We start from the raw sequence: 142,073 nt of genomic DNA, 5'->3' as shown, positions 1-142,073 counted from the left end.
CCACAGCTTGAGAACCACTGCTCTATGCTGAGGGGAGAGAGTTTTCCTGTGGGTGCAGTTAATCCACTTCCCCAAGAGGTGGCAGCTATGTCAGTGGGAGAAGCTATATCGGTGGGTGTGCAAGCTGTGGTGTTCACCACATTTAAGAAGTTTAATCAAACCCCATTTTTAAAACAACCTGTGGTCTGGGAATGGCAAAGGATCTCGAGGAAGCAGGGTCAGTCCTTCAAAGTCTTGGAGATCATGAGTCCATGGTCATGGGGGTATAGCTTAGTGGTAGAGTGCTTAATGGTAGATCAAGTGGTCGTTGATTCAAGCCCCCTGTGTTCTCTTATAACCTTCTTTCTTTTTTTTAAAAAAAAGAAAACATTTTCATCCGAAGAAGTGGGTATTCACCCACGAAAGCTCATGCTGCAAAAACGTCTGTTAGTCTATAAGGTGCCACAGGATTCTTTGCTGAATTTTCATTTCCATTCTTCATTATGTTCAGGCGCTCCACTATACAGGGGTGCTTGATATTGATGTAAACACTCAACATTTCACTGTCCAAATGCACAAAAACCTAGCAAAGCTGTCCATCAGCTGAAATCAGTTTCAATCCTCTGTCAATTTATATTTTCATCAATTAAACAAAGGTATCATATGAATGTACATTTGCAGATCCCTCTTCTCCAGGAGCTATGCTGGGCAGAAGAACAAGAGCCACATCCAGCTACAGTTCAGGAGTCTGATGACCAAAGAGCCAATAAATGTTCTGAGGGCTGGAGAAAAATGCCTTCTAGTGAGCTATTGAACGAGCTCAACCTGTTTCGCTTATCAAAAGAAGATTGAAAGGTGACTTCATTGAAGTGTTGAAGGGCCTTAATGGAGACAAAAGATTGGGTATTAAAGGGTTCTTTAATCGAGCAGAGAAAGGCATAACAAGACCCAGTGGCTGGAAGGTGAAAAGAGACAAATTCATATTACAACTAAGGCACAAATATTCAACAGCCAGGATGATTCACCACAGGAACAAGCTACCAAGGAAAGTGGTGGATTCTCCATCTCCTGATGTCATTTCATGAAGACTAGATGCCTTTCTGGAATGTGTTTGCCCCAAAAGTAGCTATTGTGTCATACAGGAGGCCTGTGATATGCAGGGAGTCAGATTAGATGCTCTAATGGTCTCTTCTGGCCATAAAGTCGACTAATTTCTGAAAAACTGAGTGTAGCATTGGGAGCAGCGTCTGATGTTTTACTGTCTAGCTGGCTTGTTTCCTAGAACGAACGCTCCTTGAGTGGGGTGATCCACAGGGAGTAGCTCAAACCTCCAAAGTGCCTGGGCAGGGACAGGACATTAGCACAGCAAAGGGAGGGGTGTGGCAGTGACATCACAAAGGCCTTTTGCAGGACCTCAGACTATTGGTCAAAGGCGGTGGGGAGGTGGTGACCTCACAGAGAGATGCTGACATCAGCCAGGCAGGACAGGGGTGAGGGGCCAGGGAAACCTCAGAGACCCCTGTGGCTTTGCTTCAGCAAGTCTCCTTCTCCAGGTCTCTCTTTGAGGACTGAGAGTGTATTCGGGTTCAGGTACGTGAGCGCCAGGAGGAACCACTTTCAAGTTTTCTCCTTCCTTTTTCCTGATTTTACTAGAAAACAGCCGTCCCTGTTTAGAAGGTAAGAGCCTCCTTGAGATTTGAAACCTGTTCAGTCTGATCCATCTGGTGACAGTTGAATTCTAGGCATGGAAAACACGAACTTAAGGAGGCAGAATTTTATTCCGCACCTGGGATTTTGTCCCTTAGAATCACTGGGGACATTAGGGTTTGTTCTTTTTGTTTCACCTTTTCCTCCATCCCTCCCTCCTTTCTCTTCGTCTCTTGCTTCTTTTGCCCTTTCTCCTGTTCCCCTCCCAACACCAGGAGCAGTGTGCATGGGCGCCAACTTATATGGGTTCCTGGGGCTAAAGCCCCAGGAATATTCACAGTCAGGGGCTCTGCTCCACCAATATTTGGAGCTAGGTTTCTCCCCTGCTTGGAGCACCCCCCCCCCCCCCACGCCTCTCAGCCTCCGCCGCCGCTGCCGCCAGGGCTGGAGCTTCCCCCCACCTCCCCGCCCGTTTAGAACCGGTTGTTCCTGGAGGAACAACTAGTTCCAAAAGGGGTTTTAAATTTAACAAAAGCTGTAGCAGCTCCCTGCCCTTCCCCCAGCCCCAGCTCACCTCACTCCGCCTCCTCTTCTCAATGCTCCTCCGGCTTCTCCTCCCCCTCCCCAGCTTCCTGCCAATCAGCTGTTCACGCGGGAAGCCTGGGAGGGCTGAGAAGAAAGCAGAGGCTTCCTGCAGGTGAGTTTGAGCTGGGGCCGGGGGGCGGGGGCGCCAGCGGGGGGAGGGCTCCAGGAGTCCGCGCCGCCCTGCAGGGAGGTCGCAGCCAGACCCTGGGGCGGGGCGGCTCGGCTCCTGGCCCCCAGGTCCAGCTGCGACCTCGCCGGGCAGGGCGGCGCGGCTGGCTCCTGCCCCAGCCCCTGCCGCGAGCTCGGCCGGGTGGGGTGGCTCTGGCCCGGCCCCCGGGTCCTGCCCGGCGGCGCAGCTCCTGCCTGGCCCCGGGGTCCTGCCCGGCGGTGCGGCTCCGGCCCCGGATCCCAGGGTCCTGCCCGGCGGCGCGGCTTCAGCCCCGGCCCCCGGGGTCCTGCCCCGACGTCGGCCGGGTGGCTCCGGTCCCAGCCCCCACCCAGCTGGGCCCCCACCTCCAGGCAGCACGGTAAGGGAGCAGGGAGCGGGTGTGGGAAGGGGGCAGGGGAGTTGTGGGGTGGATTAGTGTTGGGGCAGTCAGAGGGCAGGGAACAGGGGGATTGAATGGGGCAAGGGTCCCGGAGGGGCAGTCAGAAAGGAGCAGGGGTTGGATGGGGCGGTGGGGGGCAGTCAGGGGTGGGGATTCCAGGGACAGTCAGGGGACAGAGAGAAGGGGTGGCTGGATGGGGTAGGGGTCTCGGGGGGGGGGGCTGTCAAGGAACATGGGGGGGGTTGCCATCAGGAATGAGAGAAGGGGTTGGAAGGGGTGGCAAGGGGCAGACGGGACAGGGAATGGGGGTGGATAGGGCATGGGTCTCGGGGGGGGCTGTCAAGGAACATGGGGGGGGTTGGATGGGGCAGGAGTCCCGGGGGGGGGCATGACCCCCTCCTGGGGTGAGAAGGAGGTAACCGTTGTTAGTATTTTGGCAGCTCATCACTGGACTACAGCATAAGAGCAGTGCCAGCTGCTGGTGCTGTAGCACCTCAGGAGGGGGAGGGGAGTGCAGGGGGCCGTGCCGTGCTTAGCAGCCCCCCCCCCACCTGGAGGAGACGCGAAGGGGACTTCCGGCCAGGAGATGGACATCACTCACCTTAGCAGCTGCTGGGGCTTCCGTGAGTGTTTGACCCTATGATTCCCCCCCTGCCCCAGCCCCAGCCCCCACTCCTGCCCAATGCTGGGCAAGGGGCAGCCCCATCCCCTCCCACCGTCCCCCAGTGAAGCTGTGGTGAGGGGCAGCAGGCTGCAGCAGGGGTCAGGGAGGCAGGAAGCCACATGTGAAGGCAGTGCCCTCTCCCCCAGCACCCACCAACCCACCCACCCGCCACAGGAGGGATGGGAGAGGGAGGCTTCCTAGACCTGAGCAGCTGGGGCTTGGGTGAATTTTATGACACCCTGCTCCCCCACCCCATAGCCACCACCCTGCAGACCCCACTTCTGCCCCATGCTGGGCAAGGGGCAGCCCCATCCCCCATCCACAGTGAAGTTATGGTGAGGGGCAGCACCATGGAAGGCCACCTGTGATGGCAACCCCCACCCAGTACCCATCATAGGGGAGATGAGTGAGCTTTCTGCACCTGAGAGGGGCCCTAGGAGCATGTGCAGTGACTGTGGGGCAGAGTGAGTGTGCTGCGGGGGGGGGGGGAGGAGGGGTTCCTCCCCTGGAGCTTGCGGCTGCCGGTAACGGGGGGGGGGGGAGTCCTCTCTGGCCCTAGCCCTGGGGCAGCCTGTCTGCACCCCAAGTTCCTCATCCTAAGCCCTGCCCCACCCCAAAGCCTGCACCCCCAGCACCGAGCACGCTCCTGCACTGTGAACCCCTCATCCCCAGCCCCACCCCAGAACCCTCACCTGAGGGGAAAAACGTGCAACTTAAATTTGGTGGTCAGTTTGGAGTATCATTGTGTTTAGCACGATACTTGACTATTTATTTTACACCCCTTTAAAGTATGTAACTGGTCGTATACAGGTGTTACCAAGTGGGAATGTGCTTAATGTTTTCTCTGAATACTGTGTGGGTGCCTCAGTTTCCTCTCTGCATTTCTCAAGGCTCTAGATGGTGGGATAAGGGGGTGTGATTGTTGTAGAGCCCTAGAGGGCCAGTGTGATGCCGTCTGCACAGAGAATGGCTGCAACCCTGCCTCCGGGCACCTGATGGCACCCACACAGTATTCAGAGAAAACATTAAGAACATTCCCACTTCATCACAACAGGTGCAACAAAATATAATACCGTATATTGAAGTAGGCAAGTGCTGCTTCTGACTTTCCACTTTTAATTGACCCTTGTAATCTTGTGGCGCTGACGCGTTGTAGCTTCATTTTATATCGGCTTCCAGGGCGGGAGCGGGGGGGCACCACCATTTTGGGCCCCACCAAAAATTATACAAACCTGCCGCCTCTGGCTCGGGGGGGTGTTGGGGCGGGGGCAGAAGAGGGGGAGGGGCGGCACTGGGGACGGGGAGCTCGGGGGGGGGATGGGGGCGGGGGCACAGAGGGGGAAGGGCGGGACTGGGGACGGGGAGCTCGGGGGGGTGTTGGGGGCTGGGGCAGAGGAGGGGGATGGGCGGCACTGGGGACGGGGAGCTCGGGGGGTGTTGGGGGCTGGGGCAGAGGAGGGGGATGGGCGGCTGGGACTGGGGACGGGGAGTTCGGGGGGGGTGTTGGGGGCGGGGGCAGAGGAGGGGGATGGGCGGCACTGGGGACGGGGAGCTCGGGGGGGTGATGGGGGCGGGGGCAGAGAGGGGGATGGGTGGCACTGGGGGAGGGAGAGCTCGGGGGGGTGTTGGGGGTGGGGGCAGAGGAGGGGGGGGCGGCACGGCGGGAGGGGGTGGTCGGTTAGGTGTTTGGGGCGGGGGCAGAGAGGGGGATGGGCGGCACTGGGGGAGGGGGAGCTCGGGGGTGTTGGGGGTGGGGGCAGAGGAGGGGGGGCGGCATTGGGGTAGGGGGAGCTCGGGGGGGGTGATGGGGGCGGGTGCAGAGGAGGGGGGGCGGCACAGGGGGAGGGGGAGCTCGGGGGGGTGTTGGGGCGGGGGCAGAGAGGGGGATGGGCGGCACTGGGGGAGGGGGAGCTCGGGGGGGGAATTGGGGAGGGGCCACAGAGGGGGATGGGCGGCACTGGGGACGGGGAGTTTGGGGGGGGTGTTGGGGGCGGGGGCAGAGAGGGGGATGGGCGGCACTGGGGACGGGGAGTTCGGGGGGGTGTTGGGGGCGGGGGCAGAGGAGGGGGATGGGCGGCACTGGGGGAGGGGGAGCTCTGGGGAGTTGGGGCGGGGGCAGAGGAGGGGGGGGGCGGCACTGGGGGAGGGGGAGCTCGGTGGGGTGTTGGGGGCGGGGGCAGAAGAGGGGGATGGGAGGCACTGGGGGAGGGGGAGCTCGGGGGGGGGTGGGGGGCGGGGGCAGAGAGGGGGAGGGGCGGCACTGGGGGAGGGGGAGCTCGGGGGGGTGTTGGGGGCGGGGGCAGAGAGGGGGATGGGTGGCACTGGGGTAGGGGACGATCAGGGGGGGGTTTGGGTGCAGGGGCAGAGGGGGATGGGCGGCACTGGGGTAGGGGGAGCTCGGGGGGGGGTTTGGGCGCGGGCGCAGAGAGGGGGATGGGCGGCACTGGGGTAGGGGGAGCTCGGGGGGGGTGATGGGGGCGGGGGCAGAGGAGGGGGGGCGGCACTGGGGTAGGGGGAGCTCGGGGGGGGTGTTGGGGCGGGGGCAGAGAGGGGGAGGGGCGGCACTGGGGACGGGGAGTTCGGGGGGGATTGGGGGCGGGGCAGAGAGGGGGATGGGCGGCACAGGGGGAGGGGGAGCTCGGGGGGAGTTGGGGCGGGAGCAGAGAGGGGGATGGGCGGCACTGGGGGAGGGGGAGCTCGGGGGGGGGTTGGGGCTGCTCAGGAGCCGCCTCGCGAACGCCTCAAGGGCATGTGACGCCTCGTCTGAAGCTCCGCCTCTCCCGAGACAGCCAATAGGAAGAGGAGGCAGAGCCCTGACCAATGGGAGCGCAAGAAGAAACCTTCCCCCACCCTGGTTTCAGTGCGAGGTTGGGGGCTGCAGTGACCAGAGCCCCCAGCAGTGTGCATCGGGGGGGGGGGGCTGCAGTGACCAGATCCCCCAGCAGGGTGCAGCGGGGGGGGGGGCTGCAGTGACCAGAGCCCCCAGCAGGGTGCAGCGGGGGGGGCTGCAGTGACCAGAGCCCCCAGCAGGGTGCAGCGGGGGGGGCTGCAGTGACCAGAGCCCCCAGCAGGGTGCAGCGGGGGGGGGGGGCTGCAGTGACCAGAGCCCCCAGCAGGGTGCAGCGGGGGGGGGGCTGCAGTGACCAGAGCCCCCAGCAGGGTGCAGCGGGGGGGCTGCAGTGACCAGAGCCCCCAGCAGGGTGCAGCGGGGGGGGGCTGCAGTGACCAGAGCCCCCAGCAGGGTGCAGCGGGGGGGGCTGCAGTGACCAGAGCCCCCAGCAGGGTGCAGCGGGGGGGGGGGCTGCAGTGACCAGAGCCCCCAGCAGGGTGCAGCGGGGGGGGGGGCTGCAGTGACCAGAGCCCCCAGCAGGGGGGGCTGCCGGCCGGGGGGTTCCCTGCAGCCTGTGTCTCCCTCCGCAGCGTCCCAGCCCCCCAGCTCCCCTCCGGTGGCCCCCCCACACTTCCTCCCTGCAGCCTGCCCCATTCCCCCCCTGAGTCCCAGCTTCACCCCCCGACATCTCCCCAAGCCCACCTCCCCCCATCGCAGCCCCTGCCCCCCCAGTGCCCCGGCCCTGCTCCCTGGGGGGGGCTTGAGAAGCCCCCATCCCCCAGCCACTCCACTCCCCACAATGGGCAGCTGCTGGCGCTGAGGAAGGGGGGGCTGGGCCAGGCCAGCTGCTGGGGCCGCTGGGTGGAGCAGGATGTACTGGCCATGGGCTCAGCTGGGCATCACGTACCATCAGGCTGACCTCCAGCCCCACAGCTCTGCTTGTGCCCCTCACTCCCGACCCGTAGCCCCTGCTATCCCAGTCCTGACCTCCAGATTCATAGCTCTGCTGGTGCCCCTCACTCCCGACCCGCAGCCCTTCCTATCCCAGTCCTGACCTCCAGACTCACAGCTCTGCTGGTGCCCCTCACTCCCGACCTGCAGCCCCCTGGGTTCCCCCCAGCTCTAGCGGTGCCCCTCACTCCCGACCCGCAGCTCTAGTGGTGCTCCTCACTCCTGACCCGCAGCCCCTGCTTTCGCAGTCCTGACCTCCAGACTCTCAGTTCTACCGGTGCCCCTCACTCCCGACCCGCATCCCCCTGGATTCCCCGCTGAGCTCCCCAATTACTGCACTGCCGGTGCCCCTCACTCCCGACCCGCAGCCCCTGCTATCCCAGTCCTGACCTCCAGACTCTCAGTTCTACCGGTGCCCCTCACTCCGGACCTGCAGCCCCTGCTATGCCAGTCCTGACCTCCACACCCACAGTTCTGCTGGTGCCCCTCACTCCCGACCCGCAGCCCACTGGGTTCCCCCCAGCTCTAGCGGTGCCCCTCACTCCCGACCCGCATCCCCCTGGATTCGCCGCTGAGCTCCCCAGTTACTGCGCTGCTGGTGCCTCTCACTCCCGACCCGCAGCCCCTGATCTGCCAGTCCTGACCTCCTGATTCATAGCTCTGCTGGTGCCCCTCACTCCTGACTCACAGCCCCCTGGGCTCCCTCCAGCTCTACCGGTGCCCCTCACTCCCGACCCGCAGCCCCTCCTATCCCAGTCCTGATCGCCAGACTCACAGCTCTGCTGGTGCCCCTCACTCCCGACCGGCAACCCCTGATATCCCAATCCTGATCTCAACACCCACAGTTCTGCTGGTGCCCCTCACTCCTGACCCGCAGCCCCTGCTTTCCCAGTCCTGACCTCCAGATTCATAGCTCTGCTGATGCCCCTCACTCCTGACCCACAGCCCCCTGGGCTCCCTCCAGCTCTACTGGTGCCCCTCACTCCCGACCCACAGCCCCTCCTATCCCAGTCCTGATCTCCAGACTCACAGCTCTGCTGGTGCCTCTCACTCCCGACCCGCAGCCCCCTGGGTTCCCCCCAGCTCTAGCGGTGCCCCTCACTCCCGACCCTCATCCCCCTGGATTCCCTGCTGAGCTCCCCAATTACTGCGCTGCCGGTGCCCCTCACTCCCGAACCGCAGCCCCTGCTATCCCAGTCCTGACCTCCAGATTCATAGCTCTGCTGGTGCCCCTCACTCCTGACTCACAGCCACCTGGGCTCCCTCCAGCTCTACCGGTGCCCCTCACTCCCGACCCGCAGCCCCTACTATCCCAGTCCTGACCTACAGACTCTCAGCTCTGCTGGTGCCCCTCACTCCCGACCTGCAGCCCCATAGGCTTCCACCAGCTCTGATGGTGCCCCTCACTCCTGACCCGCAGCCCTTGCTATCCCAGTCCTGACCTCCAGACTCACAACTCTGCTGTTGCCCCTCACTCCTGACCCACAGACCCCTCTGCTTCCTTCAGCTCTACCGGTGCCCCTCACTCCCGCCCCGCAGCCCCCTGGGCTCCCTCCAGCTCTACCGGTGCCCCTCACTCCCGACCCGCAGCTACAACGTGTCAGTGCCACAAGATTACAAGGGTCAATTAAAAGTGGAAAGTCAGAAGCAGCACTTGCCTACTTCAATATACATTTTACCATCACTGTATAAAAATGGTTCCCAATTGTCGATGCAATCTGATTAATTTAAGAGCACATTAGAATTAAATATTTCAATTCTCAGTCATATAAAACTTTGCCACACACTAGTTTGTCTGTACACCAGTTTCAGACAATCCTTTATAGCAATTTTACTCCAGGTCCTATGTGAAACCAATCAATCACTTCCTCCTCTCACCCACATCGTTTTGTTTTAAGCTGTAATCAAAAGTGGCTTCATCTGCTTTAAAAGTCACAGAGCAGCAGCCACAAGTCTGCAGGTCTTAGGGATATTGTCCTGGTCAACTCAGTCAAAATTAATTACAACCTAGATGGGATTATGGTGAGGGGGCACGGCACAGCCCCCTCCACTCCCCTTCCCCTCCTGAGGTGCTACAGTACCAGCAGCTGGCACTGCTGTTATGCTGTAGCCCTTAGGCAGTGGCAGCAGCAGCAGCAGCAAGGGAGAGAGACGCACGCTGCGCACTCTTTACGTTCAGGCAGGGAAGCTCCGGGCAGGGCCGGCTCTAGGTTTTTTGCTGCCCCAAGCAAAAAAAAAATTTTGGCTGCTCCCCTTCCCAGCCCTGGGCTCCCACTGTACCCTCCTGCTGCCCCAGTCCTGGGCTCTCCCCCCAGCCCCCCACACCCCCTGCCACCCCAGCGCTGGGCTTCCCCCTTTCCTCCCACCAATGCCCTCCCTCCACCCTGCTGCTGCCCCAGCCCTGGATCACTGGTAACTCGCTCCCAGGGTGGGTCATTCAGCCGGAATTTTTGATGTGCACAAAACACAGACAGGATTGGTTCCCATATGGTTACAGAGCTGCAGTAAAGTGGAACAATTTTCAGCTTGTGTGATTGGAGGATATCTGGATGCATATTATAAGACTGTCCTCCATAAATGAGGAAAAGTTGAGGTGCCTTTATTATTCTTTTGTTCCACTCTTTCTTTCTATGGGGAATTTGCCAATGCAATATCACTGTCTTCCTTTCAAACAAACAAAAAGGCAATGGCTGTTGAAAATAGCAATTCCAGTGCTAATAAGCATTTCTTGCTCAATTTTATCCTACTTTTTCTACAGCAAGCTACAGTGGATCAGTATATTTGATTTGGGAGAAATGAAGTAACAGCTGCCCAAATGGAGCTTGAGCACTCCTGAATTTTGAGGTGTTCAAATCTGGAAGGCAGGTGCTGGGGGTGGGAGAGGGCTGTGGGCTCCATGGGGGAGCATGGCAGCAACTGTCTGGAGCTGCATGGAGCCAGACACGCTGGTCTGAGTGGCACAGTAAGCGGTTTGGGGGTTGGAGAAGGGGTAGGGGGTTCCGGGGGGCAGTCAAGGGACAAGGAGCAGGGGGGTTGGATGGGGCAGAGGTTCGGAGGGGCAGTCAGGGGATAGGCAGCAGTTGGCTAGGCATGGGAGTATAGGAGGTTTATCAGGGGACAGGTAGGGGGTGGGGTCCTGGGGGGAAGTTGGGTGGGGTCTCAGGAGGAGGCAGTTGGGGACAAGGAGAAAGGAGGCTTAGATAGGGGCTGAGGTCCCAAGGGGCAGTTGTCTCGGGAGGGGATAATCGGGGGACAAGGACCAGTGGTGCTTAGATAGGGGTGGGGGTCCTGGGAGGCAGTTGGGGCAGGGCTCTGGGGAGGGGGCAATCAGCGGCCAGGGGCTGGGATTCAAAGGGCTCTGAGCTGCTGGCAGCCGGGGAGCCCTGAGCCCTTTAAATCCCAGCCGCCTCTGATTCCCGGCGGCTGCGGGCAGCGCAGAGCCCTCTGACTCCCGGCCGCGGCTGGGATTTAAAGGGCTCTGGGCAAACTCGCGCTGTGGGGGCGGGGGGGAGGGGCGCAGGGCCGAGACCCCGGGACACGCGAGTTCCCGTCAGGAGCCGGAGGGGGGTGGGGCCGGGGCTCTCTGGGGGGCGGGGCGGGGATGAGGAGTTGCGTGGGGGGGGGAGGTGTCAGGTTGACCCAGGGACCCGCCCTTACCTGGGCAGGAGAGGACGGAGGCGCCCCGGGGCAGGCTGGGAGTTGTAGTTCCTGGCTCGTCTCAGAGCGGAAGTGACGGGCAGGTTGCTCAGACAACGCCCCCTCCCGGTGCACACTGGGAAGCGTAGTTCTCTCTCTCTCTCTCTCTTACACGCGGCCTCTATTGGAGGAGGGGCCGTAACTCGTCACTTCCCCGCGCCCCTCCCCGCTCCCTGATTGGCGGAGAGAGCGCGGGACAGAGACTCGGTGCGTGGGGGGAGGCCCCGGTTCACTCGCCCCGAGGCTTCGCTGCCCCCGCCCCCCCGGGCGCGCGCTGCGGCCGTTGGGATTCGAATCCCGCTCGCGGCCAGGGGTGGCCCCAGCCCCGGGGAGCCGGGGGGGGCTGCGCGGCTCAGTCCCTGTGGGCGGCAGCAGTGGGACCCGCCCCGGTGCTGCTGGGGGTCCCGGAGCGGGCGGGGGGGGGCTCGGGGCAGAGCAGCCCCACAGGCGGCAGCCTGGGGCCGCGGGGCCTTCAACCCCCCCAACCTGCCCCTGCTAGATCCTGGAGCTACAAATACTCCCTCTTCTGCAATCTATGGGGCGAGAGGCAAACACCAGCGGCCCCTCTGGAGCCCTGCTAGGATCCGAGCCTCACTTCGGTGCCTGGCCAGGTTTACCTGGATCCTCCAAGTCAGACGAATCTCCCATAGGTCGGAGCTGCGGGCCTGGGCCCTGGGTCACCTGGACCGACAAGCCAGGGGCCAGAACAGACACCCAAGAAGAGCTGGATAAAGGTCTAGTTAGCAGCGCGCGCTCCTCCTTTTCTCTCTCTCCCGTGTCTAAACGGAGCGGATCCGAATTCGCCCGGGCTGGATTGCTTCCAAGCTGCCTCTCTAAGAATCCTCCTGTGGCTTTCAGTGCCCCGCAGCGGCTTTGTGGATTCTTTTGCCTAATTTAATTAATTGGGCTGCACTGGGTTATTAGTGCTTGACATCCCCCGCCCCCCCGGTCTCTTTTGTTTGATCCCTTCCCTCTTGGCATCCCGGAAGTGAAACGTCCGCGGTGTCTTAAACGCGAGTTTCGTGACGTGGAGACATCTCTCTCCAGGCTAATGACACGCAGATTCAGTCCTGAGATGCCCGCCGGCCCTTGCCACCAGGCATCGATGTGATTCTCCCGCCAGCCCCACTCCCATCTGTGGGGATCCCTCAGCCCCCAGCGTCCCCTCCCCCATCCTGGACTCGCTGCCTGGTCCTTCCCTTCGCCCCGCCCCCCACCCCGACCTCCTTCCCCCCCTCATCGCCCCGCCCCTAACTGATTCCAACCCATTTCTCCATGGCTGGGCCCCACTTCCCCCCCCCCACTGCCCCAGTCCATCCCCAGGGTGTGAGGTTCCTCATCTCCAATCTCTGCTACCCCCAACCTGCCGGGTTCCCCTTTCCAGCCACTGTGGGGTCCTGCAACCCGCCCCCACCCATCCACTCTGGGCTCTCTAAATCCCACATTCCCACAATGCACCTTGGTAACCCCACCCTCCTCCGTCCCTAATCCCCCTAGTCCCTTCCCTTGGGTCCTCCTGGACACCCCAACCCACAGTCAGGCCCCCTTTTCTGCCTGAACTTGAAGGCTAAAAATGGACTTTTTAAAACAAATGAAAGGGGAGATTTTTGTATCCTCATTGGGTTCCTAGATTGGAGCCTCATTGTGTTGGGCACTGCAGATACCCCATCCAAGAGTGGGTGCCCTAGTTATGCCAAGCACTGCAGAGACCCTGACCGAGGGTGGGGGCCCTGATTCTGCCAGGTATTATACAACTCAGAGTGAGAGAGAGAGTCCTTGCTGCCAACAGCTCACAGGTGAAATAGACAAAAGTGTGGGAGGGCGGTTCCCGTTTTACAGATAGGGAAACTGAGGCCTGGAGATGTACTGTAATTTGTCCATGTTTGCACAGAAAATAATGGGACCAAACTGGGAACTGAATCCAAATTTTCTGAATCACAGCCTGGCCTTTAACCACGAGCCAAGCGTTGTTGATTGCATGGCAGAGGCCTCAATGGAAATTTTCAGAATCTCCGTCATTGGAGGATTTTAAGAAGGGGTTATACAAACACCTGTCAGGGATGGCCTAGGGATACTTGGTCCTGACTCTCGGGATCCCTCCCTGCCCCACCTTTCTATACGATTCAGTGGATCGTCCTATTTATAATGACCAAACTTTTCTCTCTGGAATTATCCGTTAAATGTTTATTATCCCCGGTCTTGCCTGGGGTAGAATGGAAGAGGAGAAAAACCTCTCTCAACAGAGGATGCAAACGTCAGTTTGGTCTCCCTTCATGTTTTACTGAAGCTTAGAGGGAGGAAGACACATGACCTGCCTAATATGGTAGAGAGGTCAGAGAGTTTATTTCATTTGGGGCTGTGATTATAAGCGGAAGAGTGGTTGTCACTACCCCCCAATGTGGGGCTTTAATGCACAACCATGGGATTTAAAGTGCTATGTGCTACCAACTGAGCTAGCCAGGTTTGAGTCTCTTCAGCTGCCCAGTCTCCATGTAGAAGGAGCCCTGAGGGTGTTTATTTGTGAGCTGAGGTTCCCTGTCTGACATTTGCCTTCTTTCCTGGTTTATGTCTCCAGCGAGCAAACCGGAGCTGTCACAAGGCTGGTTAGATGCTGCTTTCTAGCCCAGAGAGCTGGGGTTGATTTAGCATGCTGTCGCCATCAGCTGGTCAGAGTAACCAGGGTGGGAGGGTGGAATTTAGGATTCTCCTACCAGGGGGAGGTGCTGTTGGACTCATCTAGTGGGGGAGAGTCTGAAAAAGCTTCTCAGCTCCCAGAGAGGGGGAAGACAAGCTGGTTCCCCGTATGCCACACACACATTTTCACAGGGAATCAGGCCCTCCTTGGGAAAAACTCAAAAGAAGCCCAGGCCCAGGAGTGTCAGAGAAGGGAATCACTGTTTGCTTTAGGAGATGGGTGAGGGAAACCTGCAGGTCCTTAGATCCCTCCAGCGCCTGATAGAACCATTTGTGGGGAAGGTCTGGGGAAGTGGACGAGGACAAGGAGACGGGAAAAGGGCTCGCAGCTGTTGTGCAATCACCATGCTCCCAGCAGAAGGGTCCGGGGGGTTCAGCACTTTGGCTGCTTGTTGGGGACACAGAACTCACAAGTTGGCAAAGCTCAGAGCCCCGTTACATGGTGTCAGACTGTGATCAGCTCACACCCAGGGGGAGCAACACCCCTCCCTTGGTCTCTATGCCAGAGCTCCTATCAGCTCAGTGTCTGAGTGCGGGAAAAGCTTTAATTGGCACTCACAGCTTATCACACATCGTAGAATCCACACAGAAGAGACGCCCTACACATGCTCCGAGTGCGGGAAAAGCTTCATTGAGTGCTCAGACCTTGTCAGACATCGCAGAATCCACAGTGGAGAGAGACCCTACACATGATCTGCATTTGGGAAAAGCTTCAATCAGAGGTCATTCCCTATTAGATATCAGAAAATCCAAATGGGAGAGAACTGTAAGAAATGCCTTGATTAGGGCTGGCCAAAGATTCGTTTTTAAAAAAAAATCACATTTGCTAATTCCAATATAGTGATCTTTGCACCATCTTCACCGTGGTCTCTCAGCTCCCCCAGATGAGTTACCTGCTTCTGCCTTTTGCAGCTCACACCACTTTGGGGTCAGTCCTGTGATCTTTTCTATCAACTCCTTTCCTTTTGACTCGTAGGAGTCTGTGTCTCTCCAGCCAGGAATGTTCATCAGCTCCAGGTGGGGGAGAGAGGTTTGATTCCCAACAAGCAACACTGAGGCAAAAGCTACCTGGGCCTTCCATCCACTAGGGCTGCACATGGCGTTGGCTGCTCAAGTTAGTGATCTTGGGGTAAAAAGTCAGTTATAGTTGTAGAGTGGATGCAGCCCAGGGGCAGTGGTTGGCATTAGCTTTCCCCTGGACCTGACCTAAACTCCATCACTTTTCCTAGTCTAAACAAACCCTGAGCATCACAGTTATACTATTCCCCCATTTCACAGCAATTGTTAGTCATCGAGTTCCCCCTTTGGAAACAAATTGTTTCATTCCCAGTTGCTCTGATGTTGCTTCAGGTTGTGCTGGGGAGCAGATATTTTTCCTACCATTTTCCTCACTTAAAATATATTGAACTATAACGAAGAGCAGCAACAGGGCAGGGATAGGGGAAAATGTCATTTCACCCTCTGTCACAACAGAAGAAGATAGGGTAAGTCAGAGGGATTCCGTTATTCCCCATCACCATTCCAATCCCTCTGCTGTTCAGTTCGTTAGGTCAGTATTTTTTCTAGCGGTCTGGGAAGAGGATTCCCTAGTAAATGACTTTTAACTAAGCACGATACCCCTGCATTGGGCTTCCAAAGCAGTTGTGGCCAGGCCCTGCAGGAGGTTGCTCCTGAAGAGATCTCCTTCCTAATCCGGTGCGTGTTGCCTATTATTTGGGAAATGCAATTACTATCTAGGTAGAGATGGGAAAATGGAAGTGATGTTTCTGTTCAGCTCACCCCTGGGAGATGCTGCAAATATGTAGAAAATGAAATCCGTGTTGAATGTGACATAGCTGCAGAAAGAGACCTATTTTCCATAGATACCTGACATTTGGTGTTTTACAGGGATTCTAAACCGCACCTGAATTTAGTCCCTAATTTAAATCTGTGCCACCAGATTAAAGAAATGAAAGGGCATATTTGGGGGAGTTGTGCCTCACTATCGCTACTGATCTGTTGTGTGGTTGGTGAAGAATTCTACACCAGAGACGTGTAAAATTACTCCAAGTAAGGTCAAAGATTTGACAAGCACTCAGGTAGAAATTGCAGGTAGTGGTGGTTGATTTTCACCCCGGAGATGGAAGCTATGGTGACCTGTGGCCTAGGTAAACTATTTTTAGAACCCTGCTCCCTAGTTAAGTGACATTAGACACACTCCTAAAGGACGCCATGATTAAATTGGGCACAACTGTCTTTTACCATTTGGATCCAAAGTTTCATGAAGCACAGAAACAGCTGATTCCTTCAGAGCCATTCCATGCCTATGGGCCCCAATCTGGCTGTCTTGTTGGACAAGAAGCACTTCCGTGCTGGGCAAACGATGGTAGCCAATGAGGGAATGTATCAGATTCGAAGTTCAGATTGCAGGATACTTGAATGCTGAGTCCAGAGTCTCTGGTTTAGTCCAGGCCTGCACAACTCATAAAGCGGCGAGGGCAATATTGCTCCAAAGAAAACAGCTGAGGGTTGAACCCCCCCGGTCCCACTAACCCCCCCCCATGCCGCTGAAATACCCCCCAAATGCCACGCAGCCCTCCCAAAACAACCCCCCCCAGCACCGCCTGCCCCATGGAAACAAACCCTCCTTCCCCAGCACTGCTCTGCCAAAACAGTGGTATTGCACCTTGGTAATATGTTATAGCAGGCCCCTAAGGTAGTGTAATTAAGGTAAAAGAAAAATGTCCTTTTGCTAGACGTAGAATAAGATCTTCCCCCCACGTTGTAATCAGTTGCCCTGTTGAATGAATGAGGTGGGACTGAGGAAGGTGTAGAAGGTCAGCCACTGACTCACCACTCGCCTTCTCAGCCCCCCCACCCCCCGCTCACCTCCTCAGCCCCCCTCTACTGCCGCCAGCTCACCCCCCCACACTGCCTTCCTGCTCGCCTCCTCAGCCCCCCACAGCTCACCTGCCTGCCCGCCCCCCGCCTCAGCCCCCCCCCCCGCAGCTCACCTGACCCCCCCCACTGCCTGCCTGCTCGCCTCCTCAGCCCCCCACGGCTCACCTGCCTGCCCGCCCACCGCCTCAGCTCTCCTCCCCCACCGCCAGCTCACCTGACCCCCCACCAATGCCCTCCTGCTCGCCTCCTCAGACCCCCACTCCCCCGGCTCACCTGCTCCCCTGCTCACCTCAGCTCCCCCATCCCCGGCTCGCATATTCACCCCCTGCCACTGCCCTTCCGCTCTCCTCCTCAGCCTCCCACCCCCCCCCCCCGGGCAGTGATGAGCTGCCAAAATCTTAATAACCGGTTCCCTCCTCACCCCACACCGGGGTCATGGCCCACCCCCGCCCCCCGGGACTTCTGCCCCATCCAACCCCCCACGTTCCTTGACACCCCCCCAGGACCCCTACCCCATCCACCCTTCCCTGTCCCCTGACTGCCCCCCGTCACCCCATCCAACCCCTTCTCTCATTCCTGATGGCCCCCCTGGGACCCTTGCCCCATCCAACCACCCCTTCTCCCTATCCCCTGACCGCCCCTGGAACCCCTGCCCCTGATTGTTCGTGTGGGAAGCCTGGGAGGGCTGAGAAGCAAATGGTGGCTCAGGCCCAGGGAGGCAGAGGGGAGGTGGGTGAGCTGGTGTGGGGAGCGGTTCCCCTGTGCGCCCCCCGGGTTACCTGCTGCGGTGCGGGTGGCCCGCCTGCCCCAGCTCACCTTGTCTCTGTCTCCACCTTGCTGGACCTGAGCATGAAGCCGCCAAACCGCTTCTCTTCCCGCCAAGGCTTCCTGCGCGAACAGCTGATTTGCGGGAAGCAGGGGGGAGGGGGGAAAGTGGGACGGGGCATTCAGGGGGGAGGCAGAGCGGAGGTAAGCTGGGGCCAGCCGCCAGCTCACCTGCTCCCCAGCCACTGCCTGCCCGCTCGTCTCCTCAGGCCCTCTACCCTGCCGCCAGCTCACCTGTCCCCCCGCCACTGCCCACCCGCTCACCTCCTCCACCCCCCCTTCCTCACCAGCTATTGTGTCATACAGGAGACCTGTGCTATGTAGGGGGTCAGATTAGATGCTCTAATGGTCTTTTGTGGCCATAAAGTCGACTAATTTCTGAATAACTGAGTGTAGCATAGGGAGCAGCGTCTGATGTTTTCTGGTCTGTCCAGCTTCCTTCCTAGAACGAATGTTCCTTGAGTGGGGTGATCCACAGGAAGTAGCTCAAACCTCCACAGATTTGGGGTTCATAGGAATGGAGCAACTCCTTTGATTGTCCAACAGGTACATTCCTAGGGGTTAAAGCAAAGAAACAGTGAAAGTATATGGCAATAAAGATTGTTTTCTGTGTGTCTTAAGGCAGGCATTGGTCCCTTGGAAGGGAGGTGGAAGGATGCCATATCTTATACTAACATGCCAACTTTTCCTAAACTTAAGGCTGGATCAGTGGGAAGAACATCTCCCTACAGAAGAGACTAACACAATAGGAACAGGGATTCTTTGTTCAATCTGCAACTCTGAATAAGACACAATTATTTAGTTCTTAGCTCCAACACCTGGCAATTTTCTGACCAGGCCTATCTTAGCAAGCAAGGCTTTCTGTTTACCCAGCTTTCTCTTAGCTGATCACTATTTGCTAGGCCTCTGGTCCCTTGACCATACTCTGGACTTTGGGTCTGGAAAAGAGCTGGCACAATCCATAGACGAGGTTGTTATATAAAATGCACATGGATTTTAACCATTCACATTCAGTAATGGTGAAGTTCTTGATTCAGGCTTGTAGCAGTGATGGAATAAACTGCAGGTTCAATTCAAGTTTCTGGAGTCCATCCACAGCTGGGCTAGGCCATTCAGTCCTTTGTACAGAGCTTCAGTTTGTAGCAAAGTCCCTCCAGGGGTATGAAGCAGGATTGAAGACAAGATGGAGATGAGGCATCAGCCTTTTATAGTCTCTTGCCATGTGGTCTTTGCTTTCTTTGTCCCAAGGACAGTCTATCCAGCATGTGGCATAGAAAAACCTTAGAGTTCTCTCCATAGGCAGGTCCCTGCATACCTTGCTGAGTGACAAGGGATATCTGCCTTCTCTCAATGGGTCGATTGTATAGCTGATGGTCCTTAATGGGCCATCAAGCAGGTTAGGCAGAACTGACACCAACTTGTCTGGCTGGGGTGTTCCCTGGAAGCAGAGCACAAGTTTGAAATACGGACAGCACAGAGCCAATATTCATAACGTCAACTACAAGAATGATGTCAAGTATCAGAGGGGTAGCCGTGTTAGTCTGGTTCTGTAGAAGCAGCAAAGAGTCCTGTGGCACCTTATAGACTAACAGACGTTTTACAGCATGAGCTTTCGTGGGTGAATACCCACTTCTTCAGATGCAAGTGGTGGAAATTACCAGGGGCAGGTTTATATGTGCAAGCAAGAAGCAAGCTAGAGATAATGAGGTTAGATCAATCAGGGAGGATGAGGCCCTGTTCTAGCAGTTGAAGTGTGAAAACCAAGGGAGGAGAAACTGGTTCTGTAGTTGGCAAGCCATTCACAGTCTTTGTTTAATCCTGAGCTGATGGTGTCAAATTTGCAGATGAACTGGAGCTCAGCAGTTTCTCTTTGAAGTCTGGTCCTGAAGTTTATGAAGATTATGCCTTACTCTATCAAAGAAACTGAGGAACCACCTGATCAGCATCCTATACAGCAAACAGGAAAACATCAAAAAAGAGCTCTCTAACCTGGAGACCCTCATCAATAACCAAACTTCCATACAAACGGACTTCACTGAAATAAGACAGGAGATCTACATTACTCACTTCACCTCTCTACAAAGGAAAAAGGACTGTAAGCTGTCTAAACTCCTGCCTGCTACATGGGGCCACAACCGTGATACCCCTAACCCACCCAGCAATATTGTCAATCTATCCAACCACACACTCAGCCCAGAAGAACAGTCTGTCCTATCTCGGGGACTCTCTTTCTGCCCTGCCACCCCCACCAACATGATACAGTTCTGCGGCGATCTGGAAGCCTACTTTCGCCGTCTCCGACTCAAAGAATACTTCCAGGACAACACTGAACAGTGCACTGATACACAGTTACCCTCCCACCAACAGCACAAAAAGAAGAACTCCACATGGACTCCTCCTGAGGGTCGAAATGACAGTCTGGACCTATACATTGAATGCTTCCGCCGACGTGCACAGGCAGAAATTGTGGAAAAACAACATCGCTTGCCTCATAACCTAAGTCGTGCAGAACGCAATGCCATCCACAGCCTCAGAAACCATCCTGACATTATAATCAAAGAGGCTGATAAAGGAGGTGCTGTTGTCATCATGAACAGGTCTGACTACCAAAAGGAGGCCGCCAGACAACTCTCCAATACCAAATTCTACAGGCCACTTCCCTCAGATCCCACTGAGGAATACACTAAGAAACTGCACCATCTACTCAGGACACTCCCTACACTTACACCGGAACAAATAAACATACCCTTAGAGCCCCGACCAGGGCTATTCTATCTACTGCCCAAAATCCACAAACCTGGAAATCCTGGACGCCCCATCATCTCGGGCATTGGAACTCTCACTGAAGGACTGTCTGGATATGTGGACTCTCTACTCAGACCCTATGCCACCAGCACTCCCAGCTATCTCCGTGACACCACTGATTTCCTGAGGAAACTACAATGCATTGGTGACCTTCCAGAAAACACCATCCTGGCCACCATGGATGTAGAGGCTCTCTACACCAACATCCCACACGCTGATGGAATACAAGCTGTCAGGAACTGTATCCCTGATGATGCCACAGCACAACTGGTTGCTGAGCTCTGTGCCTTTATCCTCAGACACAACTATTTCAAATTTGATGACAACATATATCTCCAGATCAGTGGCACTGCTATGGGCACCCGCATGGCCCCACAATATGCCAATATTTTTATGGCTGACCTGGAACAACGCTTCCTCAGCTCCCGTCCACTCACGCCCCTTCTCTACCTACGCTACATTGATGACATCTTCATCATCTGGACCCATGGGAAGGAGACTCTAGAAAAATTCCACTATGATTTCAACAGCTTCCACCCCACCATCAACCTCAGCCTGGACCAATCTACAAGGGAGGTCCACTTCCTAGACACTACGGTGCAAATAATTGATGGTCACATTAACACCACCCTATACCGAAAACCTACCGACCGCTATGCCTACCTTCATGCCTCCAGCTTCCATCCCGGGCACACCACAAGATCCATTGTCTACAGCCAAGCACTGAGGTACAACCGCATCTGCTCTAACCCCACAGACAGAGACCAACACCTACAAAATCTCCACCAAGCATTCTCAAAACTACAGTACCCGCACGAGGAAATAAGGAGACAGATCAACAGAGCCAGACGTGTACCCAGAAGCCTCCTACTGCAAGACAAACCCAAGAAAGAAACCAACAGGACTCCACTGGCCATCACATACAGTCCCCAACTAAAACCCCTCCAGCGCATCATCAGGGATCTACAACCCATCCTGGAGAATGATCCCACACTTTCACAAGCCTTGGGTGGCAGGCCAGTCCTCGCCCACAGACAACCTGCCAACCTGAAGCATATTCTCACCAGCAACTGCACACCGCACCATAGTAACTCTAGCTCAGGAACCAATCCATGCAACAAACCTCGATGCCAACTCTGCCCACATATCTACACCAGCGACACCATCACAGGACCTAACCAGATCAGCCACACCATCACCGGTTCATTCACCTGCACGTCCACCAATGTAATATATGCCATCATATGCCAGCAATGCCCCTCTGCTATGTACATCGGCCAAACTGGACAGTCTCTAAGGAAAAGGATAAATGGACACAAATCAGATATTAGGAATGGCAATATACAAAAACCTGTAGGAGAACACTTCAACCTCCCTGGCCACACAATAGCAGATCTTAAGGTGGCCATCCTGCAGCAAAAAAACTTCAGGACCAGACTTCAAAGAGAAACTGCTGAGCTCCAGTTCATCTGCAAATTTGACACCATCAGCTCAGGATTAAACAAAGACTGTGAATGGCTTGCCAACTACAGAACCAGTTTCTCCTCCCTTGGTTTTCACACTTCAACTGCTAGAACAGGGCCTCATCCTCCCTGATTGATCTAACCTCGTTATCTCTAGCTTGCTTCTTGCTTGCACATATAAACCTGCCCCTGGTAATTTCCACCACTTGCATCTGAAGAAGTGGGTATTCACCCACGAAAGCTCATGCTGTAAAACGTCTGTTAGTCTATAAGGTGCCACAGGACTCTTTGCTGCTTCTACAAGAATGATACACATCTAGAGATAGCATCATTATAATCAGCCAATCAGAACCTCTCCATAGACCCCTTACACGACAACCTTTCTATAATATTGGCTGCAAATATAGAACAGTGGTCCCAACGGTGATCTATACAGTTACAGATTATGTCAATAACATCACAGGAGGTGACATGGCATCAGTGAGACTGATGCTGGAATACTGCCTCCAGTTTTGGTGTCCTTATTTGAAAAAGATGTTGTGAAATTGGAGCTGGGTCAGCAAAGAGCCACCAAATGTTATGAGGGCTGGAGAAAAATGCCTTCTAGTGAGCTATTGAAAGAGCTCAACCTGTTTAGCTTATCAAAATAAGATTGAAAGGTGACTTCATTGAAGTGTTGAAGGGCCTTAATGGAGAGAAAAGATTGGGTATTAAAGCAGAGAAAGGTATAACAAGCCCCAATGGCTGGATGGTGAAAAGAGACAAATTCATATTACAACTAAGGCACAAATATTCAACAGCGAAGATGATTCACCACAGGAACAAGCTACCAAGGAAAGTGATGGATTTGCCATCTCCTGATGTCATTTAATGGAGACTAGATGCCTTTCTGGAATGTGTTTGCTCCAAAAGTAGCTATTGTGTCATATAGGAAGCCTGTGATATACAGGGGGTCAGATTAGATGCTCTAATGGTCTCTGGCCATAAAGTCGACTAATTTCTGAAAAACTGAGTGCAGTATTGGGAGCAGCATCTGATGTTTTACTGTCTAGTCGGCTTGCTTCCTAGAACAAATGCTCCTTGAATGGGGTGATCCACAGGGAGTAGCTCAAACCTCCAAAGTGCCTGGGCAGGGGCAGGACATTAGCACAGCAAGGGAGGGGTGTGGCAGTGACATCACAAAGACTTTTTGCAGGACCTCAGACTATTGGTCAAAGGTGGTGGGGAGGTGGTGACCTCACAGAGAGATGCTGACATCAGCCAGGCAGGAGAGGGGCGAGGGGCCAGGGAAACCTCAGAGACCCCTGTGTTTGTCTGTTAGAACAGGAGTCAGGGCCGGTGGCTTCTCTTTCTGGCTCTGCCACCATCTTGCTGGGTAGGTCACTTCCCTTCTCTGTACCTCAAGCTCTTCCCCATCTGCCCAATGGGAACAGGGATAATTCTTGAACTCTGGGCAGTTTTGAGCCTAAGTGAGATAAGGGGCGTTAAAACCCTCTGTGAAGGAGAAAGGGGAGTTTCACGGAGTTTAGCACCAAGGAATTCTAAAGTTTGCTAAAATGTCTAGTCTGCGGAAACAAGAAATGGTCAGTGTGATGGAGCGATTCTGGCGGGACCCAACTGAGAGTGCCAAATCAGGACCAATTGCTTAAACTGGGCAGTCACAGCCCTAGGCTGGGGTTTTTCCACCTCTAAGGCAAACCAAACCAGCCAGACAAAAAGGACTTTGGTCTCACCCCACTGGCTAACCACAAGTCATACAAGCAATTTCCTTAGACACTCCAGTCTCCCAGCATCACCACCAGTGCACTCGTCCTGGGGATGAATGGTTATGAAAACCAACACCCCAATAAAAGAAAAAGGTTCTCTCGATCCCAAAGGACCAAGCCCCAGACCCAGGTCAATATACACATCAGATCTTACCCACAAATCACGCTGTTGCCAATCCTTTAGAATCTAAAATCTAAAGGTTTATTTACAAAGAGAAAAAGGTAGAGATGAGAGGTAGAATTGGTTAAATGGAATCAATTACATACAGTAATGGCAAAGTTCTTAGTTCAGGCTTGCAGCAGTGATGGAGTAAACTGCAGGTTCAAATTAAGTCTCTGGAACATCCTCCGCTGGGATGGGTCGTTCAGTCCCTTGTGTAGAGCTTCAGTTTGTAGCAAAGTCCCTCCAGAGGTAAGAAGCAGGATTGAAGACAAGATGGAGATGCAGCATCAGCCTTATATAGGCTTTTCCAGGTGTAAGAATCTCTTTGTTCTCACTGTGGAAAATCCCAGCAAAATGGAGTCTGCAGTCACATGGACAAGTCTCTGCATACCTTGCTGAGTCACAAGGTGTGTCTGCCTTCTCTCCATGGGTCAATTGTGTAGCTGATGGTCCTTAATGGGCCATCAAACAGGCTAGGCAGAGCTAACACCAGCTTGTCTGGGAGGCTTCCCCCAGAAGCACAGCACAAACTTGAAATACAGACAGCATAGAGCCAACATTCATAACTTCAACTAAAAATGATACATGCACACAGACAGCATAATTATAACCAGCAACCCATAATCTGGTCTTAGACACCTTAGATGACCCCCTTTATCTAAGATTTGGTGCCACTACAGGACCTTGGTTGCAACCCATGTTCTATATGGTCCCAATTTATATCAATAACATCACAGTCAGGGCCAAACTTTTTAACCACTGCCTTTTTTAAAGCCCCTTCCAGGGATGTGAGTCTCTGTCTTTTAGGTACCTGGGGTTCTTTGTCAGCAGGAGAGAAGAGGTTCCTGCCTCCATTTTTGTGGCCTTAACAAACCAGGTGTTGTGCCCCAGTTCTCGTCTGAGATCCCTGGGAAAAAAACATCCTCCCATCCATGAACAAGACAGGACCTATCTTTAAAAGGGGAACAAAGAGACCCCTGGGACTTACACACTAGCCAGCCTCACTTCCGTAGCTGGAGAGATCCTGGAATACATTCTTAAACACTCAGTTTGTCAGCAGTACCTACAGGATACTTTGGTGCTTAGGACGAGTGAGCATGGATTTGTCAAGAACAAATCATTCCAAACCAATCCTCTTTCCTTCTTTGGCAGGGTTCCGGGCCTAGTGGAGGTGAGTAAACAGTAGATGGGATCTATCTCGGTGTTACTAAGGCTTTTGACACAGTCCCGTAGGACATTCTCACAAGCAAACAAGGGAAATGCGGTCTAGACGCAATCAGTGTCATGTGGGGGCAGAGCTGGTTGAAAGCCCAGACTCCAAGAGCCCTTCTCCATGTCTGGCTGTCCAACGGAGAGGGTGCACCTAGTGGGTCTGGCAGGGATCAGTCCGGGGTCCGGTACTAGTCAATAGTTTCATGAATGATTTGGAAAATGGAGTGGAGAGCAGGCTTCTAAAATTGGCAACTGACACCAAGCACTTTGGAGCACAGGATTGGAATTCAAAACACCCTTAACAAATTGGAGACTTGGTCTTCTTGAGCCAAATTCCATGTCTGGGCCCCTCTCTCTAGACTGGGCTGAAGTGAAACCCCAGAGCCAAACACTCCTCGTCCTGGGCCGTGCGTTCCGACCTCGAATGGTCAGATGCTGCTTAGGACTGTCAGAGCAGCTTTGGCTGGGGGATTCTCCCAGCACTTTCCAATAGCGGGAAAGTATTAAATCCCCATTTGACTGCTGGGGACAGAGCCCTAGAGGGGGGAGCAACTTGCCCAAAGTCCCACAGGAAAAGGAAAACAACCAGCATAGGCAGCAGGTTATATACGTTTGTGGTGCTCAGGCACCAGGAATATTCAGGGCCGGGGGCCCTGCTCCAGCAATATTTGGAGCTGGGTCTCTCCCCTGGCCCTGCCTGGATCGGGCCCCGGCCCCCACTCCCCTATGCATCTCTCCCCCCAGCCACATCCCTGCCTGAAAGAAAGCGGCACATCCTCTCCTGTGCCTGTTTGTGCTGCCGGTGTAGCACATTCCTACACGGAGCAGCTCCCGGTAGAACTGCTGTCTGCAGCCCCAGGGTCCTAGCTCCCCCCATCCCCTAATGGCAGGGCAGGCTGCCCTTACCCTGCCCTTCCGCCCTAGCCCTGAGCCTCTTCAATGCCCCAAACCTCTCAGCCCCAGCTAGAGCTCTCATTCCCCCGCACCCTAATCCTCTGCCCTAGCTCTTAGTCCCCCTGCATCATGAACCCCAAACTCCATCCCAAAGCCTGCACCCTGCACCCCTCCTGCACCCTAATCCCCAGCCCAGGACCTGCACCCCAGACCTCCCCACCAAAACTCCCTCCCAGAGCCTTAGGCAGGTGGAGGCGGAGTCTGGGGGGGCAGAGTTGGGGGGGCGGGTTTTGGGCACCAACAAAATTTCTACAAACTTGCCACCCATGCCCCTCATCCCTTCCCCCAATATCTCCCTGCCCCAGGCTGTCTATGGGGCTGGGTCTCTCCCTGAAGCCCCGCCCCCAGCATGGGGCTCACAGACAATCCCCGCCCGGCGGCTGTGACATGCGCTGGGGCTGTGACATGCAGTGACGTGCTCACTCCCCGCAGGCAACTCATTCGCTGGAGACCAAAACGACGGAAGGTGTCGCGTGTCCATGGGCGGGGTTATGCAGATGAGCAGTGTCTGGCGGCAGGACGGAGAGCACCGAGATGAGCCCGGCAGAGAGAATTCTCTGCATGTGGACAGAATCCGGTGTGGGGAGTTCGTGCTGTGGGTGCCTGCACCGGAGTCACTTCGGGGCAGTGATTGCCACTGAGCTACATAGTGACCAAAGGCGTGTGAATGGGGTGTGGTGCCTGGTGGGGAGCAGCTCATGGAAAGTGGTGGGAGCAGCAGATCCTGTCCTAGCAGGGGGTTGTGTGGCGTTTCTTTGCAACCATGAGTGGGCTTGTTGTGGGTGCAATTAGAGCCCCCCTTCTCTGGTGGGCAGGGCTTCTACTGTTTGCTGTGGGGAGGGGGGGGTTCCATGATGTCACAGCCAATTGGGGCGGGGTTTGAATCATGTTTCTGAAGTGGGAGAGCAACTTCCCCCGCTCCCACTCACTCTCCACTAGGGGGCTGGGCTGGGATCTCTAGGGAGGGAAGCACAAGAAAAAACAGTCCCCCCTATGGAACCCAGGAGTCCTGGCTCCCAGTCCCCCTGCTCTAGACCCTCTCCACTCCCAGAGCCAGGGATAGAACCCAGGGGTCCTGGTGCCCAGCCCCCTCCCTGCTCTGACCACTCGACCCCACTCCCCTCCCAGGGTGGTGCAGGGGTCACTGGGTATGTGTCCCAGCTCTGCTAAGGGCCGTGACTGAATTTTCCCAAAGTGCTTCCTTCTGAATCCAGCACATCTGCCCCCGCCCAGTCACTGCCCACCCCCGTGTGGGGGCACCAGCACTGTGCCGGGTCGTGATGGGAAATTGTGTGTGTCCCTGCTGTCCTCTGCTCGTGGGGCTGAGCCCAGCTCTGTGTGTGTGTGTTTGTGTGTGTGTTGGCATTGACGCACAAAGGGACTCACACAATCCCAAGAACACTCACACACAACACACCCAGTGGGACATGCTAGTCCAACCCCCAAAGAGAGAAACAATCACACCCCCAGCCACACTCACAATCACACACAAACCAGAATATTCACAATTGTGCTCAGAGACACAACCGCACACAGTTCACTCCCACTGCTCCCAACACAAGGACCTCCTGCCCCACACAGCGTGTGCCGAGGCCTGTGGAACTCACTGCCACTGGACAGCTACCAATGAGAATGGACCTTTCCAGGAGACCAATAGACATGGCTGTGGCGACAGAGGTGGCTGGGCTCCCAGGGTCTGACCTAGAGGGGGGTCTATCCAGTAGGGGGCAGCGTGACCCACACACAGACCCACCAGAAGCGCCTTTCTTAGCGGGTCTCCCAGGCCATCCCCCACCCTGCCCCGGGGTTGGGTAACAAAGGGGCAGTACGGGACACTGGGCCATGTCGCAACCCGGCCCCAGCCCCTCGCTCCCACATGCTGGTGAGTTGGGTAACTGCCGAGGGATTGCACAAGAGAGAGTCAGAGCCAGGGAGAGAACCCAGGAGTCCTGGCTCTCCCCCTGACACACACCCTAACCACTGGACCCCACTCCCCTCACGTGGCTGGAGATAGAACCCAGGAATTCTGACCACCAACCCCCCTCCCCCCCTCTGACCACTAGACCCCACACTCCCCTTTTAGATTTTAGTCCTGCTGCTTCTTCTATCCACCCAGCCCACCTGTCCATCCCTTTGCGGCAGGTTTCTGGGGTGTCACCCCTGCTCTGCACTCCCCCAGTGTGGCCCAAGGCCTTTCCTCCCCCCAACCACATATCCTCTCCCCCCTCGTGCTGGATCGTCTGCTTGGCCCCCCACTCCCTCTCGGGGTGCGCTGTGCGGCGTGGCTGGGGATTGTGCAATGGCCCAGCACCAGGCAACACAGAACGGACACCACACGCCCTGCCCCACCTCATCTGAGCTGCTCTCCAGGTGCATCGGAGCCCAGTGCCCCACACCTGGGCCCTCCTGCCCCACAGGGGGTGAGCTGCAGCCCCTGCCGCACTCCACAGAGGGGAGAAGTTTCAGGCCAGCCAGCCCTTGTAAGATGGGGAAATCACCACTGGGGTCAACAGTATGGGGGCTGTGACATACAGAGAAACGGTTGTTGCACCGGCAGAGGGCAGCAGAGCATGCATACCCACAGAAACACACAACTGCAAACATACACAAACACATATATGCATCCACCCACCCACCCACACAATTACAAATATACACATACACCCACACAAATCCAGCCAACATCCTCAAACACAACCCCCACAGCTGTAATCACCCACCCACAAACAAAACCCTTGCAAAAAACCACACAAACACATGCAAAAATCAGTCTATACACCCACCCACCATCCCCATTCTGTGCACACACCTTGGGTCACTGCGACACTGAATACTTCAGTTGGATGGGGGGCCCAGCAGCATGGCTATTCCCTGCCCCCCAGGGCTCACAGGGGGTGGATTGGGGGCACAGGGGGCACGATCCAGTGCCAGCCAAGGGGCGGGGGTTAGAGGTGGTAAGGGGGCCGTGGTTCCTGACACAGGCTCCTTTGAGGATTTGCATTTCTTGGTAGTTTTCACCCTATCACCACTTCCTGCCCAGCCCCCTCCTGCTGTGCAAGATGGTTCGGGCAGAGGGGGGGATGGGAAGAACCCAGGAGTCCTGGCTCCCAGCCCCACCTGTGCTAACGTACGAGACTCCACTCTAACCCCAGTGCTGGGACTGGAACCTAGGAGTCCTGACACCCATCTTCCTTTCCTCTAACCACTAGACCCCACTCCCTCCCTTTTAGGGAGCCAGGACTCCTGGGTTCTGTCCCGAACTCTGGGAGCAGAGTGGGGTCTAGTGGTTAGAGCAGGAGGAGCCAGGACTCCTGGGTTCTACTCTCAGTGCTGCTGTGTGACACTGGGCCTCTGTTTCTCCTCCCACTTTTTGGATGTGGAGCCTGTAAACTCTCTGGGGCATGGCCTGTCTCTCGCTGTGTCTGGGCAGCGCCTGGGCCAACGGGGCCTGATCTCAGCTGGGGCAGGGACTGTCTCTGTGTCTGTGCAGCCCCCGGCACAATGGGGGCCTTGATTGTGTGCCGGTCTCTGTAGGTGCTGCTGTTATACAGATAAATAGTCGTGCTACTAGAAGGCGTGGCAGTGCGTGAGTGCACCACCATTGCCGTGCAAGGGCTAAATGTGATTCTTTTCCCTGTGACCTCCCGTGCACCCTTCCCTCACCCCGATTCTCCACCCTGAGCCCCTTGTGCCACTGCCCTCATCAATGGCAGCACAAAAAGCCACCCAGCCCTAGCCCTAAAACAAGAAGATGACCAAAAAACCCCAAAAAAGCTCACACCAACAGGAAACCAACCCCAGCAGTTTCTGACTTCACTTCCCAAAATTAGACACACTCAAGCCTGGTCTACACTAGGCGTTTAAACCGGTTTTAGGAGCGCAAAACCGATTTAACGCCACAACCGTCCACACTAGGAGGCACCATATATCGATTTTAATGGCTCTTTAAACCGGTTTCTGTACTCCTCCCTAACGAGAGGAGTAACGCTAGTATCGGTATTAAAATATCGGATTAGGGTTAGTGTGGACGCTGATCGACGGCATTGGCCTCCGGGAGCTATCCCACAGTGCACCAGTGACCGCTCTGGACAGCATTCTGAACTCGGATGCACTGGCCAGGTAGACAGGAAAAGCCCCGCGAACTTTTGAAATTCATTTCCTGCTTCCCCAGCGTGGAGATCTCATCTCATCAGCACAGGTGACCACGCACAGCTCATCAGCACAGTTAACAATGCAGTCTCCTGAGAATCGTAAAAGAGCCCCAGCATGGACTGCACGGGAGGTACTGGATCTGATCGCTATCTGGGGAGAGGATTCAGTGCTAACAGAACTGCGTTCCAAAAGACGAAATGAAAAAGTATTTGAAAGAATTTCTACGGCTATGACGGATAAAGGCCACAGCCGGGACTCAGTGCAGTGCAGAGTGAAAGTTAAGGAGCTCAGACAAGGCTACCAGAAAACCAAAGAAGCAAACGGAAGGTCCGGGGCAGGTCGAAAAACATGCCGCTTCTATGCTGAGCTGCATGCAATTTTAGGGGACTGCGCCACAAGTACCCCACCCCTGATCGTGGATTCCGAGGTGGGGGTTGTAATCTCTTCCATGGCTGAGACGGGGAAGATGAAGATGAAGAAGAGGAGGAAGACCTAGCAGAGAGCACACAGCACTCCGTGAGCCCAAGCAGCCAGGAGCTTTTTATCACCCTGACGGAATTACCATCCTCCCAGCCCTCACAAGCGGAATTACCGTCCTCCCAGCCCTCACAAGCCACTATCCCAGACAATGACGCCATGGAAGGGAGCTCTGGTGAGTGTACCTTTGCAAATAGCAAACATTGTTTTTTTAACCAAGCCTTTTTTAATGATTGATTTGCCCTGAGGACTTGGGATGCATTCGCAGACAGTATAGTTACTTAGAAAAGTTTGTTAACATGTCCGGGGATTGAGAGGAAATCCTCCAGGGACATCTCGATGAAGCGCTCCTGTAGGTACTCCAGAAGCCTTTGCAGAAGGTTTCTGGGCAAGGCAGCCTTGTTCCACCCACCGTGGTAGGACACTTTACCACGCCATGCATGTAGCAAGTAATCAAGTATCATTGCGTGGCAAAGCATAGCAGCGTATGGTCCCGGTGACTGCTGGCATTCAAGAAGCATCCGTTCTTTATCTTGTTCTGTTATCCACAGCAAAGTGATATCGTTCAGGATAACCTGTTTAAAAATCAGGAATTTAAGTAAGGGGGGTGGCCATTTTTCTACTGGGTTCGTGGAATGCATCAGCTTAAAAAAAAACTTTCCTGCACGTAGCGAAGCGGGGGGAGGGGAGGAGTGAAATGCCGATGATCTTTTCTGTGTTTGGTCACCGGCGATCTTCCCCAAGGTACCAGACACGCAGGGGGTGGGGGGTGGGAAGGGTGTTGATTAGCAGGGAGCTAGCGTGGTATTAGCCATGCGTTGGGGGGAGGGGTAAACCACTGCAGAAGCCGAAAGACAGTGGCTTACCATGGCCGCATGCAAGCTGAATTCTGATGCCTGGACCTGTGTCTGAGAGATCTGTAACTCCAGAGCTGCAGGCACTCACTATTAAGATGAAAAATGCGACCTTGTAGGGAAATCACATGTGCTAGGTGAATACTGCTTTTCACTGTGAAAGAGTATAACCATTGTTCTGTAAAATGTATCTTTCTAAATATTTATCTCCCTCATGCAGCTGCAAATTTTTCAACCATCCCTCCTCCATCCCAAAGGCTAGCACAGATAAGGCGGAGGAAAAAGAAGACGCGAGATGAGATGTTCTCGGATATTATGGAAGTTACACGCAATGAAAGAGCTCATCTGAATGAGTGGAAGGACGTGGTTTCAAATTACAGGAAAGAGGCCAGTGAACATGAGGACAGGAGGGATGAACGTGAGGACAGGAGGGACAACCAAGATGAGAGGTGGCGGCAGGAAGACCAATCAGCGGTGGCGGCAGGAAGATCAGCGGTGGCGGGATGCAACTCTGGGGCTGCTGCGTGATCAAACTGACATGCTCCGGCGTCTTGTGGAGCTTCAGGAACGGCAGCAGGATCACAGAGTGCCGCTGCAGCCCCTGTATAACCACCCTCATCCCTCACCATGTTCCACATCCTCCTCACCCAGACGTGTAAGAACGCATGGGGGGAGGCTCCGTGCACCCGCCCACTCCACCCCCGTGGACAGCCCAACCAGAAGGCTGTCGTTACTGTGAATTTTTTTTAATGGCCTTCTCCATCCCTCCTATCCTCCTCCCAAACCACACCCTTACTTCTCTATCTCTTTTTATAATGAATCAATAAAGAATTCATGCTTTTTAAATGAGAGTGACTTTATTTGCATAAGTAAGCTGTACTCGAAGGGGGTGGGGGAGTTGCTTACAGGGACTGAGTCAATCAAGGGGGTTGGCTGTTCATCAACAAACACAGCAGTCACACTGTACCCTGGCCATTGATGAAGCTCGTTTTCAAAGCTTCTCTGATGCGCACCGCTTCCTGGTGTGCTCTTCTAATCTCCCTGGTGTCTGGCTGCGCGTAATCAGCGGCCAGGTGATTTGCCTCAGCCTCCCACCCCGCCATAAAGGTCTCCCCCTTACTCTCACAGAGATTGTGGAGAATACAGCAAGCAGTAATAACATAGGGGACATTGGTTTGGCTGAGGTCTGAGCGAGTCAGTAATGTCCACCAGCGCGCCTTTAAACGGCCAAATGCACATTCCACCACCATTCTGCACTTGCTCAGCCTGTAATTGAACAGATCCTGACCACTGTCCAGGCTGCCTGTGTATGGCTTCATGAGCCATGGCATCAAGGGGTAGGCTGGGTCCCCCAGGATAACGACAGGCATTTCAACATCCCCAACTGTTATTTTCTGGTCTGGGAAGTAATTCCCTTGCTGCAGCCGTTTAAACAGAGTAGTGCTTCTGAAGACGCGAGCGTCATGAACCCTCCCTGGCCATCCCACGTGGATGTTTGTGAAACGTCCCTTGTGATCTACCAGTGCTTGCAGCACCATTGAAAAGTACCCCTTGCGGTTTACGTACTGGGTGCCCTGGCGCTGCGGTGCCAAGATAGGGATATGGGTTCCATCTATCGCCGCACCACAGTTAGGGAATCCCATTGCAGCAAAGCCATCCACTATGGCCTGCACGTTTCCCAGAGTCACAACCTTTCGTAGCAGCAGCTTAGTGATTGCTTTGGCTACTTGCATCACAGCAGCCCCCACAGTAGATTTTCCAACTCCAAATTGATTCCCGACTGACCGGTAGCTGTCTGGCGTTGCAAGCTTCCACAGGGCTATCGCCACTCGCTTCTCTACTGTGAGGGCTGCTCTCATCTTGGTATTATGGCGTTTCAGGGCAGGGGCAAGCAAGTCACAAAGTTCCATGAAAGTGCCCTTACGCATGCGAAAGTTTCGCAGCCACTGGGAATCGTCCCACACCTGCAACACAATGCGGTCCCACCAGTCAGTGCTTGTTTCCCGGGCCCAAAATCGGCGTTCAATGGATAGAATCTGCCCCATTACCATCAGGATCTCGAAAGCGCAGGGGCCCGCGGTTTGAGAGAATTCTGTGTCTACGTCCTCATCACTGTCATCGCCGCGCTGCCGTATCCGCCTCCTCCTCGCCTCGGATTGAAGGTCCTGGTTCACCATAGACTGCACGAGAGTGCGCGAGGTGTTTAAAACATTCACGATTGCGGTATGGAGCTGAGCAGGGTCCATGCTTGCTGTGCTATGGCGTCTGCACAGTTCACCAAGCAAAAAAAGGCGCGAAACGGTTGTCTGCTGCTCAGGGAGGGAGGGGTGAGGCTGTACCCAGAACCACCTGCGACAATGATTTTTGCCCCATCAGGCACTGGGATCTCAACCCGGAAATGCCAAGGGGCGGGGGAGGCTGCGGGAACTATGGGATAGCTACGGGATAGCTACCCACAGTGCAACGCTCCAGAAATCGACGCTAGCCTCGGACCATGGACGCACACCACCGATTTAATGTGTTTAGTGTGGCCGCGCGCACTCGATTTTATAAAATCTGTTTTACAAAACCAGTTTATGCAAACTCGGAATAGTCCCGTAGTGTAGACGTACCCTCACACTCACACACTCTCTCTCTCTCTCTCTCTCTCTCTCAAACAGCCCCCTTTGCCAATGCACCACCTCACCTCGTCCAGGGAGGTCTAGGCGGGGAGCTCCGTGTGGGAGCGGCGATGGACGGCACCATCAAGGTAGGTTCTGGAGATGGTCCTCCAGGTACGGGCGTCTTAGCTCCAACTGGCACTGGGCTCACGCTGGGCTGCATTCACTTCCTCTCTCTGGTGTGCCCCCTGGCTCCACAAATGCACCCGCCCCCTGCTCTTTCCTTCTGGTAGAAAAAATATCCTCTTCCTTCACCCCAGAGAGAGACACCCACGGTGCTGCTCAGCACACGCCTTCCCCCCACCTTCCCCACATTCCCAGGAGCGTGTGGGAAGGGAGTCATGACTGGGGAGAGCCCGTGTCCCGAGGGGAAGTATGGGGGGGCTTTCCCCCTCCACGGAGCATGGAGGGCCAGTAGGCACCTATGGATGGTCAACCCAAGCAGGGCCAGGACGGAAATGGGAGGCCTGTGCCCCCAACATGGAGAATCTGGGGTGCAACCTTACTTAACGGGTCAGTCTGTCCTTTCTCTGACTCTCCCATTCCAGCTTCAACTAGCGCTTGTGGTTAATTCGTTCTTTTTCATTCCTTTCCTTCTCTAGCTTGTATGTTCTTGCTTTCTTTTTTCCCCTCTACCTTTCACGCTCTTCCTTTCTTTCCTTCTTTTTCTAATGTTTTTTCTCTCCCTTTATTTCTTTCTCTGCCTTTCACGTTCTTTTCGCTCTCTCTCTCACAAGTTATTTTTTTCACTTGCTCTTTTTCCTCATCCCTTCCGAGCCAAGCGGGTTCTCCTCGCACACAGATTTTGACAAGTTTTCCTCCTGATCAGCAAGTGGATTAAGCCCGTCTTCAGTGGGGGGTTGGCATGGCAGGGAGCAGGCTGACCGAGTGTCTTTGTGGCCGTCTGCTGTCCATGCATAGGCATGGTCCTCTCCTCCTCTTGCCCTGCCCTCGGTTGCTCTGTGGCTTTTAAGCCTTCCCTTGGAGCTGTCAGCACCAGCCGCCTCTGCTCTAGGTGCCCAGAGGAGGAGAGGTGCTGGGCTCCAGCCTGGGACTCTGCCTCCCTCCTGCCTAGCCCTGACTATGAAGCCTGGCCCTGGCCCTCCTTCCTTCAAGTGCCAGGTGGACAAGAGGTAACATGTGGCTGCAAGCAAAATGGCCAAACTTGTGGGCCTCATGTGAAGCAGCAAGAATCCCAACCACCTGGTCAAACCACAGGCATCAGGGTAACAAGTTCTAGAGCCCCAACCAATTTTGGCCTTTCACAACCCAAGACCTGGCTCCAGTGGGCAAGTCACCCAGCAGGAGGGGAAAGATTTGCTCTTGCACAGCTGGAGACAGGGAAGTTGAGCACTGTGAGCTCCAGGGCTTCACCACAAACCCACACAAGGTCCCACTGAGATTTGAGCTCAGACTGGAGAATTTAGAGTCCTGAGTGCTGCCCATTACACCATGGGACCAGCTTGTGCTGCTTTCTCTGCACATCAGTGACCCTCACAGGGCTGGCTCATGTAAGGGACAGTTGGCCCCTTACTAAAACTTAGTGGGGGATTGGTTGGCTAGTTCCCAGTCCCAATAGAAGGGGGAAGGGCCAATGGGAAATCAGGACCCTGAGACTGACAGTCCCCAGGGGCAATGGGGAGAGGCCAAAGCTCCAAGTTAGCCGCACTGACAGGCCAGGCAGTGTAATGAGAGAGTCACCAGGCCAGGGGGTCCCATCCTCCGTGGGAGCTGGAACTGCCTGGGCCAGAGTGGGGCAGAGCTAAGGAGAGAGCAGGAGCCCGAGAAGAGCCGGGGAGCAGAGCTGCACCAGCCAGGGAGAACCAGAGCAGATCTGTGCTGGGAGAAGAGCTGCAGCAAGCGGAGCCAGAGGAGCAGCCCAGGGAGCTGGAGGCAGAGCCGCAGCAGCACTGGGGCTGGAGGTGGGTGCAGTGAGCAGCGTGGGAGAGCGAGGGGGACCCTGGGCAGAAGGCCCAGTGCAAGGCGATGCCACCCATCAAGAGATCTTGCAGGCCAGACTTTCGGGGGTGGGGGGGATCATATTCCCTACATGGGGGCTGACACTGGGAACAAGGGGCCTGTCACCTAGAGCATGTGGCCACTGCCAGAGCAAGTGTCCAGCCCGTGGTGTCCCTGCAGCACAGCCAGGGCCTGGGGAGGAGGCCCTGGACATGTGAGGGAGAGACTGTGACCTGCCCTGACCCTCCAGAGAGGCTGGTTGTGATCTCCCTGCACCACAGAACAGGGTGACGTGCTTTCCTTTCCCATCTTTCCTTGTGTTTTACATTGATTGCTGGGTAATAAATGGTTTTTGCTTGAAGCACATGCAATGAGAAGTGGGTCAGGGAAGTGCCCAGAGTGGGGACACTGTAGCCCCTGTTCAAGTGATCATGACATGATTGGGGGTCATCAAACCCCCCAGGATTCCTGGGCCCAGCCTTGTTGGGGTTACGAGGTCTCTGCCACACAGGAGAGTAGAAAGAGCCTCCTTGGGGTCAGGCAGCCTCTGGGTAAGGGGGTGGGGACTCAGATCCTTCCGCTGGCCAATTCCACTGGGGTCGTTTATAAGCCAGACTAGACTCTCCTTACATTTGTACTCTGTCCTCACTGCTTCTCTCTCTCTCTTTCGCCCATCTCTGCTGCTCCCCCTCTGAGCTTTCTCAGCACCTGGCCCCACAGCACTTCCTGGCAGCCAGAGACTGCACTTCCTGCATCTACCGATGTGACCTCTCTTCTGATTGCTAAGGAAAGGAACCATTCTAGGAAATGGCCACAGCTTCTGAGAATCCCTGTGTGGCTGTGAACGGCATATGGGTCCTGGCACACAAAGCAACTTAAAAGCTGAGCACCCAGACAGGCGCTTGAACCCTGAACCCTCAGATTAAGAGCCTGATGTTCTATCAACTGAGCTACCTGGACTTATTAAGACCATCTTCACCATTCAGCACAAGAGCGAGCAGGCAGGCAAACGAGAGGCAAAAAAAGTCCCAGGAACCCCTCCTCTTTTTCTGCACAGCCACTGCCTGTCAGCAGGATTCCTCCTCCTCCTCCCTCCTGTGCCTCAGTGAGACTAAATCTAAGCACCTAGACAGCTGGCCTGTCTGCTGCACCCCAATCCCTCATGCCTGAGCCTCCCTGCCAAAGCCCTGCACCTGGCCCCATAGAATTGAGTCTCACGTCTTGCTGGGAACTCGACTTCTCGTGCCCAGAGAGTCTCAGCCCCCCTCAGGAGATGACCTGAGAAACACAGTGTCCGCCTTTTCCAAAGAAGTGTTTAGACCCCCTCATCATGTGGCCTAAAGGATAAGGCATCTCCCTGTGGATCGGATGATTCAGGATTTGAGTCCCCTTGTGGTTGTGCTCACTTTGGGCTGAACGTCCTGCTCCCTTCACAGCTGGAACCTCTTCAGCTAGAGCCCCGGGAAGGAGTTGGGGGTGGGCGTCACAAAGGCTGGGACATGAGCCCCAGGTGCTTCCAGTCTTGCCTTTGCCCTTCCTGACTTGCCAAAGAAAATGGGCGGCTGCCCGGGCTAGAGTGTGGAGCAGTTTCCCTCTTCCAAGTGTGCGCCTGTCCCTGTGCTGGAGGGGGGTTGCTACATAGCACCTTGGGAGCCTGGGTGTTTCTCTGCTTCTCGCCAGCTGGGGAAACGCCTCTTGGGGTAAAATCTCCTGCCCCACTGCCAAAGTGAGCACAGAGAGTGGGAACGGTCAGAGGCCCCACCGGGGGGCTGGCCCTGCTTTCCTACCATCTTCTGATGTTGGCCACAGAGCATCAGCAGCCGCCCCACATGCTGGTCTGTGGGTGGCCTTCAGTGGGTGTTTGACCTGGCTGGAGCAGCCTGGCTGGGTGTTTTTGTGCCTGTCTGAAGGCCACACATAGGCATGGTCCTGCCCTCCTCTGGCCCTGACCTCGGTTGCTCTGTGGCTTTTAAACCTTCCCTTGGAGCCGTCAGCACCAGCCGCCTCTGCTCTAGGTGCCCAGAGGAGGAGAGGGGCTGGGCTCCAGCCTGGGAAGCCTGGCCCTGGTCCTGCTTCATTTAAATACCATGTGGGCAAGAGGAAGAGCTGCAGCTACAGGGACCAAAGTTGAGGACATCAGGTGAAGCAGCAAGAAACCCACCCATCAGGTCAACCCGCAGGAATCTCTAGCCAGACCGTTAAGGTCTAGGACCCCACCCTATACCCGCCAGCTGGACCAAAGACCCATCTCCAATGGGCACCAGTGACCCAGGAGGAGGAGAAAAGAAAATCACTCTAGTTCAGCCAGAGAGAGAGTAACAAAGCACATTGAGCTCCAAGGCTTTGCAACAAACCAACATACCTGCCAGAGGTCCCCCTGAGATTTGAACTCAGATTCTAGGATTCAAAGTCCTGAGTGCTGCCCATTACACCATGGGACCTGCTGCTGATTTGCTTTCTAGACCCCTGTGACTCTCAGCTGGTTTGCACTCTGCACTTATTGCTTCACACCAGCGGCTTCCTCTTGCAGGACTCTCTCTCCTCCTCCAGCGACTGTGGTCCTGCACTACCGGATCCGCGGGTCCTGCCCTGAGTCCCCCCCATCCCCCTGCTATGTCTCCGTTACCTGCAGGCCGCAAAAATGTCAGGGGAGGCTGCTCCTCCCTTCACTCGATGCTCCCGCTCATATCAGCCAGCTGCAGCCTCATCTCCTGGAACTCGGGCAGCTGTCGCTTGATCCAGTCGTACAGTCACACGCTGACTGGCTCCCCTGCCTGGATGCTCTTGTGGAAATCCCACAGGTGACGCTGCATGACTTGGCACTGTTGGTTGCTTTAATGTTGTGGTGTTTCCCAGGCCACCAGAACAAAGCCGCCAACTCCTCCCTCACCGACTCCCATCAATCCCCCTGGTTGCCATAGGACCCTCTGATGATTTCCCGTTCTGCCAACACTGCCAGGCCTCGCCCCCACCCCCACCCCTTTATCTTGCAAGCTCTGGCTCTTCAGCTTCAATATCCTCTGCCGTGGGTCAGGGACAGGGGCGGCTCCAGGCACCAGCGCAGCAAGCTGTGAGGGGTGGCCTGCTGGTTGCTGTAAGGGTGGCAGGAGGTCCCCGGTGATGCGGATTAGGTGGCATGCCTGCGGGAGCTCTGCCAGTCCTGCGGCTTCAGCGGCAATTCGGTGGTGGTTACGCCGAAGGCGCGGGACCGGCAGACCTCCCACAGGCATGCTGTTGAATCTGCCTTACCAGAGGACCTCCCGCAGGTGTTGGGATAGATCTGTATTACATTATATACTAATGTTAGATGTGTAGAAAGTGTGACTAGAAAGGAGCAGTGTGACGGTGCTGCCTGTGGGAGCCAGCTGAGGTCACTCAATCAGGGTGAACTGCAAACAAAACGGGGCAGACAAACCCCAAACGCTGGTGGTTATTCCAATACTTAGATTTACCAACCAGCACAAAACAGCTTCTGTAGCACCTCACTGGTGACTCAGAATCCAAACCACGCAGTTCCCTTAAAGTGCCCAGCCTCCGGCCTACATCCAGACACTCTTCAGATATGATGATGATTCCTGAAAATCTGATCTCATCGTATAAAAGAAAAGGTTCTTCCAATCCCAAAGGATCAGCCACATACCCAGGTTCAATTATAACTTAGATCTTACCCAGAATACACGCTACAGCCAATTCTTATTAACTAAGCTAAAAATTATTTAAAAAGAAAAGAAAGAGAGAGAGAGTGTTGGTTAAAAGATCAATATACAGACAGACTTGAATTCAATTCTCGAGGTTCAGATGCATAGCTGAGGTGAGCTTGTAGTTGCCAAAAGTCCTTTTAGAAATAGTCCATAGGTTATAGTCCAATGTCCATATTCAGGGTGGCTCCAGTCTGTGACTGGGGATCTCAATCCTTATGGCTTAAGGTTTCCCCATCTTGAAACCCAAAGCAGATCTGAGATGAAGCAAGATCATGTCCCAGGGTTCTTATACATTTCCAGCAGCCTTTCAGCCTGAGAAAACAATAGGCTTAACTCTTTCTCTCAAACATCCTGGCAATTAGCACAGGGTAATTTACCCATTAAACAGTTCAGATCCAGGTTAGCACAACCTTCAAAGAGACACAGAGACAATAATACTATTTCACTCAAGTATCATTATAAATGTTAATATTCCTTTTTTGATCTTTGAATTAAAACTACAGCAATAGACAAGACTTTTTTGCTTACATCACAAGACCTGAGCAAACATCTCCCCTTCTACCTCTAACAATGCAGACTTGCATTTCAAAGCTCTGTTCATTTATAGATCTTCCTAACCAGTCCTTAAGGTTCACCCATGGGGCAGGTCAGTGGGTGAGGTGACTTAATTAACTCTTTCTGGCCCTGTCACCTTTCAATGAAATATTATATTACACTCATTATGTCACAGGAGGTCAGGAATGGGATGGCAGGGGCTGCGGGTCGGGAGTGAGGGGCACCGTCAGCGCTGGAGGGAGCGCAGGGGGCTGCAGGTCAGGAGTGAGGGGCACCAGCAGAGCTGTGAGTCTGGAGGTCAGGACTGGGATGGCAGGGGCTGTGGGTCGGGAGTGAGGGGCACCGTCAGAGCTGGGGGGCTGCGGTTCGGGAGTGAGGGGCACCAGCAGAACTGTGAGTCTGGAGGTCAGGGCTGGGATAGCAGGGGCTGCGGGTCGGGAGTGAGGAACACCAGCAGAGCTGGAGAGAGCCCAGGGGGCTGCGGATCAGGAGTGAGGGGCACTGTCAGAACTGGAGGGAGCGCAGCGGGCTGTGGGTCAGGAGTGAGAGGCACCAGCAGAGCTGTGAGTCTGGAGGTCAGGACTGGGATAGCAGGGGCTGCAGGTCGGGAGTGAGGGGCACCAGCAGAACTGTGAGTCTGGAGGTCAGGACTGGGATAGCAGGGGCTGCGGGTCAGGAGTGAGGGGCACCACTAGAGCTGGGGGGAACCCAGCGGGCTGCAGGTCGGGAGTGAGGGGCACTAGCAGAGCTGAGAGTCTGGAGGTCAGGACTGGGATAGCAGGGGCTGCGGGTCGGGAGTGTGGGGCACCATCAGAGCTGGAGGGAGCGCAGGGGGCTGCGGGTCAGGAGTGAGGGGCACCAGCAGAGTTGTGAGTCTGGAGGTCAGGACTGGGATAGCAGGGGCTGCGGGTCGGGAGTGAGGGGCACCGGTAGAGCTGGGGGAAGCCCAGGGGGCTGCGGTCAGGAGTGAGGGGCACCAGCAGAGCTGTGAGTCTGGAGATCAGGACTGGGATAGTAGGGGCTGCGGGTTGGGAGTGTGGGGCACCAGCAGAGCTGTGAGTCTGGAGGTCAGGAATGGGATGGCAGGGGCTGCGGGTCGGGAGTGAGGGGCACCAGCAGAGCTGTGAGTCTGGAGGTCAGGACTGGGATAACAGGGGCTGCGGGTTGGGAGGGGCTCCAGCAGCGCAGTGACTGGGGAGCTCAGCAGGGAGCCCAGGGGGCTGCGGGTCGGGAGTGAGGGGTGTCACAGAGTCCCCGGGCGATGCTCTGGAACTGCTCCCCACAAAGCCAGGCAGGACTCTGGGGAGCCTCCTCCCCCTCGGAGCAGCCTGTCTGCAGGGCTAGAAGCTCACACGGCTTCACCTCCTGGGTCTCTCCTTGGAGCATTCAGCATCCTCTGCCCCTCCATGCGCTTTCCCCAGCGAGTCCGCCCAGGCGGGGTCCTGGGGAAGCCAGAGGGTCCTGCCCCCCCACTTCGCAGTCAGACGTGACTCTCAGCCAGCCAGTAACACAGACGGTTTATTTAGATGACAGGAACACAGTCCAAAACAGGTCTTGCTGGTACAGACAACAGGAACCCCTTTAGTTAGGTCCATCTGGGGCCCCAGGGAGGCCACAGCCCCGTTGGGAGGCCCGAGCCCCATGGGGGCTCCCCTCCATTTCCCAGCCAGCTTCCAAAACTGCCAACCCCCCTCCAGCACCTCCTCTCTGGGCTTTGTCTCATTCCCAGGCCAGGAGGTCACCTGATCTCTTTGTTCTCCCCCACCTTTAGCATCCCCCTGCAGAGGGGAAGGGCCTGGCCATTAGTTGCCATGGAGACTTCGTCACATGACCTACTCTAGACGAAGTGAGGCAGAGTTTGGAACAGCCCGTCTGAGCCCAGCAGTTTTCTCAAAGTATCTGCTGTTGTAAACCGGATGTAGTGTGGACGTGCAAACCCCAAAGGTATCAAACATGAAAGACACATAAGGCCAGTTACGGGAGGTTTCCATGGCCAGGCCTGAGGGTTAAGCAGCTGGGCTCTAACAGCTGCCTCCTCAAAAGGAAAAGGGGCCTCAGCACCCATAAAAATAACTGGTTGCAAAAATCAATCATCCTGCATCCATCACCACTTTAAATTCTGACCGCTCCTGCCCGACATGTCTTTGTTTAGCAACCAAGCGAACTGGGGAACTCTGTGGCTGTTACCCTCCAACTCAGGAGAAGGTTACAAATCTTGACTCAAGCAATATTCCTCTTGAAAAAAATTATTTTAAAGTTTATCAAAATTAATTCCATTTGAAATAGAAATAATTACAGTCAACACTGGGGCTGTATCTAACCAGCCTTGTGACAGCTCTGGTTTTCTCACTAGAGACATAACAAACCAGGAAAGAAGGCAAATGTCAGACAGGGAACCTCAGCTCCACAAATAAATGCCCTCAGGGCTTCTTCTACACTGTGAGTGGGCAGTTGACTGACTTCAAATCCAGCTAACCCAGTTGGTAGAGCATGAGACTCTTAATCCTGCCATCATGAGTTTAAGCCCCATATTGGGCAACAGCAACAGCCCTTAGGTGTCACTCTTCAGCTTATAGTCACAGCCCAAAATGAAATAAACTCTCTGTCCTCTCTACAAACTTAGGCAGGTCCGGTTCCTTCCTCTCTGAGCTTCAGTAAAACATGAAGTAAGAACAAATAGAATTTTCTCCTCTTCCATTCTACCCCAGGCAAGAAGAGGGGATACTAACCATTTAACAGATGATTGCTGAGAGAAAAGTTTGGTCATTATAAATAGGACGATGATCAATTGTTCTCCATGTCCACTGACGGTGGGACAAAAAGTAATGGGCTTAATCTGCAGCCAGGGAGTTTCTCGTTAGATGTTGGGAACAGCTTTCTAACTCTGAGTGTAGTTAAGCTCTGGAATAGGCTCCCAAGGGTGTCTGTGGAGTCTCTGTCCTCGGAGGTTTTTAAGAACAGGTTGAACAAACCTCTGTCGAGGATACTCTGCATATACTTGGTCCCATAGACAACCTGCTCTGGCTCTGGTTCCCTCCTTCTGCTCCCTGCCTGGGCCGGCTGCTGTGGGCACTTGATCCCACATGGCCCCTGATGCATCGTCTCTGCTTGGCCCTGCCTCAGCAGAGAGGGCTGGATTTCATGACCTCTCCAGGGCCCTTGCAGCCGTACAGCTCTGTAATTCGATGCCATCGCAATATAATATAAACAACAACAAAAGTGGAAACACCCCAATCTAACATCTAACAGTTCAGCGTGAACTGACATTCCACAGCACAAAGTGACAACACGTAGGAGTGCAAAGCCCGACAATTCAGCGCCATGCAACTTAACGCCCCATAGGGCAAAATGACACACTGCAAAAGAGCTCAGCTCAAACCGACTCAACACAAGGCGGTGCAAAAACCATACAACACGGAACAATGCGTCAGAGTGCAAAGTGACACTGTGCAAAACAGCTCAGCGTGGGACAACGACACAGCACAAACCCGCACAACAGAATCCTATAGAAAGGTAGGGCAGGGAGGGACCCCGAGAGTCAGGGCCAAGTCTCCCTAGGCCACCCTGACAGGTGTTTGAAGAACAGGGAAACAAAGGGCACCACAAACTTATGTTTTTTGGATGAGCCAAGAAAAGGGAGCAGCATTGTCCCCTTCGGGCAGCCCCTGTTCAATTCCAGGTCAGAAAGCAAAACTCTTCTGCAAGAATATCCAAAAAATGTTGTGTTTCACTTCACTTCATAAGTACAGTTGTGTGGCAATTAAATGATGACCCTAAAGTTTCATAAAAGTGTGGGAAATACGGACGTATCTGAGAAAATGGCTTGGAATGAAGGAAGAAAAAAATTGATGGGTCGAGAGAACAGGCCCTGTTTCCCCCTGGTCTGGAGCTTCTCTCACAACTACTGGAATAGCAAAGCTAAGGAAATGGGGTTCTATTGTTGCAAAGGAGATTGAAGTGAGGCCATTTTCTGCGGATAGAATTAATGGTAATGTCAGGAGTGGGATGTGAAACCACATCTCTATGCAGAGAGCAGAACACCCAAGGGATTGGACAAAAAGAGTCTTATAACTAGCACTTTAGACCAGTCCACCATCCTGATACTACAAAGAATGTGACTTATCAACCCTAGTTTTCATTAATAGTTGATGAACTCTTTAGGGAGGTTGAGATGGCACATCTCTTTCAACTCCTAGAGACATTCTACAGCACAGCTGAATTTTAGACACACTCACCCAGATCTGAAGTTACACATTTCCTGGAGCTCCATGAGTTCTGTGGTGTTGTAATCTCCCTGCTCCCGTTTTAAGTGAACAAAAGATGGGTGCTGGCAGTCTGAGACAGTAGTGGTGAACCTCAAAATCCTGCCCTGGGGGCCAGACAGTTAAGCAACCAGCAACCACAACCTCTACCATGACAGCATCCTGTCTAGGAACAACTCACTTACCAACAGCTGGGGTGTGAAATCCTCATTTCTTTGTTGTTCTATCACTGTAGTCCCCACTTTCCTATTGCTTGTCTGTATAATCTCTGTCTGGTTCTGTGACTGTTTCTGTCTGCTGTATAATTAATTTGTGGGGTGTAAACCAATTAAGGTGGTGGGCTATAATTGGTTAGATTATCATGTTACAATATGTTAGGATTGGTTAGTTACATTTCAGTAAAATGATTGGTTAAGGTATAGCTAAGCAGAACTCCAGTTTTACTATATAGTCTGCAGTCAGTCAGGAAGTAAGGGGGGGAATGGGAATGGGGGTAGGGGAATTGGAATTATGTTTTGCTAACGGGGGGAATAGGAACAGGGAATGGGAACAGGGACACAGGCAAGGCTCTGTGGTGTCAGAGCTGGGCAGGGGGACACTGAGGAAGGAAATTGGAATAATTGCTTGCTGGAAGTTTATCCCAATAAACATTGAATTGTTTGCACCTTTGAGCTTTGTGCATTGCTGCTCTCTGGTCACGCGAGAAGGACCAGGGAATGGGAGGGTGATGGGATAAACCCTCTAACAAGTACGTCTATCAGGGTGTGAAACCCCCAGAACCAGTATAATTAAGCTGACATAAACCGTGGTTAGATAGTGCTAAATGAAAGGAAAGATTGTTCTGCCAATGCAGCTATTACAGGGATGGAAAACTCCTCCCCTCACTGTAGCAACTGTCTACTCCACAGTGCTACAGCAATATTTTAAGTGTAGACAGCCTCAGAGTGAGACCAGATCTTGCTCCATGGATGCTCAGGCACTAAGACAACAGCAATGACAATACACTAATGCTTCCATAGTTGGCAGAATTCAAACCTGCGTGGGGAGACCCCAATGGATTTCTAGTCCATCGCCTTAACCACTCGGCCACAACTACTTGATGTACAGTTGCTGCACTACACAATGTTTCTGTTCTCACAGAATTGTCACTTCAAATTGCTCAGACCAGCTCCCCCAGCACACTCACGGCTGCATTAGTGTAAGTGTGTCCATGGCTGAACAGCAAGAGTTCCTGCCCATTTCCCTTCCAGCTGGAGCATGATGAGAGTGTGTTTGTGGTTAATGACATTGCTATAGGTTGTTGTTCATTCCCCACACTGACAATTCAGACAGTCCCTTTCCTGTTCAAATCTCCACCATATTATTCCAACAGCCGGGGTCAGGATTTCTCTGGGGCACTGACATTTTTTCAGGGGGCTGGTGCATGAACTCAGCCTTGCATTCCATCCTTGATGTTTCATGGACTAACAACAGCAGCAGAAAGAAAAAGCCGAGCCAATATCTCCCTGGCAGGGATGCAGGTGACCACGTCCCCTCTGTCTGACCATCGCCATTGCAGGAGAGAAGGATTCACTGGAATCGAATGCCCTGGCTCAGACAAGAGACACAGGGAGGTTTTGCTGTTCATGGATCTGTGCAAAGGAAATTGTGTCTCTGTGTGAAATTGAGGCGGGAAATGAAACGTCCACATGGTGGCCCGGTGCCTTAAGGAATGTGGGTGAGGGACTGTGGCTGAGAAATTATTTAACAGGAATTGGTATCAATGTATTGCCCTGATTAAAAGCTATGGCTGTAAGGCAGCCACTGTTGTTAGTACTTGAACCTGCGTGGAGACACCTGAGTGGGTATCAAGTCCATTGCCTTAATCAGGGATAGTCAATTATTTTATCAAGATCCAAATTTCTTGGTCAAGGCCTAGTCAATGTCTAGACAGCAGAGAAAATAATACACTGATGATAATAAGAAGTATATAGAAAGATTTTGCAGTCACTATGGGCATAAATATGATGATTGTCTCGTGTTTCACTCTTTATATCTGACACCACCACTGCCTTTCCCTTTAGTCTTGTAGTTAACAAAGGGTAAAACTAAACATCACTTCAGATACAAGGGAGTGTTTGTGTTCATTCCTGTTAGCTACACAGGGGTTTGATGTAGCTGCTTTCAATCCTCCGGCTCTGCCAGGATAAGTAACATTTCAGGGTGTCACTGAACTGAAGGAGGGAGATCATTTTTGACAGGTTACGCCTCCTCTTAAAGGTGTTTGTCTGGCTGGCAGCCCTGGTTCCCAGGTCTCTCCTGAGGGAAGAAAGTTTCTGTGCAAAATACCAAAACTTTTAACAGAGAGGAGGGAAAGACCATGGCCACATGATGGGGTCAGTATGTTCCACAACATGGTTCTTTTATGTGGGATGACTCTGAACACTGACTGATCTCCACTCCCTTGTGTTTGAAGAGATGTTTAGTTGTGCACTTGGGAACCTATAAGGTTGAAGAAGTTTTATGGATAGTGACACTACGATTGAAGGGTTATTTAATGTTGTAGAAATTGTTAAAAACACTTAGCTTCAACTGGAACTGCCTGTTATTAAAGGCTGGTTTCCCCACCTCAGTTCCATAAGCTCTGCTAGAAATGCCCTGGCTTCTCTCCTGTCTCGGTGGGAACTATAGTGAATCGTCCCCTGCTGCCCTTGGCTCCAGGCTGGTTTTTCTGGGGAGGGGACGTGGAATTGATTTGTTCGCTGTTGAGAAGGGAGCCAGGCCAGTTCTCAGGGAACGAGAACTCCCAGCATCTTCCCAGCCCAGCCCAGGCTGCTGCCCTGTCCCAGCCTCTGTTCCCCTGGGGGCCCTGCGTGTTTGACTCTAGAGGAGGCCGGGAGCAGCAGCTGAGGCAGAGGACAGCCTGGGCCGGGCAGATAAGAAGGAGTTTAGCAAGCAAAAGAGGTAAAATGGCAGTGGAGTATTACCTTGGACTCGACGGCATTTCTCCATTGGTCTGTCTGCTTTGGGGCAGGGACAATAACACGTCCTGCTGCTTTCGTTATTTCAAAGGGCGGTTTAGGATTTTCATTCTCACACACGGTGCACAAAGCAGGACTCAACCTTTGCTGTAAACTAAATGAGCCGCTCACAGATTCTGGCAGCCACAATGAGCATTAGGGTGAGAGCTCAGACCTGCCCCTGTCCAAGAGGGAGACAGGAGTCATCTGTGTGGGGACTGGACCACTGACCTATCAGCTCTTAACTCCCAAATGTTCAGTAACTCTATTATCAGTGTCCGTAAATGTAATTTAAACCGTAAGGAAAACCACACTGGGTCAGACCAAAGGCCGATCTAGCTCTGAAACTTGTCTTCTGACACTAGCCAACAACCAGTCAACAAGGCACCACTGGGAGTTGAACCCAGAATCTCCTGTTTACAAAACAGATGCTTTAGCCAGCTAAGCCATGGTGCCTGTAGGTAGCTATAACACACTGTCTGCCCACACCTGACTCCCTGCCATCGCCACCAGGGCCTGACAAGCTTTGCTTGTGTTTGGATTCTGCAAAGCAGAGGAGCAGGTGACGTTTCCCTTACAAGTTGTGTGTGAGTGAATCTTTGGCCAGGTCTGCACTACAAAGTTGTTTCAGCAGAATTATATTGCTCTGGTGTGTGAAAAACACACAACGCTCCGTCGGTCGGTAGCTTGTGGCTGGTGTACACACTGCAATGCCACGTCTGGCGACAAAACTGCCCTGTTTTGGTGACGAAATAAAACGACTTCGATGAGAGGTCTAGAGCATTTTGCAGGAAACTTAAAGTAACAAAGTAAACGCTGCTGTTCATTATATCACCATAACTGGCCTCCTCCAGTATGCCATAATGCCCGCCGTGAACTCACCTGCCCTGCATTCCTGCTACAGAGCCATGGGCCCCTCCCCTTTCATCGCTCTGGGAAGTTCTCACAGCTGAGCCTGCTGCTCTGCTCCGGCAGCCAGGAGCAAATCACTGCCGTGGATGCTGCTCTCTCCCGCCCTGCGAACACAGAGCAGGGTGGTGGGAACTTCCTGACAGTGTAGGGGGGCCACTGGCATCTGAACTGTGACACCCCCAGGACACCCCTTCCCTCGAGGAGGCTCTTACCTTCTAAACAGGGACTTCTGTTTTCTAGTAAAATCACTAAAAGGGAAGGAGAAAACTGAAAAGAGGTTCCTCCTGGCGCCCACATGCCTGAACCCGAATACTCTCTCAGTCCTCAAAGAGAGACCTGGAGAAGGAGACTTGCTGAAGCAAAGCCACAGGGGTCTCTGAGGTTTCCCTGGCCCCTCGCCCCTGTCCTGCCTGGCTGATGTCAGCATCTCTCTGTGAGGTCACCACCTCCCCACCACCTTTGACCAATAGTCTGAGGTCCTGCAAAAGGCCTTTGTGATGTCACTGCCACACCCCTCCCTTGCTGTGCCAATGTCCTGCCCCTGGCCAGGCACTTTGGAGGTTTGAGCTACTCCCTGTAGATCACCCCACTCAAGGAGCGTTCGTTCTAGGCAGCAAGCCGGCTAGACAGGGAAACATCAGACGCTGCTCCCAATGCTACACTCAGTTTTTCAGAAATTAGTCGACTTTATGGCCAGAAGAGACCATTAGAGCATCTAATCTGACCCCCTGCATATCACAGGCCTCCTGTATGACACAATAGTGACACTCTGCCACTTCAAGTTTGCTGGAAAAAGCTCTAGGCTTCTCATCAAAGTGTTTTTATTTTGTCACCAAAACAGGGCAATTTTGTCGCCAGACGTGGCATTGCAGTGTGTGCACCAGCCACAAGCTGCTGACAGAGGGAGCATAGTGTGTTTTTCACACACCTGAGCAATATAATTCTGCTGAAATAACTTTGTAGTGGAGACCTGGCCAAAGATTCACACACACACACAGCTTGCAAGGAAAATGTCACCTGCTCCTTTGCTTTGCAGAATCCAAACACAAGCAAAGCTTGTCAGGCCCAGGTCGCGATGCAGGGAGGCAGGTGTGAGCAGACACTGCACCTTAGTCACAGGCAATCACCATGGTTTAGCTGGTTAAGGTACCTGTTTTGTAAACAGGAGATGCTGGGTTCAACTCCCAGTGGTGCCTTGTTGAGACGCTTTTAGAGCACCTGGTATTGGCTACTGTCAGAAGACAAGATTCAGAGCTAGATGGACCTTTGGTCTAGCCCAGTGTGGTTTTTCTTATGGTTTAAATTACACTCACTGGCACTGATGATAGAGTTACTGAAAGTTTGGGAGTTAAGAGCTGATAGGTCAATGGTCCAGCCTGTCACAGATGACCCCCTCCCTCTGGGACAGGGGCAGGTCTGAGCTCTCGCACCAAATGCTCATTGTGGCTGCCAGAATCTGTGGGCAGCTCATTTAGTTTACACCCAGGGTTGAGTCCTTGATTCACACAACAAGGATAACAACCCTTTGTTTCTCCTGCTCCAATAACATGGAGACTGGGAATCCTACACCAGCCACAAGTGATCATTTCGGCAAGCAACCCAACCTATTTCCAACATACTGTAAAATCCACATGCAGACTCATACACAAAACCTTGCAAGAAAATCTTCTTGAGGGGGTCTGAAGCACCTGCTGCTGGAGGGAAGGAGGGAGCTGTGGGTGGGGATTGAGGGGCACTGGGAATAGGAGGGGCCTGTGGGTTGGGATTGAGGGGCACTGGGAATAGGAGGGGGCTGTGGGTTGGGACAGAGGAGAAGGGTGAAGAGGAGCAGGCTCTGGTTGGGAGTGAGGAGCAGTGAGCATAGGAGGGACTGAGGGTTGGGATTGACGGGCATGGGGAAAAGAGGGGACATGGGTTTAGGCTGAAGAGCATCTTCATTTGGGGATCCAGCAGGACAGGGGAAGGCAGCAGGTGATTCTCATTCTTTAGGGATATTCTGTATGTAGGGGAGGAACATGCTATATGCCCAGACAGTTTTATTCCTCCAGCCTGTGAGGACAGAGAGGATGTCAGGAAGTTGCCCCTTCAATCCCCCCCACACAAAGACCCTTCTTAGGAAAGGGAAAATCCTGAAGAGAAAAAGTAGCACCAAAGAAGACTCCAGAAAGTCTGATTTTTACAATCATACTGAGAAGTTTATCACCTGACCAGGGATTTGAACCCTGGACCATCAGATTAAAAGTCTGATGCTCTGCCAACTGAGCTAGCCAGGCTCACATAGGAAAAGTGCCAATTGGTTCAGAGGTGAAGCTAGTCAAGAAAAAGAGAGACAGACACAATAGGGGAAACCTGCTGCTCTCTCTCTCTTCCCAGCCCTGGCCTGGCCTGGTATTAGTGCTGGTTAAAAAGACGGGAAAATATCAGCATCTATCAGCCTTTCATAGCTGTACAAGACTCAGGCACAATACAGGGGTGCCCATCTGCAAGTGCCGAATGGTTGGATTGGCTAATGCAGCCTGTAGATGTCCAGAGCACTCTGGGATATACAACCAAGTGTCCATCATCATCATTATTTCGAAGGGATAATGATAATGAGAGGAAGGGTCATTACTGACTCAGTAGTTGCATACAAAGGTGCACGTTTGGCAGTTACACTGGGAAATTCTGGCTCCTTCTCAGGCTCAGGTTGGCCACCCCGGTCTAGATGTAGAAGTTAAAACATTTAAACTTGAACGAGGGGCCAATTTCCCCATCATTTCACACCTTTACATCCAAACATGATGACTTTCTGAATGAACCCTCCTTGTTCAACCAGAAGATCTTGGGGTGGATGTAGGAGTCACTGGGTAAAATTCTCTGCACTCTGTTATGACTCAGGTAAGAGCAGAGGTACCTAGTGATCTAGTCTGGCTGTAAAATCTATATATCAACACCAAATATGGTGTGAAATTAATCCTCAGAAACGGCTGTTCCCCACCCAGACCCCAGCAAGGGGCTCTCCAGGGAAGGGGGCTGTCGAGGAAGGAAAGAAGAAAGACGTCCTTCTCTCCCTGGAGGGACTGGGCTCTGCGCTTTGGACAGAAAGGAGGGGAAGGAAATAGCTTCTCAGCACGTTGCTTCTGAACAGTAAATGAACCTGACTCCCGTATCACGAAAAGCCAAAAAGCCGTTTCTTTGTATGCCCAGGAGAAAAGAATTCCAATCATTCCTGCCTGTTTACTTTTGAATTATTTTACATTATAAAGAAAATTGTAACAAAATTAGTCTGAACTTGAGCTGCCTGTTATTAAAAGCTTGTTCCCCAATTCAGTTCCAACTGCCCTGCTAGAAACACCCCCAGGTCCCTGCTCACCCAGGAATAGGAAAAAGAGAAACCCCCCCTGGGCACTGCCCTTGGTGCCAGGCTGCTGTCCCGGGGTGCAGGTGGGGACTGATTGTTTGCTGCTGAGGAGGGAGCCAGTAGAGGCCTCTGGTGCTCTGCTCCTAGCATCTGCCTGGCCCAGGCTGTCCTCTGCCGCTGCTCCCGGCCTGCTCTAGAGTCAAACACGCAGGGCCCCCAGGGGAACAGAGGCTGGGACAGGGCAGCAGCCTGGGCTGGGCTGGGAAGATGCTGGGAGTTCTCGTTCCCTGAGAACTGGCCTGGCTCCCTTCTCAACAGCGAACAAATCAATTCCACGTCCCCTCCCCAGAAAAACCAGCCTGGAGCCAAGGGCAGCAGGGGACGATTCCCTCCAGTTCCCACCGAGGCAGGAGAGAACCCAGGGTGTTTCTAGCAGAGCTTATGGAACTGACGTGGGGAAACCAGCCTTTAATAACAGGCAGTTCCAGTTTAAGCTCAGTGTTTTTAACAATTTCTACAACATTAAATAACCCTTCAATCCTAGTGTCACCATCCATAACATTGCTTCAGCCTTACAGGTTCCCAAGTGCACAACTAAACATCTCTTCAAACACAAGGGAGTGGAGATCAGTCAGTGTTCAGAGCCATCCCACATAAAAGAACCATGTTGTGGTACATATTGGCCCCATCATGTGGCCATCGCCTTTCCCTCCTCTCTGCTAAAAGTTTTAGTATTTTTCACAGAAACTTTCTTCCCTCAGGAGAAACCTGGGAACCAGGGCTGCCAGACAAACACCTTTAAGAGGAGGCGTAACCTGTCAAAAAATGATCTCCTCTCTTCAGTTCAGTGACAGCCTGAAATGTTACTTATCCCAGCAGAGCTGGAGGAATGAAAGCAGCTACATCAAGCCCCTGTGTAGCTCACAGGAATGAACATAAACACTCCCTTGTATCTGAAGAGATGTTTAGTTTTACCCTTGGTCAACTACAAGACTAAAGGGAAAGGCGGTGGTGTCAGATATAAAGAGTGAAACATGAAACAATCATCATAGTTATGCCCATAGTGACTGCAAAATTTTCTATATTCTTATTATCATCAGTGTATTATTTTCTCTGGCATCTAGACATTGACTAGACCTTGACCAAGAAATTTGGATCTTTATAAAATAATCAACTACCCCTTGTTAAGGTAATGGACTTTACACCCACTCGGGTGTCTCCACGCAGTTTCAAGTACTAACAATAGTGGAACCTTACAGCCATAGCTTTTAATCAGGGCAATACATTGATACAAATTCCTGTATGATATGAGTGTTGCGGGCGCGGGTCCACAGCGAGGCGATGTCGCCCCTGTCCCAGGCGAACTCACCGTCCAGGGAGCCGCTCAGGAAGGTCGCCACATCTTGGTCAGAGGGAGCTCTGCCGATTCGCTTCGCAGTGGCGGCGTGCAGGGCGGCCGTCGCAATGTTCTTTACCACGGCGTCCGGGCACGTCAGGAGGCGGAAGGCATGCGTGATTACTGCAATGTCACACAGGTCTCCCGTGCCCGTGAGCGATGTATACGAGCTCGTTGCTGGCTCTCTCTCCCTTGGTCTTTTATCACTCCAAGTCCTTTCTTAAATACATCCATGGCTTCTATACTTTCTTCCTCATTATTTTTTTCCTTTCATTGAGCTTTAAATTCAAAAGGAGAGACTTAGCCGGCATTTTGAGGGAAGGAACAGACCATCATTTGGGAGACTGCCAGCTCCATAGCAAATCTGAGCATAGAAGAATCCCAACCCTTTGTCCTGCATATTTAGCTCCCAGCCAGCAGTTTTCCTCTCACTTTTATTTATGTTGAGCTAACTACAAACAGCCTCATGTATCCTTTTCATGTCAGAGAAATCTATTGACTGATGATCACATTTCCGCTACTTTCCTGGCTAGGCAGGGTTGGGGTGTGAGGAATCAGAACATAATAATTGGAACTCTCTAAACCCTCCTTTTAACATACAACATCCCATTCCCCTTTTAAAATAACATTCTCCCATCATATTTTTGAACCCTCATCATCTTGCATGTCTTCAAACGATGTTAACGCAAACTCTGAGCTACAAATCTCCTTACTGTTCCATTGGTATTTTTAGCACAGTATATTGATTTTTATTGCCATCTTGTTTTACTCTCAGACTGTTTTTTATAAATCATCACAAATGCAGTAACGAGGAGTTAGAGAAATATACAAGAAATGAAGACAGTGTGATCCAGTCGATAGGCAGAGAGCTGACTCCGTCCGCAGCCTGAAACAATCTCCATGACAATAAAAAGGGCTGGGAGGGATATGACACCGAAGTACTTATATGCCCCGTGCAGAGCTGGAGCCAATGTAGGAAGAAGTAGAGACGCTAAAGATGGCTGAAGGGGGACAGTCAGCTCCTGAAGGGTTATTTTCCCCTCTCTTAGCTAGGCTAGAAGAGGAGAAAATTCTGCCTCACTCTCAGAGGATGGAAATGTCAATTTGACCTCACTTCCTGTCCTACTAAAGCTCAGAGACAGGAAGAGACATTTCCTGCCTAAGAGCCTCAGGAGAGCAAGGCTGGGGAGCAAGCAAAGCTAAGGGCCCCGTTACACAGAATCTAACTCCTGTCAGCTCGTGTGAGGTGGTATCAAAACCCCTCCTGGGCTTCTAGGAAAGTATTGGCTCCATGGGTTTTCCTGGAAGAGCCTCTAGTGGTAGGAAGAAGAAGTGGAGAGGGTGGCGATGGGCCTAAATGAAAGCAGAAGAGGATTGTTCTTCTTGGGGTTTGTTTGTGTTACTCTTGTGATCCTTGTGGAGGAAGCTGAGGCGTCATTTGAGTTTGTGTCAAAGCCTTTGGTTGGGCTCAGTTTGTGACCCTGAGCACAGGGGATCCTTCACCCTCCGTTCTTGTCCCCTCAAGGCAATGGAGAATAGACCAGGTTCTAAAATTAGACAGAGGAGCCAGAGAAAGCTTCCTACGGGTGATAAAAAACACCCACTGTTACCTCTCTGGTGGTCTAGTCCAGGGGTCCCCAACATTTCAGGACCAGGGACCGGTCATGCCTGCGGAGGGAGCGCTCGTCCCGCGGCTCGGGAGGTCCACCGGCTCTGGTTGAGCTGCCGCAGGCATGACTGCGGACGGTTCGCTGGTCCAGCGGCTCAGCTGGACCGCCCGCAGGCATGCCTGCGGCAGCTCAACCGGAGCCGGTGGACCTCCTGCAGGCGTGCCTGCGGGCGGTCCAGCTGAGCCGCGCGACCAGCGAACCGTCCGCAGTCATGCCTGCGGGAGGTCCACCGTAGCCCCGGAGCATCGGACCTCCCGCAGGCATGACTGCGGAGGGAGCGCTCGTCCCGCGGCTCGGGTAGACCTCCCGCAGGCACGCCTGCGGGAGGTCCACTGGGTCGGTTCGCGGCCCGGTTTGTAAGAGGCCGCGGACCGGTACCGGGCCGCGGACCGGGGGTTGGGGACCCCTGGTCTAGTCTATTCATTAGGTTTCAGCGCTTTCACCACCACGACCCTGATTTGATTTCATCAGGGAAAGAAGCTTTTCAATACATACCTTCACTTGTCTCCTCAACTGATATTTCATCATGCTCAGATGGGTTTTGGAGACCAAGTGAAAATCAAACGGCCTGAGAACAGAGCATACGTATGTTCCCATTGTGGACCTTTCATACAAGTAGAGCTGGGCAAATCATTTATTTCCTTGCTTGCTAGCTAGCCTACCCTACATAATAATAATAATAATAGTTCAGGTTGCTCCAAGATGATTTTTTTTTCAGTTTTCTTGTTGAAACAAAACTAAAAAAAATCATAAAAAATCATTTTTGGGCCACCAAAATATTTCAGTAAATAAAATATTCATCCAAAAAACATTCACCCAGCTCTATAGACTAGTCTTTAGAATTAACCACCTGGAGAGAAGGATCAGTAGCCTCTTCCATGCCTGAAGTCTAGCTGCTGAAGGGTTCTGAGGAGAACCAGATTTCATAGCCTTCCACCTGTATGCCGCTGGTTGCTGCCTTGCTCAAGGTGAAAGGCAACATGGCTTAGTGGCAAATCTACATATAGCCTCTGTTCAAATGTTTATAGAGCTCAGAGAGAGGAAGAAACATGACCTGCCTAAGATTATAGAGAGGACAGAGTGTGCAATCACCACAGCAGAAGGGTCAGCAATGTGGTTGCTTGTTGAGGACACAGAACTCACAAGATGGCAAAGCTCAGAGCCCCATTACAGGGAGTCAGAATGTGATTAGCTCACAGTGAGGGGGAGCAACACCCCTCCATTGGTCTCTATGCCAGAGCTCCTATCAGCTCAGTGTCCTTCCTGCAAGAGTCGGCTGCTGAGAGGGTTGTGATGGGGTAAATGAAAGCAGAGGAGGATTGTTCCTCATGGGTTTTCTTTGTGTGTCTCTGTGATCCTGCCGGAGGAAGCTGAAGCATGATTTGAGTTTGTTTCAGTGGGTTGGGTTGGGCTCAGGTTGTGACCCTGAGTACAGGGGTTCTCTGCTCTTAGCCCCTCAGGGAATGGACAATGGAGCAGCTTCTGAAAGTGGATAGAAAGTAGCCTAAGAAAGTGTAGCATAAGTGAGATAAAAATTATCATCATTTCCCTGGTGCTCTAGTGGTTAGGATTTGGCACTTTCACTGCCACAGCCTGGGTTCGATTCCCAGTCAGAGAAAAGAGACTTCAAACTAAAGAAGCTTCAGTTATTCTTCACTTGCACTGTAAACAAATCCATGTTTTTTTCCTGATTCCCCCATCTTCCCAGTGTCTCCATGGCAGGGCTGGCACCAGTGCAGCAAGCAGGTGCCTGGGGTGACCAATGGAAAGGGGAGGCATGTCAGGCTCTTTGGTGGCAATTCAGCCCTCTCAGTCCCTCTTGGAGGGAAGGACTTGCCACCAAAAGTGGCAGCGGTAGAGCTGTCCCTGATTGTGGCTTTAATACATTTTTTTTCCACTTGGGGTGGAAAAATGCTGGATCTGGCCCTGCTCCATGGAAGACAATTTGTTAAATCCCAGATAAGTGGAATTATATCAGTTCTCAGCCTGAGTTCTTAGGTCTTAATCCTCAGGATATTGTCCCACCATGGGGCCATTTCCCACCTGTCTTTCATACAGAAACACAATTTTCTTTGCACCGACACAGGAACAGCAAGATCTTTCTCTGTCCCTTGTGCAAGGCAGGGGGCCAAATTCCATGGAAACAATGGATGAGCTGGGGCCCCTGGGTACATCCAGCCCTGGCTGTGAGAAGGCCTCCACTTCCCACATAACTCTTCCAAACCTGCAGTCATCAGGCATACAGAAGATGCTTACAGTTTCACTCCATACGAGTCCAGTTCCTTGCTGTTTCCTGTCTAACCACTGCACACATATGGTATCCCCTCCCTACCCGGAGCTGCTTCCTGGCTTTTGCGCTCAGGACAGGAAAACGAGAATGGAGAGGTAAGCTGTGCAGGGAACTCTTCCTCAGCTCGCACTCCACCCCCTAAGGGCCTTTCGAGGTCTTCTACGGACTTCAGGTTTCATTTGATTTCCAAGGTTTATGGGCTCATTAATTAGCCATCTCTCCTAATGCAGGGATCCTACGGGTCAGACCAAAGATCGATGGCCTAAAAGAGCTAAGAAACAGAATTAAAGGTGAGCGCTAGGCGTTACATTCAGATGAGCATCCAGAATCTGACTGTGCCCTGGCATGTTCAACGCTGCCGAAAAGAAGGAGCTCGTCAGGTCCCTCTGCTAGCACCCAAATCTGGTGGCTAGTCGGTCTGCTGGGAAATAAGGAAAAGGAAATGAATAAAGAAGTCAGGCAATAATAAGGAAATGAAGAGGTTTTGTGAGATCTCTTTGTGGCTCTTGGCAGTCTGCCTGGGACTTAACTATCTTGATCAATTTTGTATCATCTGCAAATTTTGCCACCTCACTGTTTAGCCCTTTCCCCAGATCATTTATGAATAAGTTGAACAGTACTGCTCCCAGTACAGACACCTGGGGATAAGAGAGGGCAGATCCTCTTCTGACACTGGCAGACCAGGTGCCAGCTCATGCCAAGGCCCCTAGGCCTTACTGAAAAGTGACAAACGCATGGCTGGAAACTAGTCTTGCTCACCTGTTTGTTAGTGTTGTTAAAACAGGCATTAGCTTTATAAAAACGTGTTTAGAGTTTATGACAAGCTCGTGAGTTGCTGCAGGCATTATTCTCACCTATAATAGCCGTAGCCCATGTTGTAAGGTGATATATAAGCGTTGGCACTAAACCCCGCCACCAGTCAGGAGAGAAGCATTACCAAGTGTGAAATGCTAGTTTACCAGAAGAGGCGTCATCTCCTTTCCAACAACAGAAGGCCCTGACTGAGACCGGGACCGGGGTGGGGGGGCACATGACTTTTGCAGCAGATGCACCACTTTTGCAACTAACGTTTGCTACCTCACTCCATAACACCACACCCAGAGCAATCTTTTACCTCTAAGGACCAAAATACACCATGAAAAAAAATCTAACAGCATAAGCTTATGATGAGCAACTGCAGCGCTAACAACAATTTTAAGAGATTCAAAACCATCTCTGTTTTTCCACACCAGGGACAGTGCCAAAGCCCTGCACCTGGCCCCATAGAATTAAGTCTCACGTCTCGCTGGGAACTCGACTTCTTGTGCCCAGAGCGTCTCAGCCCCCTCAGCAGATGACCTGAGAAACACAGTGTCCGGCTTTTCCAAAGAAGTGCTTAGACCCCCTCATCATGTGGCCTAAAGGATAAGGCATCTCCCTGTGGATTGGATGATTCAGGATTTGAGTCCCCTCGTGGTTGTGCTCACTTTGTGCTGCAAGTCCTGCTTTCTTCATGGCTGGAACCTCTTCTTGGCCGCTCAGGCCAGTGCTCCGGCTTCAGCTAGAGCCCCGGGAAGGAGTTGGGGGTTGGGTGTTACAAAGGCTGGGACCTGAGTCCCAGGTGCTTCCAGTCTCGCCTTTGCCCTTCCTGACTTGCCAAAGAAAATGGGCGGCTCCACTGCCAAAGTGAGCACCCTCAGAGGCCCAGCCCTGCTTTCCTACCTTCTTCTGATGTTGGCCAGAGAGCATCAGCAGCTGCCCTGCAGGGGTTTCGCATGGTAGGGAGTCTCTGTGGCTGTCTGCTGGCCACACATAGGCATGGTCCTCCCCTCCTCTTGCCCTGACCTCAGTTGCTTTTAAGCCTTCCCTTGGAGCTGTCAGCACCAGCCGCCTCTGCTCTAGGTGCGCAGAGGAGGAGAGGTGCTGGGCTCCCGCCTGCCCAGCCCTGCTTCCTTCAAGCACAGTGGCAAGTACCAGACTTATGGGCACCAGGTAAAGCCATGAGAATCCCAACCCTAAGACACCAGTACCCAGCTCTAGAGCCCTGACCCACCACAGCCAGAAGAGAAAGACTTGTTCTCCTACAACTGGAGACAGGGAAGTCGAGCACTGTGAGCTCCAGGGCTTCACCACAAAGGGGCACAAGGTCCCACTGAGATTTGAACTCAGATTGCAGGATTTAGAGTCCTGAGTGCTGCCCCTTACACCATGGGACCAGCTCATGCTGCTTTTTCTGCACATTGGTGACCCTCACGGGACTGGCTCATGTAAGGGACTGTTGGCCCCTTACTAAAACTTAGTGGGGTTTTTGGTTGGCTAGTTCCCAGTCCCAATAGAAGGGGGAAGGGCCAATGGGAAATCAGACCCCTGAGACTGACAGTCCCCAGGGGCAATGGGGAGAGGCCAAAGCTCCAAGTTAGCCGCACTGACAGGCCAGGCAGTGTAATGAGGGAGTCACCAGGCCAGGGGGTCCCATCCTCCGTGGGAGCTGGAACTGCCTGGGCCAGAGTGGGGCGGAGCTAAGGAGAGAGCAGGAGCCTGAGAAGAGCCGGGGAGCAGAGCTGTGCAGGTGTAGTGCCAGAAACTGCTCCCTGTAGGACTTTGCTACCTGCAGCAGTTACTGAGACCTGAGGTTGTTCTTATTTGCTGATTTGTCCTAATTGGCTCAAACTTGACAGTGGTTTCTCTAGCAAAGGCCAGTCCCTGGCCCCTTGGTCCAGACATCCTCATTCACATCAGGCTGGGGTGACCAGATGTCAAAGATGAAATATTGGGACGCGGAGGGCGGAGCAAAAAAAAAAAAGCCGGCGGCAGAGCCAAAAAAAAAAGCCGGAGGCTCCCCCCCCCCGACCAGGCGGCAGTGGCACAGCCCCGTCTCCACCCAACTCTCGGCTCCGACCCCCGATACACCCCCAGCTCCCCCATCCCCTCGCTCCTGGGCCCAGCCTGGGCTCTGAGCTCTGCAGCCGAACCGTGCTCCAGGTCCCTCCTGCAGCTCCCGGGCAAGGGGCGAACCAGGCAGCCGGGCCCAGGCCCTCCCGGCAGGAGCATGTCTGCCCCACGTGTGTCTCCGCCCCCCGCCCACATGGGTCCTGCCCGCTCCGCACTGCCCCCAGCCCCACTGCACTGCCCCGCAGGCTCCAGGGCTGGAGCAGCCTCCGTGCTGCGCTCCCGGCCATGGCCATGGCCCGTGTGCAAACCTGGGAGGGAGGAGGAATGCCGCCTGCTTGGGGAAGAGGCAGGGCCAGGGCGGGGATTTGGGGAGGGATCCAATGGGGCAGTGAGGGGCTGGGGCTGGGGGCAGGGCCAGGGCGGGGATTTGGGGAGGGATCCAATGGGGCAGTGAGGGGGTGGGGCTGGGGGCAGGGTCAGGGTGAGGATTTGGGGAGGGATCCAATGGGGCAGTGAGGGGGTGGGGCTGGGGGCAGGGCCAGGGCGGGGATTTGGGGAGGGATCCAATGGGGGAAGGAGGGGGCGGAGTCGGGAGGGCGAGTGTCCCTGCGGGCTCTGCCTGTGCGCCGGAGCAGAGGGCAAAATTGTTTGTTTGTCCAGTGTCCTGACCAAATATCGGTCGGGACGCGGGACAAACAGGCAAATATCGGGACAGTCCCGATAAAATCAGGATGTCTGGTCACCCTACATCAGGCTTCAAGTTGAGAATCATTTCCCCTTCCCACTCTGTGGGAGGGGAGACTTTTAAACGCGCTCTCTGTGCGACTGCACATGGCTAAGCAAAGAGAACAAACCCCCAATCCCCCCTCTGGCAGCCAGCTCCCCCCACCCACTACAGGCCTTGCTGACAAGCTCCTCCTCTTCCCCTTCAGCACCTCCCACTTGCCAGTGATCAGCTGTTCAGTGGGGTGCAGGAGGCACTGGGCAGGGAGGGGGAGGAGCAGGAGGAGCTGGGTGGGGACAGGAAGAGGTGGGGGAGGGAGAGGAATGGGGCAGGAAGGTGCAAGCCGGGAAGAGATGGGACAGAGTTGGGGGCTTAGGGGAAGGGGTGGGGTGGGGGCAGGGCCTGGGGAGGAAAGAGGGGATTTGTCACAGACCCCTCTATGGCCGGCCCTAATGGGAAGCACCGACTATCACAGTGACAATAAAACTGACCAGCATTGTGGGGGAGGCTGAGGGAGATCCGCACTCACCAGCAGGGCCGTCCTTTGGATTTATGGTGCCCTAGGTGAGATTATTAAACTGGTGCCCCCGTGCCTGATCTGCTCTTAGCAACACAAATATAAGCATACAGTATTGGTAAACTTGCCACATTCACGTTATTAAAACCAGTTTAACTTAATGAAGCACACTGTAATGCTGATGGTCTAGCACTAAAGAAGTAGCACTATAGAAAAAATTCTGATTTGACAGAATGATGCAAATAATATAATTTTTTTAATTTGTCAAAATTTTATTGGAAATTTTATATGAAGAGGTATTGAAACAAAGATTTGTTTTTAATTAAAAGCAATCTTTCTGGCCTCTTTGGCTGCAAAATCAGTTTAATAAGCTGGGTTTCCAAACAGTGGGAAAATATAACCCTAGTTTTACTGGTAGGTAAAGCACAAAGTGACCAAAATGAAGTCAGCACAGAATCATCTCATCTAGGTTAAGGTAGCACAGAAATGTTACAGAAGTCCTATTGTGCCTTATTTTTCTTTGGAAAGACATTAGCAATAGCAGCACATTCACATGATAAAATACATGATAAATCACTGTCTCTAAAGTTCCATCAAAAACTGACATTTTCACAGCTCTAGCATGATCTGCTGTACAGATTCTTCACAAGGAAGTGTCCCTGGCCTTTTTAACTCATATTAACTATGTATTTACTTTATGACAGTTGGAGAAAACATTGTGAAAATGTAAGACATTGGCTGCCCAACTTCTGGGCTGGCAAAGGCTATACTGACTCACAGGATAAAAAAAGAAAGCAGGAGAATCTTAGTACAACATATGGTCAGTCTATACCAGGGGTTGGCAACCTTTCAGGAGTGGTGTGCTAAATTCACTGTAATTTAAGGTTTCTCGTGCCAGTAATACATTTTAACGTTTGTAGAAGGTCTCTCTCTATCTCTATATTATATATTTAAACTATTGTTATTATCTGAGGTCCTGCTCAGGCCACTGCCAGCTGAGTAAATGGAACCCCAGACCGGCAGCGGGATGAGCGGGACTGGTGGCTGGAACCCTAGACAAGGATCCCAGGCCCTGCTCAGCCCGCTGCTGGTCTGGGGTTCTGACCACCAACTCCTGCCAGCCAGGATCCCGGCCGCCAACCCCCCTCAGCCCGCTACCAGCCTGGGATTCTGCTCACCCAGGCTGGCAGGAGGCAGAGTGGGGCCGGCGGCTGGGCTCCTGACTGGCAAGGGGCCGGCAGCCGGAACCCCTCCACCTGCCCTGCTCAGCCCGCCACCAGCCCACTCAGCCCGCTGCCGGCTGAATGAATGGAAACCAGGCTGACAGCAGGTTGAGTGGTTCAGCCGGCCAGCTCACCTGCCACCTTTGGCCCATGTGCTGTAGGTTGCCGACCCCTGCTCTATACACTAGTAAGGAGATGAGCATATTACAGTTGCTAGAGGGCTCTTATCAGGAGTAACAGGCTATAGGAAAGTCAGTCAAAAATTTTTGTTTCTCTGATGAAAACTGGCCCACTCCCTGCCTCAAACCAAACCTGTCACTAATAATTGTCAACAACTTAATTTTCTGTTTTTGGCTAAGATATTGATTTTTTTTTTTAAAATATTGAAATTGGATTCAGGATTGTTAGCAAGAATTTTTGGCAAACAAAGTTGTTAAATGACAACCTAAATGGCAACACAGTACTGCTTTCATGCTTGGCTCACCCCCCAGCCTGCTGGGGCAACAGCTGCAGTCGACCCCAAAATCCACCTCTTGGGGTGCAGAGTGGCAACAGCAGCAGCAAACCCTCATCTCCGATCACATGCCAATGGGCACCACCACCAGCCTTACGGACCATGGTGAAGTTAGCCCAGCATCTGATCTCAGGGACAGGTCACCCATGAAGCCACAGCAGCTCATCCTGCCCTGTGCAGCTCCCCCAGGATGAGATGGATCACTGGCAGCTGCCAGCCCGGGGGAGAGACGCTCCCCAGCTAGGGTGACCAGATCCAGATGTCCTGATTTTATAGGGCCAGTCCCGATATTTGGGGCTTTGTCTTATATAGGCACCAATTACCCCCAACTAGAGTGACCAGACAGCAAGTGTGAAAAATCAGGACGGGGGTCGGGGGTAAAAGGAGCCTATATAAGAAAAAGACCTCAAAATTGGGCCTGGCCCTATAAAATAGGGATATCTGCTCACCCTACCCCAACCCCCATCCTGATTTTTCACACATCTGGCTAACCCCAGCCCAGCCCCGTGTGACATTCCAATCCTGGCTCGCTGCCGAGGAAGTGAGTTACTTTCACTTTCATTCCTCAGCAGGCAGCCAGCCTCCTCCCCCCACCTACCCCCCAGCACCTCACCCAACCCAGCCCTGATGGAGGGGAGGGAGGAGAGAGAGAGGGATGCTCCTGGGGAGGAGGGAGAAAGGAGGGGGTGCTCCATGGGGCAGGGCAGGAGAAGAATGGATGTTATGGGGGACAACAGAGGATACTGGTTCCAGAGCCGCAGAGCCTGCCTCACCTCACCTCAGCCGGGGGGGAAAGAGTCACACTCACAGGTGAGCTCCTTCCCCAACCCCAACTCCCTCCCCTTCCCAGAGACCCCAGCAGCCAATCCCCTCCCTCAGACTGTGCTGCATTCGGCTCTCTCTAGGACACAGCAGCCCTGCTCTTACATGCTCCACTGCTTCCCATCTGTCCAGACTCCCAGCAGAGCAGTGCCCCCAGACCTAGTGCTGCCCTAGGCGGCTGCCTATGGCTAAGGACGGCCCTGGAGACATGAAAAAGAGATCAGGCTAGAGTAAAAAGTGGTTGGGGGGGGTGAAGAGTTTGAAATGGAAGGAGAAGAAAAATCTTCCTCCTGTTCCCTCTCATCCGAGCATCTAAAAACCAGGTGAGAGATACCTCTCCCCCACTGCAACATCAGTGGTGGGCTTGAGCTGAGGAAAGAACTTCTCTCCCCAGCAGCTCCAACACACCTGGGCTGGGCCATGGACACCTCCCCCTAAAGATCTGGTGTGCCTGACCTGGGACAGGGGAGGGGCTCCTCTCCTCTCCATTGGGGACATGGTGGGATGAGAGATGTGACAGGGCTTTATGGGAAATCATTATTTGCCTGATTCATGTGCCAGTCCTAGTCCCTGCTGACCCAACAAACCGTGTATCCTGCATGCTGATGCCAGTTTGGAGGGTCTGGGAGCACTCTCCTACCAGGAAGTGAAAGGTAAATGTAAATCTGTAGCCTTTGTCAGCTGAGGACTGTCGGATAGCAAAACTCGCTATCCCATCCACCAGCTGCAGTTCTTGGCCTTGAAATGGGCCATCACTGAGAAATTTCCAGACTACTTGTCCGGAGCTCAGTTTCAGGTATGGACAGAGAACAATCAACTGACGTGTGTTAACAAGGGTTAAGCTGGATGCTACAGGGCAGAGATGGGTGGCTACTTTTGCTAGCCATAACTTCAGCATTCAATACCAGTGAGCTGGTATAAGGAGTGTGAATTATCAAGATCACCAATTCTTGGCTGGAGGCGGATGTAAGCAGGGTCAGAATGAACTCTACCCTGCCATCTGTTGGTGATGTGTTGTAAAGGCCTTTTGTTGCTGATGTGCATGGTCACACCCACCCTGCATTGCATGATGGGGGTGCTTGTCCAAATGGTGATTTTGGCTGCTGTGGGATCCCCAAACTCTTTCTTAATAGGGCAGGAGTAATAAAGTGTAGTAATCCTGGTCATATAAATCAAAAACAGTAGAACGGTACTTAGCAGTTCATGATTTCAGGACTCACCCGAACCTACATAAAAATCGTTAGACAAGGGACATGGGTTCCAAAGAAGAGCAATTTAAGAGAGATTGAAAATAAATATTTGTGTTTAACATTCTGAGATTCTTCTGAGCTCTTTAAATGAACATTTTAAGGTTTTCTTCTCTCTTTAGTAGAAAAATAGAATTAATTATTATCCTATTACAAATAATATGATATAGCATACACCTAAAATTGTAGACAGATAAGTAAAAATTTTAGGTATACTGAAGCAGGTGGTATCTGTTGCTACTTAAAAGCTTAAGTTTGCAGGAATATAGTGCGGAATGAGAACCTGGCAGAACAGTTTTGCTGGAAGAGTTAGCAGAGCGAGATTGTTAGTCACAGGTCAGTGGGTGGGTTTATGCAAATACTGGACTCTTGGACGGAATCGGGGGCAGGGCACACGACTTCTGTGGCACATGCACCACCTCTGCAACTAACGTTTGCTTCCTCACTCCCTCACAACACACCTTTTATCTCTCAGGACCAAAATACACCGTGAAAGAGAGCTAACGACATAAGCTTAGGGTGAGCAACTGCAGCACTAATAACAATTTGAAGAGATTCAAAACCACCTCTGCCTCTGTCTTTCCACACCAGGGACAGCAGAAAGGACATCAGCAGCACCTGCAAGAGACCAACAAACATCCATTTCTACCTCCCTCCACGCGCTGCCGTTAGGAACCCACACCCCTTAATGGTGAGTACTTTTCAGACGAGGGTGACGCTCTCAGGCCTCAAATGCCAGGTACAGTTACTCTGTCCTTGATCCAAAATCAACAGGAAAATACACTGGATTACTCCTGCCCCAATAACAAAGAGACTGGGGATCCCGCAGCAGCTGAAATGACCGTTTGGACAAGCACTCCCATCATGCAATCAGGGGTGGGTGTAACCATGCAAATGATATCAGCCCCAAAAGGCCTTGACGACAGATCACCAACAGATGGCAGGGCAGACTTCATACTGACCCTGCTTCAACTAGATTGTGGCAAAGATTCCAAAACACCGAACCTTAAACCTCACCTAACGCGGGTCAATCCATCCTCATCGTCGTAACCGCTCGTTATACTCCACACCCGAACGTAGCCCTCATATGGACAACATACCCTCCTAACTCAGTGTCTGTACGTTAACCTTTTACCCCCAGTCCGGGCTATTGCAGATTATGTATTTCTTACGCCACCCCATTTTAAACCGAACTTCGCACTCCTTGGGTAAGCTGTATGTTGTTCCCTGAGCACCAGAAACAGAGACATGAAGGGGCAAGGCTGTATTGAGCCCAAAAGCCGGGAATCAGCTCAGGGCATACGGTATAGCACATGCATGCAGTGGTTAGCCAAGCAATAGCAAGGAACTGGACTGCTATGGAGGGTTTTTTTCCCCACTTGCCCCCCCCCGCCTGGTTGCCTTGCCTAAAAGTGGCGGCCACCAGAGCCCAAGCAGTAGCCCCACCCCTTCTACTCGAGGCCACGCCCCTGCACCACCCCCTCCCCAAGGCCCCGCTCCTACACTGCCTCTTTCCCCAAGATCCTTCCTCCCACTCACTGCTCTCCGTCCCCTCCCCCCCCTCACTCGCCCTTACAGTCATTACAAAGTGGCAAGGCAGAGCCCTCCCATTTTTAAAAGCCCTGGGGTGTTGTTCCCCCCTGTTCAGGCACCCCTGGGGCCCTGCACTTCACACAGCTCTCCCTGATTTCAGCTGTTAGTGAGGGAGCTTCACTGCTAGCGCAGACTGGGCAGTTTCTTGCATGAGAGACACAGTCCCAAAGCAGGACTAATGCTTAGAGCTGGTTCTCAGTGATTTCAGATCTGTTGGTCTGCAGCAAGACTCTCCATTGAGTCTTAACCAGCTCTGTTATTACACAGGGAAGAACAAAAGGGTCAAATGGTGCCTGGAACCCTTAAGAAGAATCCACCCCACCGAGTACAACACTTGTCGCTACCTGCTCTCAGCTCCACTGAGAATGTTTGGGGGTCACTCCTTGCCTGTATCAACCTAGGGATTTTGGAGAATCATAGCTAACAGGTGCTTCAGTGGCACAATTGGTTAGTGTGCAGTACTTATAGGGCAGTGCTGAGAGGAGCTATGCTGAGGTTCTGAGTTCAAGCCTCACCTGGAGCACTGGTTTTCATTAGCCAAATGGCTTCACCCCCTCATTTGGCCCTGTGGAAGGTAGAATTCCAGCCCAGGGGACCCTGAGGCAGGGGAAGAGTCAAAAACACCCCCTTCACCTATTACCTCTTCTCCAGAGCACAAGTCAGAACCTGCAATCCTTTCTGCCCCCCTCCCTCCTGCAGCCCCTGTGCCAGGATCCCTCAAGCAGAGCCTGGAGTCCTGCCCATCCTTGACCCCTGAGCCTGGAGGGAGAGGAGCAAGGAGCCATTGTTAGAGGGCTTTCCCTTCCCCCGCCCACTTCCCTGGCTCTTGTTACGCAGACAGCAAGCAGCAAAAGACCAGAAGTCGGAAGCGCAGACAAAGGGATGGTTACTGGGGTTAGTTTCCAAGCAAGCACATTTCAAAGCCCTTCACACCAGTTGGGCTTATCTCTATACACCCACAGAGTCTGTTCCCCAGTGTCCCCCTTCCCAGCTCTGACACCGCAGAGCGTTTACCCCACATCCCTACAGACAATTCTTCCCTGGGTGCTGGCGGGTGAGTCCTGCCCACATGCTCAGGGTTTAGCTGATCCCCATATTTGGGGTTGGGAAGGAATTTTCCTCCAGGGCAGATTGGCAGAGACCCTGGGGCGGGGGCGGGTTCACCTTCCTCTGCAGCGTGGGGCACGGGTCACTTGCTGGAGGATTCTCTGACCTTGAAGTCTTTAAACAACGAGTTGAGGACTTCGATAGCTCAGACATAGGCCAGGGGTTTGTTACAGGAGTGGGTGGGTGAGAGTCTGTGGCCTGCGTTGTGCAGGAGGTCGGACTGGACGATCATAATGGTCCCTTCTGACCTTAAAGTCGATGAGTCTATGAGCTCTGACACTGCAGTGTGTTTACCCCACGTCCCCCTTCCCAGCTCTGACACGGCAGAGCCTGGCCTGTGTCCCTGTTCCCCGTTCCCTATTCCCATCCCCCCGTTAGCATGATTCCAATTTCCTCTTCCATTTCCTGTCTGACCCCAGTTTACACAGTAATATTCTCAGCTAGACCTTAACCAGTCATTGTAACTAACCAATTCTAACCTATTGTAACAGAATTCTCTAACCAATTACATCCCACTCCCCTATTTAACTTACACCCAGCAAAATTAATTCGGCGGCAGACAGAAACAATCAGAGAACCAGACAGATTGACAATTTAAAAGTGGGGGCCAGAAAGATAAACCCTACAGAAATGAGGGTTTCCCAACCACACCCATTGAGAAGGGATTTCTTGCCAGACCGGATGCTCCCTTAAGATCTGTTTCGTTATCTGCTGGTGATGGGCACTATTGGGACAGGATCGTCTTTGCAACAGCCCAACCCCACCTTAGTTCAGTGTGACGGGTTTGGGAGGTGAGGATGGGACCGTTCGCTTCCCAGCTTATGGCTGCCCCTGCTGCTTAGCCAAAGGCCTGAGCCTACGAACAAGGGCTCAGACTCTCCGAGGGAGAGAAGGCCCAGACACAGGCAGACTGGGATTTTGGGTCTTTGTTTTATACCCCTGTCACTAGCTAAGTGATAAAAATACACCTAAGTTCTTAAAGTCTAGGCCTGTACAGGCAGCCTGAATATCTCTAGTCTAACAGCCATCGGTCCCTGTGGGAAAATGATCTATTCAGGGTTGTCCCTAGACATTCTGGTGCCCTACAGGGCACCCCTGTCCCCCAGCCCGAGCTGGCAGAGCGGAGCAGGCTGGGGCCAGGTCACTCCACTTCCCGCCGCCCGGTAATTGCAGGGCAGGCCCAACCCCACACTCACGGGGCGGCGGGAAGTGGAGTGATCCGGCCCCAGCCTGCTGCACTCTGCTCCCAGCCTTGGAAGTTGGGGGGGAAACGCCCCCCCAGCACTCACCAGTGGCGCGGCTGGGAGCTGGTGGAGCAGAGCAGGCTGGGGCCAGGTCGTTCCACTTCCCACCGCCCAGTGAGTGCCGGGTGCGCCTGATCCTTCCTGCCGTCCACCGGGGTGTAGCTCAGGGGAAGGGGCGGAGTGGGGGGGGATGGGGTGGAGCAGGGGTGGGAAGAGGGGGGTGGGGGCAGACCAGGGGTGGGGGCTGTGGGGAAGAGGTGGAGCAGGGGCAGGGGCAGCTTTCCTGGCCGGCTCAGCCAGCCGGGGGATCGGGTTCCCCGCTGGAGCAGTACGCAGCTGCACAGGGCACCGGCAAATTTGGGGCAATTTGGTGCCTCCACATCCCTTAACCAGGCAGCGTCCCTGTGGTGTGGGCTGTCTGCATAGGCCCTTTCTCAATCTTTCTCACCCTCTTGTCTCCAGTCTCCTGTGTCTCTGCTTTCTAAGCACAGACTCACTCTGGCTGTTCAGAGGAGGGGACGACCATGCCTATGCGTGGCCAGCAGACAGCGACAAAGACCCCCAGCCAGCCTGCTCCCTGCCATGCCAAACACCCACTGAAGGCCACCCACAGACCAGCATGCGGGGCGGCTGCTGATGCTCTGTGGCCAACATCAGACGATGGTAGGAAAGCAGGGCCAGCCCCCCCGGTGGGGCCTCTTACCGTTCCCACTCAAGGTGCTCACTTTGGCAGTGGGGCAGGAGATTTTACCCCGAGAGGCTTTTCCCCAGCTGGTGAGAAGCAGAGAAACACCCAGGCTCCCAAGGGGCTATGTAGCAAGTACCCTCCAGCACAGGGACAGGCGCACACTTGGAAGAGGGAAACTGCTCCACACACTAGCCCGGGCAGCCACCCAGTTTCTTTGGCAAGTCAGGAAGGGCAAAGGTGAGACTGGAAGCACCTGGGGCTCATGCCCCAGCCTTTGTGACACCCAACCCCCAACTCCTTCCCGGGGCTCTAGCTGAAGCCAGAGCATTGGCCTGAGTGACCAAAAAGAGGTTCTAGGCCTGAAGGGAGCAGGACGTTCAGCCCAAAGGTAAAACTGCACAAGCACAAAGGGACTTGAACTCTCAACTGCCTGATTTAAAGTCAGACACCTTATCCATTAGGCCACGTGGTCACACTAGAAAATGCTCTCCAAGTACTTCTTTAGAGAAGATGGACACTGTGTTTCTCAGACTCAGGTCATCTGCTGAGGGGGGTTGAGACTCTCTGGGCACAAGAAGTCGAGTTCCCAGCGAGATGTGAGACTTAATTCTATGGAGCCAGGTGCAGGGCTTTGGCAGGGAGGCTTAGGTACGGGGGATTGGGGTGCAGCGGATGGACAGGCTGTCTAGGTGCGGAGATTTAGTTGCACTGAGGCACAGGAGGGAGGAGGAATCCCGCTGATGGTCAGTGGCTGTGCAGAAAAAAGGGTGTTGATTCCCCCATCCTAAATGGGCTGGTTGGCTTGACTCTTCTCTCTGCTGCAGAGCATGGTGGGGACTGCAGCTCACCCCTCGTGGGGCAGGAGAGCACAGATGCAAGGTGCTGGGCTCAAATGCACCTGGAGGGCAGCTCCGGTGGGGTGGGGCAGGGCCTGTGGTTTACGTTCTGCGTTGCCTGGTGCTGGGCCATTGCACAATCCCCAGCCACGCCGCACAGCACACCCCCAGAGGGGGCAGGGGGCCAAGCAGATGATCCAGCATGAGGGGGAGAGGATGTGTGGTTGGGGGAAAAAAGGCCTGTGGCTGCACTGGGGGAGTGCAGAGCAGGGGTGACACCCCAGAAACCTGCAGCAAAGGGATGGACAGGTGGGGTGGGTGGATAGAAATGGCAGTGAGCCTAAAAGGGGAGTGGGGGTCAGTAGTCAGAACAGGGAGGGGGCTGGGTGCTAGGACCTCTGGATTCTATTCCTGGCTCTGGGAGCAGAGGTGGGTCTAGAGGTGGGAGCAGGGGGACTGGGAGCATCTTCCTAATTCACAGGGTAGTTCTCTTCCCAGCTCGTGCGAGGGCGGGAAGCGCCACCAGCCCCATTTCCTGGACGGGAGAAGAGAGGCTGCGTGATGTGCCCAAGGACACTCGGGAAGTCTGTGGCAGAGCACAGCATGTTTCTCCCCCTCCCCCGCCGGGGTCTGGCCTGTTAGTGGGTGGTGCAGGGGCGGGGTCTCAGGAGAAGGAGCAGTGGGAGGGCGGGGTCTCAGGGCAATGTGAGGGCGGGGTCTCGGGTGAATGGGTGGTGCAGGGGTGGGGTCATAGGGGGAAGGGGCAGTGTGGGGGCGGGGACTCAGGGGGAAATGGGCAGTGTGGCACTGGGGACTTGGGGGAAGAGGCGCTGTGAGGGCAGGGTCTCGGGGCAAAGGGGAAGCATGTGGGTGGGGTCTCGGGGGAAGGGGCAATGCAGGGGCAGGGATTAGAGGGAACAGGTGCTGCAGGGGTGGGGTCTAGTGGGAATGTGAGGGCAGGGTCCCAGGTGAATGGGCGGTGCAGGCGCAGGGTCCCAGGGGGAAGGGGCGGGGCAGGGATTAGAGGGAACAGGTGGTGCAGGGGCGGAGTCTAGGGGCAATGTGAGGGCAGGGTCCCAGGTGAATGGGCGGTGCAGGCGCAGGGTCCCAGGGGGAAGGGGCGGGGTCCCAGGGGGGAAGGGGCGGTGCAGGGGCGGGGTCCCAGGGGAAGGGGCGGTGCAGGGGCGGGGGTCTCAGGGGGAAGGGGCGGTGCCCCAGGGGGGAAGGGGTGGTGCTGGGGGGGGGTCTCAGGGGGAAGGGGCGGGGTCTCAGGGGGAAGGGGCGGTGCAGGGTGGGGGTCTCAGGGGGAAGGGGCGGTGCAGGGGCGGGGTCCCAGGGGGAAGGGGCGGTGCAGGGGCGGGGTCTCAGGGGGAAGGGGCGGTGCAGGGGTCTCAGGGGGAAGGGGTGGTGCAGGGGCGGGGTCTCAGGGGGAAGGGGCGGTTCCAGGGGGAAGGGGCGGTGCAGGGGCGGGGTCTCGAGGAGAAAGGGAAGCTCAAGGGCGGGAACTCGGGGGAAGGGGCCATGTGGGGGTGGGTCCTTGGGGAAAGGGTGCAGGGGAGGGGTGTATTGGGGGGGCAATGTGGGAGTGGGGAGTCGGGGGAAGGGGCAGAGTGAGGGTGGGGTGCTGGGGAAAAGGGGAAATGCGAGGGTGGTGCCTTGGAGGAAGGGACGGGGTGGGGCAGGACTTCAGGGAAAGGGGCAGGGATTAGGGGGAACAGGCGATGTGAGGGGGGACCTCGGGGTTAGGGGCAGCGTGAGGGCAGGACCTCGGGGGGTGGGGGCAGGTCTTTGGGGAAAGGGCAGAGTGAGGGGGGGCAGGAGCAGGGCTTTGGGGGTGGGGCGGGGGCAGGACCTCGGGGGAAGGGGGGGCAGGGGCAGGGCTTTGGGGAAAGGGGTTTGGCAGGGGCAGGGCTTTGGGGAAGGGCACAGCGGGGGGGCAGGGCTTTGGGGGAAGGGTGGAGCGAGGGGGGCGGGGGCAGGGCTTTGGGCTTTGACCTGCTCTCCAGCTGAGCCACCACTGAAAATTGAAAAACAAAACAGTAGAACCGTAAAAGGCTTCAAAGCCCACCAGGACCAACCCCCCTTCTAATACGGCAGAAAAGCCGCACTTCTCCTGACTAGGTAGGGACGTCCTATGGCCCCACAAGAAGTGGAAGGCCATCGTGTTCGGTCTCAGTAGCACTCGTGGAGCACGGGGAAATACATGGCTGAGGAAATTCCCCACAGATGGGTCTTGAGCATGACAACCTTGTAGGTAATGACAAGGTCCACTTACGCCACCGGCTGAGCCACTCCTCACAGGCCAGCAACCATTTCTCCCGGTTCGCGTTCCTCACCTCGTCCCCAACCGAATGCTAGAAGGCCCAGCCATCAACCTGCCCACTCTTGCAGCCCTCCTCTTCCGCCCTGACTGATAGGGGGGAGCATTGAGCCTCCCTCCCTTAGGCCCTTCAGCATCCCTGGGGAACACCAACACCGCCCAAGTGACTTTGGGCCAGTAGGTGAACCAACAGGGCTGCCTGCTAGGCCAGGCTGCAGCCCAGCTTCAGGACTCACAGGAAATGGAGCTTGCATCCCTACCTACAGGACTCCAGGCATGGCCAGGCTTCTGGATCAAACATCCCCTCTTGTGCTCAAGTCATAACAGCTAGCGGGTGAAAGACAGGCATTCATGGCATTGGAGAGAGCAAGATAGAGCCTTGGAAGACCCAGCAGGGTTTGTGGCACAGGAATTGTCCTCAGATCCCACCGAGACTTCAGCTCAGATTGCAGGATTCAAGGTCCTGAGTGCTGCTCTTACACCATGGGACCAATAGGGAAACCCCAGACCTCTGCTGAGCTCTGGTGTGTATGACCCTGTGCGGGCAGCCCTGCATTTTCTCACCAAGTTGTCATGCAGCAGTTTGCTGCACCTCCCAGAGGCCTTTCTTAATCCAGACTGTGAAAGGCCAGTGGGCATGTGAGGAAGTTTCCCCTTCAGTCCCAGGCAGTACATGGCCCTTCCTAGTGAAAGGTGAATTCCTGGGGAAAAAAGTGATTCAAATAACATCCTGGAGAGATGCCTTCATCAGTTCTGGGGGAAACATCCAACAGGGAAAGGTTACTTTTCAGCTGACCAGGGACTTGAACCCTGGACCCTCAGATTAAAAGTCTGATGCTCTACCAACTGAGCTAGTCAGGCTCATGTTTCAAAGAAGCAAATTCCATGCAGAAGAGAAACTAATCAAGAAAATGAGAGCAGGAAACAATACAGAAAACCTGCTACTCTGGCTCTCTTAGCAGTCCTAGCCCTAGCCTGCTCCTCCATCCGGTGCCTTGAGGCCTTATTTTTTTTTAGTTAAATAACAAATCCAGGAGAAAACACAGTTATACAAAGCAAAACAAAATCACAAACAGAAATGCCATTGGAAATACAAAAATAAAAAAGGAAAATGCAAACTACATCACTTTATCATGTCTGGGCCATTCCTGTATCGAGAGTACCCGCTAAGGTCCCTGTGTGCTTACGAGAAACCTGGAGGAACTCATACCACAGCCTGAACATGAAACTCAACTGCTCCCAAGTGCCGCAGTAAAACCCTTTCCCTGCTGTGACGTTGCACTCCATAGGATTTTATGAATATATGCTAATGAGTGTGAATATGATGTAACTGGAACATGCTTCATGCAAAAGGTCTCTTGTGCAGTATCATTACAAAGCTTATAATCTACTGTGTGTGTTCATCCTATTTGTATGACTCGATCATTCTTGTATCTGAAACTAGAAATATGAACTATAACTCTGTGGTCCTGTTGTAATGATGCAAAGTGAGGGCCATTAATAGTGGTTTGGACTCTTGATGGCTCCCATTAACCAGGACAATTGACTGGAGATGGCTCTGTCCTGCACCATCTGTGAGTCAGGCCAGGAAGAATGAAGGCTTGGGGGTCTCACAGGACATGTGACCATGTTACCTGGTACAGGAATCCATCTTAAACCTGGGGCTTTTCCCCAGGAGAGAGACAAAAGATTCCTGCCTTGTACCAAAGCTGTATAAGGGGGTGGAACAGAACAAAGGTGGCTGCAGTCATGAGACATCCCCTAGCTACCACCTGAGCTGGAACAAGGGCTATACCAGGTGAAAAGGTTGGGCCCAGACAAGTGTAACCCTTCTGCCCCTCTGAGCTGGCAGCAACAAGGGCCGGGTTCAGTATCCAGGGGTTCTGTTTCAATAACACAATGCAAAACTGGCTCAAGCCCCCACCCAGTGACCTGGGACAATTACCTACCCCCCCCCCGGGTGCCTCTAGGAGGCAATACTTCCCCACTCGCAAGCACAGAGTCCGAGTGTAGCAAAATCCTTTTAATAAAGGAGGGAAACAATGCGGCATCACGTTGGAGAGACACCACAACCAGGACTATACACAAACCATAAGCAAAAAAACCCACCTCCAAGCACATTTGGCACTGTCCTTTCCCCCTTAGAGTCTTAAGTCCAATCACCCCAAAGTCCAACAACCCAAGAGTCTCTGTCTCTGGTCAGTGCCACCCCAGAGTTCAAAAGTTTATCTGCAGAGTTTTACCCCCCCCCAGCCTGGGTGGAAATGGTGGGGGCACACACAGGGTGTTAAGGGACACCTTACATGGGCCAGGGCCGACTGCCCCGCTTCTCCGTGGAGTTCTGCTGCAGCCTTCACCACGACTGGCTCCACTCCACCAGCTGTGCCGCTCCTCCAGCCAACCTGTGAACCGCATCAGCCGTCCCCGCGAACTGCGCCACACTGCTTACTGTTCCACGGGCTGCGCCAACGTGCTGCAGACTGCTCCGCTCTGCCAGCTGCTTAGCGATTGATCTTCAGGCTCCCCCACTCAGTGATCTCAGCTCAGTAAGCTTAGCTCTTTTAGTGATTTCAGCTCTTAGTGGTTTCAACTTGTAGTAGAGAAACTGCAGTGCCTCCTTGGCCCAATGTGAACTCAGGTCAGCAGCCTCCAGATGGACTCCTAAAGGATTCAAAATTAGCTCTGCTCTTTAACAGTGGAGAAAGGAGAATGTGCAATTGGTGTTCCAGGCCCTCAAAAGGGGCCCATACCATCAAGTACACACACCAGTCCCCAACCTCTCTCCCTTCACTGGGTTTTGGAACCCATGTCCCTTGTCTAGCAAGTACTATTTAATGTAGGTTGAGTCATTTCTGTCATAGGCCTTGTCTACACTACAGGACTATTTCGAATCTACTTAATTCGAATTTGTGGATTCGACCTTAATAAGTCGAATTTGTATATCCATACTAAATACACAAATTCGAACTTCTGAGTCCACATTCACGGGGCCAGCTTCGACTTTGGAAGCGGTGCACTGTGGGAAGCTATCCCACAGTTCCCGCACTCCCCGCTGCCCATTGGAATTGTGGGATTTCCCCCCAATGCATGCTGGGGGGAAAAATGTGTCGTCATTGAACCGTCAATCCCGCCCTCCCTCTCTTCCTTGAAAGCGCCGGCGGGAAATCTGTTCGCGCCCTTCTCTGGTCGGTTACAGCGCGGACGCCACAGCACTGCGAGCATGGAGCCCGCTGCGATCATCGCTGCACTTATGGCCGTTGTCAACTCCTCGCAAATCTACCGTGGGGATTGCTGTCATTCAAGTAGCCCACGCAATCGTTGAGCAACTGCTCTCAAAGGTAGTGACTGTCGGAAATGTCCAGGTCATCATAGATGGCTTCGCCGCGATGGGATTCCCAAACTGCGGTGGGGCTATAGATGGGACTCACATCCCTATCCTGGCACCAGCCCACCAGGCCAGCGAGTACATTAACCGAAAGGGCTACTTTTCAATGGTGCTGCAAGCTGTGGTGGACCATAGGGGACGTTTTACCAACATCAACGTCGGGTGGGCGGGCAAGGTTCATGACGCGCGTGTGTTCAGGAACTCTGGTCTGTTTAGACGCCTCCAGGCAGGCACTTTCTTCCCGGACCACAAAATAACGGTTGGGGATGTGCAGATGCCTACAGTGATCCTCGGGGACCCGGCCTACCCGCTAATGCCCTGGCTCATGAAGCCCTATACAGGCGCCTTGGACACTGAAAAGGAACTCTTCAACTACCGGCTGAGCAAGTGCAGAATGGTGGTGGAGTGTGCTTTCGGACGTCTCAAGGGGAGATGGCGGAGCTTACTGACTCGCTCTGACATCAGCGAAAAGAATATCCCCGTAGTTATTGCTGCTTGCTGTGTGCTCCACAATCTCTGTGAGAGCAAGGGCGAGACCTTTTTGGCCGCTTGGGAGGTTGAGGCAAATCGCCTGGCTGCTGTTTACGATCAGCCAGACACCCGTGCTGAGAGAATATCCCAGCGGGAAGCGATATGCATTAGGGAGGCTTTGAAAGCGAGTTTCCTCGCAGAGCAGGGTAACCTGTGACTGTCCACTTGATTTTAAGAGAGCCTGATCATAAACCAAGTTTTCCCCACTTCCCAAGGACGTTTTAAAACTAAGGACATGTTTTAGTAATTAATAATAAATCTTTCGTTGACTTTGCATTTCTGTTTCTTCGTTGAAACATGGAAGCATTCTGTGCTGGTTAAGGTGTGCACTGATGGGTGGGTTTGCAGGAAGGGGCGAGGGGTGCCGTCCTTGGATAGGGGTTACCATGACGGCTGTGGGTTTGGGCGTTGGAAGGGGTGAGGGGTGTGGGGGAAGGGTGAGTATCTGCCCCTGGATGAGGTCTCTTTTTGGGGCTCGGGGCACCGGGGAGGATCGTGACTACGGTCCAAATGCATGTGAAGGGAAGCCTGCCTTTACATTCGGGGATGTCAGGCACCAGGACCCTACACATCAAGGAAAGACCCGGGGCAGCATACACCACACAGACTGTCCCTGGTGCCTAGTGACTGCAGTCTGTGTGTGCCCTGCAGTTGACCCTGCCCCCAAGTCTGTACCCTGGTAATGTGGGCTATGCACTGCAATTAAAAATCCCCCCCCACACACACAAAGTCTTCTGACACGAGAAACGTGACGGAAACAGAGAGTAACAGCAAACCGCTTTTAATAATGTTATACACAGTGGGGGGTTGAAACTTGGATTTGGGACTGGGTGATCCTGTAAGGGAAGAACTTCTACAGATTTACAGCGCGAGAGGTGTCTTGTACATTAGCGCTCTGCTGCGGTGCAGTGACAGTTCTCACGGCCCCTACCGCCCCTCCTTCTTGTCACTTTGGGTGAGGGGGGGACAGGACTTCTTGGCGTTGGAGGGCGGTTGCAGATGCACTGCAGGGGGGCTCTCTCCTCCTGCCTGCGGTCTTGCAGAACATCTACAAGGCGCCGGAGCATGTCCGTTTGCTCCCTCATTAGACCAAGCAGCGTTTGAGTCGCCTGCTGGTCTTCCTGCCGCCACCTATCCTCCCGTTCCAGGTGTGTGCGATGCTGCTGACACAGGCTCTCCCTCGACTGTCTCTGCTCTGCCGCCTCCGCTCTGGAGCTGGCCATCAGTTCCTGGAACATGTCATCCCTTGTCTTTTTCTTTCGGCGTCTAATCTGAGCCAGCCTCTGCGAGGGGGATGGCGGGGCAGTCCGTGAAGGAGCTGAAGCTGTGTGATGCGAAAAAGTAGGTGATTTCCTTGAACAAATACATGTTTGCCAACAGTAAACACAGTCTAGTCATTTTCAGTTAAGAAGACCAAACAGGGAACCAAGTCTCAGGAGATCTCGGAACTAGTCCGAGATTTCGGACTACGCTCTCATTGGCAGCGCGATTGCACTGGATAGCGCACAAGCGAGGAGAGACAGCTGCATCCCTCTTGCACAAAGTCCTGGTAAGCCTTACAGTACAGACTGCTTATCAGATAGTGCTTAGCTGTGCTCTCCTGCTGGAGGCAATGTGCAAAGCAGAAAAGATGAGCGTTATGCGGCATCTCCCGCCAGTGACCGCGAAAGACCCCTGTATGCTTTTCCTCTGAGTCCTGGAACACGTGGCTGTTAAGCGAGGGTCATTCTTATGCAAAGTAAAACTCTGTTAAGCGAGGGTCATTCTTATGCAAAGTAAAACTCTGTTAAGCGAGGGTCATTCTTATGCAAAGTAAAAGTCTACCATGCACAATAGTAACAGTACACTAATTCCACTAATTAGATGCAGCACTTCCACAACGACATCACCCTGAGGCGTGTCAGGCGCACACAGAGAGAGCGGATGTTAATAGAAGCCCTGCACAGACCAGGACCCTACGCTGCCATGCTCGTAGAGGCGATGGTCCCCCTCTACCTGAGGATGGCATGGCGCGGAAGAGTGTGCTTCAACGGAGCACCCAATAAAGCACCTCTCCCAAGAAACCTCTTGCTGAGGCTTTTCCAGCTGCTCTCTGAGAGCTTTTTTGAAATATCCCCAGAGGACTATTGCTCCATTGCTGTTTGTGTAGACCTGCTGTTTGTTTAGTTTCATATTTAAAAATGTTTATATAGTATTTCTATTTTTTATATAAATCCCTGTTTCTTAAAAAAATAAATGTTTCCCTGTTTGTAGCACTTACCGCCTGATCCTTCCCCTGATTCCGAGTCCTGGTTAACGGGCGGGGACGGTTGGTAGGGGATCTCTGTGAGGGTGATGAAGAGATCCTGGCTGTCAGGGAAAGCGGGAGTGGGTTCGATGTCGCCTGCGCCATCCTCTAAAGACCCTTCCTCATCTTCCCCATCGGCGAACAGGGAGGGGGAACTGTCCCGGTACACTATTCCGTCCTCGGAGTCCACCGTCACTGGTGGGGCACTGGTGGCAGACCCACCTAGAATGGCATGCAGTGCCTCGTAGAAGCGGCATGTCTGGGGCTGGGCTCCGGAGCGTCCGTTTGCCGCTCTGACTTTTTGATACCCTTGTCTTAGGTCCTTCACTTTCACGCGGCACTGCATCGCATCCCGGCTGTATCCTTTGTCTTTCATGGCTTTAGAGACCTTCTCGAAGGTCTTCGCGTTCCGCTTGTTGGAGCACAGCTCCGAGAGCACAGACTCCTCGCCCCACACAGCGATCAGATCCTGGACTTCCCGGTCAGTCCATGCTGGGGACCTCTTTCTATTCTGGGATTGCCCGGACTCCTCTGCTGGAGAGCTCTGCATCGTTGCAGGTGCTGCGGAGCTCGCCCCGATGTGCAACCAGAACGTCAGATTCAAACCGCCCAGACAGGAAAATGAATTCAAATTTTCGCGGGTCATTTCCTGTGTGGCTGGCCAGAGAATCCAAGCTCGGACTGCTGTCCAGAGCGTCAACAGAGTGGTGCACTGTGGGATAGCTCCCGGAGCTGCTAAGTTCGATTAGCATCCACACCAAGCCTAATTCGAGCTAGCAAGTGCGAATTTAGCGTTACTCCACCTGCCGGGGTGGAGTACCAAATTCGAACTAAAGAGCCCTCTAGTTCGAATTAAATGGCTTCCTGGTGTGGACGGTTGAGCGGTTAGTTCGAATTAACGCTGATAAATTCGAATTAAAGTCCTAGTGTAGACCAGGCCATAAAGCAGTCTCATAGTTCCTCATTCACATAATTAAGGTAACAGCACTTTTTTTTCCTTCCTGCCCCAATAACAAAGAAATTGGGGATTCCACAGTGTGAAAATAACCATCCCATGCTGCTGTGTGTTATGCTAAGTGGAGTGGGTTTACCAATGCAAATGCACATTCCTGAAATTCCTTTGCCCACTCCTCATAATGTACCACCAGATGTCAGGGTAGATCTCATCCTGACTCTGCTTACACAAGAAATAAGTCTAGTCTGCAAAAGAAGCTTATTGGAAGATCTCTGAGGGTGAGATTTGATCTGTATTGATGGAAGGAGCCAGGGGTGTGCTGGAAAAAGCAGGGAGCTCTGCTGCCCACAGACCTGTCCTGGCGGCTTTCACAGGAGCAAATAAATCAATTCTCCCTGCCAGTGAATAATGTACTGGAGCTAATGGCAGCACAGGGGGGATGTTTCCAAGTTGTACACCCACTGCCACATGTTAAAACTCAATCTCCTTTCCCCTATGCATTGGGCAAAGCAAGCTGGGGAAACTACATGGATAATGAACACCAGTGCTTCAGACAAGGCTTGAACTCATAACCCCAGCAGTAGCCCCCTTTATACCAACCAATTGCACCACTGCAGGTGCTTTTTAGAACAAGCTGGGAAGCAGGCAGTTATCAGTCTCTGGGGTTCACACCTTTGCCTGGTAATTGAAAGGCTGATGCATCAAACCTAACTCAAGATGCAGCTTTTCAGTGATGAGACTCCAGGACATTTTAACAGGAAGAAAATCTCCTCGATTCTGGTTTAGTCCCATTTGACTCCTGCCCGTCTTCTCCCCCCGCCTCCCCGCCCTGACCCACCCGTTCTCTTTCCTTCCCCACTGGGGCCGTGCAGAGAGGAGCCCCAGTCAGTCTCTGTCACAGAGTCTGTATCTCATAAAGGGAGGGAGGGGTCGCTCCAAAACACTGATAATGGGGAGGGGAGGGGTGTTTGTGATTAGGAGGAGAAAGGATGGAGAACTAACAGTGGGGCCCAGAGAGATTCCCCCAGATTGGGGAGATCCCCTGCTGCCCCCCATCAGCCAGCTGTGGGAAGAACAACTTGGGATTGCTTGGGGAAGCCACCTTTAAAAACACAAGTGTAACATGCTAGTTACATTTTAATAAGACCAAAGCCTCCTCAAACCCACGGTCACAATCACTGCAATGATTTTGGCTTGATATTTTACCGGCCACAGACACAAAGCGAGTCAAATTACAGTTTCCGGTCGGAGTCAGTGCACACACAAGAATCCGGAGGCTTTTAATTCCTTAGGTTCTGCTGCCATTTCATTTCTGTCCTGTTCCAAGATTTATCCTTGTGCAAAGCAACGTTAGGCCCTTGGGAGTGTCCCCCTGGTCCCGCCTGCTGCCCCGGTCAAGTTAAAAGAGCCAGAGGACCCCTGCCACCACCACCACCAGCACAACGGGGCTAAGGCGGTTTCCTGCCCACCCTCGCTCCATGTGGCACGCCACTCCCGGGAGCGGCTGGCACGTCCCTGCAGTGGGGGGTGGGGTCTCCACGTGCTGCCCCCGCCCCGAGAGCCAACTCTGAGAACTGTGGCAATGGGAGCTTCAGGGGTGGAGTCTGCGGGAAGCCATGCTCAGAGATGCCCCCTGCCCTCCCACTTAGGGGCTGCTGCCAGAGGGGGGTGCGGGTTGCTTTCGGGAGATGCCCGAGGTAAAGGTTGCACCCCTCACCCTCTCCTGCACCCCCAACCCAGACCCCACACCTGCACCCAAACTCTCTCCAAGACCCTGCCCCCCACACACCCTGCTGCAGCACAATCCCCTGACTGAGATCAGACCCTGCACCCAAACTCTCTCCTAGAGCCCAATCCCTCTTCCTCCCACACCCAAACTCCCCCCCAGAGCCTTACACAGCTGTGGGGTGGGGCAGGACTTAGTCCCATTCTGGGAATGACCAAAAATTATACAAACCTGCCTCCCGTGTCCAGCCCAACCTTCTGCTGATGCACCTCAGCCCGCAACCGTGCAGGGTTTGAAGCTTCCATTGCTTAAATTCCAGGACACTGAGGGATTTCAGCTCCCCTTTGCCCAGAGGGAACCTTCACCCAACTCCCAGCCAGGTTCTTGTCCATGGGATCACTGTAGGGGGGCTGGGTCCCTCCGTGTCTTTTCTCTCTCTGTGACAGGCCAGGGTGCAATAACTGGGGCATCTGAGCACCCAGGACCTTCTGTGGGGCTGCCATTCCCCTTCCCCTTCTGTGGTCTCATCAGTCTGTCGAAGAAAAACTCAGTTCTCGCTTTTTGTTTGGGTGCAGCAAAATCAAATACTTTATTATTTCTCCAGTAATTACAATGGAGGGAGAGAGTGCCATAGGACACAGGGTCACCCCAGTCCTGGACAGGTCTCTCAACTGGTAAACAATTACATCAAGCCTTTATACCTTTGTTACAGACAATTTCTAGCAATCATGGAGACAGTAAAAAGCAACAAATACATTTTGTTTATACATAAGCTTTTCTGCTATCTTACTAAAAAAAAAGCAAGACTGCATATTGCAAGGTCATAATAACTTTCACACAGTTCACTCTGTCTTACATTATCTTGCTTCTACAAATCCCACGTCATTAGGGTCACAGCTAGCCTAACTCATGCTAACTAACATTCATTAAGATCTCTTCAAATCCTTGTTAATTATTTACTGGCTTCCACACTCCCCCCTTTTGTACTTCTAGTACAACAAATATTTCAAATCTCAATTTGCATTAAACCATGGATTTCAGATTCTACAGCAGACATGTTTCAACCTTAGGGGTTTTGATTGGATGTAATGACAAAGCATGATTAGCATGAACATGAAAGGTAGTGCTATTCTTACGTTTTTTACAACAACAACAACATATAATATAATCCTAAATTAACTAACAACACTACAAACAATAACATTCCCATAGGAATAATATAATGGGGCTGTTGTACAATTTTGGTTACAAAGCACAAAACATCATACTCATAAAGTAAACACTCTGTAAGCTGTATGAAAGGCATTCTGTTCAGCATGATATATATTCTGAAGCATGTGAATTTGCCCTTGCAATTCAGAGATTCTTTGAACCTTTGGTAACAATGAAAGCAAATTTTAAAACCCATCAGGCACTACTCTGGTCCAATTAAAATATACCCGAAATCTAAAGCTACTTGCAACATTCTATCTGCATTCTATCTGCATTCTATCTGCAGGCCAGTAAATGATATAATTGCCTGCAGCAGTGGTAAGATCAATATGTATATCTTGTAAAGTGGTGGCATTAACGTACACACAGCTATCATTAGCTTGAAAAAGTGGGTGTCCTGTCAGGGTAGTTCCTTGACCTCTACCCTCCCAGCAAATATTGTTATAAACAGTGACAACTTCCCCTGGCTTCAGTTTCTGTACACACTGAAGCTGTGGTGGTTCTAATGGCCAAAATGTCCATAGATTTCCTAACCCCATCCAAATATCAGCTGTAATCCCAGGAGCACTAACTAAAAATCGATTAGGAGAATCAGGCGGTCTCACTTCCCAGATATCTCGGTGAATCACCCAATCCCACATGCATCCTCCCCATGGACCTGGCAGGATTCGGTATGTGGGAGCCCACACCCACCCTAACCGGTCCATATGCTTGGAAGGAGCACTGTGAATGTCCACACTTCCATCCAGAAAGTGTCCAAGTATGTCTTCATGACCACAGATCAGATGGTACTCCTGATGCATCTGTAAGGGCAGTGGGCCAAGTCTGGTCTAGATCCCACTGCAATGCCTTCCCAGCCTCAGTGATATTGCAATACCATCTCTGTCAGTAACTTCTGGGTCATAGAACTAAGGGCTGAAATGACATGTAACTTACCAACTCCAGCCCGTACTGAAGATAGCTGAGCTTCAAAAATAAGGCTAGTGGCCTTTTCTAGTTGGCCCAATTTCTTATCATGTTCTTGGCCTTTAAGAATAGTCCAAATGGCTACCACACTATTGGCCCCAGCCCACAGGGATCTGGTCAATTCCCTTTTTGTCCAGAGGAAATAACCCAGGCCTTTTTGTTGTGCTAATCTAATGGCAGCCCCTTGTGAGCAATCTGGGTATGTAGAAGTGATTTGAAAACTGGATAAGGGCAATGTCAGTTAAAATCCAATTAGGGAGGGCAATACATACTGAAGGATTTATCCAGAACACAGGGCGCAGCCTGTAGAATAAACCCCAAAATCCAATTAAGACCACAGTCCCAAGCATGGGTCCCACAAATTTCTTCCTGCCAGTATGTAATTCTTAGTTTCTTCACCAGGGTCAGTTCTCAATGTCCTTTGCAGTCAGGAATTCCTGGACTTTGGCAATGTCAGTGGAGTGAGTGTTTCTTCTTCTTTCCTGAAGCAGTTGTGGTTCAGCATCCTACAGGGGAGAGTACCAGGACATCATCCCGTAATGATTTGCTTTTTCTACAAAAGTTCAAAGGCACAGTAGTTTGTCAGTGGACAAGGGAGAGGTTGCCAGCACATCACCTTGTCCTTTTTCCTGCTGTCCAGAAGCACAGTGGAACTAGAAGAAAGAATAGGGTAATCATCAGTAGGAAAATTCTCCTGATGTGGAAGGGTCTTTTTGCAGTGAGAATCCTGGGTCCAAGCAGTCAGTCTGTGGCACTTCACAACGGTGTTGGTAGTCAGCAGTACTTGGAAAGGGCCTTTCCAGCGTGGAGCCAAGGCAGTCTTTCGTTGATGGATCTTTATGTAGACCCAGGCTCCTGGTTCCAACGAGTGGCAAGGTTGCACAGGATCCTTCGGTAGTGCTTCCATCACCTGTGTATAAAAAAGACTTAACACATTTCATTAGTGCCTGACAATACTTAAGCATTATGTTATCTGTCAAATGAATGTCCATCTGAACTGGGGTTAGTGGGGGTGCAGTTGGTAGTCAGCATTGGGTATCCCGTCAAAATTTCATGAGGGCTGAGTCCAGTCGTTCGATTGGGAATGGCTCTCATACTCATCAGTGCCAAAAGAAGGGCATCCGGCCACCTTAAGTTCGTTTCAGCACAAATCTGGGCCAGTTTATTCTTTAAAATCCCGTTCTGGCGTTCCACTGTCCCGACTGTGGGTGGTGAGGGCAGTGAGTTGCACATAACTCCTTTACAATCTGTCCAGTAAAATGAATTCCACGATCACTGTTGATACCCACAGGGATGGCAAAACGTGGCACAAAATCTTTAAGCAAAATTTCACAACAGTCCTGACATCTGCTTTCCTGCAGGGAAAAGCTTCAACCCAATAGGTAAATACATCAACTAAAACTAATACATATCCATAACCACAACATGTAGACATTGAAATAAAATCAATCTGAATATTTACAAAAGGTCCCCAAGGAGGAGAGTGGGCTGCCCGCTGCACACCAATTTCGTGTAACTGCAGCAACCATCCCCCCCTTGCCTTGGTAGTCAGCCAAGTCTTAGCCGTGAGCGGTGTCCTTGAGCTTTTTTAACCTACAAAGGAAACTTTTACTCTGTACTTATACACCTTCTTTTATACCATGAGCACATAAACATTACTGTTATACAGTACATTAGTCACATTATTCAATGTATGCCACATATACCCTTGCACTAAAATAACCTTATTACAGAACTTTGGCACAACAAGCCAGGACAAGCACACCCACTTTGAGAAGTTCACTTAATATAACCTCTAGTCCAATAGCTTTCCACCAGCCCCAGCCCTCTGGCTAAAAGTCTGAGGTAGCCAGAAGGATCCCTTGTACAATATGGGGAGTGGGTTAACTTTTCATGTCCTTGCTTCCAAAGACTGTCAGTATGCAAATTTTAACAACAATTCTCAATTAAAAGATTTGGCCAATGTAGTTTCTTTCTCTTACTTAAGAAAATGTATTAGACTTTAGTATATCACATTTTTCTGATGTAACCAAACACTTTGTATTCTAAGTTGAACAAAACAAGTATCTGCATTTCAATCCAACACTTCTGCTTGAGTTCAAATCAGACCATCTCATGAAAATATAAATAAAATCACTTTCTTTTCCCTTCCAACAGCCACTTTAGCAATGCAAATCACCATTCCAAATATCCTTCTGAGTATTTGAAATCCTCATGCTTATATTCACTTACTCCTTCTTTCCACTACACCCTCAAAAGTTTCCAACCTGTTTTCCAAATCTCTCTGTCTGTTGCCTGCCCGCCTGGGCCCGATCCTTTTTTTCTCGCTGAATCGTCCCGTCCATGGACACTAGCTTGTTCCACAACCAGTTCTTAGCTAGGAGGGTGGGCTACTCAACTAGCCCCCACCCTTCTGGTCTTTTCCCCAAAACATTTTTACTCCCAAAACTACTCGAGTCCTCCCTAGTAAGGCTTGCCACCTGGGCAAAAATACATGGCTATTTACTTAACACATAATCCAAACCCCTTTAGGGGGTCTACCCAGAGACCCACCCATTTGTCTGCTGACACTTAAACAGAAAAGAAAATTACACAGAGAGCAGAAAAAATTACAGTTTAAGCCACTTTTTTCCACTTCTATTACATTTTCCGTTACAGGGGGCGGGACAGAAAGATCTCAATACAACCTCAGAGCTTCATCGCACACATGGCTTCCACTCTGAGGAATTACGAACGAGAAGTTCAGTTCCGCTCACACACCCAACGTCCAAATGGACAGAGCAGAAGAACAACAGTAACCGGTTAAACAAAACAGAACAAAACTAAATAGTGTTTCCTTATTCTATTAGGGCTCACCCTTAATCATGCTATTCTTAACATATAACACCAACAGCACCAAACAAAACAAACATAAAATAACAAGGGTAAAACAGATAGATGGTGTAAATTCTGCAGGGTTCCCCCATACATAATTGCTCACCAAACTGTGACAAATTCCTGTTACTAATTTATCCCTCATGTCAGGTGATCAGACTGACAGAGCATATAATCAAATTTTAAAGCTTCATTAAAAATAATAAAACAACAATGGAGAGTGTTGGGAATGCTCCCACATCACTCGGGAAAAATATGAATGCCCCAAGCCTTAAGCCACTTTAATACTCACACATGTCTCACTGGAAAGTTAAGCTTTGCAAATATAATTCCAATTCTGTAACTTGTACTGCCTTTGGTTTGCCTGTGTCTCTATTTTTCCACAAGCAGCTGGGGCTGAAAGCAGTTTTTCTTTGCACTTAGCATAGTCCGCACTGATTCTTGACCTTGAACACAAAACAACTTCTCCTTTATCTCTGGGTGAAGCCGAATTTCAAATTAACCCGTTCCTAGACAAATTGCTCACACTGTGTCAGAGGCTTTTCTTGGTGATTAAAAGCTCCTCTGAGATATATGATCTTATCTAGATTGAAGGTACCTTCTAATGGGCATTGTTTAAATGATTTTTTTCACGCGTGTACAGATTCCAATCATTTAAATACCTGCAGGTTTTAGGACCATAATGTACGTACATGTAATATGCTGGGGTACCCTTAGGGGATAAGGTGGAATGTTTAGACTGTCCCTTACCCATTTTCCACTTACACACACAGAGAGGGTGCCCTGTCCGCGCTAGCGGCTCAAAACTAAGGAGATGATCAGACTGTCAGTAGCCTACACGGAAGGGAAAGGGGAAGGAAGATGGGTTCACACATCCCTAGACCCAGGCAGCTTCCTCGCCGGACTATGCCAGGCTGAGTCAGCCCACCGTGGGTCGGATCTCCTAAAGATCCACTAGTTACCGGGCTTGCGTTAGAGCAGTCCTGATCATTAGCTTCCGCTTCACAGGGTACTCTGGGCGTCTTCCGATAACGATCACTCACACTGGTGTACACACACACACACCAAGGCCTCTTTTCTTCCTTTTTTTGTTAACCCTTTTTTAACCTTTTTATCTTTTTAATTTTTTTTTTTTAACCACGATGCATCTTTACCTGGTCCGGACCAATACCATGAGGTGGTATGACAACCCCTCTTGAGGCGGTAAAAACCCCTCAGCACCGGTGCATTCTAATGCATTTACCTATGCATTACCTTATGCATTACCTTATGCATTTCCTTGGCCAACTCAGCAGTTCCCAGTACTGCTATAAACTAACCTTATTGGGGCCTCTCCCCAATACCACTTTGCATCTGATCCTGCTGCACAGTCAATAAGTTCAGATGGCGTGAGCCCAACAGAGAAAGACGTCCTCACGGAAAGTCCTCCTCCGATACCCCAATAGAGATTTCAAAAGGTCTCATACCTCTCATGTGGCGCCATGGGGTTCGAAAGGGAATGATCCATAGTAGCCATCTGTGGGTCCGTGGGCGTTGCCATCCCGGACGAGCCCCCAAATTGTCGAAGAAAAACTCAGTTCTTGCTTTTTGTTTGGGTGCAGCAAAATCAAATACTTTATTATTTCTCCAGTAATTACAATGGAGGGAGAGAGTGCCATAGGACACAGGGTCGTCCCAGTCCTGGACAGGTCTCTCAACTGGTAAACAATTACATCAAGCCTTTATACCTTTGTTACAGACAATTTCTAGCAATCATGGAGACAGTAAAAAGCAACAAATACATTTTGTTTATACATAAGCTTTTCTGCTATCTTACTAAAAAAAAGCAAGACTGCATATTGCAAGGTCGTAATAACTTTCACACAGTTCACTCTGTCTTACATTATCTTGCTTCTACAAATCCCACGTCATTAGGGTCACAGCTAGCCTAACTCATGCTAACTAACATTCATTAAGATCTCTTCAAATCCTTGTTAATTATTTACTGGCTTCCACAAGTCATTGACTCCAGCCCTTTTTCTATCCATCGTCAGCACCATCCCAAGCCAGCTGCACTCGCCTCAAAAAGACAAAGAGTCCTGTGGCATCTTACAGAGTAACAGACATATTGGAGCATAAGCTTTCTTGGGTGAATCCCCACTTTGTCAGATGAATGTCATGGAAATTTGCAGGGGCAGGTATAAATATGCAGGTAAGAATCAGTCTAGAGATAAGGCGGTTAGTTCAATCAGGGAGGATGAGGCCCTCTTCTAGCAGCTGAGGTGCGAACACCAAGGGAGGAGAAATTGCTTTTGTAGTTGGCTAGCCAGGCACAGAATTCCCACTGCATTCATCTGACGAAGTGGGGATTCACCCACGAAAGCTTATGCTCCTGTATGTCTGTTAGTCTATAAGGTGCCACAGGACTCTGTCACTTTTTACAGATCCAGACTAACACGGCTACCCCTGTGATACTCAAAAAGACAGTGTCCACTGGTGGGTGTAAATCACTGACCTCTCTCCTCTCTGAGCACTGACTGCCCCTCTGTTTCCTTGCCTCTCAGTCTGTGCAGATGGGACCTTTCCCTCCAGTGCTGGAGGATTCGGCCTTCTCATCTACCCTTGTCCCAAGCAGCACAGCAGGTGGGAATCTTACATGTACTGAGGTGACTTAGGAGCAGAAACCCCCCACAAGGACCTTCCATGCAATTGGCACTTGCCCCTCACTGAGCAGGATTAAAACTCCTGCAGGGAGACAGCTGGGCCACATCCCCTCTGGGCATGAGCAAAGTAGCAGAGTGAAAAGAAGAACCTGGAAATGCTGGGGATTGAACCCAGAACCTCATACATGCAAAGCATGTGCTCTACAACTGAGCTACATCCCCAGCTGGGCTGGAAGTTACACTCAGAGCTGTCCTATTCCCAGAGCATCCAGTGGCCTAAGAGCAGCATGGGGGACACATTCCCTGCTCTGAGGGCCAAACCTGCTGTCCTGAAGGCTGCTGGTTCTTAGGGTCACTGAGAACTGATAGAACTGCACTCATCTGGGATTTAACAAATTGTCTTCCATGGAGCAGGGCCAGATCCAGTGTTTTTGCCACCCCAAGTGGAAAAAAAAATAAAAAAGCTGCAATCAGTGGCAGCTCTACCTCTGCTGCTTTTGGCCACAAGTCCTTCCCTCTGAGAGGGACGAATTGCTGCTGAAGCCTCCCCTTTCCGTTGACCACCCCACAGACCTGCTTGCTGTGCTGGTGCCTGGAGCCAGCCCTGCCATGGAGACACTGGGAAGATGGGGGGAATCAGGAAAATACCAGGGATTTGTTTATGTTGTAAGTGAAGAATAATTGAAACAGTTTTGGTTTAAAGTCACTTTTCCACTGACAGGGAATTGAACCCAGGCCTTGGCAGTGAAAGTGCCAAATCCTAACCACTAGACCACCAGGGAAGAGCAGATGATGATGATGCTGTTTTTCTTCTTACTTATGTGACATTTTTTTAGGCTACTTTCTATCCAATTTCTGAAGCTGCGCCATTGTCCATTCCCTGAGGGGCTAAGAGCAGAAAGTGCAGGAATCCCTGTACCCATGGTCACAACCTGAGACCAACCCAAGCCACTGAAACAAACACAAATCATGCTTCCTCCAGCAGGATCACAGAGCAACACAAAGAAACCCCATCAGGAACAATCCTCCTCTGCCTTCATTTACCCCATTGCAACCCTCTCAGCAGCCGACTCTTGCGGAAAGTATCAGAGGGGTAGCCGTGTTAGTCTGGTTCTGTAGAAGCAGCAAAGAATCCTATGGCACCTTATAGACTAAGATGTTTTGCAGCATGAGCTTTCGTGGGTGAATACCCACTTCTTCGGATGCAAGCAGTGGAAATTTCCAGGGGCAGGTGTGTATATATAAGCAAGCAAGAAGCAAGCTAGAGATAACGAGGTTAGATCAATCAGGGAGGATGGGGCCCTGTTCCCGCAGCTGAGGTGTGAAAACCAAGGGAGGAGAAACTGGTTCTGTAATTGGCAAGCCATTCACAGTCTTTGTTTAGTCCTAAACTGATGGTGTTAAATTTGCAGATGAACTGGAGCTCAGCAGTTTCTCTTTGGAGTCTGGTCCTAAAGTTTTTTTTGCTGTAGGATGGCCACCTTAAAATCTGCTATTGTGTGGCCAGGGAGGTTGAAGTGTTCTCCTCCAGGTTTTTGTATATTGCCATTCCTAATGTCTGATTTGTGTCCATTTATCCTTTTCCTTAGAGACTGTCCAGTTTGGCCGATGTACATAGCAGAGGGGCATTGCTGGCATATGATGGCATATATTACATTGGTGGACGTGCAGGTGAATGAACCGGTGATAGTGTGGCTGATCTGGTTAGGAAAGGACACTGAGCTGATAGGAGCTCTGGCACAGAGACCCCTCCCCTTTCATCGCTCTGGGAAGTTCTGACAGCTGAGCCTGCTGCTCTGCTCCGGCAGCCAGGAGCAAATCACTGCCGTGGATGCTGCTCTCTCCCACCCTGTGAGCACAGAGCAGGGTGGTGGGAACTTCCTTACAAAGCGGGGAGGGGCACAGGCATCTGAAAGTGACACCCCCATGACACCCCTTCCCTCAAGGAGGCTCTTACCGTCTAAATAGGGACGTCTGTTTTCTAGTAAAATCACTAAAAGGGAAGGAGAAAACTCAAAAGAGGTTCCTCCTGGTGCTCACGTCCGTGAACCCGAATACTCTCTCAGTCCTCAAAGAGAGACCTGGAGAAGGAGACTTCCTGAAGCAAAGTCACAGGGGTCTCTGAGGTTTCCCTGGCTCCTCGCCCCTGTCCTGCCTGGCTGATGTCAGCATCTCTCTGTGAGGTCACCACCTCCCTACCACCTTTGACCAATAGCCTGAGGTCCTGCAAAAGGCCTTTGTGATGTCACTGCCAAACCCCTCCCTTGCTGTGCTAATGTCCTGCCCCTGGCCAGGCACTGTGGAGGTTTGAGCTACTCCCTGTGGATCACCCCACTCAAGAAGCATTCATTCTAGGAAGCAAGCCAGCTAGACAGGAAAACATCAGACGCTGCTCCCAATACTACACTCAGTTTTTTCAGAAATTAGTCGACTTTATGGCCAGAAGAGACCATTAGAGCATCTAATCTGACCCCCTGCATATCACACACCTCCTGTATGACACAAGAGCTACTTTTGGGGCAAACACATCCCAGAAAGGCATCTAGTCTTCATTAAATGATATCAAGAGATGGTGAATCCACCTCTTTCCTTGGTAGCTTGTTCCTGTGGTGAAACATCCTCGCTGTTGAATTTTTGTGTCTTAGTTGTAATATGAATTTTTCTCTTTTCACCTTCCAGCCATTGGGTCTTGTTATGTTTTTCTCCTGCTAAATTCAAGAGTCCTTTAATAGCCAATCTTTTCTCTCCATTAAGGCCCTTCAACACTTCAATGAAGTCACCTTTCAATCTTCTTTTGATATGCTAAACAGGTTGAGGTCTTTCAGTAGCTCCCTAGAAGACATTTTTCTCCAGCCCTCAGAACATTTGGTGGCTCTTTGCTGCCCCAGCTCCAGTTTCACAACATCTTTTTCAAATGAGGACACCAAAACTGGAGGCAGTATTCCAGTAACAGTCTCACTGATGGCGTGTCACCTCCTGTGACGTTATTGACATAATCTGTAACTGTATAGATCACCGTTGCAACCACTGTTCTATATTTGCAGCCAATATTGTAGAAAGGTTGTTGTGTAAGGGGTCTATGGAGAGGTTCTGATTGGCTGATTATAATGATGCTATCTCTAGATGTGTATCATTTTTGTAGTTGACGTTATGAATATTGGCTCTATGCTGCCCGTATTTCAAACTTGTGCTCTGCTTCTGGGGAACACCCCAGCCATACAAGTTGGTGTCAGTTCTGCCTAGCCTGCTTGATGGCCCATTAAGGACCATCAGCTACACAATTGACCCACTGAGAGAAGGCAAATACCGCTGGAGGGACTTTGCTACAAACTGAAGCTCTACAAAGGACTGAATGACCCATCCCAGCTATGGATGTACTCCAGAGACTTGATTTGGACCTGCAGATTTTGCTGCGGAAGCTGTGCGGCTCTGTTCATGATGGCCAAGAGATGGCAGGGAATTGTTGCCTTCTGTAGCTTCCACGGGAGCCCAGCACAGACAATCTGGAGAAATTGTTGGAAGCTGTGAGGCTCTGTTCACGATGACCGAGAAATGGCGCGAAATGATTAGATGAAAATGTAGATAGAAAGAGGAGAGGACATTTGAAGTGGATTCAACATACCAGGAGACAGTTGGTGCACTGTGCTGCACCATATGCTGGCAACATGGCGTCTGCCGTAGCTTTCACGGAGGGAGGAGTGAGTGACGGCACACACCCAGAAACACCTGTGAGAATATTTTTGCCCCATCATGTACTGGGAGCTTAACCCACAATTCCAATGGGTGGCAGAGACTGTGGGAACTGTGGGATAGCTACCACAGTGCAATGCTCTGCCACTCGATGCAGCCTCGGTACTGTGGACGCACTTCCCCGAATTCACACGCTTTAGTGGGGACACATAACATTGAATGTATGAACTCGATTCAGGAAATTCGAATAAAATAACTTTGGGGCACTTCGGCGGCGGGTCCCGGAGCGGAAGGACCCCCCCGCTGCCGAATTGCTGCCAAAGTGAAAGAATCTCCGGGGGCCTGGGTCCCACGAGAGTTTTCCGGGGCCCCCAGAGTTAGTGAAGGACCCCACTCCAGGAACCCCAAAAAACTCTTGTGGGGGCCCCTGCTGGGCCCAAGGCAAATTGCTCCACTTACCCTCCCCCCTGGGTGGCCCTGATGGGACCTGGAGCTACTGTTATTTCAGGACTCCTGTGAGACCCTCAGATGGTTGGTTTGCACTCTGCTGTCATTGCTTCTCTCTCAGGACTCTCTCTCCTCCTCTCTCTCTGCTGCTCTCCTCCCCTAGACATTGAACCCAGCCCTTGCTGCTGCCAACGCCAACTGGCAGAATGGCCTATAAGTCCCCTGTCTGATGGGAGACCAATGCATGTGGTCGGCCATAAGCAATATGATATTTTCTGTCTTATTCTCTATCCCTTTCTTAATGATTCCCAAGATTCTCTTTGCTTTTTTGACCGTCGTTGCACACTGAGTTTTCAGAGAACTATCCCCAGTGACTCCAAGGTCTCTCTTGAGTGGCAACAGCTATTTTTGGCCTCGACATTTTATATGTATAATTGGGATTATGTTTTCCAATGGGCATCACTTTGCATTTATCAACAAATCTACCATTTTGTTGCCCTTTCACCCAGTTTTGTGAGCTCTTTTTGTAACCCTTTGCAGGCTGCTTTGGACTTAAATTTCCTGAGTAGTTTTGGATCATCTGCAAATTTAGCCACCTCGCTGTTTACCCCTTTTTCCAGATCATTTATGAATATGTTGAATAGTACTTGTCCCAGACCCCCTGGGGGACACCACTATTGACCTCTCTGCATTTTGAAACCTGACCATTTATTCCTACCTTGTAACTAGTTATTTACCCATGAGAGGACCTTCCCTCTCATCCCATGAGAGTGTAACAGAGCAGAATAGGGCTTCCTTGGGAGGGGGAGTGAACTGAGAATACATCAGGGGGTTGTGCACATTTATTGTCCTGGTGAAAAAGTGTGTCTGATACTCAGTCTTTGCTGCGCCTGCCGGCTGTGACTGCTGAGGACATTTTCCTTCTCTGCTCCAGGGTCTCTCTTCTGCCAGATTCTCAGCAAGTCAGGCCCCCTGCAGACTATGGCAGAGCAGTTTGGTAATAGGCTGCAGGACTCAGCATGTAAGAATGTAGCTGCTGTAGCACCTTGACTGTCCATGGGCCAAATCCTGCAGCCCTGGCAGCCCAGGATAACCTCCCACTGCTGGTGATGGGAATTGAGCCTTTGTAACTAGCTGCTGGTACCTGCGGTCTCAGCTACGGATTAAACTGTTGGCAAACACAGCTTCAGCCAAAGAAGTGAAGGATGTAAGTGAAAGAGCAAAGCTGGCCATCCGGGGAGCTGCTGCAGTCCCATCACCACAGCTGGAAGGGAGAAGAGGAAAAACTCCCTAAAGTGCTGGGAGCAGCCCTGAGAAAAGGAAGTTTGTCAGTGAGATCAGTAGCAATAACTATGAAATGAAGGAGTGCTTTCTCCTCTGTGCCGACATGGTTGAATTGTGTTACTGTACTGTGAGATAAAGCTTTAAAATATCCTGCTCTAATTTCAGGATGGGTCTGTAACCATAATCAGTCTCTGTGGGAAGTGGCCTCTAGATAGTGATCTTTGGGAAGAGCTGGATGAAGAGCCTTCCTACTCACCAGGAGATCCTGGCTTGGCCAGCCAGTTCTTCCTTGCTGAACCTGGCTTGTCTGTCAGGCTCCTTTCTTTTATTTTATTTCTTCTCATGAAAAGAAAAGACCTTAATGCACAATCCTTGTAAGTGCTTGTTCAAGACACAGAGACCCTTCCTTGCAGCTAAGTCTTAGAAAGTGTTAAATGGTAAGTCTGGAGCTGATGGAAAGGTTACCATGACTCAAAGCTGAGCTGAAGTTGCTGTGACTGAAACACAGAGCACTAATCAGTATCTGATCACAGCAGCTTGTGGGAGAAGCGCATGTTAGAAGCCCTTTGTCAACTCAGCTGTGGCTTTCTGTGCACTGAGCCAGCCTGCTCAAGGTCGGCAAGTCTTGATGGAAATGAGCAACATTTTTACTTTGGAATTTGAAGGTTTAGTCTTGGACCATCAAGTGGAATGGTTGCAAATGTTTTTTGGGGAAGGCACCATGACTTAGTAGGCTAAAGCACCTGTCTAGTAAACAGGAGATCCTGGGTTCAACTCCCAGTGGTGCCTTGTTCTATAGCTTTTGTCTCCTCTGCTCACATTTTCCTGTGCCTTCCTAGGAAACAGAAGAGACCTCCCTTGACAATCCAAGTAATTGCTTGTGAAGGAAAAGGATTTCTTTCCAGCAGAGCGTTGGAGAGAATCAAATCCTCAGTCTGGTGTTGATGAAAAGGCTATTGGCATTGGCAAGGAGGTTGCTCCGGCTGCAATTTGCTGTGACAGGAGAGCCTGTGTCATGCGCCCATGCGATTCGCTGGGGATATCTGTGCACAGAGCCCCTTCTAGAGGGTTCTCTGCAGGGCTTGCAGGAAATGGAGAATGACTGTCCTTTCACTTTTCATGTTATTGTTGATGAAAAATGGAGCAGTTCGGGGAGAAGTCCCAGAGCGTGGCACCATGGCAGAACCTGCCAAGAGAGCTGCTGGATAAAGAGCAGATTCAGGATCCAGCATCCAGTGCTGCCTTGCTGAATGTGCCTCCTCTTGTCACCTTTTGGTCAATCTTTTTTGTTAACGGAGAAGCCCGACTCTGGCTAGCCATACAAATGCTTGCAAAAGAAACGGGTCTTTTTGCTGACAACTGTCAAAAGGAGGCTTTGGATAAACATGGAAACAAGGTCAAGGTCACTGTAACTCATCTTGCATGTGCAGCTGTTGAAGCTACAAGGCAGAGCACTAAGCACAGTATTACCACGGCTGGTCACAGCAGGGTCTCTGTGTGGTGGGATCCGCGGGGTACAAGCCCAAACTGTGGAACTGCTCTGTCCTCTTATTTCTCCAGCCTGGGCTGTGTCTTACAATGCTGCACTAGTGACAAGCAGCAAAACCCCCTCCATGTGCTGTGATGACTCAGCCAACAACATGCAGCAATGCATCCAACTAAGTTGCATGAATGCTCTAGAAGCCACTCCTCAATTATACATAGAGGGACACCAACATATTTCCCCAGCCCTCAGCCTTGCACCTCAGAAATGTACCATCTTACACTGCTCAAAACCTCTTGAAAAGTGCAAGCTCATTAATTAATTCACCACTTCCTCAAAAAGAAAGTGAATATGCACCAGCCTTTTTAATCTGAGCAGCTTTCCCAAGCACTTTGGACAATTTCACAAGTAAGTATAAAACATTAAAATAAGTTTATTAACTACAGAAAGATAGATTGTAAGTGATTATAAGTGTTAGGCAGAGAGGTCAAAGTTGGTTACATAAATGAAAATAGAATCTCAGTGTGACATTCTGTACCTTTGGGGGAGCGGCTGTAACCCCCATATTCCTCATTTTCATATAATCATGATCTTACATATAGAACATGACTTGTAAGGTATCAGGGGAAAGGATATGATCCGCTAAAAGTCATTTCTCTATCCATCTATGTATACCATTCATGCATATGAAGTTATGAGAATTGTGCAGTATGGTTGTCACTATGCTGTAAGTTGGGGGAATCAGCCATCACCTGCATGAGGCCACACACGGGGAATTGCTCAACCTTGGTTGGAGAGATGCAGTGATGCTCACCTGACTCTGAAGAGGGCCACAAAGCCAATGGGGAAGGAAGGACATGATAAAAGGAGAGACATTTGCCATGCTTTATCTCTCTCTTCCACCTCCACCTACAGACACCACCACACCAAGCGACTGAGGAGCTGATCAAAGGGGAGACCCCGGCTGAAAAGCAACCAGCCAGCCTGTGGTGAGAAGCATCTAAGTTTGTAAGGGCACTGAAAGGGTTAAGATCAGCTTAGAATGTGTTTTGTTTTATTTCACCAAAACAGTGAGGAGTCTGGTGGCACCGTAAGGACTAAGAGATTTATTTGGGCATAAGCGTTCATGGGTCAAAAACCCACTTCTTCAGATGCATGGAGTGAAAACTGCAGATACAGGCATAAATATTTATTGGAACATGACATGAAGGGACCTTACAAGGGGAGAACCAGTGTTGAAGGCCAATTCAGTCAGGGTGGATGTGGTCCACTGCCAATAATTGATGGGGAGATGTCAATACCAAGAGAGGGAAAATTGCTTTTGTAGTGAGCCAGCCACTCCCAGTCCCTATTCAAGCTCAAATTAATGGTGTTAAGTTTGCAAATAAATTGTAACTCTGCAAATTCTCTTTGAAGTCTGTTTTTGAAGATTTTTGAAAGGCTACTTTTAAATGCTAATGAATGTGAATGTGTGAATGTGTTAGTGAATGTGTAAATGGATTATTGCTTGTGCAAGTCCCGTATGGTCTAGTGGTCAGGGTTCCTGTTTTTTACCCAGGTGGCCTGGGTTCAATTCCCAGTGTGGGAAAAGTCCAGAGCTTTTGCTCAGAGGGGAGGCAGGAAATGAAAAGAATGGGAAGGGATCCTGCCAGCAGGGGAGTTGGACAGTGTTCAGAGGGGATCCCAGAAGTGGGGATGGGGGGCAGATGTCTGAAGGGAGATCAGGGAAGGATCCCAGCTGTATGGGAAGTTGATACTCTGGAGAGCACAGGCCTGGCATGGGGAGTGGGAAGAGTGACTCTGTCCCTTTAAACTCACCATCAGCAGACTTGGCAGGACTTGAAGAATTACGTATTTGTTGGTGAATGTCAATTTCTGTGTAAACACACGACCCAATGGCAAAATATTTCCATCAATAATAATCAAAATTGATAGATGGGCAAAGTAAGAAACATGCTGCCTGAGAACTTATCCTGTTCTAATCCTATAGGGGTCCCTTCTGCCTTAGGCACCACCATGTGGGTGTTTCATTTCCCTCCCCATTTTCACACAGAGACACAATTTCCTTTACATGGATCCATGAACAGCAAAACCTCCCTGTGTCTCAGGGAGCCCTGATGGGACCCTTCTCTCCAGTCCTTCCTCATCAAGCAGCTCAGTGGATGGGAATCTTAGAGTCCCCATGGTGCTTTACAGATGTGAACACAAAGAGACACTTGCAGCTACGTAGAATCATAGAAGATTAGGGTTGAAAGAAACCTCAGGAGGGTGTTTCATTGCACTGGAGACGTAGCCTAATGTTATGTCTACACTGTGATTAACACACCGAGGGCACCTGTCCCAAAGCCTGGGTCAGCTGACTCAGGGTTATGGGGCTCGGGCTGCAAGACTATAAAATTACAGTGCAGACAAACGGGCTTGAGCCCAGCCTCTGAGGCCCCATGAGGGGTGAGGGATTCTGAGCCCAGGCTTCAGTGTGAACACAAATATCTGCACCACAGTTTTTAGCCCCTCAGCTTTACGTCCAGGAGCCCAAGTCTGATGACCGAGGCCAGCCCTGCTGTCATCTTTATCCCAGGAGAGATGGACTCTAAGGGTACGTCTCCATTGCAGTGTAAGCCCAGGTGTGGCACGCTGTGCTCAAAACAGCACCTGGAAGCCCCATATTCACCACTCTCATATAATGATGAGATGGTTTGTACAAAGTCTGCCTCGTGAGGTGTCATTTCAAAAGTCTTGATCTGTTGAACATTAATATCGTGTTGGATTGTGTGTGTAGCATTGGTTGGGAAGTTATGAAGTTTGGTCTGTGTGTGTTACTGAGATATGTTATGAGGTTGGGAAATGCCCCACACCAGCCTTTCAGATATGACAATGGAGGCGCCAGACTCGCTGCTGGCCCACTGAAGATATCCACACTCCCAAGGACTATCCCAGGAACCGTGTACAATGCAGACTTCTCCGAGATAGCACAGCGACAATGGACACTGCTTGACTCACATGGTAGCAAAGGAGCTTCCTAGCAAGTTTCAGTTTGGGGAATTTTATTTTCGGAGTCAGTCCTTGCCAAGGGAAGCAGGGAGAAAATGTTTGAGTTGCCTCCTTCAGAACAGCTTGGCCTAGACACTAGCTCTGGTTCACTGCTCTGGCCTTGCTCGGGTCGATGGTATTTTAATAATTTGGGCAGGTCCCAGGGTGTTTGGGGGAGATGATGAGGATGTTCCCTTTTGAGATAAAAACTAAGAAATACAGCACTAGAGAATTTTTTTTAAGAAATCTGGGATTTAGACATTTTATTTAAAGCAAGGGAGTTCTGAGTTTCTGTTTGCAAGAAGCAACATTGTTTGATCTGTCACTGTACCAAAAGGCAACATGGTTGTCTACAAAGGAGGGATGATGACTAAATGCATCCGATGAGAATGGGATTTGAACCCATGCATGCAGAGCACAATGGATTAGCAGTCCATCACCTTAACCACTCGGCCACCTCACCTGAGCTGTCAAGTAATAGACAGGAGGAGAAATCTAAGGCCAGCAGAGCTAGGGACACTAAGGAGTTTTTAAATACTAAGCGGAAGCAGGGGCTGAATGAGCTCCCCCTTCACATCTAGTGAGGAGCTGGGGGAAAGACTTCAGGAACAGACCGTGTTTGCACAGACACACCTACTCTGCCTAGCTATGCAGCAGGATGGGGCCGCTTTCCCAAAATGACCAGTTTTGGCTGGTGGCGGGTTACAAATCAATTTAGGATTGAGTGGAATGAAAATTATCCTTCCTGCATGAGTGAAGGGCAGCAGAACATACCTAGTCCGTCCTGATGGAGGGGTAGGTGGGTGAGGAATAGCTTTTATTGGACTGCATAGAAGTGATTGAGAACATCACCCTAAACCAGTGGTCCCCAAACATTTCACAGTGTGCCCTCATATCCATGGCTGTGGCCCCTCGGAAGCCGCAGTCAAGAACCGAGGGTGGGAGTGGGGCTGTTGCTTGCTGGGGAGAGGGGTGCAGACAGGGGTAAGGGGGTCGAGGCCGAGCTAGGAGCCAGAGGCCCAGGCTGAGGGTGGGGCTGGGGAAGAGCTGGGACAGAGTGGGGCTGAGTGCTGCTCCCTCCATGGGGGCTGGCTCAGGCACTGAGGTGCCCCCATGAATGTTCCTCTGTGTCCCCCTAGGACTCATGCCCCACATTTTGGGGACCACTGAACCCTACTCGCTAATCAGGGGCTAGTGATGCCAAAGCCCAGGGAAAGGGAGAACAAGTGCGGGGCCCCCAGCACTGGAGCCATGTGAAGGGGCTGCAGGAGAGGGGCAATGGCTGGTGGCCCAGGGAGTTAAGGGCAAAGGGGGCACAGGAGGGGCAGGAGTTAGGGGTGAAGGATGCGCAAGGGTTGGGAGTGCAGGGGCTAGCGGTAAAGGGGGAGTGGGGATCATCCAGGGGCAATTGGGAAGTGCCGAAGTACAAGCTTTGCCCAGGGCACCATTTTCCCTAATGCTGGTCTGAGCAAACAACTGGAAATGACCCTTCAGTGAGACCAGAACCATAGTGTAGAAAAGCCCCTTTGTTAAGTGGTGGTGGCTGAGTGCTTAGGAAAAGCAACTGGGTGTCTTTCTGTGGAGGTTTGATTCTTGCCTGCTAGGCAAGGCTGGTGTGTGGTGTCTCCACGGCTGTATTTTCAGTGTCTGATCACCCACAGTGCCACAGGGACCCAAGTCTAGACATATTCAGAGGCTCTATGCCAGGGTTTCTCAAACTTCCTTTCACCGCAACCCCCTTCTGCCAAAAAAAACCTTACTACATGGCCCTGGAAAGAGGGACCAAGCCCCTCCACACTGGGCAGAGGCAGGGGAGACAAAGCCTGAGCCCTGCCCCAGTTAGGGGAGGACAAAACCAGAGCTTGAAGGATTCAGCTCTGGCTGGTGGGGCTCAGACTTTTGGCTTCAGCCCCAGGCACCAACAAGTCTAATGCCAGCCCTGGTGACCCCATTAAAACAGGGTTATGACCCACTTTGGGGTCCTGACTTAGAGCTTGAGAACCACTGCTCTATGCTGATGGGAGAGAGTTTTCCTGTGGGTGCAGTTAATCCACTTCCCCAAGAGGTGGCAGCTATGTCAGTGGGAGAAGCTATATCGGTGGGTGTGCAAGCTGTGGTGTTTACCACATTTAAGAAGTTTAATCAAACCCCATTTTTAAAACCACCTGTGTTCTGGGAATGGCAAAGGTGCTCGATGAAGCAGGGTCTGTCCTTCAAAGTCCTGGAGATCACAATTCCACTTTATTGATGTGATGGGGGTATAGCTCAGTGGTAGAGTACTTTACTATTGATCAAGTGGTACTTGGTTCAAACCACAGTGCTCTCTTATAACTTTCTTTTAAAAAAAGGAAAACATTTTCATTTCCATTCTCCATTATGTTCAGGAGCTCCACTATATGTGGATGCTTAATATGAATTTAAACACTCAACATTTTGCTGTCCAAATGCATAAAACCCTAGCAAAGTTGTCCATCAGCTGAAATCAGTCCAATCCTCTAAGTGTCTAGTGTATGTTTTCATCAATTAAACAAAGGGATCATATGAATTTACATTTGCAGATTCCTCTTCTCCAGGAGCTGTGCTGTGCAGAAGAACAAGAACCACATCCAGCTGCAGTTCAGGAGTCTGATGACCAAAGAGCCAACAAATGTTCTGAGGGCTGGAGAAAAATGCCTTCTCGTGAGCTATTGAACGAGCTCAACCTGTTTCGCTTATCAAAAGAAGATTGAAAGGTGACTTCATTGAAGTGTTGAAGGGCCTTAATGGAGAGAAAATATTGGATATGAAAGGGCTCTTTAATCTAGCAGAGAAAGGCATAACAAGACCCAATGGCTGGAAGGTGAAAAAAGACAAATTCATATTACAACTAAGGCACAAATATTCAACAGCAAGGATGATTCACCACAGGAACAAGCTACCAAGGAAAGTGATGGATTTGCCATCTCCTGATGTCATTTAATGAAGACTAGATGCCTTTCTGGAATGTATTTGCCCCAAAAGTAGCTCTTGTGTCATACAGGAGGCCTGTGATATGCAGGGGGTCAAATAAGATGCTCTAGTGGTCTCTTCTGGCCATAAAGTCGACTAATTTCTGAAAAACTGAGTGTAGCATTGGGAGCAGCGTCTGATGTTTTCCTGTCTAGCCGGCCTGCTTCCTAGAACGAATGCTCCTTCAGTGGGGTGATCCACAGGGAGTAGCTCAAACCTCCACAGTGCCTGGCCAGGGGCAGGACATTAGCACAGCAAGGGTGGGGTTTGGCAGTGACATCACAAAGGCCTTTTGCAGGACCTCAGACTATTGGTCAAAGGTGGTGGGGAGGTGGTGACCTCACAGAGCGATGCTGACATCAGCCAGGCAGGACAGGGGTGAGGGGCCAGGGAAACCTCAGAGACCCCTGTGGCTTTGCTTCAGCAAGTCTCCTTCTCCAGGTCTCTCTTTGAAGACTGAAGGAGTATTCGGGTTCATGGACGTGAGCGCCAGGAGGAACCTCTTTTGAGTTTTTTCCTTCCCTTTTAGTGATTTTACTAGAAAACAGAAGTCCCTGTTTAGAAGGTAAGAGCCTCCTCGAGGGAAGGGGTGTCATGGGGGTGTCACATTCAGATGCCGGTCCCCCCCCCATGTATGGAAGTTCCCACCACCCTGCTCTGTGTTCGCAGTGCAGAAGAGAGCAGCATCCACGGCAGTGATTTGCTCCTGGCTGCAGGAGCAGAGCAGCAGGCTCAGCTGTCAGAACTTCCCAGAGCGATGAAAGGGGAGGGGCCCATGGCTCTGTAGCAGGAATGCAGGGCAGGCGAGTTCACGGCAGGCATTGTGGGATACTGGGGAAGGCCAGTTATGGTGATATAATGAACAGCAGCATCTACTCTGTCACTTTAAGTTTGCTGCAAAAAGCTCTAGCCCTCTCATTGAAGTCGTTTTATTTTGTCAGCAAAACAGGGCAGTTTTGTCGCCAGACATGGCATTGCAGTGTGTACACCAGCCACAAGCTACCGACCGAGAGAGCGTTGTGTGTTTTTCACACACCTGAGCAATATAATTCTGCTGAAACAACTTTGTAGTGCAGACCTGGCCAAAGATTCACTCACACACAGCTTGCAAGGAAAACCTCAACTGCTCCTCTGCTTTGCAGAATCCAAAGACAAGCAAAGCTTGTCAGGCCCTGGTGGTGATGGCAGCGAGTCAGGTGTGGGCAGACACTCTGTTATAGCTACCCACAAGCACCATGTCTTAGCTGGCTAAAGCATCTGTTTTGTAAACAGGAGATCCTGGGTTCAACTCCCAGTGGTGCCTTGTTGACTGGGTGTTGGGGCACCTGCTATTGGCTACTGTCAGAAGACAAGATTCAGAGCTAGATGGGCCTTTGGTCTGGCCCAGTGTGGTTTTTCTTATGGTTTAAATAACACTCACAGGCACTGATAACAGAGTTACTGAACGTTTGGGAGTTAAGAGCTGGTCGGTCAGTGGTCCAGTCCCCACACAGATGACCCCCTCCCTCTGGGACAGGGGCAGGTCTGAGCTGTCACCCAAATGCTCATTGTGGCTGCCAGAATCTGTGAGCAGCTTGTTTAGTTTACGCCAAAGGTTGAGTCCTGCTTTGTGCACCGTGTGTGAGAATGGAAATCCTAAACCGCCCTTTGAAATAACAAATGCAGCAGGACGTGTTATTGTCCCTGCCCCAAAGCAGACAGACCAATGGAGAAATGCCGTCAAGTCCAAGGTAACACTCCACTGCCATTATACCTTTTTTGCTGGCTAAACTCCTTCTTATCTGCCCGGCCCAGGCTGTCCTCTGCCTCAGCTGCTGCTCCCGGCCTGCTCTAGAGTCAAACACGCAGGGCCCCCAGGGGAACAGAGGCTGGGACAGGGCAGCAGCCTGGGCTGGGCTGGGAAGATGCTGGGAGTTCTCGTTCCCTGAGAACTGGCCTGGCTCCCTTCTCAACAACAAACAAATCAATTCCATGTCCCCTCCCCAGAAAAACCAGCCTGGAGCCAAGGGCAGCAGGGGACGATTCCCTCCAGTTCCCACCGAGGCATGAGAGAACCCAGGGTGTTTCTAGCAGTGCTTAGGGAACTGAGGTGGGGAAACCAGCCTTTAACAACAGGCAGTTCCAGTTTAAGCTCAGTGTTTTTAACAATTTCTACAACATTAAATAACCCTTCAATCGTAGTGTCACCATCCATAACATTGCTTCAGACTTATAGGTTCCCAAGTGCAAAACTAAACTTCTCTTCAAACACAAGGGAGTGGAGATCAGTCAATGTTCAGAGTCATCCCATATAAAAGAACCATGTTGTGGTACATACTGGCCCCATCATGTGGCCATCGCCTTTCCCTCCTCTCTGTTAAAAGTTTTAGTATTTTGCACAGAAACATTCTTCCCTCAGGAGAGTCCTGGGAACCAGGGCTGCCAGCCAGACAAACACCTTTAAGAGGTGGCGTCATCTGTCAAAAAATGATCTCACTCCTTCAGTTCAGTGACACCCTGAAATGTTCCTTATCAGGGCAGAGCCAGAGGATTGAAAGCAGCTACATCAAGCCCCTGTGTAGCTAACAGGAATGAACACAAACACTCCCTGGTACCTGAAGAGATATTTAGTTTTACCCTTGGTAAACTACAAGACTAAAGGGAAAGGCAGTGGTGCCAGATATAAAGAGTGAAACACGAGACAATCATCATAGTTATGCCCATAGTGACTGCAAATTATTTCTAAATTCTTCTTATTATCATCAGTGTATTATTGTCTCTGGAGTCTAGACATCGACTATATCTTGACCAAGAAATTTAGATCTTGATAAAATAATCGACTGCCCCTGGTGAAGGCAATGGACTTGATAACCACTGGGGTGTCCCAACACAGGTTCAAGTACTAACAACAGTGGCTGCCTTTTAGCCACAGATTTTAATCAGGGCAATAAATTGATACGAACTCCTGTAAAATCATTTTCCAGCCCGACTCCTTCACCCACATTCGTTAGGGCATTGGGCCACCATGTGAACATTTCATTTCCCTCCTCAATTTCACACAGAGACACAATTTCCTTTGCACAGATCCATGAACAGCAAAACCTCCCTGTGTCTCTTGTCTGAGCCAGGGCATTTGATTCCATTGAAACCTTCTCTTCTGCAATGGCAATGGTCAGACAGAGGGGACGTGGCCACCTTCACCTCTGACAGTGAGATATTGGCTCAGCTCTTTCTTTATGCTGCTGCTGTTAGTCCATGAAACATCAGGGATGGAATGCAAGGCTGAGTTCAACCCCCTGAAGCATTTCAGTGCCCAGAGAAATCCTGACCCCGGCTGTTGGAATGATAGGGTGGAGATTCGAATATGAAAGGGACAGTCTGAATTGTCAGTGTGGGGAATGAACAACAACCTATAGCAATGTCATTAACCACAAACACACTCTCATCCTGCTCCAGCTGGAAGGGAAATGGGCAGGAACTCTTGCTGTTCAGCCATGGACACACTTACAGCCGTGAGTGTGCTGGGGGAGCTGGTCTCAGCAATTTGAAGTGACAGTTCTGTGAGAAAAGAATCATAGTGTAGTGAAGTAACTGTACATTAAGTACTTGTGGCTGAGTGGCTAAGATGATAGACTAGAAATCCATTGGGGTCTCCCCACACAGGTTTGAATCCTGCCAACTATGGAGGCATTAGTATGTTGCTAGTGCCTGAGTGTCCACAGAGCCAGATCTGGTGTCACTGTGAGGCTGGCTATACTTAAAATGCTGCTGTGACACTGCTCTAGCACTGTGGAGTAGACAGCTGCTACAGTAACTACAGGGGTTTTACATCCCTCTAATAGCTACATTGACAGAACAATCTTTCCTTTCATTTAGCACTATCTAACCATGGCTTAGGTCAGCTTAATTATACTGGTTTTGGGGTTTTTCACACCCTGAAAGACCATCATGCTCTACCAACTGAGCTAGCTAGATTTAAAGTCAGTCAACTGCCCAGTCGCAGTGTAGAAGGAGCCTGAGGGTGTTTATTTGTGAGCTGAGGTTCCCTGTCTGACATTTGCCTTCTTTCCTGGTCCGTTATGTCTCCAGCGAGCAAACCGGAGCTGTCACAAGGCTGGTTAGATGCTGCTTTCTAGACCAGAGAGCTGGGATTGATTTAGCATGCTGTGGCCATCAGCTGGTCAGAGTAACCAGGGTGGGAGGGTGGAATTTAGGATTCTCCCACCAAGGGGAGGTGCTGTTGGACTCATCTAGTGGGGGAGAGTCTGAGTCTGAGTCCTCCACATGCCACACACACATTTTCACAGGGAATCAGGTCCCCTGGGGAAAAACTCAAAAGAAGCCCAGGCCCAGGAGTGTCAGAGAAGGGAATCACTGTTTGCCTTAAGAGGTGGGTTCGGGAAACCTGCAGGTCCTTAGATCCCTCCAGCGCCTGATAGAACCATTTGTGGGGAAGGTCTGGGGAAGCCGAGGAGGACAAGGAGACAGGAAAAGGGCTTGGAGCTGTTGTGCAATCCCCATGCTCCCAGCAGAAGGGTCTGGGGGGCTCAGCACTCAGAACTCACAAGATGGCAAAGCTCAGAGCCCTGTTACACGGAGTCAGAATGTGATCAGCTCACACCAAGGGGTAGCAACACCCCTCCCTTGGTCTCTATGCCAGAGCTCCTATCTGCTCAGTCCTTCCCGCAAGAGCGGGCTGCTGGGAGGTTTGCGATGGGGTAAATGAAGGCAGAGGAGGATTGTTCCTCGTGGGTTTTTTTTTGTGTGTCTCTGTGATCCTGCTGGAGGAAGCATGATTTGAGTTTGTTTCAGTGACTTGGGTTGGGCTGAGGTTGTGACCCTGAGCACAGGGGTTCCTGCACTCTCTGCTCTTAGCCTCTCAGGGAATGGACAATGAAGCAGTTTCAGAAAGTGGATAGAAAGTAGCCTAAGAAAGTGTAGTATAAGTGAGAAGAATAGCACCACCATCACCTTCCTGGTGGTCTAGTGGTTAGGATTTAGCACTTTCACTACTAAGGCCTGGGTTCAATTCCCTGTCAGGGAAAAGTGACTTTAAACCAAAAAACCTTCAGTTATTCTTCACTTGCAATGTAAACAAATCCATGGTATGTTCCTGATTCCCCATCTTCCCAGTGTCTCTATGGCAGGGCTGACACCAGCACAGCAAGCAGGTCCCTGGGGTGGCCAATGGAAAGAGGAGGCTTCAGGGGCAATTTGGCCCTCTCAGAGGGAAGGAATTTAGCAGCAGATGTAGAGCTGCCATTGATTGCAGCTTTTTTATTTATTTTTCAGCTTGGGGTGGCAAAAACACTGGAACTGGCCCTGCTCCATGGAAGACAATTTGTTAAATCCCAGATGAGTGGAATTATATCAGTTCTCAGCCTGAGTCCTAGGTCTGAATCCTGAGGCTATTGTCCCACCATGGGGCCATTTCCCTCCTCTCTTTCCTAGGGAAGCACAATTTTCCTTGCACAGACACAGGAACAGCAAGATCTTTCTCTGTCCCTTGTGCAAAGCAGGGGGCCAAATTCCATGGAAACAATGGACAAGCAGGGGACCCTGGGCACATCCAGCCCTGGCTGTGAGATGTTCCCTCCCCTCTTTCTTTATGCCCCTGTTGTTATTTCATGGATTGTCTGGGATGGGGGAAAAGCTGAGTTCACTCCAGGTGGAGGGGAAAAAGGACCCTGAAAATCTCAGGACGCAACCCCTGCTACCAGGATCACCGAGGTGCTGGGGATTTGAGTAGGAAAGGGACTGTGTGAATTGTCAAGGTGGGGAATGAATAACAATCTACAACTAGATCCACCTCATTAACCACCAACACAGGCTAATCCTGCTGCTGATAGAAGGGAAACTGGGAGTGAGTCTTTGCTGCTCAGCCATGGAAACAGTGACCCAATTGCACCTCAGTGAATGTGCTGGGGAAAGCTGGACGTCACAGGCAGGTGGCAATAGCAGATCCTAGAAACACCTGGAGCTCCCCACAGCACTGCTGCCACCAGCAGCCGCTCCCCTCCCATTACCTTCCAGCAGGAGGTGGCAGCACCCCCCACCCAATGCAGGGGAGAGGGCTGAGTGTATCTCTGCACCCTGAGCCCAGGGCACCCACTCTCTCTGCCCCACACATCGAATCTGGCCCTGCTGCAAAGTGACCCTAAGAACCAGCAGCCTCCAGGACCGCAGGTTGGCCCTCAGAGCAGGGAATGTGTCCCCCATGCTGCTCTTAGGCCACTGGATGCTCTGGGAATAGGACAGCTCTGAGTATAACCTGCAGCCCATCTGGGGATGTAGTTCAGTGGTAAAGCACATGCTTTGCATGTGTGAGGTCCTGGGTTCAATCCCCAGCATCTCCAGGTTCTTTTTTTCATGCTTTGCTCATGCCCAGAGGGGATGTGGCCCAGCAGTCTCCCTGCAGGAGTTTCAGTCCTGCTCAGTGAGGGGCAAGTGCCAATTGCATGGAAGGTCAGGGGTGTGTGAAAGTAGAATGAATTATATTGTAAAAATAAGACTGGATTAAAGAAATGTTGTATGTACCTTTAAGCAGAAATAAGAAATGTTGAAATACAGGTGCCAGGAAAAGAAACATTAGGCATAAACAATGGTGCTAATGGCAAAACATTAGCAGAAGATCGGTAATACTTAGTAAGGAAATAAGATATGCATGCTTAGCCCAGGTAAACTTATCAGATTCTGCTTCCTTTGTTATCTTGTTAAGTGCTTGCCCTTTTATCTGTATAAATAAGATAGTTTGTGTCTTGCATGGTGCTCACATTATCTGGGTGTTATTAGCAGAGCGCTGTGCTAATAAAACAGAGTGGTCTGACAAACTGTGAGTCCTGCGTCTAACTTTGACAGGGGGTTTCTGCTCCTAAGTCACCTTGGTACATTTAAGATTCCCACCTGCTGTGCTGCTTGGGACAAGGGTAGATGAGAAGGGCGAATCCTCCAGCACTGGAGGGAAAGGTCCCATCTGCTCAGACTGAGAGGCAAGGAAACAGAGGGGCAGTCAGTGCTCAGAGAGGAGAGAGGTCAGTGATTTACACCCAACAGGGGACACTGTCTTTTTGAGTATCACAGGGGTAGCTGTGTTAGTCTGGATCTATAAAAAGAGACAGAGTCCTGTGGCACCTTATAGACTAAGGGTATGTCTACACTACCAGAGTAGTTTGATTCTACTTAAATTGAATTTGTGGAACCGATATTACAAAGTCGAATTTGTGTATCCACACTAAGGACACTAATTTGACTTTGTGAGTCCACACTAACGGGGCAAGTGTTGACATTGCAAGCGGTGCACTGTGGGAAGCTATCCCACAGTTCCCGCAGTCCCCGCTGCCCATTGGAATTCTGGGTAGAGCCCCCAATGCCTCCTGGGGGAAAAAATGTGTCGAGGGTGGTTTTGGGTAACTGTCGTCATTCAACCGTCAATCCCGCCAGCGGGCAAACAGTTCGCGCACTTTTCTGGTGAGTGACAGTGCGGACGCCACAGCACTGCGAGCATGGAGCCCGCTGTGATCATCGCTGCAGTTATGGCCGTTGTCAACTCCTCGCACTTTATCGTCCACCTTTTTCACAGTCAGATGCTGAGAAATCGGGCGAGGAGGCTACGGCAGCGCGGTGAGGACATGAAGTCAGAGAGTGGCACAGACCTCTCACACAGCACAGTATCCCACGCCGTGGAGATCATGGTGGCAATGGGTCATGTTCATGGTGTGGAACGGCGATTCTGGGACCAGGAAACAAGCATGGACTGGTGGGACCGCATAGTGCTGCAGGTCTGCGATGAATCACAGTGGCTGCGAAACTTTAGGATGCATAAGGGAACTTTCCTTGAACTGTGTGAGTTGCTGTCCCCTGCCCTGAAGCACAAGGACACCCGGATGCGAGCAGCCCTGACTGTGCAGAAGCGAGTGGCCATAGCCCTCTGGAAACTTGTAACGCCAGACAGCTACCGGTCAGTAGCGAACCACTTTGGCGTGGGCAAATCTACTGTGGGGGTTGCTGTGATGCAAGTAGCCAACGCAATCGTTGAGCTACTGCTCTCAAAGGTAGTGACACTGGGAAACGTTCAGGTCATCATAGATGGCTTTGCCGCGATGGGATTCCCAAACTGCGGTGGGGCTATAGATGGCACTCACATCCCTATCCTGGGACCGGACCACTAGGCCAGCCAGTATATTAACCGAAAGGACTACTTTTCAATGGTGCTGCAAGCACTGGTGGACCATAGGGGACGTTTTACCAACATCAACGTCGGATGGCCGGGCAAGGTTCATGACGCGCGTGTTTTCAGGAACTCTGGTCTGTTTAGACGCCTGCAGAAAGGTATTTTCTTCCCGGACCACAAAATAACTGTTGGGGATGTGGAGATGCCTATAGTGATCCTCGGGGACCCAGCCTACCCGCTAATGCCCTGGCTCATGAAGCCCTATACAGGCGCCTTGGACAGTGAGAAGGAACTCTTCAACTACCGGCTGAGCAAGTGCAGAATGGTGGTGGAGTGTGCTTTCGGACGTCTCAAAGGGAGATGGAGAAGCTTACTGACTCGCTCAGATCTCAGCGAAACCAATATTCCCATTGTTATTGCAGCTTGCTGTGTGCTCCATAATCTCTGTGAGAGCAAGGGGGAGACCTTTATGGCGGGATGGGAGGTTGAGGTAAATTGCCTGGCTGCTGATTACACCCAGCCAGCCAGCTGTGCAATTAGAAGAGCCCAGCGGGAAGCGCTGTGCATCCGGGAGGCTTTGAAAGCAAGGTTCCTCAGGGAGCAGGGTAACCTGTGATTATTAAGTTTGTTTACAGAGAAGCTGAACCTGCCCCTGTTTCTTTACCCAGTTAATGTTGACTATCCTCTGCAGTTACATACCCCGTTCCCCCCATTGCCCCCCTCCTTCCAACACACGTTTAAAAATAAAATACATGGAACTTTGTTAATTAGCACTGTTTTCTTTATTACTGATTTTGCGGTAAAGGGTTGAAACTGGGATGCAGACTGTGGTGGGTAGGGTGTGTAGTGATGTAAAGACCGCTTCTAAACTCGAGGAATGACAGGCTCCTGCTCCTAGAGTGGTCTGCAGTGCCGGACTGGTTGTTTCAATGGAGCCTGCCACCCCTCCTTTTCGGGACTCTGTGTGTGGGGGCTATGTGACTTTGTGGCGGGGGAGGACGGTTACAGATCCCCTGCTGTGTGGCTCTGTGATCCAGGATAAGGACCGCTGCATAAGATCTCTAACCGCCCTCCCCCGCCACAAAGTCACATAGCCCCCCCGCCCACACAGAACATGAAAACCACCTCCCGGACTGACCAGGGTGCCTAGTGACTGCACTGTGTGTGTGACCTGCTGCTGAACCTGCCCCCGTGTCTGTACCCTGGTAAAGGTGACTGTCCTGTCCAATTACCAACCCCCTTTCCCCCCTTCAAACACAGTCTCCTCTAAAAGAACATGACAGAAACAGTAATTAACAGAAAAGTATTTTTTATTATCAACTACACACTTAGGGGATGAAACTGGGACGGGGCCTTGGGTGAGGCGGGAAGGAAAGGACTTATCAAAATTTAGGGAATAGAGCCTTCCTGTAATTGAGCACTGTGCAGGGGTGGAGTGACAGTTTTCACGGCCCCTGCCGCCCCTCCTTCTTGGTACTTTGGGTGAGGGGGGTATGGGACTTTGTGGCGGGGGAGGGCGGTTAGAGATAGACTGCAGTGGGGCTCTGTCCTCCTGCCTCCGGTCCTGCAGAACATCCACAAGGTGCCGGAGCGTGTCCATTTGCTCCCTCATTAGTTCAAGCAGTGTTTGAGTTGCCTGCTTGTCCTCCAGACGCCATCTGTCCTCCCGTTCGCTCTGTGAGCGCTGGTACTGACAAATGTTCTCCCTCCACTGGGTCTGCTGGGCCGCCTCGGCTCGGGAGCAGCCCATAAGTTCTTTGAACATCTTGTCCCGTGTCCTTTTCTTTCACCCCCTAATCTGCGCCAGCCTCTGGGAGGGGGATGTCGGGGTAGGTCGGGAGACAGCCGCAGCTGTGTGATGGGAAAAAGGGAGTGAATTCCTTACAAAGATACATTTTTGCAAACAATGAACATAATCTAGTCTGTCTCTGTGAACAAGACCATGCACAGCACCTATCTCATGCGCACTCAGGACAAGGACGACTTTTCGGCCGTCGCATTCAGTGCCTGGGGCCTTTCAGTGGAGATCAGACAAGCGGGGCAGGACAGCAGAATTTGTGTAGCAGGCAGACATGGTAAGCCGTAGACTTTTGGCTGCTTAAAACTTAATTTATAGCAGTGCCCTCCTTTCACGGTCAAAGCAATGCTCCTAGCATTGGCTAGTTCCTGCTGCCGGCAATCCGGAAAGTATGCACTCTGCCCCTCATGGCTGTCCCCGGGAAAGATCCCTGTATGCTGCCCCTGTCCTGCCTCCACCGCGTGGCTGTAAACCGCCGGTTACAGTTATGTAAAGGAACAGGCAAGCAGTCCCAATACTAACATTCCCCTAATTGAAAGCAGGTCACCATGGGCAACATCACCCTGCTGAGGATCACTGCCACTGATAAAGCCCGCATGCTGCGTGAAAGCCAGCAAAAACCAGGGCCCTATGCCGCCATGCTCAGCGAGGCAATGATCCCACAGTACCTGAGGATAGCCTGGCGCAGAAGAGTGTGCTACCACGGAGGACCCAATAAGTCCGCTCTCCCCAGGAACCTCATGCGGAGGATTTTCGATTACCTCCAGGAGAGCTTGGTGGAGATCTCCGAAGTGGATTTCTGTTCTATCCACGTTCATATTGACCTTCTTTTCGCATAGTTAATATTCCTGTTCTGTTAGAAATAAATGTTTTCATGTTTAAAGCACTTACCGAGTGATCCTTCCCCTGATACAGGGTCCGGGTTCATGGCCGGGGAGGGTTGGTAGGGGATCTCCGTGAGGGTGATGAAGAGATCCTGGCTGTCGGGGAAATCAGCGTTGTAAGCGTTGTCGCCTGCCTTGTCCTCCTCATCTCCTTCCTCATCTTCCTCGTCCGTGAACATCTCTGAGGAACCGGCCGTCGACACTATCCCATCCTCAGAGTCCATGGTCAGTGGTGGGGTAGTGGTGGCGGCTGCACTGAGAATGGCATACAGTGCCTCGTAGAAGTGGCATGCCTGGGGCTGGGATCCAGAGCGTCCGTTTGCCGCTTTGGTCTTCTGGTAGCCTTGTCTTGGCTCCTTGATTTTCACGTGGCACTGCGTTGCATCCCGGCTGTATCCTCTCTCTGTCATGGCTTTGGAGATCTTCTCGTAGATCTTCGCATTCCATTTTTTGGAGCGCAGCTCCGAAACACAGACTCATCGCCCCACACAGCGATCAGATCCAAGACTTCCCAATCAGTCCATGCTGGGGCCCTCTTTCTATTCTGAGATTGCATGGACACTTCTGCTGGAGAGCTCTGCATCGTGCAAAGTGCTGCTCAGCTCGCCACGATGTCCAAACAGGAAATGAGATTCAAACTGGCCAGACAAGAAAAGGAATTCAAATTTTCCCAGGGATTTTCCTGTGTGGCTGGTCAGAGCATCCGAGCTCGGACTGCTGTCCAGAGCGTCAACAGAGTGGTGCACTGTGGGATAGCTCCCGGAGCTGTTAGCGTCAAATTCCATCCACACCTACCCTAATTCGACATGGCCATGTCGAATTTAGCGCTACTCCCCTCGTCGGGGAGGAGAACAGAAATCGAACTAAAGAGACCTGTATGTCGAACTAAATAGCTTTGTTGTGTGGACAGGTGCAGGGTTAATTCGATTTAACGCTGCTAAATTCGACATAACCTCCTAGTGTAGACCAGGCCTAAGTCTTAAGCATTTGTATCACTTCTCTACTTCCTGCTACTTTGAAAGATTAGAAAGTGTGGAAATAGAGCACAGGTGGTTTTCTCATGATGCAACCTACCCACTAGCATGAGAGCCCTTTCACCCACACTTTTGGGAGAAGACCCAGGGTGAAATGAACTCACAGAAATGGAAGGATTCTAGATTATTGCAGAATGTGATTTCACACAAAGCTCACTGGGTGGAAATGGGAATTAAGAGAAAACTGCCCTATAGGTTTATATTTTATAATCTTTGAATGAATTGTTACCAGCGACAATGAAATTAAACATGAAGTTAATTAGTGTAAAGTAAGAGGCTGATTATGTGATAACTTTCAGTGTTACAATATAATTCAGGTTTTCTTCTAGTTCTCTCCCTGCCCCTCCTACTATATCGGAAATGGAGGCTAATCTTGAAAAGTAAAACTTCACTCCAAAGGAATTAGAGTGGGGGAACATGGGAGAGAAATAGCATGTATGAAAATAGAGCCCCAGTGTAGACTGTAATTATTTCTATTTCAAATGGAATTTATTTTGATAAACTTTAAAATAATTTTTTTCAAGAGGAATATTGCTTGAGTCAAAATGTGTAGCCTTCTACAGAGTTAGAGGGTAACAGCCACAGAGTTCCCCAATCTGCTTGGTTGCTAAACAAAGATACGTCGGGCAGGAGGGGTCGAATTTAAAATGGTGATGGATGCAGGACGATTGATTTTTGCAACCAGTTATTTTTATGGGTGCTGAGGTCCCTTTTCCTTTTGAGGATGCAGCTGTTAGAGCCCAGCTGCTTAACCCTCAGGCCTGGCCATGGAAACCTCCCCGTAACTGGCCTTATGTTTCTTTCATGTTTGATACTTTTGGGGTTCACACGTCCGCACAACATGCGGTTTACAACAGCAGATACTTTGAGAAAACTGCCGGGCTCAGCCGGGCTGTTCCAAACTCTGCCTCACTTCATCTAGAGTGGGTCATGTGATGAAGTCTCCATGGCAACTAATGGCCAGGCCCTCCCCCCCTGCAGGGGGATGCTAAAGGTGGGGGAGAACAAAGAGATCAGGTGACCTCCTGCCTGGGAAGTAGACAAAGCCCAGAGAGGAGGGGGTGGGGGGGTTGGCAGTTTTGGAAGCTGGCTGGGAAATGGAGGGGAGCCCCCATGGGGCTCGGGCCTCCCAATGGGGCTGTGACCTCCCTGGGGCCCCAGATGGACCGAACTAAAGGGGGTCCTGTTGTCTGTACCGGCAAGACCTGTTTTGGACTGTGTTCCTGTCATCTAAATAAACCTCTGTGTTACTGGCTGGCTGAGAGTCACGTCTGACTGCGCAGTGGGGGGACAGGACCCCCTGGCTTCCCCAGGACCCCGCCTGGGCGGACTCGCTGTGGGAAGCGCACAGAGGGGCAGAGGATGCTGAATGCTCCAAGGAGAGACCCAGGAGGTGAAGCCGTGTGAGCTTCTTGCCCTGCAGACAGTCTGCTCCAAGGGAGAGGAGGCTCCCCAGAGTCCTGCCTGACTTTGTGGGGAGCAGTTCCAGAGCATCGCCTGGGGACTCTGTGACACCCCCCACTCCCGACCCGCAGCCCCCTGTGCTCCCTGCAGCTCTGACGGTGCCCCTCACTCCCGACCCGCAGCCCCTGCTATCCCAATCCTGACCTCCAGACTCACAGCTCTGCTGGTGCCCCTCACTCCCGACCCGCAGCCCCTGCTATCCCAGTCCTGACCTCCAGACTCACAGCTCTGCTGGTGCCCCTCACTCCTGACCTGCAGCCCCCTGCGCTCCCTCCAGCTCTGCTGGTGCCCCTCACTACCGACCTGCAGCCCCCTGGCCTCCCCGCTGAGCTCCCCAGTCACTGCACTGCTGGTGCCCCTCACTCCTGACCCGCAGCCCTCTGGGCTCCCTCCAGCTCTGTTGGTGTTCCTCACTCCCGACCCGCAGCCCCTGCTATCCCAGCCCTGACCTCCAGACTCACAGCTCTGCTGGTGCTCCTCACTCCTGACCTGCAGCCCCCTGCGCTCCCTCCAGCTCTGATGGTGCGCCTCACTCCCGACCCGCAGCCCCTGCCATCCCAGTCCTGACTTCCAGACTCACAGTTCTACCAGTGCCTCTCACTCCTGACCCGCAGCCCCTGCCATCCCATTCCTGACCTCCTGTGACGTTATGAGTATAATATAATATTTCATTGAAAGGTGAAAGGGCCAGAAAGAGTTAATTAACTCACATCACGGACTGACCTGACCCATGGGTGAACCTTGAGGGCTGGTTAGGAAGATCTGTAAATGAACAGAGCTTTGAAATGCAAGTCTGCATTGTTAGAGGTAGAAGGGGAGATGTTTGCTCAGGGCTTGTGATGTCAGCAAACAAGTCTTGTCTATTGCTGTAGTTTTAATTCAAAGATCAAAAAAGGAATATTAACATTTATGATGATACTTGAGTGAAATAGTATTATTGTCTCTGTGTCTCTTTGAAGGTTGTGCTAACCTGTATCTGAAGTGTTTAATGGGTAAATTACCCTGTGCTAATTGCCAGGATGTTTGGGAGAAAGAGTTAAGCCTATTGTTTTCTCAGGTTGCTGGAAATGTATAAGAACCCTGGGACATGATCCTGCTTCATCTCAGATCTGCTTTGGGATTTAAGAGGGGGAAACCTTAAGCCATAAGGATTGAGATCCCCAGTCACTGACTGGAGTCACCCTGAATATGGACATTGGACTGTAACCCATTTCTAAAAGGACTTTTGGCAACTACAAGCTCATTTCTGCTGTGTATCTGAACCTCAAGAATTGAATTCAAGTCTCTCTGTATATTGATCTTTTAACCAACTCTCTCGCTCTCTTTTCTTTTTTAATAAATTTTAGCTTAGTTAATAAGAATTGGCTATAGCATGTATTTTGGGTAAGAGCTAAGTTATAATTGGACCTGGGTATGTGGCTGATCCTTTGGGATTGGAAGAACCTTTTCTTTTATATGATGAGATCAGATTTTCAGGAATCATCATCATATCTGACGTGTGTGTCCGGACGGAGGCCTGAGGCTGGGCACTTTAAGGGAACTGCGTTGTTTGGACTTCTGAGAAACCATTGAGGTGCTACGGAAGCTGTTTTGTGCTGGTTGGTAAATCTAAGTATTAGAATAACCACCAGCGTTTGGGGTTTGTCTGCCCCATTTTGTTTGCAGTTCACCCTGATTGAGTGACCTCAGCTGGCTCCCACAGGCAGCACTGTCACACTGCTCCTTTCTAGTCACACTTTCTACACATCTAACATTAGTATATAATGTTATACAGATCTATCCCAACACCTGCCGGAGGTCCACTGGTAATGCGGATTCGGCGGCATGCCTGCAGGAGGTCTGCCGGTCCCGCGCCTTCGGCGTAACCACCACCGAATTGCCGCTGAAGCCGTGGGACTGGCAGAGCTTCCGCAGGCATCGCCTAATGCGCATTACCAGGGGACCTCCTGCAGTTTTGTCACAGCGATTGGCAGGCCGCCCTCCGCAACTTGCTGCGCTGGTGCCTGGAGCTGACCCTGTCCCTGACCCAGGGCAGAGGATATTGGAAGCTGAACATCCAGAGCTTGCAAGATAAAGGAGCAGGAGGGCGAGGCCTGGCGGTGTTGGCAGAACGGAAAAGCATCAGAGGGTTCTATGGTAACCAGGGGGATTGGTGGGAGTCGGTGAGGGAGGAGTTGGCGGCTTTGTTCCGGCAGTCGGGCAAACACCACAACATTAAAGAAACCAACAGTGCCAAGTCCTGCAATGTCGCCTGTGGGATTTCCACAAGAGCATCCAGGCTGGGGAGCCAGTCAGCGTGTGACTACGACCGGATCAAGCGCCAGCTGCCCGAGTTCCAGGAAATGAGGCTGCAGCTGGCCGATATGAGCGGAAGCACTGAGTGAAGGGAGGGGCGGCTTCCCCTGACATTTTTGCGGCCTGCAGGGAATGGAGACAAACCAGGGGGATGTGGGGACTCAGGGCAGGACCCACGGATCCGGTAGTGCAGGACCACAGTTGCTGGAGGAGGAGAGAGAGTCCTGCGAGAGGAAGCCGCTGGTGGGAAGCAATAAGTGCAGAGTGCAAACCAGCCAGTTGAGAGTCACAGGGATCTAGCAAATGAAATAGCAGCAGGTCCCATGGTGTAATGGGCAGCACTCAGGACTTTGAATCCTGGAATCTGAGTTCAAATCTCAGTGGGACCTTCTGGAGATACATTGATTTGCTGCAAACCATTGGAGCTCAACAGGCTTGGTTATCTTCTCCCTGGCTGAGGTAAAGTGATGGGTTTTTTCTCCTCCTCCTGGGTCACTGATGCCCACTGGAGATAGGTCTTTGGTCCAGCTCAGACAGAGACCAACACCTACAAAATCTCCACCAAGCATTCTCAAAACAACAGTACCTGCATGAGGAAATAAGGAAACAGATCAACAGAGCCAGATGTGTACCCAGAAGCCTCCTACTGCAAGACAAACCCAAGAAAGAAACCAACAGGACTCCACTGTCCATCACATACAGTCCCCAGCTAAAACCCCTCCAGCGCATCATCAGGGATCTACAACCCATCCTGGAGAATGATCCCACACTTTCACAGGCCTTGGGTGGCAGGCCAGTCCTCGCCCACAGACAACCTGCCAACCGGAAGCATATTCTCACCAGTAACTGCACAACGTACCATAGTAACTCTAGCTCAGGAACCAATCCATGCAACAAACCTCGATGCCAACACTGCCCACATATCTACACCAGCAACACCATCACAGGACCTAACCAGATCAGCCACAACATCACCGGTTCATTCACCTGCACTTCCACCAATGTAATATATGCCAGCAATGCCCCTCTGCTATGTACATCAGCCAAACTGGACAGACTCTAAGGAAAAGGATAAATGGACACAAATCAGAAATTAGGAATGGCAATATACAAAAACCTGTAGGAGAACACTTCAACCTCCCTGGCCACACAATAGCAGATCTTAAGGTGGCCATCCTCCAGCAAAAAAACTTCAGGACCAGACTTCAAAGAGAAACTGCTGAGCTCCAGTTCATCTGCAAATTTGACACCATCAGCTCAGGATTAAACAAAGACCGTGAATGGCTTGCCAACTACAGAACCAGTTTCTCCTCCCTTGGTTTTCACACCTCTACTACTAGAACAGGGCCTCATCCTCCCTGATTGATCTAACCTCGTTATCTCTAGCTTGCTTCTTGCTTGCTTATATATACCTGCCCCTGGAAATTTCCACTACTTGCATCCTACGAAGTGGGTATTCACCCACGAAAGCTCATGCTGCAAAACGTCTGTTAGTCTATAAGGTGCCACAGGACTCTTTGCTGCTTTTACAGATCCAGACTAACACGGCTACCCCTCTGATACAAGAGAAGAGAAGAGAAGAGAAGAGAAGAGAAGAGAAGGGAGGGGAAGTCTTTTCTATCCCTGCCTAGCTCCATTGGCCTCCTGTGGCCCTTTCGGCTCTCTGCTCCCCTGTTGGGGAGATGCAGAGACAAGCCCCCATCTGGGTGAGGCACCGATAGGCTGTGTCCCATGGCGTGTGTGGGGGAGAGGGGGAGGGGTGGGATGGGGTTCAAGGGGAGAAGGTTGTGTGTGACAGTGTGTGCGGGAGGGGGAGGGTGTGTTCCTTAGGATAGAAATAATGGAAAACACACGGGCAGTGACAGTGAAGCCCCGTGTCTGAGTGTTATGACCCTGTGTGGTGCTGCCATTCACCTTCCCCTCCTATGGGCTCAGCTTTCATTGAATCCAGCATTTTTTCACCTGTCCTCACCACAGAGGTGTCCCACGTGCCTCAGCTACCGAGTGTACCTCTTAGAGACGCCAAGGACTGGAACTGATTTCAGCTGCTGGACAGCTCTGCTAGGTCTTTATTCATTTGTACAGGAAAATGCTGAGTGTTTAAATTAATTTCAAGCCCCCTGCCCCCATTCAGCGAACTCCTGAACATACTGGAGATGGGTCTGGAAATCGATTTTCATTCGAAAAGTTTTTAAAGGGAATCACTTGGATTGGAACTAGGAACCCATCACCCTGCAGGGAAACATTCACCCACTAAGCTACCCTCACAGCAGAGAGTGTCCTGTATAGCCCAGAGCAGGAACAGTTTTTAACCTGGGGGTTAGTAAACTTTATCTCTATACAAACACCACAGCTTACAAACTCCCCACCCCCGCTCTGTGTCACCAGAGCACAACAACAACTCTCCTTGGGGCACACACGGCTCCCCAGCTCCCTGCCCGTCAGTCTCTCCAGCATTGCTCTAATCCCTTAAAGCAGAGTCTCAACCTCAATTTACCTTAGGGCCAGTGCCAGTCCTCCAGTCCTCCCAGTGGGCCAATAATGTCACTCATATTGCCCAGAACCCGCCCCCCAAAACTCTGCCCCTCACCTGCCTAAGGCTCTGGGAGGGAGTTTGGGTGTGTGGGGGGGAAGTGTAGGGTTCAGGCCCTGGGCTGGGGATTGGGGTGCAGGAGGGGTGCAGGCTCTGGGGGGAGTTTGGGTGCAGAAGGGGTGAGAGGCTGGTCTCTGGGAGGGAGTTTGGGTGGGGGAGGGGTTCTGGGGTGCAGGCTCTGGGATGGAGTTTGGGTGCTGGGTGCAGGCTCTGGGCTGGGGCAGGGGGTAGCGGGAACAGGAGGAGGGGTGGGGGTGCAGGCTCTGGGTGGGAGATTGGGGGCGGGCAGGAGGGGGGGTGTGGGAAGGGGGAGGGGGTGCAGGCTCTGGGAGGGGGTCAGGGTTAGGGTTAGCACTTACCTGGGGCTCCAAGGCGGGGTGGACTGGGGGGCCTCCATGTGCTGCTGCCCCCAGACACCGCCCCCAAAGCATCTCATTGGCTGCAAGGGCTCGGGGTGGGGGCAGCATACGGAGGCACAGCCCCACCCTGCCATGCGGAGGGGCCGGCAGCCACTGGAGGGAGCAGGCAGATGCTGCTCAGCTCCGCTGCACTGCTGAGGCCCCTGTGGGGAGCAGGTGGGGCCAAGGGAGTGACCTGGTCCCAAAACTTCTGGAGCCCCACGGGCGAGACCTGGGAACCAGGACTGCCAGCCAGACAAACCCCTTTAAGAGGAGGCGTCCCTCTCCCTGTCAAAAACTGATCTTCCTCCTTCAGTTCAGTGACAGCCTGAATTGTTCCTTATCCCGCCAGAGCCAGAGGACTGAAAGCAGCAACATCAAACCCGTGTGTAGCTCGCAGGAATGGACATAAACACTCCCTGGTATCTGAGGAGATGTTCAGCTTTGCCCTTAGTCAACTACAAGGCTAAAGGGAAAGGAGGTGGCACCAGATATATAGAGTGAAACACGACACATCATAGTTATGCACATGGTGGCTGCAAAATCTTTTGATGTACTTCTGCTTATCAGCAGTGTATTGTTTTCTCTGGAGTCCAGGCCTTGACCAAGAAATTTGTATCTTGATAAAATAATCGACTGCCCCTGGTGAAGGCAATGGACTTGACACCCACTGGGGTGTCCCTACACAGGTACAAGTACTAACAACAGTGGCTGCCTTTTAGCCATAGATTTTAATCGGGGCAATAAATACAAACCCCCGTTAAATCATTTCTCAGCCCGAGTCCTTCACCCACATTCCATAGAGCATTGGGCCAGCATGTGGACGTTTCATTTCCGACCTCAGTTTCACACAGAGACAAAATTTCCTTTGCACAGGTCCATGAACAGCAAAACCTCCCTGTGTCTCTGGTCTGAGCCAGGGCATTCGATTCCAGTGAACCCTTCTCTCCTGCAATGGCGACGGTCAGACAGAGGGGACGTGGCACCTGCATCCCTGCCAGGGAGATATTGGCTCCGCTCTTTCTTTCTGCTGCTGTTGTTAGTCCATGAAACATCAAGGATGGAATGCAGGGCTGAGTTCATGCACCAGCCCTAACTAAGTGCCCCAGATAAATCCTGCCCCCTGCTATTGGAACGATGTGCTGGAGATTTGACTAGGAAAGGGACTGTCTGAATTGTCAGAGTGGGGAATGAACAACAATCTACAGCAATGTCGTTCACACAGACACACTCTCATCCTGCTCCAACCGGAAGGGAAATGGGCAGGAATTCTCGCTGTTCAGCCAAGGACACACTTACACTAACGCAGCCATGAGTGTGCTGGGGAAGCTGGTCTGAGCAAACAATTTGAAGTGACAATTCTGTGAGAACAAAATCATCATATAGTGGAACAACTGTAGCTTAAGTAGTTGTGGCCGAGTGGTTAAGGCGATGGACTAGAAATCCATTGGGGGTCTCCCTGCGCAGGTTCAAATCCTGCCAACTACGCAAGCTCTATGTTGCTTGTTGTTATTATAGTATTAGTACCTGAGCATCCACAGTGCAAACTGGAGCCAGATCTAGTTTCACTCTGTCTACACTTAAAATGCTGCTGTGGCACTGCTATAGCACTTTGGAGTAGACAGTGATTGGAGGGGTTTTCCCATCCCTGTAATAGCTACACGGACAAAACCATTCTTCCTTTTCTTTAGCACTATCTAACCAGGGCTTAGGTCACCTTAACTCTATGGGTTGGGGGGGTGGTGGTCACACCCTGAGAGACGTCGCTCTGCCAGTTCAGTGCCCAGCGTACACCAGCCCTTAGATCCCTCTTGGTATTTCAATGCAGGCACTGACCTGTGAGAGGAAAACATCAGCTCACAAACACAGATACTGAATTCCCCACATTTAATCTCGCTGCACTTTCCAGAAAGTCACAAAATTCAATTCATTCTTGCTAGGACAGAGAAAAAATAAGTGACATTAAGTTTTTGGCTTGGTTAAATAAAATTAAGTGTTTAATCAATATAGTAAAAAAATCTGTACTGATTCCTCTAACTAACACCACAATGTGAAATAGGAACAGAGACAAAGCTTGTCAGTGACAACTAATTTCGCAAATCATCTTCCCATTATTAATTTCCATGCTGCCCCTACATTCACCTTCCCCTTAGACTTGTTCTCGGACATTCACCTTCCTCTGCAGCATGGGGCACGGGTCACTTGCTGGAGGATTCCCTGCACCTTGAGGTCTTTAAGCCACGATTTGAGGATTTCAATAATTCAGACATAGGTTAGGGATTTGTTACAGGAGTGGGTGGGTGAGATTCTGTGGCCTGCATTGTGCAGGAGGTCAGACTAGGTGATCATAATGGTCCCTTCTGACCTTAAGTCTATGAATCTATTAATCTTTTCCCAAATTTGGAAAATTGTGCAGTTCAGAATGTGAATAGTGACCCCGTCTCCTTCCTGCACCTGCTCTACATTGCTCCACAGCAGTTTCTCCACCTGCAGAGTCACCCCAGCACGGCAGTGCAGCCGCCCAGGGGTCAGCAGGGGCCCCTGGCAAGGACAGTGGGTGCAGCTAACAGCCCGGTGTGCCTGGCCGTGAGGCAGCTGTAAAAAAGCAACCCCCCTGCCCAGAAGTACAGAGACTGAATTCCCCAACTTTAACATCATGACCCCCTGTAGAAAGCCACACGTGTCAGTTGTAGTTTCACAGGGAGATGCAAAAATCAAGTGACACCAATTTTCAAGTTGAGTAAATAAAGTTGAGGAGATAGTTATTAACCTCCCAAAAATATACTAAATATCCCTCAACATAACACCTGAAGGTGAAATATGAACAGAGACAAACCTTGTCAGCAAAGGCTCATTTCCCAAACGATCCTCAAAATGTTACTAATTCCCACCCCTCCTCCGCAGGAGTTCTGTGCAGTGTAAATGTTCTGCAGGCAGCTTCCCATTAAATGCTGTTGTGGGACATTCCCAGGCCTGGAAATGTACCAACGACAGAATTTGAAGAGCAAACCTGGTTCCCCGCACCAGGCGGGATTTGAGTGTTTTGTCCCTGTCACTTAGTCTGTGTCAATAGTACAGACGCCATGGGCAGGACTCCAGGCTCTGCTTGAGGGATCCTGGCACAGGGACTGGGGGGGGAGAAAGGATTGTAGATTCTAACCTGTGCTCTGGAGAGGAGGTAATAAGTGAAGGGGCATTTTTAACTCCTCCCCTCCTCAGGGCTGGAATTCTACATTCCACAGGGCCAAATAAGGGGGTGATGTCATTTGGCTAATGAAAACCAGTACTCTAGGTGAGGCTTGAACTCACAATCTCAGCATAGTTCCTCTCAGCACTGCCCTATAAGTACTGTGTGCTAACCAAGTGTGCAACTGGAGCACCAGTTAGCTATGATTCTCCAAGACCCCTAGGCTGATAAAGGCAAGGAGTGACCCCAAAACATTCTCAGTGGGGTTGAGAGCAGGTAGCGACAAGTGTTGTACTCGGTGGGGTGGATTCTTCTTAAGGGTTCCAGGCCCCATTTGACCCTTTTGTTCTTCCCTGTGTAATAACAGAGCTGGTTAAGACTCAATGGAGAGTCTTGCTGCAGACCAACAGATCTGAAATCACTGATAACCAGCTCTAAGCATTAGTCCTGCTTTGGGACAGTGTCTCTCATGCAACAAACTGCCCAGTCTGTGCTAGCAGTGAGGCTCCCTCACTAACAGCTGAAATCAGGGAGAGCTGTGTGAAGTGCAGGGCCCCAGGGGTGCCTGGACAGGGGGGAACAACACCCCAGGGCTTTTAAACATGGGAGAGCTCTGCCTTGCCCCTTTGTAATGACCGTAAGGGCGAGTGAGGGGAGGGAGGCTACTGTTCAGGCTCTGGTGGCCACTAATTTTACGCAGGGCCACCTGGTGGGGGGAAGTGTGGCAATTTGCCCCAGGCCCCGCGCCCCACAGGGGCCCCGTGAGCCCTGGCCAAGAATTCTTTCCCTGGCTAGAGGCACCTTTTTAATTTGTACTCATCCGGCAGCAGTCCGGGTCTTTGGTGGCACTTCAGCGGCAGGTCTTTCAATGCTGCCGAAGACATGGAGCGAGTGAAGGACCTGCTGCCACTGAAGACTCGGACGCCGCCCAGTGAGTACAAGAGCCGCAGCAGGTGGCGCCTTTTTTATGTTCGCTCCCCCACTTTGCCCCAGGCCCCCGAATCCTTTGGGTGGCCCTGCTTTTAGGGAGCCTGCCCCACTCCTGGTGGGACCACAAGACGTCCCAGAGTAGAGAGGGTGGCCAGCAGAGCGGTGACAGGGGGGAACGGCAAGTGGCCAGCAATGTGGCCAGACAGCGGAGGGAGAAAGGGGCTTTCCCCCCCCGGAGGTGAGAGGTGAACTCTGGGTTTTCACTGACCCAGGACAGCAGCTGTGGGTGAGGTGCAGTGAAGGGAGGGGCACATCCACAGAGCTTCTGGTGTCTGGATTTAGGAGCCCAAGGCAAAAGGCCACTGCCCAGCGCACTGTGGGGGGGGTGTTTTGCTCATAGTGTTGTGTTATGAATCCTCATTGTGGTGTTTTCCCAAGTTAATACAAGGTGATTCTCCTCCTTTTTATTAAGGTTTCTTTTCTACACTCAGTGAGTGTGAGTGGGGAAAGTATCGCCTCTTAGAGGCACCCAGTGGCCAGGGTTAGTTTCCCCAGGTTACTGGGTGGGGGCTTAGGCAGACTGTGTGTTGTATTGTTGAAGAGGAGCCCCAAGCACCCAAACAGGGAATTGTAACTTCAACCTTCAGAGTAAGAGCCAGAGGTGCTGCCAGCTGAGCTAGCCAGGCCGCCTAAACGTATTAACCCCTTTCACCCTAAGAGCAAACACCGGGTACTTCTGTGCTTCTCAGCAGCTGGGAAAAAGCCTCTTGGGGGAAATATCTCCTGTCCCACCACCAAAAGGAGCCCATTGAGTGGGAACAGTCAAAGGCCCCACCTGCTTTCCTACCACCTTGTGATGCTGGCCGGCCACAGAACGAATGCTGGTCTGTGGGTGGCCTTCAGTGGGGGTTTGTCATGCCAGGAAGCAGGGAGCAGGCTGGCCGGGTGTCTCTGTGGCTGTCTGCTGGCCACGCATAGGCATGGTTCTCCCCTCCTCTTGCCCTGCCCTTGGTTGCTCTGTAGCTTTTAAGCCGTCCCTTGGAGCTGTCAGCACCAGCCGCCTCTGCTCTAGATGCCCAGAGGAGGAGAGGTGCTGGGCTCCAGCCTGGGACTCTTCCTCCCTCCTGCCTAGTCCTGACTATGAAGCCTGGCCCTGGCCCTCCTTCCTTTAAATGCCATGTGGGCAAGAGGAAGAGTGTGGCAGCTGCAGGGACCAAAGTTGCGGGCATCAGGTGAAGCAGCGAGAAACAACCATATGGTCAACCCGCAGGAATCTCTAGCCAGACTGTTAAGTTCTAGGACCCCAACCTATAGCATCCAGCCCATTGAACCAGCCAGACCAAAGACCTATCTCCAGTGGGCATCAGTCACCCAGCAGGAGGGAAAAAACTCACTCTAGTTCACCCGGAGAGAGGGTAGCCAAGCACATTGAGCTCCAGGGCTTTGCAGCAAAATCACATATCACCAGGTCCCACTGAGATTTGAACTCATATTCCAAGACTCAAAGTCTTGAGGGCTGCCCATTACTCCATGGGACCTACTGCTGTGTACTTTTTTTAGGCCCCTGTGACTCTCAGCTGGCTGACTTCCACTCTGCACTTATTGCTTCCCACCAGCGGCTTCCTCTCACGGGACTCTCTCCTCGTCCAGCGACTGTGGTCCTGCACTACCGGATACTTCACTCAGAGCTCCTGCTCATTTCAGCCAACTGTAGCCTCATCTCCTGGAACTCGGGCAGCTGTCGCTTGATCCGGTCATACAGTCACACACTGACTGGCTCCCCTGCCTGGATGGTCTTGTGGAAATCCCACAGGCGACGCTGCAGGACTTGGCACTGTTGGTTTCTTTAATGTTGTGGTGTTTGCACGACCATGGGAACAAAGCCACCAACTCCTCCCTCACCGACTCCCACCAATCCCCCTGGTAACCACAGAACCCTCTGATGCTTTCCCGTTCTGCCAACACCGCCAGGCCTCACCACCCTGCCTCTTTATCTTGCAAGCTCTGGATGTTCAGCTTCCAATATCCTCTGCTGTGGGTCAGGGAATTGCCCACTTTGAGCAGACGGTGAGAGCTGTGTGATCCGAACAGTCCATTGGCTCCACCCTGCACTGGGCTGTCGACGTGCTCTCCTTCACGGAAATCCGGTCAGTGCGACTCCTGGCCTGTCCCCGCAGAAAGGTGTATCCCCTCTGCAGCTGGTGTGAGCTCGGGTCAGAGGAATAGGAGGCTACTGCCAACCCTCCACTGGTTCCACTGTGGAGAAACACGTCCTCTAAGGCAACCTCTCTACAGACCTGCGCCAGGTAGTGCTCAGCATAGAAGAGTTTCCTCTGACGGTCGGGAAAACAGGACCAGCAGTCCTCAGGCCGGTGCAACAATTGAAATCCCCCCTGACACCAAACACCGTGTGGTCCAGAGGAAGGGAGCCAGTTCCTTCCATAGAACTTCCATAGAACGGTGGATGAAAAGCTGAATATGAGTCAACAGTGTGCCCTTGTTGCCAAGAAGGCTAATGGCATTTTGGGTTGTATAAGTAGGGGCATTTCCAGCAGATCAAGGGATGTGATCATCCCCCTCTACTCAGCACTGGTGAGGCCTCATTTGCAGTACTGTGTCCAGTTTTGGGCCCCACACTACAAGAAGGATGTGGATAAATTGGAGGGAGTCCAGCGGAGGGCAACAAAAATGATTAGGGGGCTGGAGCACATGACTTACGAGGAGAGGCTGAGGGAACTGGGATTGTTTAGCCTGCAGAAGAGAAGAATGAGGGGGGATTTGATAGCTGCTTTCAACTACCTGAAAGGGGGTTCCAAAGAGGATGGATCTAGACTGTTCTCAGTGGTAGAAGATGACAGAACAAGGAGTAATGGTCTCAAGTTGCAGAGGGGGAGGTTTAGGTTGGATATTAGGAAAAACTTTTTCACTAGTAGGGTGGTGAAGAACTGGAATGGGTTACCTAGGGAGGTAGTGGAATCTCCTTCCTTAGAGGTTTTTAAGGCCTGGCTTGACAAAGCCCTGGCTGGGATGATTTAGTTGGGTTTGGTCCTGCTATGAACAGGGGGTTGGACTAGATGACCTCCTGAGGTCCCTTCCAACCCTGAGATTCTATGATTCTATGATTCTAACTTTCCTTTTACGCCTTAACTGGGGACCATACACACTAATATAGCAGTAACCAGTGCCATGGAGCACAAAGCCCACCAGTAATGCCCTCCCTGGTCAGAGCTTCAGCCCCTTCTGTACTCGCACCATGAATGTGAAGAACAAGACTCCAACCCCATCATTCTTCCCTGGCCTGGAGGACCAGAGAGATGGGCCCTTCCACCAATCACCATCAAGCTACCCTAGAGTTGTTAATGTGCATTTTATGAACACCCACCATGGCCAAGTCCAGTTGCTCCAAGGCACTGAACATCAAGTGCCACTTCCTGGGCCCCCAAATCCCTGCCACCTTCCACATGGCCACTTTCACAGAAGCCCCTTCCCTGGTACTGCCCTCCCTCAGCTGCACAAAGGAGTTTTCATCCCCTATTCCTGCCTGTCACTGACCAGCAGCCCTCTGGCACCATTCCTGAGGGTCACCCTGGCGGTGAGAGTCTGGCCACCACTTACCGCCCCACCCTGTTGTCCTTGCTTCCCCCCCCTGGGCATCATTTTGGGAGGGAAGTGGGGAGTGAGAGCCAGGAGAGAGCAGTGTCTGGCTCACCGTGGGGGAGAGAAGAGACCTGCTGAGTGCGGATCTCCCTCAGCCTCCCCTGCAAGGCTGGTCAGTTGTATTGTCACTGTGATAGTCGGTGCTTCCCTTCAGGGCCGTCCCGGAACAACTCCCCCCCTTTCCTCCCCAGGCCCTGCCCTCACTCCACCCCTTCCTCCAAACTCCCACCCCGTCCCCTCCTGCCCCATTCCTCTCCCTCTCCCACCTCTATCCGTCTCTGCTCCTCCCCCTCCCCGCCCAGCGCCTCCTGCACCCCACTGAACAGCTGGTCACTGGCAGGTGGAAGTCACTGAAGGGGAAGAGGAGGAGCTTGACGGCAAGGCATGTAGTGGCGGGGGGAGGGAGCTGGCTGCCAGTGGGTGCTGAGCACCTATTTTTTCTCTGTTGGTTCTGCAGCCCCGTAGCTCCCATGGAGTCGCTGACTCGGCTCCTTTCACACCCTAGAGAGAGGAGCAGAACCAGGGCTATGGCTGATCTATGGGGCACCAGGTGAGTGGCAGAGGCTTCAGGTGCTGAGAGTTTGCCTGACCCCTCAGGGACACAGTGTGAGGGGGTGTCCCAGGCATCTCTATGAAAGGAGCAGAACAGGATTTACTTGGGGTGGGGAGAGAATTGAGAGTGTCTCAGGGGGCTGTACAGAGGTATTGCCGGGTGAGAGACTGGCTACAACACAGGCCTCGCTGTGAGCAGGATTGCGAACCTGCGCAGGGGAACCCTATTGGATTTCAACTCCAACGCCTTAACCACTCGGCCATCACAGCTGTGAGCACAAAACTGCCCCAATGCCAGAGAAACTGGGAAAGAATCACAATGCCCAGGCGTGAAGTCATCTGAACTACAGAATTCCCACAGCAAACCTGGCTCCCAAAGCATGGGGGGGATTGCGGGTTTGTTCTCTTTGCTTAGTCATGTGCAGTCGCACAGAGAGCGCGATTAAAAGTCTCCCCTCCCACAGAGCAGGAACGGGGAAATGATTCTCAACTTGAAGCTTGATGTGAATGAGGATGTCTGGACCACAGGGCCAGGGACTGATCTTTGCTAGAGAAACCAGTGACACACGGAGCCAGGCTAAGGAAAATGTTTCCTGGAGTCAGTAACTGGATTAGCAGCAGTATTGTGCAGAGAAATGTCTCACAAGAGGAGTCAGCGCATTGGTAGTTCGGTAGCAGAAGTCACAGCTACAGCGGGGGAGGTCTAGCTTTGGTTTCTGGCCAACAGAGGGATGAGTTTTATTGTCTCCTAATTTCAGTAGAAAAAATCAGACCCAAACTGGGTTTTGGGGGGGGGGGGCGTTCTCTGGTTTGGTTTGTTTGTCTCATTTGAAAAGTCCTTGATCATTTTTCTGGGAAAACTGTTTGGACAAGGCCAAGGAAGAGTTAGAACAATTACAAATCTCCATGGGAGTGAGGGGGTCTCTCAGTGCCGGGGGAGGGGTGGAGATTTTCATGGAGCGGAGTTGAGGAGATAAATGAGAGGCTTTTGCTCCAGCAGAGGGAGCGGCTTGGCTTCTCTGTAGCCTTCTGTGATGTTATTAATATGAACTGGGACCGTAGAGATCATTGCTGCCACCACTGTTATCTGTGTGCAGCAAATATTGTGCAAAGGTTGGCGTGTGAGGTGTCTAGGACAAGGTTATGATTGGCTGGTGATAATGACGCTGGCTGTACGTGTGCACCATTTTTGTAGTTGAAGTTATGAACATGGGCTCTGTACTTGTATCTCAAACGTATTTGATTCCAAGTAGCCTCAGTGTCGTCAGCCCCCAACTCCTTCAGGAGTCCATAGCAAAGAGACCCCCCCCCACTGTCCTGGACTCCCTGGGGGGTACCTCCCACCCCCCGCCCAATGGAGCACCAAGGATTAAAGTGGCAGCATCTAGTGTCAGTGGGGTTCAGTGGCTCAGGCCAGACACCTAAGCTGGGGACCCGCCCCCATAGCACTGCTCGAGGGCCTGGGCCTGGGGTGTTCACAGCCCCCTCCTCACCCCTCCCTGAGCCCAGCCTGGCTCCTCACCTGGAACAAAGCAGAAGCGTCCCTTGGCCTCGCTGCTGTCCGAGTCCCAGGCGCTGCTGCTGTCCCATGGGGAGCGGGCCGAGCTGCTGGGGCTGGGAGAGGGATCCTCCACCTCCTGCCCTGGGGAGGCTGGAAGGTCCCCACTGACGGGGCAGAGCGATGCCTCCTGCTGGAAATTGGGGCTGGGCTCCTGGGGCCGCTGCTGCCCACACAACAAGCCCCGGAGCCACCCTGCCCGGTTCTGCTCCTGGGCTGGGTCCTGCCTGCCCAGCCGCATCCTGGCCCAGCTCCATTTTGGCCTGGCCGGTGCCTCTCCCACCTCGGCGCCTGCGCCAGGAGCAGGTTTCCTCTTCCAGAAGGCTGGGCACTTCCACCTCCTGGCCCGGCCGGGAGCTCCTTCCCCGCCAGTGGGGATGGAGGGGCCGCCCCGCTCCTGGGGAAGATGGCAGCTGCTTCTCTCAGGCTCTGGGGCCACCTGCAGAGGCTTCTTCCTGGACATCCTCAGGAGCCCGGCCATCCTGGAACCGAGCGGGGAGCAGGCGTGAGTCCGGGGTCAGGGCAGCCTCTCACTAACCAGCCTGTTTGGTGCCTCTCCATCCCTGCCCCAGCCAGAGCAGCTCCTCCTCCCCTCACAGGGGTGCAGGGAGTGCAGGCTACACACACTGGCAGGAGTTCATTGCATGACCTGCTCCCCCTCAACGCTCCCCCTCCTCATCCCTGGGGCTGCAAGAACCGGGGAGTCTCGTCCTTTTCGAGCACTGGGGTCAGTCACAAAGACCATCGGTCACTTTGGACAAACAGCTCCCTCCTGCCAGCCCAGGACACACTCACACGCCCCAACCCCCCGCCCAGGCTAGAGAAGGAAGAGAACCCAGGAGTCCGGACTTCTCCTGGGAAACCATTCCCCACTTCAAAGTCCCTCGGCATAGCAAGCCCAGGGCCCCCTCGTTTCCCATTGATTTCCATGCTCAGCAGCTCCATGCTGAGCAGCTCTGGCCCAGCTCAGAGACTCTCGGCCTGGGGAACAGTCTCCCACAAGGGAAGGGCTGGGAGCCCCGTTGCTGGGACCTTGCCAAACACACTGGAGATGGCTCTGGAGAAGCCCCTCCCCGGTCTGAGAGTGAGGGGCTCCTGGGGGCTGTTTGCAAATCCAATCTCCTTTGGGAGAGATTCTCTCCCCCTCTTTCTGCCTCCCCCCAGACAGATGGGGGACCCCACCGAGGAACCCTAATGCCACTCACTGTCTCTGGTGACGGAGCGATGGATGGAGGATGTTCAGTGTCATCCCTCGCCCTTCTCCTCACACTCCAAGCCCAAGGCAGGCTGGAGAGGGGGGTGGTGACCCAGCCAGCAGGCAGGGTGATGACACTGGGTGATTGGTTGGCTGGGAAAACAAGAGTCTGTCTTATTGCCAGGGAAAGGAGAAACTTGGCCAGCAGCAGGGGGTGCAGAACATCACCCTAGTGCGGGGGTGACAGCGCCTCCAGGATCCTGAAATCCCAGCACTTTACACACCTTCCTGGAGCCTCCCAACCCCCCTGGGGTGTCGGGACTGTGACCCCAACCCCACTGATGAGAAACAGGCCTGGGGAGGGGAAGCTACTGGCTCAGGGTCACACCAAGTGTCAGAAGGATGGATGGGACCCAGCAGTCCTTCTTTCCAGGCCCCTTCGCTAACCACTGCTGCACACTCCCTCCCACAGCTGGCAATTACAAGCAGCCCTCATGGCCACTCCCCCTGCCTTTGAGAGGGAGTGTGCTCCACTGGAGTGACTGGGCCAGGGGATTGGGAGTCAGGACTCCTGGGTTCCATTGCTGGGATTTAATACTTTCCCGCTAGTGGAAAGTGCTGGGAGAATCCCCCAGCCAAAGCTGCTGTGACAGTGCTAAGCAGCATCTGACCATTCCAGGGCGGAGCACACGGCCCAGGAGGAGGAGGGTTTGGCTCTGGGGTTTCACTTCAGCCCAGTCTAGAGAGAGGGGCCCAGCCATGGAGTTTGGCTCAAGAAGACCAATTCTCCAATTTGTTAAGGGCGTTTTGAATTCCAATCCTGTGCTCCAAAGTGCTTGGTGTGGGTTGCCAATTTTAGAAGCCTGCTCTCCACTCCATTTTCCAAATCAGTAATGAAACTATTGAATAGTACCGGACCTCGAACTGATTCCTGCCGGACCCACTAGGTGCACCCTCTCCGTTGGACAGCCAGACATGGAGACGGGCTCTTGGAGTCTGGGCTTTCAACCAGCTCTGCCCCCACATGACACTGATTGCGTCTAGACCGCATTTCCCTCGTTTGCTTGTGAGAATGTCCTAGATCCCATCTACTGTTTATCCACCTCCACTAGGCCGGAACCCTGCCAAAGAAGGAAAGAGGCTGGGTTTGGAATGATTTGTTCTTGACAAATCCATGCTCACTAGTCCTAAGAACCAAAGTATCCTGTAGGTGCTGCTGACAAACTGATTGTTTAAGAATGTATTCCAGGATCTCCCCAGCTGTGGAAGTGAGGCTAGCTAGTCTGTAAGTCCCAGGGGTCTCTTTGTACCCCTTTTAAAGATAGGTCCTGTCTTGTTCATGGATGGGAGGATGTTTTTTTTCCAGGGATCTCAGACGAGAACTGGGGCACAACACCTGGTTTGTTAAGGCCACAAAAATGGAGGCAGGAACCTCTTCTCTCCTGCTGGCAAAGAACCCCAGGTACCTAAAAGACAGGGACTCACATCCCTGAATGGGCTTTAAAAAAGGCAGTGGTTAAAAAGTTTGGCCCCGACCATTTCTTGTTTCCGCAGACTAGACATTTTAGCAAACTTTAGAATTCCTTGGTGCTAAACTCCATGAAACTCCCCTTTCTCCTTCACAGAGGGTTTTAACGCCCCTTATCTCACTCAGGCTCATGACCGCCCAGAGTTCGAGAACTGTCCCTGTTCCCATTGGACAGATGGGGAGGAGCCTGAGGTACACAGAAGGGAAGTGACCTACCCAGCAAGGTGGTGGCAGAGCCAGAAAGAGAAGGCAACGGTCCTGACTCCTGTTCTAACAGACATCCCCCACGCCCCCCGAGGCAGGGATAGAGCCCAGGAATCGAGATGGTGGGGAAATTTCATTGAAACTGTTTCTGTCAGAAAACCCCCTTCAGACTAAACCAGTTTGTTTCTCAAAATCATAACAAGTAGGATGAAAGTTCTTTGCAAAAATATGTTGTTGCAAAACAAAAGCATCTCCTGTTTGTCACAGTGTGTTAAATTGTCTCGTCACACACAAAGAAGAGACACTTAGATCTTGAAAATGAAATAAGATGCTTCAGTCTGAGCTAAGTAGTTGCTGCTCTTAACAATTTCAAAATAAAAAAATACAAATGAAATAGACTATTTCAGCTGTTCTATTATGTGTTAATCTGCTCTGAGTAAACGTGATAGGACACCTAATATGATGCACTACTCCTAGTGACACTCTCCAATGGATCCCCATCCTCCTCCCACCGTGACGTAGGTAGGAGCGGATCATTATTATCCCTACTTGAAAGAGGGAGAAGCTAAGGCTGAGAAAGGAGAATTGACTTGTCTTAGGTCACACAGCCGGCCAGTGGCAGAGTTGGGAATAGGACCCAAGAGCCCTGATTTTCAAACTAACCATCAGATCATGAATTTCAGACATTGAATGACCTGAGTAAAGTGCTCTCAGATGAGCTCCAGACCAACAACAGTGCACAGTAATTATTCAGCAAGTATTTGAGGAGAACTGCAATGTTAGAGAGAATCATGAACTGCTCAGAGACAATTAATGCAGAAAGCAGCAAAATTTGTCAAACATATGACTGGTTATGACTTATTTACTTGGTCTTAAAAGAGAAGAACAAGGACCGGAGTCTCCTCCCTGTCAATAACCCCCTGCTCAGCCAATCAGGGTAGAGACAGAGGACGGGAGGCTGAGGGTTCTCACCAGAGAGCCCAAAGGATGGCCCAGGTCACCAGTGGGGATCACTGCCCAAGCACTATTTCAGACCCACATTTTTGGGTGGACCACCCACAGTGGGAGCTGCAGAGCACTCCCCTGCAACACACACACACACACATCCTGGTGTTGGGAGGGGAAAAGGAGAAAGGACAAAAGAAGCAAGAGACAAAGAGAAAGGAGGGAGGGAGGGATGAAGGAAAAGATGAAACAAAAAGGACAAACCCTAATGTCCCCAGTGATTCTAAGGGACAAAATCCCAGGTGCGGAATAAAATTCGGCCCCCTTAAGCTCGTGTTTTCCATGCGTAGAATTCAACTGTCACCAGATGGACCAGACTGAACAGGTTTCAAACCTCAAGGAGGCTCTTACCTTCTAAACAGGGACGGCTGTTTTCTAGTAAAATCAGGAAAAGGGAAGGAGAAAACTCGAAAGAGGTTCCTCCTGGCGCTCACATCTGTGAACCCGAATACTCTCTCAGTCCTGAAAGAGAGACCTCCAGAAGGAGACTTGCTGAAGCAAAGCCACAGGGGTCTCTGAGGTATCCCTGGCCCCTCACCCCTGTCCTGCCTGGCTGATGTCAGCATCTCTCTGTGAGGTCACCACCTCCCCACCACCTTTGACTAATAGTCTGAGGTCCTGCAAAAGGCCTTTGTGATGTTACTGCCACACCCCTCCCTTGCTGTGCTAATGTCCTGCCCCTGCCCGGGCACTTTGCAGGTTTGAGCTACTCCCTGTGGATCACCCCACTCAAGGAGCGTTCGTTCTAGGAAGCAAGCCGGCTAGACAGGAAAACATCAGACACTGCTCCCAATGCTACACTCAGTTTTTCAGAAATTAGTCAACTTTATGGCCAGAAGAGACCATTAGAGCATCTAATCTGACCCCCTGCATATCACAGGCCTCCTGTATGACACAATAGCTACTTTTGGGGCAAATACATTCTAGAAAGGCATCTAGTCTTCATTAAATGACATCAGGAGATGGCAAATCCACCAATTTCCTTGGTAGCTTGTTCCTGTGGTGAATCATACTGGCTGTTGAATATTTGTGTCTCATTTGTAATATGAATTTGTCTCTTTTCACCTTTCAGCCACTGGGTCTTGTTATGCCTTTCTCTGCTAGATTAAAGAGCCCTTTAATACCCAATCTTTTCTCTCCATTAAGGCCCTTCAACACTTCAATGAAGTCACCTTTCAATCTTCTTTTGATAAGCGAAACAGGTTGAGCTCTTTCAATAGCTCACTAGAAGGCATTTTTCTCCAGCCCTCAGAACATTTGGTGGCTCTTTGGTCATCAGACTCCTGAACTGCAGCTGGATGTGCTTCTTGTTCTTCTGCACAACATAGCTCCTGGAGAAGAGGGATCTGCAAATGTACATTCGTATGATACCTTTGTTTAACTGATGAAAACATAAACTAGACACTTAGAGGACTGGAACTGATTTCAGCTGATGGACAGCTTTGCTAGGTTTTTATGCATTTGGACAGTGAAATGTTGAGTGTTTACATTGATATCAAGCATTCCTGTATAGAGGAGCCCCTGAACATAATGGAGAATGGAAATGAAAATGTTTTCCTTTTTTTTAAAAAAAGAAATAGGGTTATAAGAGAACACGGGGGTTTGAACTGAGAATTACTTGAACTACAATCAAGCACTCTACCACTGAGCAAGATCCCTATGACACTAAGAGTGTGGAATCGTGATGTCCAGGACTTTGAAGGACTTTGAAGGACAAACCTTGATTCCTCGAGCTCCTTTGCCATTCCCAGACCACAGGTGGTTTTAAAAATGGGGTTTGATTAAACTTCTTAAATGTGGCAAACACCACAGCTTGCGCACCCACCGATATAGTTTCTCCCACTAACATAGCTGCCACCTCTTGAGAAGTGGATTAACTGCACCCCCAGGAAAACTCTCTCCCATCAGCATAGAGCAGTGGTTCTCAAACTGAGAGTCAGGACCCCAAAGTGGATCATAACCCTGTTTCAATGGGGTCACCAGGGCTGCCATTAGACTTGTTGGTGCCTGGGGCTGAAGCCAAAAGTCTGAGCCCCACCACCCAGCGCTGAATCCCTCAAGCTCTGGTTTTGTCCTCCCCAACTGGGGCAGGGCTCAGGCTTTGTCTCCCCTGTCTCTGCTCAGTGTGGAGGAGCTTGGTCCCTCTTTCCATGGCCATGTAGTAAGTTTTTTGTTTGTTTGTTTTTTGCAAAAAGGGGTTGTAGTGAAAGGAAGTTTGAGGAACCCTGGCATAGAGCCTCTGAATTTGTCTAGACTTGGCTTCCTGTGGCAGATCAGACACTGAAAGTTCAGCCATGGAGACACCACACACCAGCCTTGCCTAGCAGGCAAGAATCAAACCTCCACAGAAAGACACCCCTTGCTTTCTAACCCATCTCCCTAAGCCCTCAGCCACCACCACTTAACAAAGGGGCTTTTCTACATGATGGTTCTGGTCTCACTGAAGGGTCATTTACAGTTGTTTGCTCAGACCAGCATTAGGGAAAATGGTGCCCTGGGCAAAGCTTGTACTTTGGCACTTCCCCATTGCCCCTGGACGATCCCCACTCCCCCTTTACCGCTAGCTCCTGCACTCCCAACCCTTGCACCTCCTTCACCCCTAACTCCTGCCCCTCCTGTGCCCCCTTTGCCCTTAACTCCGTGGGCCACCAGCCATTGCCCCTCTCCTGCAGCCCCTTCACATGGCTCCAGTGCTGGGGGCCCCGCACTTGTTCTCCCTTTCCCTGGGCTTTGGCATCACTAGCCCCTGCTTAGCGAGTAGGGTTCAGTGGTTCCCAAAATGTGGGTCCTGACTCCTAGGGGGACACAGAGGAACATTCATGGAGTCAATGAAATGAATTGAGCTTCTTCAGTCTATCGCTGTAGACATTTTCCTTGTTTTTAAAGGCAAAAATCCTGCTCTTTCCAATGGGAGCTGCTGCTTCAATGTTCAGTTTGGGGAGGGATTTGGCTGCGCTCAGAGATCTGCCCGCGGGTTACAATCTGCGATCCGAAAGGTTGAACGCAAACAGCGTTTAGATGGGACCGTTAGTGCCGCCCCCCTGTGGCTAAAGATTAGAACTGACCAGCAGAGTTTACAGCTGGAGCCTGGGACGCTCCTGAACAAACTGGGCACGAAGCCTCTCGCGTGGGATCCTCGCTGTGCAGCACGAGGCGGAGGGAAGCTGATTGTCAGGGCTCAGGGCAGCTCCCTGCCAGGCTGAGCCGGTGTCTGTGCTAAGCTCGGCATCAATCAGGTGATTCTGGGCAGTTCGGGGTCCCCGGGCTCCCTTAGGAGGGTGAAGCAGGTCACCCCTGGAGCAGGTTAAAGCTGCAGGGTGGCAGTGGGGTTGCTGCCCCTGTGAACAGCTGCTGTAGCACCGCATGGGCAGGACAGGGAGAGCCAGTTATACCCCCCCAGCCTGTATCGGGGGATGGGAGCACTCACGCCCTGGGGACCCACCCACCAGAGATCTACTGGGGGGAGAGTGGCAACCACACACCCAGGATCTTGTAGGGGGGGACAAGGGCATCCACACTCCGGGATCCTCTGCAGAGGGACGGACACCCGCACACCCAGGATTCTGTATGGGGGGCAGAGGTACCCGGACACCTGGGCGGGGAAAGGGGGCACCGAAACATCCGGGATCTTACCTGGCAGGACAGCGGCGCCTGCAGCTCGACATGAGACGGGGGCGGGAGGAGCAGGAGCATTTCCCAGTTCCAGGCTGTCCCCGTCTGACCAAGGCACAGAGCTCACAAGCAGAGTTTAAAGCTCCAGCTGCCAGGCTGTGAAACAAGCTGGGCTCCGTGGCTGGTGCCTGTGATCCCAGCTCCTGGAGAGGCTGAGGCTGGCGGATCGCTTGAGCTCAGTAGTTCTAAGCTGCAGGGGGCTGTGCCGATCAAGTGTCCGCACTAAGTTCAGCATCAATATGGTGATCGCGGGGAAGCTTGGGGTCCCCAGGTTGCCTAAGGAGGGGTGAACCGGCCCAGGTCAGAAATGGAGCAGGTCAAAACTCCCATGCCTATCAGTAGTGGGATCACGCCTGTGAATACCCCCTGCAGCATAGCCTGGACAAGACAGTGAGACACGGTCTCTTTTTATACAGACACCTCCCGCAGAGCCTGCAGGGGGGATGGGAGCACCCACACGCTGGGGATTCTGACTTTGGGGGAGGGACGCACCCAACCAACACGGATCTTGAAAACGGGAACAGAGACACCCACAGATCCCGGATGGGGGCAGGCAGGGAAACCACACACGGGAGCTAGTTCATGGGGTGGGGGACAGAGACACCCACCAGAGATCCTGGATGGGAGCACCCACACGCTGGGGATCTTGAACTGGGAGGAGGGAAGCACCATGTACCAGAGGTTCTGAAGGGGGAACAGGGACACCCACACACCAGGTGTCTTGCAGCAAGAGCTGCGGTCTTGATTTACACAGGGCAGTGATGGGGAATTAACCACGTCCCTTGCAGAGCTTGTTCCACTAGATGATTAGCCTCATTGTCAGGGCCGGCTTCAGGAAGTGCGGGGCCCAATTCGAACAGTTTCTATGGGGCCACGGCAGGGATGACTAAAACAAAAAAAACCTTAAAAAAAACCCTTTCATTTCTTCCATGTATTATTTAGTTTCCATGACTATATAAATAATAACAACATTATCTATTACATACTTTGCATCATATATTAATTAGCTGATTTGCACTTTCATATCAGGAAAATAATTTGTTTTGATAGTTGTACAACTGATTTTCTTCACTAATGTTTATTTTATTAAAATTTATAAATTATTTCCTTATTAATATAAAATTGCCCCCATCCTTCCCCCCCCCCCCCAGCGCCGCCCGGCCCCGTGGAAACAAACCCTCCTTCCCCAGCTCCGCCCAATCGAAACAAGGTTCGGGGGCGGAGGGAGGAAGAAACGGCACATGGGGTGACCAGATCACAGCAGTAAAATAGGACCTGCCCCCCTCCCTGCTCAGCCCCACCATCACATCCCTCTTCACCCCCTAGCCCCCTGCTGGCTTGCTGCATCCCTCCTAGTCAGTCCCCCCCCACCACTTGCCTCCTTTCACCTTCTCCCTCCCCTGCCAGAAACCCCCATGCCCGCCCCTAGAACCCCTGCTGGCTCACTGCTCGCCTCTTTGCCCACTCGCCACTTACCCCCTCACCCTTCCCCCCAAGTATAAAGCCTCATTCAAAGACCCAGGGGGTCACTATATTACTGCACACCGCAGTCAATCAATGCAGTTGTAGATAAATCTCTGCATTGTGCATTTTTGTATAACTTTTATATGACTTTGTATTGAACCTTGGTAATATGTTATAGCAGGCCCCAAAGGTCGTGTAATTAAGGTAAAAGAAAAATGTCTTTTTGCTTGGAGTAGAATAAGATATTCCCCCCACTTTGTAATCAGTTGCCCTGTTGAATGGATGAGGTGGGACTGAGGAAGGTGTGGAAGGCAGCACTTCCAGACACCTGCAACCCTTGGAGAGGGGCTGGGAGCCAGACGGAGGAGAGCTTTGCCCAGGCTGAGTGGGACGGAGTTTGGGTGCTGGGTGCAGGCTCTGGGCTGGGGCACGGGGTGGGGTGCAGGAAGGGTGGAGGGGTGCAGGCTCTGGGAGGGAGTGTGGAGGGCTGGGTGCAGGCTCTGGGACAGAGTTTGGGGGCCGGAGAGGGGGTGGTGGGTGCTTGGGGGGGAGGGATGGGGACTGCCATCACATGTGGCTTCCTTCCTCCTCTGCTGCCCCTCACCATCGCCTCGGTGGGGAATGGGGCTGCCCCTTGCCCAGTGTTTGCAGGAGTGGTGGCTGGGGGGAAACCCAGTCAAACTCGGGTTTTACTCTTTCATTGATGGGTCACTTTAACCCCTTACAAACTCCTTCCTGCCTCTCACACTCCCCTTTTCTACTGGGGTTGTTTGCTCTTTTCGGTAGAGCCAGATGAAAACCACAAACCCCAGCGAGAGCAACAGGCTGGAAGACTAGACTGAACCCACCACCCAGCCTAGTCCATCCCAGAGCCCAGAACTGACGACAAATGTCCCCCCACCCCCAGGGCACCTGTTTCCACTCCTGGCCTCTCCCAGTGCTGCCAGCGATTCTGTGTGGCTGCATCAGGCGGGATTTCAACCGGACCCCCCCCTGCTAAATTCACCCCTGTTTTGCAACCACTCTGCACCAAGAGCACCTACCTTCCCTGCCCTAGCTGCTGGATGGCTAGAAAGCTGAGCTGGGCATTTGATTGGTCTGGAATATTATCATGCCCCCCCTCAAAAAAACCTTAATATCCCCACAGCTTTGGGGGAGGGGAATAGTCCCCCCCCGAAAGCTGGTCTAATTTATTGTTGTAGGGCAAACGAAGGAGCCATAGTTTAATGGAAATATTCAGCCCCTACAGGGATCTTGCAGCAGGGAAAGCAGAGTTGATGGGAAGGGAACTGGTCTGGATAGGAGCCCCCGTCCTCTTTCTTTGCAAAATAATTTGGAGAGGGGAATCAGATCACTCCGTGCCTCTGTTTCCCCTCTTGCCGGGAAGGGAGGGGAGGAGAGATAAGTCTCAGCCTGCCCTGTTGCAGACCTTTCGCATTCTCCCCTCTTGATGTATTTGGTTTCCTCCTCCAAACCTCCCTCTCTCTCTCACCTGGAGTTCACAGCACTAAGTACCGGCTCGGGGCTTTTTTCCTGGGTTACATGATCCCGACTTTAGTTTTGAAACAGACACAGACAGGCACCAACTCACCCTCAAACAGCAACACCACGAAAACCACAAAACCAGCCCAATGTTACAACCCTCCGGGGAATCACAGGGTCAAACACTCACGGCTGGAAGCCCCAGCAGCTGCTCAGGTGAGTGAGGTCACGGCAGAGATTCCTGTCTCCCACCGGGCCAGAAGCTCCCTCGGCGTCTCCTCCAGGTGAGTGCTGGGGGTGGGGGAGGGGAAGGAGGGCTGCAAAGCACATGTGCCTTCTCCCCCCTCCCCCCTCCTGACCTGCAACACCCACGGGGCTGCCTCTGCCTCAGCCGGCCATGGTCTCTCGTTGCCTAGCAACAACAGCTGCTGCTTCCGGGACATACGCTGCCGGCGTGGGGCCCAATTCGGGGGAATCGGGCAAATCGGCCTAAAGCCGGCCCTGCTTGCAGCCCTCCTCTTCCGCCCTGACTGATAGGGGGGAGTATTGAGCCTCCCTCCCTTAGGCCCTTCAGCATCCCTGGGGAACACCAACGCCGCCCAACTGACTTTGGGCCAGTAGGTCAACCAATAGGGCTGCCTCCTAGGCCAGGCTGCAGCCCAGCTTCAGGACTCAGAGGAAATGGAGCTCGCAACCCTACCTACAGGACTCCAGGCACGGCCAGGCTTCTGGATCAAACATCCCCTCTTGTGCTCAAGTCACAACAGCTAGCGGGTAAAAGACAGGCTTTCATGGCATTGGAGAGAGCAAGATCGAGCCTTGGAAGACCCAGCAGGGTTTGTGGCACAGGAATTGCCCTCAGATCCTACCGAGACTTCAGCTCAGATTGCAGGATTCACAGTCCCAAGTGCTGCTCTTACACCATGGGA

General features: G+C 52.1%; 14 non-coding genes across 14 annotated transcripts; 6 read left to right on the top strand and 8 right to left on the bottom strand.

Moving 5' to 3' along the window:
* Positions 1 to 45,296: 45,296 nt before the first annotated feature.
* Positions 45,297 to 45,378, bottom strand: TRNAS-AGA. Its single transcript has one exon. It is a non-coding gene; the product is annotated as a tRNA-Ser (tRNA).
* Positions 45,379 to 47,663: 2,285 nt separating this feature from the next.
* Positions 47,664 to 47,737, bottom strand: TRNAT-UGU. Its single transcript has one exon. It is a non-coding gene; the product is annotated as a tRNA-Thr (tRNA).
* A 2,656-nt stretch (positions 47,738 to 50,393) lies between these two features.
* On the bottom strand, positions 50,394 to 50,466 carry TRNAK-UUU. Its single transcript has one exon. It is a non-coding gene; the product is annotated as a tRNA-Lys (tRNA).
* Positions 50,467 to 66,829: 16,363 nt separating this feature from the next.
* Positions 66,830 to 66,923, top strand: TRNAI-UAU. The gene is made up of 2 exons: positions 66,830 to 66,867; positions 66,888 to 66,923. It is a non-coding gene; the product is annotated as a tRNA-Ile (tRNA).
* Positions 66,924 to 73,383: 6,460 nt separating this feature from the next.
* Positions 73,384 to 73,457, bottom strand: TRNAK-UUU. Its single transcript has one exon. It is a non-coding gene; the product is annotated as a tRNA-Lys (tRNA).
* Positions 73,458 to 89,323: 15,866 nt separating this feature from the next.
* Positions 89,324 to 89,395, bottom strand: TRNAA-UGC. Its single transcript has one exon. It is a non-coding gene; the product is annotated as a tRNA-Ala (tRNA).
* Positions 89,396 to 89,882: 487 nt separating this feature from the next.
* TRNAE-UUC lies at positions 89,883 to 89,955 on the bottom strand. The gene has a single exon. It is a non-coding gene; the product is annotated as a tRNA-Glu (tRNA).
* Positions 89,956 to 95,309: 5,354 nt separating this feature from the next.
* Positions 95,310 to 95,383, top strand: TRNAT-AGU. The gene has a single exon. It is a non-coding gene; the product is annotated as a tRNA-Thr (tRNA).
* Positions 95,384 to 99,488: 4,105 nt separating this feature from the next.
* TRNAS-GCU lies at positions 99,489 to 99,570 on the bottom strand. The gene has a single exon. It is a non-coding gene; the product is annotated as a tRNA-Ser (tRNA).
* A 7,476-nt stretch (positions 99,571 to 107,046) lies between these two features.
* TRNAE-UUC lies at positions 107,047 to 107,118 on the top strand. The gene has a single exon. It is a non-coding gene; the product is annotated as a tRNA-Glu (tRNA).
* Positions 107,119 to 108,358: 1,240 nt separating this feature from the next.
* TRNAA-UGC lies at positions 108,359 to 108,430 on the top strand. Its single transcript has one exon. It is a non-coding gene; the product is annotated as a tRNA-Ala (tRNA).
* A 9,606-nt stretch (positions 108,431 to 118,036) lies between these two features.
* On the top strand, positions 118,037 to 118,108 carry TRNAQ-UUG. Its single transcript has one exon. It is a non-coding gene; the product is annotated as a tRNA-Gln (tRNA).
* Positions 118,109 to 122,115: 4,007 nt separating this feature from the next.
* TRNAS-AGA lies at positions 122,116 to 122,198 on the top strand. Its single transcript has one exon. It is a non-coding gene; the product is annotated as a tRNA-Ser (tRNA).
* A 7,025-nt stretch (positions 122,199 to 129,223) lies between these two features.
* Positions 129,224 to 129,306, bottom strand: TRNAS-UGA. Its single transcript has one exon. It is a non-coding gene; the product is annotated as a tRNA-Ser (tRNA).
* Between the last annotated feature and the right edge of the window lie 12,767 nt (positions 129,307 to 142,073).

This window comes from Mauremys mutica, unplaced genomic scaffold, assembly GCF_020497125.1.
Source record: "Mauremys mutica isolate MM-2020 ecotype Southern unplaced genomic scaffold, ASM2049712v1 Super-Scaffold_100391, whole genome shotgun sequence".
Classification (NCBI taxonomy): Eukaryota; Metazoa; Chordata; order Testudines; family Geoemydidae; genus Mauremys; species Mauremys mutica.
Note: the sequence above shows the minus strand (reverse complement) of the source record. Positions and strands in the feature narration are given on the sequence as shown.